The sequence below is a fragment of the Globicephala melas genome, chromosome 1 (assembly GCF_963455315.2).
Source record: "Globicephala melas chromosome 1, mGloMel1.2, whole genome shotgun sequence".
In the NCBI taxonomy this organism is placed as follows: Eukaryota; Metazoa; Chordata; class Mammalia; order Artiodactyla; family Delphinidae; genus Globicephala; species Globicephala melas.
In genome coordinates, this window is record NC_083314.1 from 32,095,689 (window position 1) to 32,239,176 (window position 143,488).

Consider the following 143,488-nt stretch of genomic DNA (forward strand, 5'->3'; position numbering starts at 1 on the left):
GGGCTGGAGCAGGGTGTGGCTGCAACTGAGGGTATATGCAGAAGAAGCCTGAGCCAGCCAGAGTGGCAAGGCACCATTGTTGGGGGGTGCTCAAGGAGAGGGGTGGGACCACATAGGAAATTCTTTCCCCATTCAGGTTGTCAGGTAACAGGACGGCCTATACAAGCTCTGGGGGTGGGCATGAGCCCCCTCTGCCATCATGGGCTTCGGAGGTGGGTGTGGGTCCCTGCCACTTCCGAGAGAATCGAGAGTGAGTGCCAATCACTGTCCCCACCCTGTCATGGGCCCAGGGAGTGTGCTCAGACTGCTGCCACTGCTGAGAGACCCATGAGCAAGAGTTGATTGCTGCCCCTGCTGTTGCAGCCCCTGGGAGTATGCATGAGCCACCACATCTGCACACCCCCTATCAAGGGGCTAACAGCCAGGACATGCTGAGGAAGGAGGTGGAAGGCATCCAAACTAAAAGCAGCTCTCATGCCAAAAATATTAAACCCACACAAGTTACACAGGGATGCTCCCACATATATCTAGCCTTCCAAGACTACAGTAGATAACTGTTTCTCCTAAACTCATGGAGTAAGGGAAACGGAAGTAAAATGAAGAAGCAGAGAAACCACTACCACTTAAAATACCAAGAGAATTTCCCTGAAGGAACAAACAATGAAACAGACCTCTTCAGTCTAATAGACCCAGAGTCAAAAAGGGGTAATGAAAACACTGACGGAATTAATAAAGGCTATCAACAGAAATGCAGAGTACTGTAAAAAAGAATGAGAAAATATAAGGAGGAGGCAAGAAAAATTAGAAAATTCATTTGCTGAGACAAAAGCTGAACTAAAGGCAATGAATAGCAGAATGAATAATGCAGAAGAATGAAGAAGTGATCTGGAAGATAGAATAATGGAAATCACCCAATCAAAACAGCAGACAGAAAGACAAATGAAAGCCATATATGAGACCTATGGGATAATATAACAAGCCAATCTACACATAATAGGGATTCCAGAAGGAGAAGAAAGAGAAAAGGGGATTGAAAATGTATTTGAAGAAATTATAGCTGAAAATTTCCCAAACCTAAAGAAGCAAACAGATGTCCAGATACAAGAAGCACAGAGAATCCCAAACAAGATGAACCCAAAGAGACCTACACCAAGACACATTATACTCAAAATGACAAAAGTTAACAATCTTTGAAAGGGAATAATCTGCAACCTAGTATACTCTACCCAGCAAGATTATCATTTAGAATAGAAGGAGAGATAAAGAATTTCTCAGACAAGCAAAAACTAAAAGAATACAGCAATACTAAACCTATCCTACAAGAAATAGTGAAAGGTCTTCTCTAAACAGAAAAGAAGGAAGAAGAAATAGGAAATCACAATTGGAAGTAAATCACTTAAATAAGCCAGTATACAGATCAAAAAGGAAAAAAGAAATCCATCTGTGAAAACAATGATAAACACAAGGAACAGCAAAAGGATAAACATGAAGATGTAAAAAAGGACATCAAAATCATAAAGTGTGGGGGAGGAGAGTAAAAAATGTAGATTCTTATTATCTTTTTTTAGAATTTGTTTGAGCCTACATAACTATCAGTCTAAAGGAAGCAGATATAGGAAGGGGTTAACATACTTGAAAAAAGGGGTAATCACAAACATAAAATAGATGCACAAAAAACAGAAAGAAGAGAACACAAACATAAAATAAAAGGAAATCATCAAACTACAAAAAGAAAAAGAAAGGAACAAAGGAGAAACAGAATCAACAGGAAAACAGGTTTAAAATGGCAATAAAGAGAGGGGGGAGGGCTTCCCTGGCGGCACAGTGGTTGAGAGTCTGCCTGCCAATGCAGGGGACACGGGTTCGTGCCCTGGTCCGGGAAGATCCCACATGCCACGGAGCGACTGGGCCCGTGAGCCATGGCCGCTGAGCCTGCGCGTCTGGAGCCTGTGCTCCGCAACGGGAGAGGCCACAACAGTGAGAGGCCCGCATACCGCAAAAAAAAAGAGAGAGTGGGAAGATGGCTGAAGAGTAAGACATGGAGATCACCTTCCTCCCCACAGACACATCAGAAATACATCTACATGTGGAACAACTCCTACAGAACACCCACTGAACGCTGGCAGAAGACCTCGGACCTCCCAAAAGGCAACAAACTCCCCACATACCTGGGTAGGGCAAAAGAAAAAATAATAAACAGAGACAAAAGAATAGGGATGGGACCTGCACCAGTGGGAGGGAGCTGTGAAGGAGGAAAGGTTTCCACACACTAGGAAGCCCCTTCGCGGGCGGAGACTGTGGGTGATGGAGGGGGGAAGCTTTGGAGCCGCAGAGGAGAGCACAGCAACAGGGGTGCAGAGGGCTAAGTAGAGAGATTCCCGCACAGAGGATCGGTGCCAACCAGCACTCACCAGCCTGAGAGGCTTGTCTGCTCACCAGCCGCGACAGGCGGGGCTGGGAGCTGAGGCTCGGACTTTGGTCGGATCGCAGGGAGAGGACTGGCGGCGTGAACACAGCCTGAAGGGGCTAGTGCACCACGGCTAGCCGGGATGGAGTCCAGGAAAAAGTCTGGACCTGCCAAAGAGGCAAGAGACTTTTTCTTCCCTCTTTGTTTCCTGGTGCGCGAGGAGAGGGGATTAAGAGTGCTGTTTAAAGAGCTCCAAAGACGGGCGTGAGCCGCGACTATCAGCGCAGACCCCAGAGACAGGCCTGAGATGCTAAGGCCACTGCTGCTGCCACCAAGAAGCCTCTGTGTGAGCACAGGTCACTATCCACACCTCCCCTCCCGGGAGCCTGTGCAGCCCGCCACTGCCAGGGTCCTGTGATCCAGGGACAACTTCCCTGGGAGAACACATGGTGCGCCTGAGGCTGGTGCAACATCACACTGGCCTCTGCCTCCGCAGGCTCGCCCCACATCTCTACCCTCCCTTCCCCCGGCCTGAGTGAGCCAGAGCCCCCGAATCAGCTGCTCCTTTAACCCCGTCCTGTCTGAGCGAAGAACAGACGCCCTCCATGACCTACATGCAGAGGCGAGGCCAAATCCAAAGCTGAACCCCGGGAGCTGTGTGAACAAAGAAGAGAAAGGGAAATTTCTCCCAGTAGCCTCAGAAGTAGCGGATTAAAGCTCCACAATCAACTTGATGTACCCTGCATCAGTGGAATACCTGAATAGGCAATGAATCATCCCAAATTGAGGAGGTGGACTTTGAGAGTAAGATATATTATTTTTCCCCCTTTCCTCTTTTTGTGAGCATGCATATGTATGCTTCTGTGTGAGATTTTGTCTGTATAGCTTTGCTTTCACCATTTGTCCTAGGGTTCTGTCCATCTGTTTTTTGTTTGTTTGTTTTACTTAAAAAATTTTTTTTTCTTAATAATTATTTTTTAATTATTTTATTTTATCTTACTTTATTTTATTTTATTTTATCCTTATTCTTTCTACTTTTTCTCCCTTTTATTCTGAGCCGTGTGGATGAAAGGCTCTTGGCGCTGCAGCCAGGAGTCAGTGCTGTGCCTCTGAGGTGGGAGAGCCAACTTCAGGACACTGGTCCACAAGAAACCTCCCAGCTCCACGTAATATCAAACAGCGAAAATCTCCCAGAGATCTCCATCTCAACACCAACACCCAGCTTCACTCAACAACCAGCAAGCTACAGTGCTGGACACCCTACACCAAACAACTAGCAAGACAGGAACACAATCTCATGCATTAGCAGAGAGGCTGCCTAAAATCATAATAAGGCCACAGACAACCCAAAACACCACCAGACGTGGACCTGCCCACCAGAAAGACAAGATCCAGCCTTATCCATCAGAACACAGGCACTACTTCCCCCCACCACGAAGCTTACACAACCCAATGAACCAACTTTAGCCACAGGGGACAGACACCAAAAACAATGGGAACTACGAACCTGCAGCCTGCAAAAAGGAGGCCCCAAACACAGTAAGATAAGCAAAATGAGAAAACAGAAAAACACACAGCAGATGAAGGAGCAAGATCAAAACCCATCAGACCTAACAAATGAAGAGGAATAGGCAGTCTACCTGAAAAAGATTTCAGAATAATGATAATAAAGATGATCCAAAAGCTTGGAAATAGAATAGAGAAAATGCAAGAAACATTTAACAAGGACCTAGAAGAACTAAAGAGGAAACAAACAATGATGAACAACACAATAAATGAAATTAAAATACTCTAGAAGGAATCAATAGCAGAATAACTGAGGCAGAAGAACAGATAAGTGACCTGGAAGATAAAATAGTGGAAATAACTACTGCAGAGCAGAATAAAGAAAAAAGAATGAAAAGAACTGAGGACAGCCTCAGAGACCTCTGGGACAACATTAAATGCACCAATATTCGAATTATAGGGGTCCCAGAAGAAGAAGAGAAAAAGAAAGGGAGTGAGAAAATATTTGAAGAGATTATAGTTGAAAACTTCCCTAATATGGGAAAGGAAATAGTTAATCAAGTCCAGGAAGCACAGAGAGTCCCATTCAGGATAAATCCAAGGAGAAACACACCAAGACACATATTAAACTGACAAAAATTAAATACAAAGAAAACGTATTAAAAGCAACAAGGGAAAAACAACAAATAACATACAAGGGAATCCCCATAAGGTTAACAGCTGATCTTTCAGCAGAAACTCTGCAAGCCAGAAGGGAGTGGCAGGACATATTTAAAGTGATGAAGGAGAAAAACCTACAACCAAGATTACTCTACCCAGCAAGGATCTCATTTAGATTTGATGGAGAAATTAAAACCTTTACAGACAAGCAAAAGCCGAGAGAGTTCAACACCACTAAACCAGCTTTAGAACAAATGCTAAAGGAAATTCTCTAGGCAAGAAACACAAGAGAAGGAAAAGACCTACAATAACAAACCCAAAACAATTAAGAAAATGGGAATAGGAACATACATATCAATAATTACCTTAAATGTAAATGGATTAAGTGTTCCTACCAAAAGACACAGACTGGCTGAATGGATCCAAAAACAAGACCCATATATATGCTGTCTACAAGAGATCCACTTCAGACGTAGGGACACATACAGACTGAAAGTGAGGGGAGGGAAAAAGATATTCCATGCAAATGGAAATCAAAAGAAAGCTGGAGTAGCAATTCTCATATCAGATAAAATAGACTTTAAAATAAAGACTATTAGAAGAGACAAAGAAGGACACTACATATGATCAAAGGATCGATCCAAGAAGAAGATGTAACAATTATAAATCTTTATGCACCCAACATAGGAGCACCTCAATACATAAGGCAAATACTAACAGCCATAAAAGGGGAAATCGACAGTAACACATTCATAGTAGGGGACTTTAACACCCCACTTTCACCCATGGACAGATCATCCAAAATGAAAATAAATAAGGAAACACAAGCTTTAAATGATACATTAAACAAGATGGACTTAATTGATATTTATAGGACATTCCATCCAGAAACAACAGAATACACATTTTTCTCGAGTGTTCATGGAACATTCTCCAGGATAGATCATATCTTGGGTCACAAATCAAGCCTTGGTAAATTTAAGAAAATTGAAATTTTATCAACTATCTTTTCCGACCACAACGCTATGAGACTAGGTATCAATTACAGGAAAAGATCTGCAAAAAATACAAACACATGGAGGCTAAACAATACACTACTTAATAATGAATTGATCACTGAATAAATCAAAGAGGAAATAAAAAAATGCCTAGAAACAAATGACAATGGAGACACGACGACCCAAAACCTATGGGATGCAGCAAAAGCTGTTATAAGAGGGAAGTTTATAGCTATACAAGCCTACCTTAAGAAACAGGAAACATCTCGAATAAACAACCTAACCTTGACCTAAAGCAATTAGAGAAAGAAGAACAAAATACCCCCAAAGTTAGCAGAAGGAAAGAAATCATAAAGATCAGATCAGAAATAAATGAAAAAGAAATGAAGGAAATGATAGCAAAGATCAATAAAACTAAAAGCTGGTTCTTTGAGAAGATAAACAAAATCAGTAAACCATTAGCCAGACTCATCAAGAAAAAAAGGGAGAAGACTCAAATCAATAGAATTAGAAATGAAAAAGGAGAGGTAACAATTGACACTGCAGAAATACAAAAGATCATGAGAGATTACTACAAGCAACTCTATGCCAATAAAATCGACAACCTGGATGAAACACACAAATTCTTAGAAATGCACAACCTGCCGAGACTGAACCAGGAAGAAATAGAAAATATGAACAGACCAATCACAAGCATTGAAATTGAGACTGTGATTAAAAATCTTCCAACAAACAAAAGCCCAGGACCAGATGGCTTCACAGGCGAGTTCTATCAAACATTCAGAGAAGAGCTAACACCTATCCTTCTCAAACTCTTCCAAAATATAGCAGAGGGAGGAACACTCCCATACTCATTCTAGGAGGCCACCATCACCCTGATAACAAAACCAGAAAAAGATGTCACAAAGAAAGAAAACTACAGGCCAATATCACTGATGAACATAGATGCAAAAATCCTCAACAAAATACTAGCAAACAGGATCCAACAGCACATTAAAAGGATCATACACCATGATCAAGTGGGGTTTATCCCAGGAATGCAAGGATTCTTCAATGTACACAAATCAATCAACGTGATACACCATATTAACAAACTGAAGGAGAAAAACCATATGATCATCTCAATAGATGCAGAGAAAGCTTTCAACAAAATTCAACACCCATTTATGATAAAAACCCTCCAGAAAGTAGGCATAGAGGGAACTTTCCTCAACATAATAAAGGCCATATATGACAAACCCACAGCCAACATCTTCCTCAATGGTGAAAAACTGAAACCATTTCCACTAAGATCAGGAACAAGACAAGGTTGCCCACTCTCACTACTCTTATTCAACATAGTTTTGGAAGTTTTAGCCACAGCAATCAGAGAAGAAAAAGAAATAAAAGGAATCCAAATCGGAAAAGAAGTAAAGCAGTCACTGTCTGCAGATGACATGATACTATACATAGAGAATCCCAAAGATGCTACCAGAAAACTATGAGAGCTAATCAATGAATTTGGTAAAGTAGCAGGATACAAAATTAATGCACAGAAATCTCTGGCCTTCCTATACACTAATGATGAAAAATCTGAAAGAGAAATCAAGAAAACACTCCCATTTACCATTGCAAAAAAAAGAATAAAATATCTAGGAATAAACCTACCTAAGGAGACAAAAGACCTGTATGCAGAAAATTATAAGACACTGATGAAAGAAATTAAAGATGATACAAATAGATGGAGAGATATACCATGTTCTTAGATTGGAAGAATCAACATTGTGAAAATACTCTACTACCCAAAGCAATCTACAGATGCAATGCAATCCTTATCAAACTACCACTGGCATTTTTCACAGAACTAGAGCAAAAAATTTCACAATTTGTATGGAAAGACAAAAGACCCCGAATAGCCCAAGCAATCTTGAGAACAAAAAATGGAGCTGGAGGAATCAGGCTCCCTGACTTCAGACTATACTACAAAGCTACAGTAATTTAGACAGTATGGTATTGGCACTAAAACAGAAATATAGATCAATGGAACAGGATAGAAAGTCCAGAGATAAGCCCACACACATATGGTCACCTTATCTTTGATAAAGGAGGCAAGAATATACAGTGGAGAAAAGAGAGTCTCTTCAATAAGTGGTGCTGGGAAAACTGGACAGGTACATGTAAAAGTATGAGATTAGAACACTCCCTAACTCTATACACAAAAATAAGCTCAAAATGGATTAAAGATCTAAATGTAAGGCCAGAAACTATTAAACTCTTAGAGGAAAACATAGGCAGAACACTCTATGACATAAATCACAGCAAGATCCTTTTTGGCCCACCTCCTAGATTAATGGAAATAAAAACAAAAATAAACAAATGGGACCTAATGAAACTTCAAAGCTTTTGTACAGCAAAGGAAACCATAAACAAGACCAAAAGAAACCCTCAGAATGGGAGAAAATATTTGCAAATGAAGCAACTGACAAAGGATTAATCTCTAAAATTTACAAGCAGCTCATGCAGCTCAATAACAAAAAAACAAGCAGCCCAATCCAAAAATGGGCAGAAGACCTAAATAGACATTTCTCCAAAGAACATATGCAGATTGCCAACAAACACATGAAAGAATGCTCAACATCATTAATCATTAGACAAATGCACGTAAAAACTACAATGAGATATCATCTCACACCAGTCAGAATGGCCATCGTCAAAAAATATAGAAACAATAAATGCTGGAGGTGTGGAGAAAAGGGAACACTCTTGCACTGCTGGTGGGAATGTAAATTGATACAGCCACTATGGAAAACAGTATGGAGGTTCCTTAAAAAACTACAAATAGAACTACCATACGACCCAGCAATCCCACTACTGGGCATATACCCTGAGAAAACCGTAATTCAAAAAGAGTCATGTACCAAAATATTCATTGCAGCTCTATTTACAATAGCAAGGAGATGGAAGCAACATAAGTGTCCATCATCGGATGAATGGATAAGGAAGATGTGGCACATACATACAATGGAATATTACTCAGACATAAAAAGAAACGAAATTGAGTTATTTGTAGTGACGTGGATGGACCTAGAGTCTGTCATACAGAGTGAAGTAAGTCAGAGAGAGAAAAACAAATATGCTAACACATATATATGGCGTCTAAGGAGAAAAAGAAAGGTCATGAAGAACCTAGGGGTAAGACGGGAATAAAGACACAGACCTACTAGAGAATGGACTTGAGGATATACACTGTGGTAGTGGTAGTGGTAGTATACACTACCAAACGTAAAATGGATAGCTAGTGAGAAGCAGCCGCATGGCAAAGGGAGATCAGCTCGGTGCTTTGTGACCACCTAGAGGGGTGGGATAGGGAGGGTGTGAGGGAGGGAGACACAAGAGGGAAGAGATATGGGAACATATGTATATGTATAACTGATTCACTTTGTTATAACACAGAAACTAACACACCATTGTAAAGCAATTATATTACAATAAAGATGCTAAAAAATAAATAAAATAAAATGGCAATAAATACATGTTTGTCAATAATTACCTTAAATGTCAACAGACTAAGTACTCTAATCAAAAGACGTGGACTGGCAGACTGGAAAGAAAAACAAGAGCCTACATTATGCTGCCTATAAGAGACCCACTTTAGGGCAAAGGAGACACATAGATTGAAAGTGAGGGGATAAAAAAAGATATTTCATGGAAATAGAAATGACAAGAAAGCAGGGTTCACAATACACATATTAGACAAAATAGACTTTAAAACAAAGGCCATAAAGAAAGATAAAGAAGGACACTATATATTGATAAAAGGATCAATACAAAAAGAGGATTTTACACTCATCAACATATATGCACCTAATATAGGAGTGCCCAAGTACATTTAAAAAAATGCTAACATACATAAAAGAAGAAAATGACAGGAATGCAATAATAGTAGGAGATTTAACACCGCACTCACATCAATGGACAGATCTTCGAGACAGAAAATCAGTAAGGCAACAGAGATCCAAAATGATACAATAGAACAGTTAGATTTAATTGATATTTTCAGGATATTACATCAAAAAAAAAAGCAGAATACACATTCTTTTCAAGTGCACATGGAACATTCTCTAGGATTGACCACATACTAGGGCACAAAACAAACCTCAACAAATTTAAGAGTATAGAAATTATTTCAAGCGTCTCTTCTGAGCACAATGGCATGAAACTAGAAATCAATCACAGAAAAAGAAATGAGAAAAAAAAAGATTACTTGGAGACTAAATAACATGCTACTAAAAAACCAATGGGTCAATGAGGAAAGCAAAAAGGAAATTTAAAAATACCTTGAGACAAATGACAATGAAAGCACAACCATAAAAAAATCTATGGGATGCAGCAAAAGCAGGTATTAGAGGGAAGTTCATAGAGATACAGGCTTTCCTCAAAAAACAAGAAAAATCTCAAACGACCTAACCTACCACCTAAAAGAATTAGAAAAAGAAAAATAAACAAAACTTAAAGTCAGCAGAATGAAAGAAATAATAAAGATAAGAGAGGAAATATATAAAATAGAGATTCAAGAAAAAATCGATAAAACGAAGAGCTGGTTCTTTGAAAGAGTAGAAAAAATTGACAAACCTCTAGCTAGGCTCACCAAGAAGAAAAGACAGAGAACACAAACAAAATGAGAAATGAAAATGGAGAAATATCAACTGATACTGCAGAAATACAAAACACCATAAGAGGATATTATGAATAATTATTTGCCAACAAATTCAACAGCCTAGAAGAAATGGACAACTTTCTAGAAACATACAGCCCACCAGACTGAATCAGGAAGAAATAGATAATTTGAACAGACCAACCACTAGAAATGAAATAGAATCTGTAATTTAAAAACTCCTTACAACAAAAGTCCAGGACCAGATGTCTTCACAGGGGAATTCTACCAAACACACAAAGAAGAACGTATACTAATCTTTCTCAATCTCTTCCAAACGCAAACTCAACCATCATGCTGACACCAAAACTAGACAAAGATACCACCAAAAAAGAAAATTACAGGCCAATATCTTTGATGAATATAGACGCAAAAATTCTCAATAAAATATTAGCAAGCTGAATCCAACAACACATAAAAACGATCATATACCATGACCAAATGGGATTCATCCCAAGTTCATGAGGATGGTTCAACATACACAAATCAATCAATGTGATATACCACTTAAACAAAAGAAAAGACAAAAACCACATGATCATCTCAATAGATGCAGAAAAAGGATTTGACAAAATTCAACATCCATTCATGATAAAAACTCTTACCAAAGAGGGTATAGAGGGAACATATCTCAACATAATAAAAGCTATTTATAACACAAACACATGGAGGGTAAACATGTTATTAAATAATCAATGGATCACTGAAGAAATCAAAGAGGAAATCAAAAAATACCTAGACACAAATGACAAATAACATGACAATCCAAAACCTAGGGGATGCAGCAAAAGCAGTTCTAAGAGGGAAGTTTATAGCAATACAATCCTACCTCAAGAAACAGGAAAACTCTCAAATAACAACCTATCCTTACACCTAAAGAAACTAGAGAAAGAAGAAGAAACAAAACCCAAAGTTAGCAGAAGAATAAAAATCATAAAGAAGAGCAGAAACAAATGAAATAGAGATGAAGAAAACAATAGCAAAGATCAATGAAATTAAAAGCTGGTTCTTTGAGAAGATAAACAAAATTGATAAAACTTTAGCCAGACTCATCAAGAAAAAAAGGGAGAGGATTCAAATCAATAAAAGGAGAAAGGAAAAAGGAGAAGTTACAATGGACACCACAGAAATACAAAGGGTCAGAAGAGATTACTACAAGCAACTATATGTCAACAAAATGAACAACCTAGAAGTGGAAAAATTCTTAGAAGGATATAACCTTCCAAGACTGAACAAGGAAATAACAGAAAGCATGAATAGACCAATCACAAGTAATGAAATTGAAACTGTGATTAAAAATCTTCCACCAAACAAAAGTCCAGGGCCAGATGGCTTCACAGGCAAATTCTATCAAACATTCAGAGAAGAGCTAACACCTATCCTTCTCAAACTCTTCCAAATAATTGCAGAGGGAGGAACACTCCCAAACTCATTCTAGAGGCCACCATCACCCTGATACCAAAACCAGACAAAGATATTACAAAAAAAGAAAATGACAGGCCAATATCATTGATGAACATAGACGGAAAAATCCTCAACAAAATACTAGCAAACCAAATCCAACAACACATTAAAAGGATCATACACCATGATCAAGTGGGATTTATCCCAGAGATGCAAGGATTCTTCAATATATGCAAATCAATCAATGTGATACACCATATTAACAAATTGAAGAATAAAATCCATATGATCATCTCAATAGATGCAGAAAAAGCATTCGACAAAATTCAACACCCATTTATGATGAAAACTCTCCAGAAAGTGGTCATAGAGGGAACCTACCTCAACATAATAAAGGCCATATATGACAAACCCACAGCCAACATCATTCTCAATGGTGAAAAGCTGAAAGCATTTCCTCTAAAATCAGGAACAAGACAAGGGTGCCCACTCTCACCATTATTATTCAACATAGTTTTGGAAGTCCTAACCATGGCAATCAGAGAAGAAAAGAAATAAAAGGAATCCAAATTGGCAGTGAAGAAGTAAAACTGTCACTGTTTGCAGATGACATGATACTATACATAGAAAATCCTAAAGATTCCACCAGACAACTACTAGAGCTAATCAACAAATTTAATAAAGTCACAGGATACGCTGTTAATACAGAGAAATCTCTTTCATTCCTATACATTAACAACAAAAGATCAGAAGGAGAAATTAAGGAAACAATCCCATTTACCATTGCAACAAAAAGGAATAAAATACCTAGGAACAAACCTACATAAGGAGGCAAAGGCCTGTATGAGAAAACTATAAGATACTGATGAAAGAAATCAAAGACTACACCAACAGGTGGAGAGCTATACCATGTTCCTGGATTGGAAGAATTAATACTGTGAAAATGACTACACTATCCAAAGCAATCTACCGATTCAATGCTATCACTATAAAATTACCAACGGCATTTTTCACAGAACTAGAACAAAAAATTTTACAATTTTTATGGAAACACAAAAGACCCTGAATAGCCAAAGCAATCTCGAGAAATAAAAACAGAGCCAGTGGAAGCAGGCTCCCTGACTTCAGACTCTACTACAAAGCTACAGTAATCAAGACAGTATGGTACTGGCACAAAAACAGAAATATAGATCAATGGAACAGGATAGAAAGTTCAGAGATAAACCCATGCACCTATGGCCACCTAATCTATGACAAAGGAAGCCTGAATATACAATTGAGCAAAGAGAGCCTCTTCAATAAGTGGTGCTGGGAAAACTGGACAGCTACATGTAAAAGAATGAAATTAGAACACTCCCTAACACCATGCACAAAAATAAACTCAAAATAGGTTAAAGACCTAAATGTAAGGCCAGACACTATAAAACTCTTAGAGGAAAACATAAGCAGAACACTCTTTGACATAAATCTGATGTTTTTTTAGCAAGATCTTTTTTGACCCCCCCCCCAGAGTAATGAGAATAAAAACAAAAATAAACAAATGCGACCTAATTAAACTAAAAGCTTTTGCACAGCAAAGGAAACCACAAACAAGACAAAAAGACAGCCCTCAGAATGGCAGAAAATATGAAGCAACTGACAAAGGATTAATCTCCAAAATATACAAGCAGCTCATGCAGCTCAATAGCAAAAAAACAAGCAAGCCAATCAAAAAAATGGGCAGAAGACCTAAATAGACACTTCTGCAAAGAAGACATACAGTTGGCAAAAAAACATATGTAATGATATTCAACATCGCTAATTATTAGAGAAATGCAAATCAAAACTACAATGAGGTATCACCTCACACTGGTCCGAATGGCCATCATCAAACCTTCTACAAACAATAAGTGCTGGAGAGGGTGTGGAGAAAAGGGAACCCTCTTGCACTGTTGGTGGGAATGTAAATTGATACAGCTATTATGGAGAACAGTATGCAGCCACTATGGAGAACAGTATGTAGCCACTATGGAGAATAGTATATAGGTTCCTTAAAAAACTAGAACTACCATGTGATCCAGCAATCCCACTACTGGAATTTCCCACCCAGGGAAAACCATAATTCAAAAAGACACATGCACCCCAATGTTCATTGCAGCACTCTTTACAATAGCCAAGACATGGAAACAATCTAAATGTCCATCAACAGACGAATGGATAAAGAAGATGTGGTACATATATACAATGGAATATTACTGAGTCATAAAAAGGAATGAAATTGGGTCATTTGTAGAGATGTGGATGGACCTAGAGACTGTCATACAGAGTGAAGTAAGTCAGAAAGAGAAAAAGAAGTATATTCGCACGTATATGTGGAATCTGAAAAAATTGGTATAGACAATCTTATTTACAAAGCAGAAATACAGACACAGATATAGAGAACAAACATATGGATGCCAAGGGGGGAAGGGGAGTGGGTGGGATGAACTGGGAGATTGAGATTGACATATATGCACTATTGATACTATGTATAAAATAGGTAACTAATGAGAACCTACTGTATAGCACAGGAAACTCTACTCAGTCGTCTGTGGTGACCTAAATGGGAAGGAAATCCAAAGAAGAGGGGATACATGTATACGTGTAGCTGATTCACTTTGCTGTACAGTAGAAATTAACACAATATTGTAAAGCAACTATACTACAATAAAAAAAATTTTTAAAAACAACGTATGATGCTATACCTCAGAACATGAAGTCCATAACTTAAAAATTAATAACAATAGTGAAGTAGGATGAACAAATTTATGGATTTTTAACAACACAAAAGCAGTATAAAAGCAGTTAGATTAACATAATTTATACAAAAGTGCACTCTTATAGGCCTATGCTAGATGTGGGTTGATTTGAGAGCATTGATGAAGTCCATGAGGACAGGAATTTAAACAAATGGAGTTGTGGAGGGTGCTGCATCAGGGCACCTCTCAACACAGTCTCCAGATTTACTTACTAGTGATGTTTCTCAGCACTGCCCTCAGTGGTTTCATGAGAAAAAGAAAATGGACCCAAGCGTTGCCCAGAGCTAGACCACAGAGTAGGATATTTTAGACTCTGGGATTTATCCAGTGCTTTCTAAAATTCTAGGAAAATTGAGTCTTCTTGGTGAGCATAATTCACTTTCACTATAATCAGTTCCTTGGAAATGAAGCCCCACTGATAGGACTGATGCTTGGTGATTAGACACATCTTCAAGTTTGCACAGAGTGGTTAAGAGCACAGAAGTCAGACTGCCAGGGTAGAGTCCAGGCTCCCCCACTTAAAAGTCTTTCTTCTTAACCTCACTGTTAATATCTGTGAAATGAGAATAATGCTAGAAACTACCTCTTAGGTTTGTTGTGAGGCTGGAATGAATGAGTACATGTAAAACACCTAGGCTAGTCCCTGGAGCATATAAGCACTCAATACATGTAAATTTCAAAAAGGTAAAAAAATATAAAACTTAAAGCAAGGTTCATACTTACCCAAATCTGAGAATTTCTCTTAAAAAGTGACTTTATGTCCATCAAACAGCACCGCATTTCTTCACTGTTGGTGATTTCATTGCACTTAATGTAGTGAAGCAATAAGAAATGAAAGCAGGTTCTAGTTGTCAGTCACTTAGTCCACATGTCCGGCTTAAGCTCAACGTGAGCACTTCCTCCATCCAATGCATCAGCAGTGTTTCACTTTCAAGATTAGAGTGTTTACAAGTCTTGTCACATCTGGAAGACATGAGCTGCCTGAGGTCTGATGAGTTGGGTCCCTCAAAGCCTTTTAATTCCCTGTGGTGGAGAAGCAGTTCAGTAAATCTTTCAACAAGTTTTCCATGACTTTACTACCCAACAGCATCGACATAAACAAGGTCTCCATACTCTGCTTCATCTTTTTCTAAAATTTCAGTAAAGCGACAATAGTAAAAGCACAAGAACAAAGAAAATTCACAACTTTGTTGACTTCCTCCAAGTCAACAAAGTCAACTTTGACTTTGACTTCACAGTACATATTCTTCAAACAAATGATACAATGCAGATGCCTTTTGATGGGAATAAACTGCTGAGATCCCTCTGCCGCAGCTATCCTTTTCTTTGTGGGAGCCCAATCCACCAACAGTGAGCTCAGTTTTTGCATATTTATATCCGTACTCTCTTTAACAACCTCTTCTTGGGAGGCTGAGGTTCTGTCAAAAGTCTCTGGTGGACTGCCTTTCAGGGCCAGTGGGCCACACATCCCTCAACGGTTTTATGGAGAGAGGCAGCATGGTAAGTATGAATCTTGCTTTAAGTTTCTGCACTTTTTACTAGTTTTCTTTACTTAACATTTATTGAGCACTTACTACGTGCCAGGAACTATACTAGGTGTTTTCCATGCAATTCTTCCAACTGGGAAGGCAACAACAGGTTCCCTAAACCACAATTGGCCTTTCTCAATGGGGTGGTGGCAAAGGAAGAGTTGAGAGAACCAAATCAAAATGACCATGTGCCTCCAGACACACACTTACCCTGTGCTCCTCACCTTAGCCAGTGGTTCAACTCTCCACTCAACATCTAAGGTGGAAACCTGGAAGTCATCCTAGACCCCGCCTCCCTCCCTTCCCATATCCCATTTATTCCTGATCTCTCAAGGCCTCTCCCTCACTGGCTTATCTCTATCATAGCACTTTTCACACTGATCTGTAAGCAGCTGTCTCTCTGTCTATCTTCCCCTCTTAAGACAGACACTGTCTTTGATCACTGACTACCCAATGCCATAGGAGGTGCTCAAAAGTTGTTCACTAAATGAGTTAATGAATAAAGTTCTATTATTTCTACATAAAGATTTCTTGAGTTAATCCCTCTACCTTATGCCATTAATTGCCCCAGTTTAGGGTCTTACTCCTTATCGAACTCTTACAATAACCTCCTAATTTATGTTCCTTCTCTCCACTTTGCCCTGCTACCACCCACTTTCCTCATTGCCTCAACAGTCATCTCTCTAAAGCACAAATTAGAGTGTGCTATTCCTCTGATTAAACGCTTTAATCCTTCTCATTGCCCTTAGGATAAATTCAAGGCCTCATCTCTTGCCTCTGTTCCTCCTGAATCCTATGTTTAGCCATACTAAATGGTAGTATATGTGGGTGTGTGTGTGTGTGTGTGTGTGTGTGTGTGTGTGTGTGTGTGTGTTTAGGCCCTGATGCCTTTGCACTTGTGCCTTCTCCCTAGGATGTTAGGATGCTACCCCCCCTTTCTCTGTCTGATAATCTCCTGCCCAGTTTTTGAAACGCAGCTCAAATGTCGCTTGCTCATGAAGCCTTCTGCGAGCCTACGGCCTCCACCTACAGAGTTTTAGACCTCTATTTGAGCTTTTGTTGATTGGCTGTAATTGTTTGCTCACACATCTATGCCCCTATCTCTCTCTAGCCACTAGAATCTGAGTTTCTTGAAATCCTGAGCTTGGTATCCCTAACTCCTTAATAGGCTTTAAAAAGTACTGAAGGGAAGAGGGTGGGAGGTGAACATCTTCTGTGTACAGTGAAAACTGTTTTCAGTCCAAAGAGCCTGGAAGAAGAGCCTGAGTCAATACTATGGCTGAGGTGGCTGCTAAAGATGGCCCAGCCCTCAAAACATGGGCTTTACTCCAATCCCTCTCTTTTCATCTCTCTTCTCCTCTCATTTCTTCTTCCATGCCCTTCTCCCCTCCCTCTCTTCTTCTCCTTTTTTTAAAATTCATTTTCCTTTCCTTCCTTCTTCCTGTTGCTATTTAACTTTAACGTTAATCATATATTGCAAAACAATATTATGACAATATTAATGTAAGTAAGCAATAATAATAGTATGCCCACAATTCTGCTACTACAACAAATCAAATTGTTTTATTTGCCTATATTCCCTTCCCATCATTTTTCATGGTTGCCATCATAATGCAGTTTTAATTTTGTACTCTACTCTTTAACTTAATATCAGAAGCATTTTTCATACTCCTACATAGTCTTCATAATTATCATTTTAATGGCTACATAATATTCTGCTGAATGGATAGGACAAATTTTACTTAACTGTTTCTTTTCCAGTAGACATTTCCAGTTTTATCCTGTTGCAGAGAGCACTGTCATATATGTGCCCTTTTACATCTTTCTCTTTCTTGCTCTTTTCTGTTCACTTTTCTTTCACTTTCTACTCTCTTCACTCTCTTTTGCCTCTCCTTCTACCTCACTGGGTGCACTCTCTTTCCTAGAGCAGTAATTTGTCCTCAGGTGGATGTAGAGATCATCTTAATAGGACCCAGGATTTTTTAAATTACTAAACATTTGTTATAAAATACTCCTAAGGACACTTTTGCCATTTCTGCACCCTTAAAACAGTATAAATGATAAATTTTCCTCTTCACAGGGGTAGGAACATAGGACCAGGCAGGACCAGGTTGGAGAAGCCTCAAGCATGTGACAGAACACAATGTTTATAATGGGAGAAAATGACAGAACCTGATGTCTATCAATAGGGAGATGGCTAAATAAACTGTGATGTGTCTATGCTAGGAATATCATGTAGCATTTAAAGAGATTGTTGTAAATCTATATGTACTGACTTAGATAAGACCTTTTTTTTTTCTTTTTTTTGCGGTACACGGGTCTCTCACTGTTGTGGTCTCTCCCGTTGTGGAGCACAGGCTCCGGACGCGCAGGCTCAGCGGCCGTGGCTCACGGGCCCAGCCGCTCCGCAGCATGTGGGATCTTCCCAGACCGGGGCACCAACCCATATCCCCTGCCTTGGCAGGCGGACTCTCAACCACTGCACCACCAGGGAAGCCCAGATAAGACCTTTTTTAGTGAATTTAGTTGCAAAATATTTGTAGTTTACAATTTATGTAAAAAATAACAGCAAAACCCAAACCCACACGATAGAATTATATATTTTCTATAGATATATTATGCAAATATATAGACAAGCTGGTAACAGTGGTCACCTCTGTGTTTAGGGGAAATGGTCTGGATTTAGAGGATTGATCAAAGGGAATGTGAGCCTGAACTGCAATGGTTTCATTCTCCCAATCAAGGAAAGTGTATTCACATATTGCTTGTATAATAAGAAATTAATTTTTAAAATGTTGCCACTGTGTCTCTTTCTGTTCACATTGTACACTGACCAGGCCCTGATTCAGGCCCTGGCCACGAATAAATGCAACATAATAAGAGAATGTTATGAAATATGCAAATGTCCTTTTGGGAAAAGTGGGCTTCTTGCTTTTTCTTCACACTGCACTGCAGGTTGTTTCAGACAGTGCTGGTGGGTCGGGGACAGGCAAGAACCAGGCCTGGTCTTCCAGGAGATGAGGGTGCCCCTACTCAGACTCTGCCTCTCAGCCAGTCCTCCCTACCCCAGTCCTGGCAGGTGGAAGTTGGGAATTTTTAAGTTTAGTCTCTTGCACTGGGTCCTGGATGGAGGACAACAGATGAGGCCACACTGTCCTGCTGTGCAAACCAAGGGGAACAGGTGGAAACCCTGGAGCCAGAGTGTGAATAGTGGCAATTCATGAGTGGTACAGGCAGGCAGAGTGCCCAGCTCAGGGCCAGTGACAGCTGGGCAGCACATGGGTGGGGGAGGGAGCAGGGGCATGGGGGTGGGGTGGGCGAGTTCAGCCATGCGGGAGGAGGCATGAGAGGGCAGAGGACAAGGGAGGGAAAGAGGGGGAGCACCTCCTGTCCAACCCCCAGGGTGGAGCAGGCATGAGGTCAGAGGTCCCAGGCTGACCTGAAAGGCTTAGGAAGCTGCAGGGTAAGTGGACATAATGAGAGAAAAGAGTGTTCCTTATCTGGCCCTTCACCCTCTTCCCCCATCCTCAGCTGTCCTCTACCTAGCCCTAAATCCAAGGCATTTGAGCCGTTCCAGCAGCTGTGCCAGTCCTTTGGCTGGGTCAGGGCCTGGGCAGGTGTGGGGAGAGCAGCTGTCACCCCTCCCTTTGCAGACAAGGGTAGGAGCAAAAGGAGGTGACCAGGTTGGGGACATTTCAAGCACATGACAGGATGCGCCACACTTTTCTGTCCAGAACTCCTACCTGACTACTGTACCCCTCATCCCACTCCTCTTTAGTTAAGTGATAGAGTAAGAAAGGTAAAAGAACTATGAAAATAATAATAATTTTTTTTTTTTTTTTTGCTGTACGCGGGCCTCTCACTGTTGTGGCCTCTCCCATTGTGGAGCACAGGCTCCGGACGCGCAGGCTCAGCGGCCATGGCTCACGGGCCCAGCCACTCCGCGGCATGTGGGATCCTCCCGGACCGGGGCACGAACCCGCATCCCCTGCATCGGCAGGCGGACGCTCAACCACTGCGCCACAAGGGAAGCCCAATAATAATTATTAATAACATTTACTGAACACGCTATATGCAGAGTGCTATTGATTTTATGATATATCACTGAATATTCCCAACAACCCATTATGAAAGTTAAGCCCATTTTATAAGTGAGAAAAATGAGGTTTCTTGGTTTTGTGCTCAAAGTCAGACACTAAGAAGGGACAGAAGTGAGATTTGATGCCAAATTTGTTTGACACTACAGACTAAACTCATAATCCTTGAGGAGGATTGAATTAACAAAAATCCAGTGGAAAGCCAGCAGACCCACCATCTCCAGAAGGAACAAGAGGTGGATGGGTCTAAGCTAGCCTTTCTCACTGTCAGAACTGAGAGCTGCTAGATGAGGTGTGGTGAAAAGTAAAGGAAGCTGGAAAATCCTCTTCTCTAGAGATTTCTCTGGATAGGAGCCATCCCATTGCTTTGGGCTGGTTTAGAAGGCTTTGCCTAGAAAAAGGGGAACAAAGTACTTTGGATTGGGCGTCAGGAGAGCTCAGTCTATGCATTCCCTCTTGGTGGGCTCTCCAGAGGAGATGGGCAAAGCCTAGAAAGGTTAGGGGGCATGAGTTCTGTCTGTCTCCCACAGGTCTTGTCCATTCTACCCGGGAGCATCCCACTTGAAGCCTTTCACAGTGCATCTGATGGTCCCCCTAGGCTTGAGCCTCCTCCCAGCCTCAGGAACCCAGCCCAGAGCCGGCCCAGGGAGGGAGCCTCTGCTGCTGGAGTGGAAGCCGGCCCTTCCAAGATCCTCACCACATACCCAGGCTTCCGGCAGCCAGCAGGGGGACCCTGAGCCCCAGTCAACAGTCCTGAGGTGGGTGGCTTCTTCTGGCTCTGGATCCCTTCTCAGAGCATATCCACACACCTCCCTGCACCACAGTTTCCTGCTCTGGAAAAGGGAAAATAATTATACTTACTTCACCAGCAATGCTGTGAGTTAAATGAGTTCTAAATAAACAAGAAAGCATTGCTAGACTTCTAGTTGTTGTAGTCTTGTACTATATGATTCTGAAAATTCAGCATTCAATAAATGCTTCTTGAGCTCTACTGTGTACCAGGAGTGATTTTAAGCCTTAGATGGAATCCCTCCAACCCTTGGGCCAGGGACAGTGGTTGAAATAGAAAAGTCCAGCACCTGGAGAGCTCTTCTGATCAGCTGGATGGAGTGGATGGCTCTTAGGTATAGATGGACACCTCTGGCAAGCTCCTGTTTGTTCTCATGGCCTGGAATTTGGCACTTTGGGGTGGGCTCACAGAGGGGCCAGGGAGCCCAGGGCACAGCCTACCTCTCCATCCATCCTGACTTCAGGAAAATATACTTAGCGCAGAGTCTTTTCACACTCCCAGTGCTCTTTGGTGAAAGGGTCTTAGGCTCAGGGCAGAGGGGCAAGGCAGATGTGAATGGAATATTAAGAGCTCTGCTTAAGATCAGGGAATTAGGGCCAGGACAAGACTGGAGCTGAGAGAATGAGCTGAAGCCAGAATAAAAGTCTCCTGTCCATTCTTTTCCCAGAGCTGTTTCCCAGGAATATTGTCTCCTCAGTGTGATGGGGTGAGTGCCTAGTGCTTTGACTCCTGGCTCCTGACTCCTGGCTCTAGCCTTGATTTTTCCTTCTGCCCACTGAGGGAAAGGGAAGCAGAGAATCCTTGCCTTGCACCCTTAGAGGTGATGTTTGAGGGGTCCAGGAAATTGGGCATGAATATTCTGGCCAGGATGGGGTGGGCTGTGCCGGGAGGTGTGAGCTCTCATGGTAGTCAACTCCAGGTCTTCCAGCCTGTGGTGGGGTGGCAGATGGATTGCCCAGAGGCGCCCTTTTGGCTGCCGTCAAGGGCCAGAGAAGCCAAGAAATTCATAGCAAGTACCCTGTGGGCTGGGGTCAGGAGTGGGGGCTGGGCCAGGGGCCCAGATGAAGAGGAACCGATGCCGAGAGAAGGCTGGTTCTTTAACTGATGTGCAACATGGCAGGGCAGACTGCTGGCTTCGGGTCGGGTGTGGGTGGGGGCAGGGGAGTGGAGGGGCTTTTCGGAGAGACTAGGCTGGGGCAGGAGACCTGGGAGCCTCCCCTCAAGATTCAGTGGGGGCAGGGGCTTGGAGCACTAGTACTTACAAGTTTCTGAGCATCCAAAACTCTGTGCCCAACAGCCGTCATTAAGCACTTAGGACCTTGACAAGCAGGGTCTCTTCTCAGTCTCTCTTCTCTCTGATTCATCTCTTCCTTGCCACTGCATCCCTCCCTCAGGCTGTGAGCATGCTCAGTTCTCCCCATCTAAAACCAACCTCTTTTTGACCCCACTCTCTTGCAGCTAACAGTCCATCTTTTATTCTCTTCCCTGCCAAACCCTTTCAAAGCCTCATCTACACCCACACCCCCACCTTTTCCTGCCTGCTCCAGTGTTAACCTGTGAGATGGTACTTCTATCCCACTCTTCCCCCGTCTTGTCACAAAATCTTACCACTTCCCCCTCGTATCATTCACAGCTGCTCTCCAGCCCTGAACCCCCCCAGGACCCTTCTTCCTGAAATACCTGCTAGCTTGCTCCCCACTTTGGCTGCTCTCCCTCCCTGGTGCTATGGGCACAGCCCTGCTTCTTTCCAACTTCTCTTCTACATCCTCTCCCTGAGTGATCTCATCTCTCCCAGAACACACTTGAGATGACCCAGACATCAAGGGGAGTTCCAGTTGTCCCCTTCGCCATTTCCACAAGCCTGCTGGACCCTGTGCCTGGATGTCGCCATAGGCACATCCCACCAACCTGTCCAGGAGTGGACTTCCCATCCTTCTCCAGGCCCCACAACCAGCTTCTGCTGCTCCCTATCTCCCTTACAGGCCTCAGCATTTGCCCAGGAGTTCAAGCTTGAAATCCAAGGGTGATCTTTGCCTGGTTGTTCTGCTCTACTGGCCAAGGAGCCCGGGAATCCTATGCGACATCTCTCTTGTTCATCTCCTCTGTTCCCACTGCTTCCTCTTATGTTTGGCTTTTAATCTTCTTTGACCAAGACTGCTGTTACCTCTGACAGGTCTCCCTGCTTTTACCCTTTCCCTCTTCCATCTCACTCTGCAGAGTCACAGAATGATCTTTCCAGAGCCTCTTTCAGATCCTTCAGTCTCCTGCTCAAAAATCTACAAAGTCTTTCCATCACCAATAGAATAGACCATGATATCTGCCTAGTGATTTACAACCTGAAAAACACTTTCAAATAAACAAAATAGGTAATGTGATTGTCCCTCCTTTATGCGTAAGAGAACTGAGGCTCAGAGAGATGTGGTGAATTGCGGGGGTTCCCTCAGGGCTGAAGTGTGGAGCGGGGACAGGCACCGAGGCCTTCCAGCTTTACTTGGGTGCACCGCCCACTGCAGTCTTCTCAGCCTCCCCTGGGAAGCTTTCAGAAACATAACCCCTCACTATCACCCATCAGCCCAGCTGGAGACCAGTGCTCTCGCCAAGCCCCTGGCCTTGCCCAAAACATACCTCTCTTGCTCAGGCTGTTTGCTCTTGCTGTCTGCCCAGATTACTCTCCTCCATGCCACCAGCCCCTCTGCATAAAAACAGAGCGTCTTCCCCATCTTCCAAGGTCGCTACTAGCCCTTGCTGGCCCCATGTGCTCTCTCTTTTGTCTATGGCACTCAGAACACACCCCGGAGCAGACTTGACACTCCAGTCCCCGAGCTTTGAACTCTTGGATGGCCCCCTAGAATAGTGTCATCTTCATAGGAGGTCCATAATAAAAACCAGCTGAGCAAGTAAATGAATGGATGGGGCTGCTGGAGTTTCTCCTCCTCCAGAAACCCCTCTCAGACCAATTGGTTCAGTGGTTCTAATCACCCCCTGACCCTCACACACACCTCCCTGAGTAAAGCACATCACAACTGGGTCAGTCTCATCTCTGCTGCAAGGCTCTCCTTTAACTACCCTCAGCCTTGGTTTCCTCATCTATGATTGGGGTCTAATAACATACCCTTTGCTATTTCCCAGGTGTGTGGTGAGCATTAAATGAGATGCTGTTATGTGAGGCATAATGTGTGTTTGTGTGAACACTAAGGTGCTGTGCAACTGTGAGGGGGATTAATTATTGTAGAAATGTGTGTCCACCTGTGTATGTTCACAGCCTGTCTCCCTCCCATGTGAGATGGGGAGGGTGTGAAAGCCAAAACCCTCACTCAACCATGTTCTGAGTTTGAAGCGCTGGTGCTTGAGGGATTCTCTGAGCATGGCTCACCTCCAGACATCTCCCCAGGCACCAGGCTCTGCCTCCCAACTCATGGATGGGTTGGGACAAGTTTGTTGTCTTTCTGGGTCTCAGTTCTCTTATCTATACAATGGACAGGTTGAGTTGAAGCTCAGATTTTCAAATTTTTTTAAAGTTACATGGCTAATAAAATCTTATACCAGCAACCCATATGTCATATAAGTCAAAACAGGAACAGCTCTATGAACCCCTAAAACCTGACCCTCCTTCCCAGCCTTTGGAGGCTCCTTTGCCAAGCCCTGAGTGGATTCTCTGTTTATCGTATCATAGAGATCCTTCTAGCACTGGCGTGAGCTCTTTTCCATGCCTGCTGAAATTCAACAGGAGGAAGTACTCATCAGTGGGGGTAGAAAGACTGAGGTTCGAAGTAGAAAACATCTTCCCCAATCCTGACAGGAGGGACTGTGTTTTGGGGTCGTTTATGCCTTCTGTTCTGCACCTGACTGGGAGGTTTTCTTATCTCTATATCCCCAGTGCTCATCTCACTGTCTGATACAAAAAAAGGCGTTCAATAAATGTCTGTTGAATAGAATAGGTGAATGGATTAATGAACGAATGAACAATGGGTTTAAGAAGAAATGAAGGTGACATCCTCAGGACTTAGGAACAGTTCCGTGCTGTCTGGAGGGACTTGGACTAAATGGCCCTGACTTATCCCATGCCCCCCTGACCTCACAAACACACCAATCCACAGGTAATATTCAGCCTGAGTCGACACTACTTCCTACGGACCCAGCATCTCCCCCCATAGGAGCCTCTGATCCTGGAAAAGGGAGAGAGGACGAGGGAGGGAGAAGGAGGCAGAGAGACTTAGATTCCAAATCTGAAGCGGGAAGGGTAGAGGAAAAAAGGAGAGGAAGGGAACTTCAGGGAAGCCGCTGCAGAGGCAGACTTGGCTTGGGGTGGGCCCCGCTGGGGAAAGGCCAGGGGCTTCCCTGCCATCCAGAAATCTTTTCCTTCCAAACTGCCTGTCGTTTCCCAGCCCTGCTCCTCTTCCTCCTTCTCCTCGTACACATGCTGCCCAGAACAATGCTGAAAAATAAGGCAAGGACCAAAATAACCTCCTGCTGTTGGGAAGGGGAGAATCCTAAAACCTCATTTACCCACCTGGAGCTGAGCCGAGCCTTGACACCCCCCTTCCCTGCTGGTGTCCTGAGGGGTGACTGGGAGAGCTTCAGCCTCCATGGGAAGGCCCCTTCCTGACTTGGGGTGTCTAGCCCAGTTTGGAGAACTCAAGGAAGGAAGACATGCAGGGCTGCCCCTCAGGAGTTGCTTCCACATCAGCCCTCCCTCTCCCCTATCCACCCTTTCCCCCAGTGCAGAGACTGTAGGTGTGAAGGGTCAGTGGAGAAACCCGGGACAGGGGCCTTGGGAGGACAGAAGCAGGACAAAGAGGTAAGGGGGTAGAGGGGGTGAGGGCCAGGCCCTGGGGGTCTTTAGACCCTCTGTGATGTTATCTTGCTCCCAGAACCACATGCCAAATAGGAGCTTTTCACTGGGTACCTTTAAGGACACCCAAACCTGGTACCTGTGGGACTTTAGCATGACTGGCTGCACAGAGCAGATTCCAGAATTTTTCACTCTTCTACTCTTTCCACCCCCAGGACTCCACCTGCTTGGTGCTGCCTACTTGCCTTATTGATAAAATATCTGTGCTAGACACACCATAAGTCAGCTCATTAAGCCCTCGTAACCATGCTATGGGTTGGTTTTCCTACGTCAATTTTATGGATGAGGAAAGCAAGCCTGTGCTGTTCAAGGCAGGTGAAAGCGTGGAGGTGACATGTCTCCAGAGCATAAGTGGACCCTGGCCATGGAGAGGGTCATCTAGTCAGGGTGTCCTGGACATACTGTGAAAGCCGGAGTTTTTGGCTCAGTGTAAATTCCAGACACCTTTGTTCCACCTGTTCTGCCTACACCTCTCCACATCATCCTCTTGCCCACTATAGACCTCTGACCCCCTTCTCTACTTCCCCCACCACAAACCGCCCCTCCTCTCAGCCCTGGAATCTGTCCTAGATGCGGTGGCCTGGACTTAGAAGTTTCTAGATGGAAAAGTCAAGTGCCCAAGGGCTCCATCTTGGCATTTTTTCCGCCTTGGAACAGACTTACCGGCTGTCAGAGCAGGACAGGATGATAGATGTCAATTGTCTGAGATGACTGATGGATAAACTGAAGCCAGGAGAGGAAAATGAACTTGTCTGGGGCCATGTAGCCAGTGAGTGGCAGAGTATGGTCCAGAAGCCAGCTTCTAGCTCTTCTGACTCTCAATCAAGTGGTCTTTTCACTGCACCAAAGGGACCTGATGCCCAAGAGCACTGTGTTTACCACTAACACCCCCACCCTCTCCCGCCCAGCAGACTCTGAGGAGATGGTGTGCTTTTCCCAGAGCAGCTCTCCAGGACAGACTCTGACTGAATCAGCTCTGTTCTCAAAGAGGCCAGTCCAATCCCCCAGAAGACCTGACCCTGGAAACAGACAGGGGGTGGAGGGAGGGAGGGAAGGAGGGAGGGAGGGAAGGAGGGAGGGAGGGAAGGAGGGAGGGAGGGAAGGAGAGAGGGAGGGAAGGAGGGAGGGAGGAGAGAAGGGAAAACTGTTTTGGTTTATTTTACCCAAAACTGAGGAACAAACACATTACCTACAGGTATTATGCAAATGTATCTACTACATGTCAACAATCCATGGTGAGGTGAGAAGAATTGTGTGTGTGTGTGTGTGTGTGTGTGTGTGTGTATCTCTGTTGTCTCCAGAGCTGAAGTTGCTGCTGAAGTTTAGATAGGGTGACCCAATCATACACCCCTTGCCCCAAGCCAGGCCTGCCTGGGTCTTTGCAGGTTTTTATGACAGCTAGATGAGTGAAAATTAGGAAGCTAAGTGAAAATTAAGAGAAAGCCTTGAACCAAAAAGAATTTGGGCCAAGTAAATGGCTGAGAGGCAGGGGCATGGGACAAAAGCCTTGTATGTTCACATGACATGGGGAATAAGCAGACCTTCAGGATGCCATCGGGAGTGTGGAGGAAATCTGTAGGGGAAGTAGAGGGGAAAGGCGGGAGGAGAGTTGACATGTCCCAGTTTCTCCAGGTAGGCTCTAGGGAAAGATTGCAATTTTGATATTTGAGGCATAGATTCTTTTCTCCCCGTGAAGGTAGAAATGGAAGTTAGCTTTCCCCATGCTGGGCTTCCTCCTCCCCCAGGAAGATTCAACCCACCCTTACCCTTTTCCTCCCAGCTACTCAGGTTCAAGCCCCACCCTAGGCCTCACTGTGACTCAGCACAGACTCCCAGCAGAAGTTGTGTGTTCACCCTTGTTGACTGAAAAAAATGCACAACATGAGAGTTGTGCATTAAGTTTTATTTGGGGCAAAAGGAGGACCATAGCCTGGAGACAGCTTCTCAAATAGCTCTGAGGAACTGCCCCAAAGAAGTGTGGGAGAGGTCAGTATATATGTGATTTGGGTAAAGGGGGATACGTGCAATCAAGCACACATCTTGGCAGAGGGCTGCTGCTGGTCACAAGGAGCAAATGTCTCCATAAATGATTTTAGTGCTTTTCTAGATATGAGAAAATATAAGAAATTGGGCTCATACAATCTTCTCCTGAAAATAACTATCTGAAGGCCTATTCTTCCAGTTTTTCCCAGAACACAGAGTTCCTCATTCCTGATCTCTGCCCTGAACTCCTGGGTGAAGGTCAGAGACTGCAGTGGCTAGTGACCTAATTTTTGTAGAGGCAGATGGCAAATGACAATTTTTAGCTAGCAGGAACCCCTCATGGTCCTAAATTCGACCATAGTTTGGGAGGCATTTTATGACCATTTTGTTCCATGGTGCTAGGAATGCTCATTCCTAGGTCAGGTGAGGATTTCGTTGATAGGCTACTCAATGTGCTATTTTTTTTTCTTTACATCTTTATTGGAGTATAATTGCTTTACAATGGTGTGTTAGTTTCTTCTTTATAACTAAGTGAATCAGCTATACATAAACATATATCCCCATATCTCTTCCCTCTTGAGTCTCCCTCCCTCCCACTTTCCCTATCCCACCCCTTTAGGTGGTCACAAAGCACCGAGCTGCTCTCCCTGTGCTATGCAGCTGCTTCCCACTAGCTATCGGTTTTACATTTGGGAGTGTATATATGTCCATGCCACTCTCTCACTTTGTCACAGCTTACCCTTCCCCCTCCCCATGTCCTCAAGTCCATTCTCTAGTAGGTCTGTGTCTTTATTCCCATCCTGCCCCTAGGTTCTTCATGACCATTATTTTTTTTTTTTTTTAGATTCCATACATATGTGTTAGCATACTGTATTTGTTTTTCTCTTTCTGACTGACTTCACTCTGTATGACAGACTCTAGGTCCATCCACCTCACTACAAATAACTCAATTTCGTTTCTTTTTATGGCCAATATTCCATTGTATATATGTGCCACAGCTTCTTTACCCATTCAACTGTCAATGGACACTTAGGTTGCTTCCATGTCCTGGCTATTGTAAATAGAGCTGCAATGAACATTGTGGTACATGACTCTTTTTGGATTATGGTTTTCTCAGGGTATATGCCCAGTAGTGGGATTGCTGGGTCCTATGGTAGTTCTATTTTTAGATTTTTAAGGAACCTTCATACTGTTCTGCATAGTAGCTGTATCAATTTACATTCCCACAAACAGTGCAAGAGGGTTCCCTTTTCTCCACACCTCTCCAGTGTTTATTGTTTGTGGATTTTTTGATGATGGCCATTCTGACTGGTGTGAGGTGATATCTCATTGTAGTTTTTTTTTTTTAATTTTATTTATTTATTTTGGCTGTGTCAGGTCTCCGTTTCTGTGCGAGGGCTTTCTCTAGTTGCGGCGAGCAGGGGCCACTCTTCATCGCGGTGCGCGGGCCTCTCACTGTCACGGCCTCTCTTGTTGCGGAGCACAAGCTCCAGACGTGCAGGCTCAGTAGTTGTGGCTCACAGGCCTAGTTGCTCCACGGCATGTGGGATCTTCCCAGACCAGGGCTCGAACCCATGTCCCCTGCACTGGCAGGCAGACTCTCAACCACTGCGCCACCAGGGAAGCCCTCATTGTAGTTTTGATTTGCATTTTTCTACTGATTAATGATGTTGAGCATTCTTTCATGTGTTTGTTGGCAATCTGTATGTCTTCTATGGAGTATTGTCTATTTAGGTCTTCTGCCCATTTTTGGATTGGGTTGTTTGTTTTTTTGATATTTAGCTGCATGAGCTGCTTGTAAATTTTGGAGGTTAATACTTTGTCATTTGCTTCATTTGCAAATATTTTCTCCCATTCTGAGGTTTGTCTTTTCATCTTGTTTATGGTTTCCTTTGCTGTGCAAAAGCTTTTAAGTTTCATTAGGTCCTATTTGTTTATTTTTGTTTTTATTTCCATTTCTCTAGGAGGTGGGTCAAAAAGGATCTTGCTGTGATTTATGTCATAGAGTGTTCTGCCTATGTTTTTCTCTAAGAGTTTGATAGTGTCTGATCTTACATTTAGGTCTTTAATCCATTTTGAGTTTATTTTTGTGTATGCTGCTAGGGAGTGTTCTAATTTCATTCTTTTACAAGTAGCTGTACAGTTTCCCAGTGCCACTTATTGAAGAGGCTGTCTTTTCTCTATTGTATATTCTTGCCTCCTTTATCAAAAGTAAGGTGACCATATGTGCTTGGGTTTATCTCTGAGCTCTCTATCCTGTTCCATTGATCTATATTTCTGTTTTTGGCCAGTACCATACTGTCTTGATTACTGTAGCTTTGTAGTATAGTCTGAAGTCTGTCAGGGAGCCTGATTCCTCCAGCTCCATTTTTCATTCTCAAGATTGCTTTGGCTGTTTGGGAGCTTTTGTGTTTCCATACAAATTGTGAAATTTTTTGTTCTAGTTCTGTGAGAAATGCCAGTGGTAGTTTGATAGGGATTGCATTGAATCTGTAGATTGCTTTGGATAGTAGAGTCATTTTCACAATGTTGATTCTTCCAATCCAAGAACATGGTATATGTCCTCATCTGTTTATATCATCTTTAATTTCTTTCATCAGTGTTTTATAGTTTTCTGCATACAGGTCTTTTGTCTCCTTAGGTAGGTTTATTCCTAGGTACTTTTTTCTTTTTGTTGTAATGGTAAATGGGAGTGTTTCCTTGATTTCTCTTTCAGATTTTTCATCATTAGTGTATAGGAATGCAAGAGATTTCTATGCATTAATTTTGTATCCTGCTGCTTTCAATGTGCTATTACTGGACTAGACCTTGTTAATGGTAGCCAAACGTCTCTGGACTGCCTGTCTTACTAGTCTGTTACAGTCCAGGAAATGATTCATTATTGTTGCTTTTTCCATATTTAGAGTTACACTATTACAATCGTTCATATAGAACTATGTGATTGGTCAACTGCTTCAAGTCGCCTAGTCATCATTTTATCAGAGGCTCAGTCATACATTTGATAATGCAAGAACAACAATTTTGTAAATCAGGCAAAATACAAATGCCAAGAACTTCCATTAGGTGCACCCCAGTATATCCCCAGTCATCTCAGTCAATTCTGTACCTATTCTTATCTTTAAGGGAAATTATATATTGGTTTTATTCATAAGGCACCCAACCCAGTTTCCTAGTGTTATTATGCTGGTTGTCCTTAATATGGTTCCCAACTTAAGGGGGACCTTAAACTTAAACGATTATAGCCTGGTGTTAGCCATATAAATCCATCCCACAACTGAGGGAGTTTATATTCCTTGGCTGAAATCTTAATTGTTGCTCTGACTGAGCTTGAGTAACTTTAGAAGAAAATTCATATTTATGGTCAGAGTCAGAGTAGGTATTATTAAGTGGCCAGGTAAGGGGATCCCACCTAGTAACACCAGATCAGTAATGAGCTGAACAGAGCTATAATTTCTTTCTTCTAGAATAATTCTCTAAGGGCCCTCCAATTAGAGCCTTGGAGTGGAGAAATCCACCAATGTAACCCAGAAATACTGGATATAGGTAATTGACCATAAACCTAACAATTGGATGAACTTTAACTCTGCATAAGATTGTGATATATAGTTGGTTCATAAGCAAAGGTGTGAGCAATTATCAAAGTAATTGGTATAGAGGCCTGGTCCAGCATCTTGGGTCAGCTCTCTACTTCAGATGTTGTCTTCCTCTTATCCTAGTCTGGTAGTTTCTTCTCTGCTTGAGCATTGTTTTAAGGTGATTTTAAGGTCTGAAGTCCTCTCTATAGGCTGGTTCAGTGCAGGAGCCCTTTCTAAGAGGACATACTAATCCAAGAGTCAATTCTCTTCAGTTTTGCTGTGCACAAGCTACTTAAGAGTACTTGATAAGGGTCCTTCCATCTAGGTTGGAGATAGTCTTTTAAATTATGTCTTTTCCAGTATGTATACTCCCCTGGTTTCAGGTCATGGGGCATCTGATCTTCATCCAAAGATAGATTACTGAGATAAGCTTCAGAAACAAACTTAGAGTGTTTTTTAATAATTCAATTAAACTTTACAATAATATAACATAACAGCAAAGAGCTATGTGTGAAGTCAGTCTTACAGTGAATACAGACCTCAATTAACAAATTTAGAATTTAAAATCCACTGAAACATAATCTTTTCTCTCTAAAATTACCTTCATTTCTACCAAATACAGCCAAGTTGACTAATTTGTTTGCAAAATAAGTCTGGTTTCAATAAACTTGGCCTAATGACTCATATAATTGGTCATACAGGCTTTTTTAACATTTGGCTTTGTTGTAACTTGTCAGAAAGTTCTTACTATGAGTCTTCTTGAAGAGGAAGCATTTTTGCAGGCATAAGTGTAAAACAATAACTGTCTATGAATGACAAAGACTTAAGAAGGCACAGTTAAACACCTGATACGATGTCATTGACAAAGAAACTTGGTTACTGCTGTGACATACAACATTTTAAGATAATAACTAGAATTATGACTGATAACATTTTACCAGGACATACCATAGTTTTAGAAATTCCATATAATTTCTAGAATATCTAGATTAAAAACATTTACCCATACAATATAACCTAAGAAGATTTATTACCCATTTGACAATGCTTCCCATGTAATTAACATACCAAACGAACCTAATTAGTTTAATATCTTTCTTTGGGATGTTTTAGGGCCCCTTAAAGCATCCCAAAGTTAGCTAGAGGTCAAAGAAACTTCATTAGAATTTGATTTGGGAAGTTTGTCAAAAAATAACAAAAAGGTTTTAAAACACTTGGTCAAATAGGATCATAGGTCATTGTGAAATAATACTTATTCACTTAACCAAAGTGACAATAAAAGATTTCAAAGACAAATACAGAACAAATCACTGAAAAGGTAAAGAAGCTTAAAATCTATTATCAAATGTAGATCGACATTTTAAGAAAACTTTGTACTCTTTACAGAGAGAAAAACCAAATTCACGTTTTGTACCAACTTACTTTTAAAATTTATTTACTCGATTAAAGTTATTCTAAATTTAGCCAATTCTGACCATGCACGAAACTCTTCTCAAGGTTCCTTTCCCACAAACCTTCCATCACTTTCTGTACCCATATTAGTTTTTCCCTTATTTTCCCCATCCAGAAACAACCAGCTCTAGGACAGAATTACTTTTCCCTTAGTGAAATGCAGTTCCATTCCTCATACCTTCCTTTAATGAAAATACACACCCTACTTTCTTGCTACATACTGAAATGTTTCCTTTATTATTTCAAGTAGCTTTAATGACATATTTAAATTAGAATCCTCAACTCTTAAACACCTTAATTTCTAGTGAGAATGCAAAAGTAAGCAATTGGGAACTGTCTTCTACATTAGCATTCTGTAGATTGAAAAACATAAATACCAATAATAACTTCTAAAAGCAAATGTGCTTTTTAATAGAAAATGTCTCAGTGTGGCACCAAATACATTTATTAATAATCCTCAATACCTTTAGTTTCTCTGTAAAAGGAAGCCAATGTTCAGTAATTAATGTTTCAGTATCCTATTTTATTTGGGAATGACTTAGCTATTCAATAAACTTCTATCATTTAACTTAACTAAGCACAACTCTAAACTTTTAAGTTACCAAATATCTGGAGAGGTTTTTTTTTTTTTGGCGGTACATGGGCATCTCACTGCTGTGGCCTCTCCCGTTGCGGAGCACAGGCTCTGGACGCGCAGGCTCAGCGGCCATGGCTCACGGGCCCAGCCGCTCCGCAGCATGTGGGATCTTCCTGGACCAGGGCACGAACCCGCATCCCCTGCATCGGCAGGCGGACTCTCAACCACTGCACCACCAGGGAAGCCCTGGAGAGATTATTTTTAAGTAGACATTCTTAAAATATAATTATTCCTAAAGAGTTCACCCAAAAGCTCTTATCTCACTTACGCTTAATTTACTTATAAAAGTACTGATAAAAATTTCATCATACCAAGTTATTTTTCTTGCTGACAAGTTTGCAACGGATGTAATAAGATCTTATTTGACTTCTATGAAATCTAGGTATTGATACAATAAAAATATTACACTTAATGTTGATGACTCTAAAGACATATCTATATTAATTAAATCTACAAACTTTAACTTTAATACCAGGTATTATTTTAATGCTGAATATTTCCCAGTTCACATGAACACAAAATTCATTCTGGCAAGTTTCCTTTCTGAGAAATTTATATAAGCACTTAATTTACTCTAAGCCAATTAAGTAGAGCTAATACCATCAAAGGTAAAGACATATATGCCAACACATACAACCAGAGATCTCATTTTAACACTTAGTCATGATTCAAGTATTACAATCTAAAACTCATTAGAGTGCCTCGTTCCTGATCTCTGCCCTGAGCTCCTGTGCTGAAGATCAGTGACTGCAGTGGCTAGTGACCTAACCCTTGTACAGGCAGATGACAAGTGACAGTTTTAGTTGGCACCCTCCTCTCAGCAGAACTCCTCTCTTGACATCCTGAAACCCAACAAGAATGCAGTGACCTCAGTGACTGGGGTGTGGCCAGGTGGCATTGGGGTCTCCCAGCCTGACTCTCTTCGCCCTCATAGAGCTCTTTCCCAATATCCATGAACAAGGATTTCTCAAGTCGGGATCTTTGTAAGGCACCGGTCTGAGTGAGCATCTGCCGTGGGGTGGTCCTTAGGCAATACCAGTAGCCCACCTAAACTGAAACTGTGGCAGGAGACAGCCAAGAGTGGGATCAGGATGGAGCACAGTGGTGGAGAGCCCTGTGCTGGGAGTCAGGAGCATGGTTTCTTACTCTAGTTCTGTTAGGATTTGCTGTGGGAACTTATGAAATTCCCTTCCATCCCTGGGTCTGCTTTTTCATCAATAACATGTGGATATTGGACTGGATACCTATGGCTTAGGTACTGTGCTATGAAGAGGGAGAAGGAGGAAAGAAAAGGGGCACACGAGGAGGTGACACTGATGTAGATGACCTTGTGAAGCTAGGTAACTTCTCTGAGCCTCAGTGCCCTCTTCTGTAAAAAGGAAATTACTAGATAGAGGAGAAAGGAACATAATTACTCAGGATAGAGCCTGCAAAGCAATGCGTGCTGGACTATGCAGGGGCTGATTTCATGGGAAAGCAGGGTTTCAGGACTGAGGGGTCCGGGAGTGTGCCAGGACTTCCAACTGACTGTTGGGGGAAATGGAGAAGGGGGGCATCCTGGAGTCTTGCAGGTGAGATGCCTTGCTGTGACCGGTGGAGGGATCGCTGACACCCCACATGTGAGAAGAGAGGGAGAGTGAACACAGGGAGGCTGCTCCGCTGTCCACTCTTGAGACAGGATTCACACATCAAACCCTACGACAAGCTCACATTTCCCAGCTTTTCTCGCCCAGAATCACTGCCTTTGTTTAGAGGAGGGGATGGGGGAGGAGACAGAGGGCCAGGAGGGAGGGGCCCCGCGGTGCCGCCGCCGCCCCCACCCCCTCCGGTTGTGCGGAGCCCGACTGCCACTCAGCTCTGGCGCCGTGGGCGACGGAGGCGCCGGGTGCCCGAGTGGAGTCCCAGATAGCTGCCATCCCTCTGGACCTGACAGGCTGGCCCTGGATTCTTCAGGCATCCCTGGAGCAAGAGGCTGCCCAAGGCGTGGAGCTGGGAGGGCGCTTGGACGGAACCGTTCAGGTGGCTAGGAGCTCTGCCAGCTTTGGTCACCTTGGGTAAGTCTGTACCTCAGTTCGCCTCTGGGTCATCCCCAGTGGGGATGCAGGAAAGGGTTGAAAGAGGCGACTAGAATGCCCCCTTGGGGCAGGGTGTGTGCGAGGGTCCCTGGCAGAGCCAGACCGGGACCGGGGACTGCTAGGAAGCAGGAGCCAGCAGTGCCTCTGGTGGGTGGGCGCAGGGCATGTGTGCACTGCAAGCTGGGGAGAGGGGACCGCGCACCCTGGCTTGTTGCTGGGCTCAGTCCTCCAGACCCACGTCTGCCAGACCAGTCCCAGGTGCGAAATAGGGGCGCTACCTCTTTAAAAGCGTCCGGGCTGAGCCTTTGCCGCACCATGTGATTGCCTGAAAGGCCCGGCTAGGAGCTCTGCGGCGGGAGCCTGGAGGACCGTGAACTGCTACGCGCGGTGCTGAGAGCCCAGCCCTGCCTGGCGCGGCCTCAAGCCCTGAGTGGCACCAGGTGTCCGGAACTTTGGGCACAGCCTCTGGGACTCCCTGGCCACCAGCAGACAGGATGGTGAGCTCCCTGCATCCTGTTCTGTGGGCACGGGTAGGCAGAGCCAGGCACTGGGGACCCCTGTGGGGTGAGTGTGTGCTGGGAACTGCCTCACACCTGATAAAATAGCCGGTGGAGGAGTGAGTGCTGCTCTTTTATGTTGTCGAATGGATCCGCTGGGACTGATAAGGGGAGGGGACAAAGATCCGGCAGAGAAAGGGTTAGGGTACCCCACCAGCTTGGGCAGGCACTAGATGTGCCAAGTGGGGCACACCTCCAAAGGGCAGCTGGACTTCCAGAGCTGCCTGGGTTCCCCTCCCCTTCCCAGGCAGGCCTTCCCACCCCAGGCTTCCGTGACCACAGGTGCTTGCCTCCTGCCCCTTGGTGCCTGTCTGCTGATGTGCCCAGCCTGTGCCCACCATGCCGCCCTCCATCTCGGCCTTCCAGGCCGCATATATTGGCATCGAGGTGCTCATCGCCCTGGTCTCCGTGCCTGGGAACGTGCTGGTGATCTGGGCAGTGAAGGTGAACCAGGCACTGCGGGATGCCACCTTCTGCTTCATCGTGTCACTGGCAGTGGCTGATGTGGCAGTGGGCGCTCTGGTCATCCCACTTGCCATCCTCATCAACATTGGGCCACAGACCTACTTCCACACCTGCCTCATGGTCGCCTGCCCTGTCCTCATCCTCACTCAGAGCTCCATCTTGGCCCTGCTGGCAATCGCTGTCGACCGCTACCTCCGTGTCAAGATCCCGCTCAGGTGAGTCCAGAGCAGCTGAGGGTACCTGCTGTGCCCCATGCTGGGTGGCTTGAGGGCCATCTAGAGAGGATAAAAGGTAGAGCATAAGACCCCAAGTAAGCTGGATATTCTCTGGGCCGTTGTGCCCCAGCCCTCACTCTGCCCTCCTCTCCTCTGCCCTGCAGTATCAGGCTGAACTCAAGTTGAAGCAGGAGGGGGCTGGCTGGCTGGAGGAATGTGAACCTGGCAGTGCTCAGGACCCCAGAGCTGAAGCTCTGCTGTTCTCCTGACCCGGCCAGGGAACCTGAGGCTGCCTGTTCAGCCTGGCCTGGGGTGGGGCGGGGCCGGGGGGTGCGGGGTAGACAGTGAGCCCTGGTTGGGAATGAGCTGATCTCCACCAGTTCGAGGGAAGTGGAAGGGGCAGAGCAGATTGCTAGGGTGGGCTTAGGGTGGCACACCACGGACAGGAGTGCTGCTTCTCTAACCAGAACTGGGAAAGCTTCCTGAGGATACTCTTTCTTGTTCTGCAGATACGCTTGTGCTAGCCAGCTCCCTGCCCCAGGGCTATCCTGTTGAACCCAGACAGTCTGACTACCTCTGCCCAACTCCCACTTATGGGATCTCTGTTGCAGGCAGGAGGAGGCAGGCTCTTAATGTTCCTGTTGTGTTGCAAAACCATGTTGTCTTTCCGGTCACAGCAGAGGTGCTTATGCTATGTCCAGGCAGCACCAGGGTGGGTGACCTAATAGTGGCAGTCCTGTCATGCAAGTGTCCAGTCCACATTGGGGCTCTTTCCCTGGGCCTGCCAGGCCATAATCTTGTCACCAGGCAGTGCCTGGGCCACCAAGTGCCAGCAAATGCCTGGGCACACTGCCAGTGCTGGCCTCACTGGGACATTCTTGTGAGGCGTGCTTGCCCCCTCGTTAAATCCTCTCACCAGCAGATTCCCTTTCTACTACGGAGTTCTAGACGTCTTCAGCACCTGCTGTCCCTGCAGTAGCTTCCATACCTGGGACATGGAGCCTCTGGCCTCACCTGACAACTTGCCCAGGCAGGCCTAGGCACCCGTGTTTCTCCTGTTTGCATTACATTTGTACACATTTAAGTTTTCAAAGATTTTATAATGCACCATGGTTTTCCTCTTTTCATCGTGATCCTATAAGGGAGGTGAAGTAGGAGCTGGTAAAGGGGAAACAGATCCAGAGAACCTCCTGAAGCTGATTGGGAGCAGAGGCTTGATTCCACTACTCCCCTTCCTTCCTGATTCCCCCAGTGTCCCAGCCCCCTGATGGCAGTGTTCCTGCCCTGTTTACCTCCTTCCCAAGTTTCCCAGGGAAGGTGAGGTGAAGACTGATGCTCAGGAGAGAAGGGAAGACAGGGAAGGCAGCCCAGAAACCCTGTAAGCTCAGCCGCTGAGGGGCCTTCATGCTGCCATTAGCCCCAGGTTGTGGCTGAGCTATATACCAATGAACCTGATTTCAACCCATTAGCGTGGGCTGGGCCTCTGAGCCTGGTGATTATAACAAAGTGTTGCCACATTAGGAAAGTCATGCAGATACGTGAATATAGGAAGGCTGCTTAAGAAATCTGGTCTACTGAGTGGGTGCCAAGGCAAACCAAAGGCCTGGTCGTGATGTAACAGAGGTCACGGGCCCACAGAATGTGCCCTCCTTGTCCTGTGGGGATGGGGATGGCTGTGCTGGCAGAATTGCAGGCTCATTCTTCCAGAAGACAGCTTCTGTTGCTCCTTGCCCCAGCCTTGAAGAACTGGGGGTCTTTAGGAGCTATCGTTGGAGGGCCAAGGCAGAGGTATGCATAGAGGCTAAGAATGCAGGCCTGGGTTCAAATCCTTGCTGTGAATTCCTAGCTGTATGACCTTGAGAAAGTCACTTATTAACCTCGTTCAATTTTAACTTCCACGTCAATAAAAGGAGACATTAATGATAGTACCTTCTTCCTAGGGTGATTGGAAGAATATAATAAACTCCTACATATAAAGCACGTGGTACTGTATAATGCACCTGGCGGTATATGCAAGCCATAAGTGGTACGTTTATTTTGTAGTTTTATTATCATTGTTAACATATGGTTCAAAGTGGGTCTGAATAGGCAAGCCCTGCGCCCTCACCCCCCCACACTGATGCTTTTACATAACAGCACATATGCCCTTATACACATGCACGCACACATGGGCACACAAGACATACCACATTTTCAGGGAGGTGTCAAAGTACTGTTAAGTTATATTTATACATGTTTTTCTCCCTTGCTAGACTGTCATGCCTCAAGTGCAGCGACCTGGACAGTGGCCACATTTTGTTCGTTTGTACAAATTCTCCAGAATGCCTAGCATAGTGTCTGGCGCATAGCAGACACTCAGTAAATGTTGATTGAATTGGATGAGTTTTCAGAGCTCACATGGTTGTGCCTCAGGCAGGCCTTCCAGGGGCCTAACCTCTAACCATCGTGCTGTGGCCTGTATCTTCCCAGCATTCTACCTCAGGGCCCTGACCACAGCTGCCCTTATCAGCTCAGGTGGCTCCTTCAGAGCCACACTCCAGTAGTGCCTGAGAGAGGAGTCTTTCTCCTGAGTTAGAGAAAGGCTGCTGGGCCTAGCTTCCAAAGCTGGGATCCTGGAGGCTGGGCTGAGGTGACGGGTCACTCCAGGTGCCCCCGCAGGAGGAACAGCATGCGCTGCTGCCCTCTGGGCAGCTGGAGTCAGCAGGCTGCTGGGTCTGGGAGAACACCTTTCTGCTGGAGGTCCCCAGGTGCCTGGCTCCCTGCCCTGACAAGCCAGTCAGAGGTAGATGTGGCCTGGGAACCAGGGAGCAATACTGCTCAAGCATTGGTGAGGCGTATATGGGGCATTCAGTGACAGGAGTCAGCTGGGCCCCTCACCAAGCAAGGCATGATTTGGTCAGTCAACCACAAATTTTATTTCCTTCCACTTGGCAGAAAGCCAAGAAGAAAAAAGGTTCACTTGGTATAGTGTGATCCAGTTACAAAAAAAAATAGCTTAAATTGTTGACGCATCAATAGCCTGTGGTTATTTACATGTATTTTACAGATTATTTGCCTGCCACCTCCACATGCTTGGTAATGGATACCCCATTCCCCTCAGCTCCTACTTCTAGGGAATCCCTGGGTTTTCTTGGGGGCACTCTGTGCCAACTTGATACCTACTCCAGGGGGCTTGTTATGGGGAGGAGTGCCACTCCCTGACCACCACAGCCCTCTGTGCGGGAAGGAGACCTGAGCAAGGTCTGTCTGTGACCAGATGGGTTGGTGTGGGGTGAAGGGGTGATGGGTATTTGGGAGTCAGAAATACCTGAGTTTGAACCTTGCTGTTACAAACTAGCTGTGCAACCTTCTTGGTTAGGTTATTCAATCCCTGAGCCTCCTCTTTGCCACCACACCCCCTGCCACCGTCTGTTAAATGAAGGGAATGGATTCTGGATTCGAGGTCTCTGAGGTTCCTTTCAGTTCTAACTTTCTATAGTTCTTCCTGACCATGACTCCTGCCAATACTGTGTTGAAATCCTAGGAAGATTGTGTTGTGTTTTTTAGCTCCTAGTGCTTATGAGCTAGGGACAGTGCTATATATATATTTTTTTTTTTTTTTTTCTTGCGGTACACGGGCCTCTCACTGCTGTGGCCTCTCCCGTTGCGGAGCACAGGCTCCGGACGCGCAGGCTCAGCGGCCATGGCTCACGGGCCCAGCCGCTCAGCGGCATGTGGGATCCTCCCGGATCGGGGCACGAATCCGTGTCCCCTGCATTGGCAGGTGGACTCTCAACCACTGCACCACCAGGGAAGCCCACAGTGCTATATTTTTATAGTTTTATCTCATTTAATGCTCATAGTTTCTTGCTGATAAAGGTTATTGTTATCCCCATTCTAGACACGTCTATAGATACACTGAGGTCTAAAGCTCAGGAAGGTTCAGTAATTTTCCCAAACATCTTATCAGGAGCCAAGACAGGATTTGAATCCAGGTCTGTCTACCAGAGATGCCTTTAACCGGTGAGCCCATATGTGTTTTGAATCAGCCTCGAGAAGCTATAAGATTTATGGAGCAGTTTCCTCACGGCTGTCAGCGGGGGTGATTTTTCCCCTCTGATTTTTGCCATGGCCTCTGCACTCTGTTCCAGCCCATGCTTGGTGCCTCTCCCTCCCTCCTCACCTTCACTCCAGTGGGCAGTTGAGCCCCTGGCAGCCCTGCCTCTGTCCACAGCTGGAGGCCTTCCCAACTGGGCTGCTGAAGTACAGCAGAGTGTGGGGGAGGCCAGACTGCTGGACCAGAGCTCTGGGAAAGAGATCTGGTAGATTAACATATGTTTGCTTTTAGGCATCAGTTTAGCCCTCTCCCCCGACCCCCCAGCTAGCCTGGGCTTTTCTGGACAACTAAAGTGCCTCCTGTGCTTGCACCGCAGCAGGTCTCAGGGTCCCAGAACAGTTGCTCTCTGGTGGTACCACCTGCTTTCAGCAGAGGTAGGCCATCTCTAGCTCCTGTACGGATGGATTAGTCATTGGCCTAGAGTGGCTGAGATAGAAGAGGAGTGATAGCAAGCCCTGATGCCCAACTCCCTCACATTTGGACAAGAGGAAACAGAGGCCTAGAGTTCCAGCATGTTCAAGGTCACTCAGCCACAGGCTCTTTTCTCCTCCTAATTCTGACTCTGGCTCCCCAGCCTTTGATGTAAAGGCTTACCTGCAAGGAACAGAACAGAGAAATTTCAGCCTCCACAGGTTAAGTCAGCAAATTAGTGGTGGGCTTAGTGGGGGAAAGTGATGGAAGGATGTCAACTTTGTGATTAAAAAGGTAATTTCTTTGTTTGAACTAGGGATAGCCTTCAGGTGGATTATGCTAAAGAGTGCTCTGGGCAATGCAGATTAGTATCAGTGGTGAAAGCTTCTCCCAGCTGACATTGGAATGAGTCCTTTAGGAGTGCTGCTTGGAAGCAAGGGAATGGCCAGGATACTTTCTGAAGAACCCCTCTACCCAGAGGTCATGGGGCAGAGCCTTGGAGGCTGTGTTGTGTTTGATATTTATTTCCAAGCATAAAATCAATCCATGTTTATTGTTAAAAATTTGAGAAATATAGAAAAGAATAAAGATGACAAAATAACCAGTAATTCTGCCACCTGCAGATCACTACTGTTAAATTTCTGGTGTTCCAGAAAATTTTCCAACATATATAGATGATAGATGATAGATAGATAGATAGATAGACAGATAGATAGATGTTAGATAATTATTTTTGCATAGTTGGGTGCATCTATGGTTTTTATATCCTATTTTATACACTTAATGTTACATTATAAGCATTTCCCCCATGTCAATAAAGAATATTTTCTAAGGATTTTTATAATGGTATAATATTGGATTATCTTTTTATTCATCTTTTAGGTCTTAGCTAAAACAGCCCCTTCTTAGGGAGGCCTCTCTGACCTCCTCCCCCGCTAGACCAGTTTCATTTCCTCTGTTAGTTACTCCAGGTGGATCTATTTTTCCTTCCCCATCTCTCCTGGCCCAGGTAGTTTTTCTGGGCTTGGTAAGCACCAAAAGGGCCAGGACCACATCTGCTCACATACCTGTGTAACCCCCATGCCTGGCACAGAGTAGGCATGCTATATACGTTTTTTTGAATAAATGATTATCATATTTTATATGACTTTTATATTTTGTATGACTCATTTTTATAATTTTGACTAGATTGTTACTGATTTTTAATTTTTACAAATAACACTACAGTGATACCCACAATTCACATTGTTTGTAGGATCAGAGCCAAGCCTAGAACTTTGTGTTTTGCCTCCTAGTAGATAGCACAGCTTCTGTCTGTAAGGATTTTCTTATAAGGTTAAATATTTCCCAACTCCCTTTCCTCCAACTCTCCCTGCTCCTCCTGCCCAGTTTCACCAAAATTGCAAAACCCCAGAGGTGCACCTGGCATTTCTCTGCCCATTTGCCCTTCTGGGCTAGGTAGGGCAGGACTGTCTGGGCCCCAAGTCTAGTCCATATTACCTAGTCTCTATTCCTCTTAGGCCTGGGCATCCTGTTTCTTTGTGTCTTAGTGAGGAGAGCAGTCCCTAGAGTAGAGGGCTTGGAGTATGGTACTTCCTGGTTGGCCTCATTTGGCAGGATGGTCACAGAACAGAGAGGAAGGAGGATACCTGGCTCTTTGAGCTGCATGAATCACCCCTTCAGCCTCAACCTCCTTCTTAACTCAAGCCCCAAGGAGGCTACCAGCTGCCCAGGCTACCTATAGATTGATTTTGCCTGTTCTTGAACTTTTATAAAGGTAATTGAGTAGTATATACTCTTTTCTGTCTGGCTTCTGAAACTTAAAATTATGTCTGAGATTCATCCATACTATTGAGCAAAATAGTAGGTTTTGCTTGTGTTTTTTTTGGTTTGTTTTGTTTTTTCTCATTGCTGTTAGAATTCCATTGAATGAATGTGGCACGATTTTTAAATTCTGGATGTATTTGGAAGAAAAAAAATTTTTCTTATGGATTGGATATGGGATGTGAGAGAAAGAAGAGTCAAGTATGACCAAACTTTTAGTTCTAAGCAACTGGAAATATAGAGTGTGGGAAAGGCTGCAGGTGATACAAGTTTTGGGAGCAATAAAAGGAGTTCAGATTTAGACACGTTGAGTTTGGTGTATCTATTAAATGCCTCGGTGGAATGTTGAGCAGGCAGTTGGATGGATATACGATGGAGTTCAGGAGGAAGGTCTGGGCTGGGGATGTAAATGTGACAGCCATTGGCATGTAGATGGTGTTTAAATACGTGAGGCTGGATGAGATCCCCAGGAGAGAAAGTAGAAATAAAGAAGAGGATGAAGATGATATGATACTATACATAGAAAATCCTGAAGACACCACCAGAAAACTACTAGAGCTCATCAATGAATCTGGTAAAGTTACAAGATATAAAAGTAATATACAGAAATCTGTTGCATTTCTATACACTAACAGTGAAGTATCAGAAAGAGAAATTAAGGAAACAATCCCATTTACCATCGCATCCAAAAGAATACAATACCTGGGGATAAACCTACCTAAAAGGCAAAAGATCTGTACTCTGAAAACTGTAAGACACTGATGAAAGAAATTGAAGATGTCACACGCAGATGGAAGGATATACCATGTTCTTGGATTGGAAGAATCAATATTGTTTAAATGACCATACTACCCAAGGCAATCTGCAGATTCAGTGCAATCCCTGTCAAAATAATGATGGCACTTTTCACAGAACTAGGTCAAATAATTTTTTTTTTTTTTTTTTTTTTTTTGCGGTACGCGGGCCTCTCACTGTTGTGGCCTCTCCCATTGCGGAGCCAGGCTCCGGACACGCAGACTTAGCGGCCATGGCTCATGGGCCCAGCCGCTCCATGGCATGTGGGATCTTCCCGGACCGGGGCACGAACCCGTGTTCCCTGCATCAGCAGGCGGACTCTCAACCACTGTGCCACCAGGGAAGCCCCCAAATAATTTTAAAATTTGTATGGAAACACAAAAGACCCAGAATAGCCAAAACAATCTTGAGAAAGAAGAACAGAGCTGGAGGAATCACACTCCTTGACTTCAGTCTGTACTACAAAGCTACAGTAATCAAAAGAGTATGGTACTGGCACAAAAACAGTCACATAGATCAATGGAACAGGATAGAGAGCCCAGAAATAAACCCATGCACTTATGGTCAATTAATCTATGACAAAGTAGGCAAGAATATACAATGGAGAAAAGACAGTCTCTTCAATAAGTGGTGCTGGGAAAACTGGACAGCTACACGTAAAAGAATGAAATTACAACATTCTCTAACACCATATACAAAAATAAAGTCAAAATGGATTAAAAATGTAAATGTAAGACCGGATATTATAAAACTCCTAGAAGAAAAACATAGGCAGAACACTCTTTGACATAAATTGCAGCAATACTTTTTTGGATCCATCTCCTAGAGTAATGGAAATGAAAACAAAAATAAACCAGTGGGACCTAATTAAACTTAAAATCTTTTGCATAGCAAAGGAAACCATCAACAAAACAAAAAGACAACCTACTGAATGGAAGAAAATATTTGCAAATGATATGACCAATAAGAGATTAAGAGCCAACGTATGTAAACAGCTCACACAAGTCAACATAAAAAAAAAAACCCTGATTAGAAAGTGGGCAGAATAACTGAATAGACATTTTTCCAAAGAGGAAATGCAGATGGCCAAAAGACACATAAAAAGATAATCATCAGGGAAATACAAATCAAAACCACAATGAGATATCAATTCACCCTGTCAGAATGGCTGTCAACAGAAAGAACACACATAACAAATGTTAGAAAGGATGTGAAGAAAAGGGAACCCTCCTACACTGTTGGTGGGAAGGTAAATTGATGTAGCCACCATGGAAAACAGTGTGGAGGTTTCTCAAAAAACTAAAAATAGAACTACCATATGATCCTGCAATTCCACTGTTGAGTATATATCTGAAGAAAATGAACACACTAATTCGAAAAGATACATGCGCCCCAATGTTCATAGCAGCGTTATTTACAATTGCCAAGATATGGAAACAACCTAAGTGTCCATCAACAGATGAATGAATAAAGAAGATGTGGTATATATATACAATGGAATACTCCTCAGCCATAAAAAAAACAAAATTCTGCCATTTGCAGCAACATAGATGGATTTGGAGGGCGTTATGCTGAGTGAAATAAGTCAGAGAAATACAAATACTGTATGATATCACTTATATGTAGAATCTAAAAAACACAACAAACTAGTGAATGTAACAAAAAAGAAGCAGACTCACAGATATAGAGAACAAACCAGTGGTTACCAGTGCGGGGGGTGGGAGGGGTGGGGGCAATATAGGAGTGGGGGAGTGGGTGTAACATAGGCTTAAAGGTGTATTGTACAACATGGGGAATATAGCCAATATTTTGTAAGAACTGTAAATGGAAAGTAACCTTTCAAAATTTTATAAATTTTTTTTTAAAAGTTTAAGAAAGCAGAGGAGAGGACCAAGGACTGAGCATTGAGAGTTTGGGGAGATGATGAAGCACCAGCAAAAGGGACTTAAGGAGAGCTACAGATATAGGAAGAAACCCAGAGCCCCAGGTATGGTGTCCTAGAAGCCAAGTAGAGAGTATATGAAGGAGGAGCAAGAGATTGGCTGTCAAGGGCTGCCAATGGGTCAAGTGAGATGAGGACTGAGAATTACCATTGGATTTAGCAAGAGCAATGTTAACAGTGGTAGGAGCAGAAAGTCTAGTTGGAGAGGGCTCAGGAGAGAAGAGGAATGGAATTGAAAACAGCTGGTGTAGATTACTTTTTTGAGGTATTTTGTTGCAGAGCGTAAAGGCATGGGGCAAGAGCTGTCAGGAGAAGTGGAAACAAGGCATTTTGCTTTGTTGTTTGCGAAGAAGGGACATTAGTATGTCTGTGTACTGACTAAGACCATCTATAGAGAGTGCAAAACTAATGATAGGGCAAAGGATAGAATTTCTGGATTGATGTCCTTGTTTAGGCAAGCAGGGCTGGGACTTAGGGCAAACACAGAGGGATTGGCTTTAGAGGAGCCTGGAGATCATCCAAGAGGCAGAAAGGCAGGGTATGTGGGTGCTGGTAGGTGACGTTCCTTTCGGAGTGTTTCAGTTTTCTTAGTGAAGTGGGAAGCAAGGTCATCAGCTGAGAGGGAGGAGGTGATGGAGAGAGTAGCAAGTGTGAAATAATTCTTTAGGAAGTAGGAGAAAGGCTAGACTCAGAAAGTCTAGTATAGCTGGAGGCAGCGTTAAGGGCCCACCTGAAGTTCGTGGTGATAAATTTGAGTGTTCAGATGCACAGGCCCAGGCATGGAGGAGGCAGCAAATTCACTCCTTCACTAATTCAGAAGCACCAGACTCCATGCCAGACATTAGGTATCTTATCATGGCCAAGAAGTCGGTCCTGGTCCCTGCCCTCATGAAATTTAGAGACTAGCTGGGAGAGAGCCAAGACACCGATCAACAAGGAGGTAGCTACAATTACAACTTGAGAAGTATTTGAGGAAGGAAGCCATCCTGGAATTGACTGTGCCTGGCCCTTGTTGGCTTCTCTAAACCCTGTGTCAATCCAGCCCTCACAGGGCTCAAGGACTAAGGTAGGGCCTTATAGGCCATGTGGTTCATGGTCAAGAGTTTGGATAGGATTCTAGGTACACATTGAAGCCTTTGAGTGCTTTAAGCAGGGAATGACATTATCCAGATTACATTTTTAAAATGTCAAGTCCTTAACCAAATATTAGCAAATCAAATCCAGTGACACATAAAAAGGATAATATATCACAACCAAATAGGTTTTATTCCATGTTAGAGTTAGAACCAACTGGTGATGGACTGGATGTACAGAGTGGGAGAAGGATCAAGTATGACTCCCCAGGATTAAGGCTGACGCCACAGGGTGGATGGGGTGCCAATTCTGGAGATAGGGAAGGGTGGGGAAGGGAGGGATGGGGAGAAGATTCAGATCCTAGTAGGTACTCAAGTGGTAGTGATATAATGGCGGGTCCACTAGTGGTCTCTCTCTTGCTCGTTCCCCAGCTTCTGTCCCTTCATGTGGTCCAACAGATGGGCCCCCTTTTGCCTCATGCAGCACCAAAGAAGGAGTCCTTCAAATATCCAGCAAGTTTCCTGGGTGCCTCCAGCTGCCCCAATCTACTGTTCCCACCTCACTTCTCAGCAGACTTTTGGCTTTCTTAGGCTGAAACCACAGCAATAAGGACATGTGGCTTTGGGCTCCCTAAAGCTTCCAGAAGGAGACAGCAGAGTTGGGGGTTCATCCTTCTTGCCAGGCTTTATTCAGAATGAGACACAGTAGCTTCTGTGATAGCTAAGGCCCCCCAATTCTCTACCCATCCTCAGTCAAGTGGTCACTCTCCCTGGATGCTCTGTGCCTCCACAGACTCATTTCCCACCCTCATCGCTGGAACCCACTAGTGGCCTGGCACTGGGGATTGTGTTAATCCCCTGCACAGTGGTCGTTCCTCCCCAGTTCCTCAGCAGGGTCCTCTCACAGCTGCTATATTGGGCACTGGGTGGCCCAGTTTCAGCTAATGCAGCAGAGAAGATGGTCAGTCAATAAGCAGGCAGTTATCAAGTATCGGCTCCAGCCTAGCCCTGATGGGCAAAGCAGGAGGGCTGGGGGAGCCCCAAGGCTAGCATAGGGCACACGGGGACAGGGTCTCTGTCGCTCTGGACTGCTTGGTGGAGCACTGTCAGCTCTTCTGTGCAGAAACTATCTTTTGCCTTGTGTAGCAGAGAAAGCTTTGCAGTGCAGTTGGTGAGGTTGGTGCAGAACCTGAGGGTCAGACCTTGCAGCTCTCACCATGCAGCCTGCTCTCAGAGTCCACAGGCTTCCAATTCTCTGCTTCCCACCCCTGGGAGAGCAGGGGCTGAGACTACAGCAGAGCAAGAGCTACTTCTTAGCCCTTTTTTTCTAGCCCGGAACCAAGAGCTCTGATGCACACCCACGCAGCTAGAATGCAGTGTCCCAGGCAGTGATTCTCTTGGGGGCACCAGAGGGAAAGGTCTGTTGAAAAAAAGCCCCTCTACCCCAGATTTTTTGTTTCATTTTTTTATTGAAGTATAATTGACTTACAATATTAGTTTCAGTTGTACAACATAGTGATTTCATATTTTTATACATTACAAAATAATCACCAGGATAAGTCTAGTTATTGTCCGTCACCATACAAAGTTATTACACTATTATTGACTATATTCCCTATGCTGTATATTACATTCCCATGACTTATTTTACCCCAGATATTTTTAACGATCACCTTTTCAGAGACACATCTCTCTCCCCCTGCTTTATGGAGGTACGTGAGTCGAATGAAGGGTAAGAGTGGTCTCCCCAGACAGAAAGTTCAGGTACTTGGAACTGTGTCATCTTGGAGTAGTTACCTAACCTTTCTGAGCAAAACTCTTCTGCAAAACAGGCTTCTTAATACTTCCTCTAAAGGTTGTAATGAGGCTTAGGGATGAGATACATTAAGAGCCTGGCACATAGTAGGCACTCAGTAAATGGGGACTATTACTATCGTCAAATAATCCAAACTTGGTTCTCACATACCACTTGCTGTGTGGCCACTGTAGTTCCACTGGGACAAGTCCTCATCGAGATGAGTTGCGTACTCTGTGAGAGCAGGGTGTGGTTCTCTCCATCTGCCTCGCTCATTGTATTTCAATACCTAACAACACATGCCTGGCTGGCACTCAGTAGGTGGCTGAATCAGTGTCTGTGGGGGGAAGGAAGCCTTAGTGGGGCAGACTGAGTAGCCAGGTAGAGAAGAAGTTAGTTGGTTATTTTACATTCACCCACAGAGGGCAAACACAGGTACTGGAGAGTGAAGGGTTATTTCATTAAAACGTCCCCAGGAGATGAGAGGAGTAAAGGGTCTCGCTCAAGCTTACCTGGCAAGTTAGGGGGGAGTATTCTGGCCTCCTGACCCCCAGCTCAGCTCCTGTTGGTCCCCGTGCTCCTGTTTCTATGAGGAAAGGGTGTGAATAGTCCCTCCTGAGCTCTGCTTGTCTTCCCAAGGCCTTGTCCAGCCCTTCCTGGACGGTTGGCCTCTGAGGGAGCCGAAGCAAGGGCTCCGCTGGGGGCTGGCAGCTCCGTAAATCCTCTCTGGGGAGGAAGACATTCAGTGTGTTTGGGGACTTGCTGTGCTCAGCAGACACACCTGCCATGGTGGCCGATCCTCTGCAGAGTAAATACAACACCCCTTACCCCACATTATGGGCTCCTGGGGCTGCCATTCTCAGATGGCCCAGCAAGGGCTGGGGAGACACGCAGAAACCACTCAGCGGCTCTGTCAGGCTCAGGGGCTGACAGTCTGGGAGCAGCCAGCAAGCCAGAGAGGGGTGTGAAGGCATGACACCTTCCCTCTGCCGTCATCACCTGTAATCATGACAGGAGGCCACGGTGGCTTCAGGCTCTTAGTGTGTGTGTGTGTGTGTGTGTGTGTGTGTGTGTGTGTGTGTGTGTGTGTGTGTGTGTGTGTGTGTGTGTGTGTGTGTGTGTGTGTGTGTGTGTGTGTGTAGGGAGCTATAGCTTTTTTTAAAGGTCAAAAAATTATATCCTGGGTTTTCAGACCTTTCATTCAATTCTGCTTGCTCACCCCTGCCCCCGCCCATCCCAGTCCCTCATTCAAGGCCTTGTTGGGAAGAGTCCCAACAAGGCTAATCTCTTTCCTGTTTGTGCCCCACCCAATCCTCATGCCCTACCCCCACCATTAATCTTCCTTGACGTAGGAACACAGTTTATATGTTCAAGTTAAGAAATGTTTTCTGACAACACAAGTCCTGCCCTCAATGGCACAGACTCACAGTCTCTTGGGCAAGACTGACAATTTACCAGCTGCCACGCAGCAGGAGGCCTGAGCAAGCCTGGCGCACACACAAGCACACAGGGCCAAGGTTACTCCCCCAGCCTAGGATGCTCAACCCCACCCCACCTTTTACCTGTGCTCAAAAGTCACCTTCCCTGCCTCCTAGCCAGTTATATCTTAACCTGTCCAGGCCTTGGAGTTGAGGAGAAAGATGAAAGAAGGATGTTTAATATCTAAGACCATGTCTAAAACACACACACACACACACACACACACACACACACACCCCTCAGAAATCTGTTCCCTTTTCTTTCCTAATTCCTACTCATTCGTTAATAGTCAACTCAGATGACACTTCCTCCCAGAAACCTTCCTTGTTTTGGTGTGTTTACAGCTCCCCATGCTCCCCTGTAACACAGCCCTTGTCAGATTGCACCAAGGTAACCTCCTTCACTGGCCTGTGAGCAACTTGAGGGTGGGGTCCAAGCCTATTCAACTCTCCTTCACAGTGTCCAGCATGGTTTCTGCCCATTTTTGGTATCTAATGCCTGACCAGTAAGTGAATGGTAATAGTAGCAAGTGACTCTCGAACACCTAACGTTTGCTAGGCCTTTGCGAAATACTTTATGTGGATTCTCTTATTTAAATCCTTGCACAATTTTATGAAGAGGCACTAATAGTGTTTTCTAATAGTAATAATATATTCCTATTTTCCACATTTTCTGAGGAAGCTGAGGCTCAGAGAGGTTAAACAACTTATTATTAGTCACACAACATCTAAGTGTAACTGGAATTGTTGAATGAACAATTGAATGGATGAATGAAAAGACCTGCATTTGAGCCTTGACTCCAACCTTACTGCTGGGTGATTTTGGGTAAATCACTTACTTCTTTGGGTCTCAGTTTCCACACCTATAGAATGGGCATAATTCGTTATGCCTACTGCAGAGAGTTGTCTATAAAGGAGTGCTCTCAGAAAAGAAAAATGGCTGCATTGTTCAGGGATGAGTTGGTTCTGGGTGTGTGTGTGGAGGCTCCCAAACCCCCACCCCAAGCTGTCCCCTGGCCTGCAGAGTACCGCCCAAGAGCTGGCCTGACTGCCTGGCACTGAGGTGGCAGAAGGAGCTAATGTTGGCTGCCGGGCTATGGGTACATGAGTGGAGCAGAGACCCGAGAGACAGACACAACTGTCACCGGGAAGTAAGAAGGATCAGGAAGTGGGTGCTGCCGCACGCCTGGCAGAGGGGCTGAGTTTGTCTTTGGAGCTGACGTTTAAAGAGAAAACCTCTTCTCTCTTCCCCCTCGGGTGTCGTGCCACACTGTCTACCACCTGCTGGAGCTGTAGACAGCTCTCCTGGCTGCTGGGAGACGGTGCTGCATCTCCAGCACTCAGTGGAGTGGAGGCCCCACACCAACAGGTCCCTGACCACACGAGGTGGGCGGGCGCCTTGGGCCTGGTGGGGAGGGAACTCACAGTGACTGGATGTGCGGGCTACTGCTGGGCTTTAACTCCTCCATGATGGGCAGCTCCAGGGCCTCAAGGGGTCTGCACAGGAGCGGTTGTCACCTCCCACCGCTGAAGTCCACGCAGGCAAGGAGGGGCCATTCTCTAGGCCGCAGTCTTCCTGTCAGAACATGGCCTGAGTCTGAGCTCGGTCTACTGTCAAGGTTTAAAGAAAAAAAACTTGGGAGGAGAATCAAGAAAAGGGGAACCCCCTCCCAAACCAGGGAGACCTGATCCCCCAATTCACTCAGTACAGAGAGAGACCCGGAGCCGGAACTCAGAGGCTGGAGCTCAGTCTGCCGCTGTACCCATCTGGACAAGCCACCTCACTTCCCCGGCGCTGCAGCTTCCTCAGCAAAGGGGACTCACAGTCCCTGCCTGACTTCTCAGGGTTGCTGCAAAGATCCAGCATGCAGTGTGTGTGCTGAGTCTGAGGAAAGAAGGGATGCTGAGAGGCACAGAGCTCTGAGTGCCTTAGGCGTCAGGCTGGCAATGTTGGTCTCTCAGTCCTGACTCTGCTACTTACTTGTTCTATGATCTTGCCCAAACTCTCTGAGCCTCAGTTTTACACGTGTAAAATGGAAATAATGACATCTTCCTCATTGGATTGTTGAGGGGATTACACGTGAAAATAATGTAAACCCACCATCTCTCTCCAGTATCACAGGGGCTTGTTCTTCCCCTTTCCTGCCGTTTCATGGGAGGGAAGACGATGGATGGGTAGCGCATGCACACGTGTGTCTCTCTGTCTCTGTCGCGGTTGGGGCAGACAGTTAATACAGCCACCCTCAACTGTGGCTTGAGAGGTTCCTTTACATGCATGCCATGGCCTAACGTTGGTGAGCTCCACCTGGGGAAGTGGCCGTGGCACGGCTCGGAGGTGCATAGTGCCGTATACACAGGTGAGGTGTGCTCTGTCACTGTTCTGGGTACAGTCCCCCTCTGCTTCAAGCTCCTCCATGAGCCCAGGGGCTGCCTGACAGGAGAGGATCCTGAGGAAGGAGACATGTGGTCTTGGGGTAGAGGGAGTACCTGCATGCTGAGTGTCCCCTCCATGTCAGGAACAGTGATGAGCGCCTTCTTTGGTAGCATATTTAATTTTATTTAGCCTTGCAAGGCTGGCATCAACACCATTTTTACAAATAAAGAAATAAGAGAACCAGGGAGGTAAAGGAACTGGAAAATAGTTATCCAGCTAGTAATTAGCAAAACTGGGATTTGTACCAGCTTACCAGATACCAAAGTGAATGCTGCTTGTGATATACCCACTAACCCAGCCACTCTCCTCAGGGATTTCCAGACTGTGGGGAACCACAGCCCCTGTCCTCAGAGAGCTTCTAGGCTAAGATGGAGGCAGAACACAAGATTTTGCAGTTAAGAGAAATTGGCACAGGCCGAGCTAAGAGGGCTGAGATTTCTGGGACAGAGGCTGCTAGTGGGCATAGGCCTGGCCTGACCTGCCATCTGGTTTCCTTTAGGCCCTGCCTGCTTTCTCTCAGGTTCTAGGGCCTGCATGTGCTCATTTGCACAGCTACCTCGATCACAAGTGCAGGGAAGCTAAATCAGGAGGTGTTGCTAACATCATGGCAGCAGAAATAATCCCATGAGGTCCGTGGAAGTGAGAATGGAGGAGGTGGGCTAGAGAGGCAGCCCAGCCGACCCTGGGCTGGGTCCTAGGGCTGAGTGTTGTGAGGGATTCCAGGAGACCTTCTCTGCCACCCACAGGTAGCATGCATGCCACAAAGAGCACTGGGCCAGGTTCAGAGGAACCTGGGTTCAGTCTCAGCTCAAACACTAATCAGCCAAGCTATAGCCTTGGGCACTCACTGAACCTTCTTGGGCCTCTGTAAAATGGCAACAACAGGGACTTCCCTGGTGGCGCAGTGGTTGAGAGTCCGCCTGCCGATGCAGGGGACACGGGTTCGTGCCCCAGTCCGGGAGGATCCCACATGCCGCGGAGTGGCTGGGCCCGTGAGCCATGGCCGCTGAACCTGCGCGTCCGGAGCCTGTGCTCCGCAACGGGAGAGGCCACAGCAGTGAGAGGCGGGCGTACCGCAAAAAAAAAAAAAAAAAAAAAAAAATGGCAACAACAAAATCTGCCCTGTCTATCAGGCAAGCTGAAATGCTTTGTGAGGAGAGCTGTGCGCCCCACTATCATTTCGCTGAGGTGGGGAGCCTCTTGCCTTCCCTTCTCCCACCCTGGCTCCCTGCCTTTCCTCTCTCCATATGGTGGAGGTGGCTGTCCATTAACAGAAACAAGTCACACAGGTGGTTTGCAAGGGACCTGGCAGGGATTTGAGTTCCTATTTCCTGCAGGGTCCAAGACAATGCCTTTCCTTTTTCTGGGCTCCTCAGACAGGCTTCTCCCCAAACAAGGGTGGGGAGGGTTACTTCTGGGCCAGCGTTAGGCTGAATGCCATTGGGCCTTGCTTCTCACACACATTGCAGTCTGAGAAGCTTGGACAATAAGGGGTACTGGGGAACATAAGACTATAATCCCTATTCTCAAAGTCCTCACAGCCTCATGGGGATATTATTGTGTGAAACACAAAACCCTGGTTTGGGACGCCGCTGACCTGAGTTGCAGTTCCAATTCTGACCACCAGCTCTGTGACCTTGAGGGAGTTACCCAGTCTTCTCATCTGTGGAGATGCTGCCTCCCTCCTAAGATGATTGTGGGAAGAGGAAAGGAGAGACTGTATGTAAAGCTCAATGCCAAGTGGTTACTATAGGAACACTGGGAGGTGGGCTAGGCAGATATCAGCTCCATTTTGGATAAGGAAGCTAAGATTCTGAAAGGTGATGTAATCTGCTAACACAGCAAGTTTGAGTCTGATTAGAGCCCAGGCCCTCTAATGCCTGTCACACGCCTGCCAGTGTTGTGTTATCTGGAGCCTTTTGCTTCCTTGGCCAACTGGTGTAACTCTGTTGGAGATAGTGGATACCAGCTATGGAGGTCAGAGAGGGAGAGTTTTGGGTGGTCAGGCCTTTGTGGGATTTGAAAGTTGGGGACCCTAGAGTTGGACCTTCCAAATGGCCCATATTGTTGGTATTAATATCAGCTGGGTGAGGGAGGCCACTCTGGTGTCCCCACCTTGTGCCTGCAGTGCCTGTCCTACCTGATTCTTGCCTGGTTGAATCCCCAAGACCCATTGTTGTCAGCAATCTGCATTTTCTTTTTTGTGGCTCTGAGCACAGCACTTTGAAGTTTTTGTGAATGGTGGATGGGAAAAAAAGGCTTCGATATAATAAGCTTCCTCCTCTCCCACGTACATCATAATGTGAGATTCCCGCATCGAGGGTCGTGGCAGATGTGAGTGATTTATTGGGCTTTGCAGAGTGGCAGAAGTGACTGAAAATATGGTCATTGATCAATGCTCAGAGAAGCTGCCTCTCCAGACCCCTGCTCTGGGATGCTGCCAGCGGCTCCATGCTGCTCCGTTATCCTGGCACAAATCACAGGGGTGTAGGGCAGCTCCTTGAGAACAGACTGTTCCCTACTTCCACCCAGGGACAGCTGTGAGGGGAAGGGCTGGTCTTGTAGTTAGAACCACCTAATTAAGTGGCTTAATGTATTAAGCTGGATGACTTATAATGGAAAGTGACTGGGTGACTGGGACAGAAACTGGGAATGGAAATCTCAAGGATTCTATGGAAGGTCCCTCATCTGGGTGGGCTGGGTGCAGGGTCTTCTACCTGCCAGGAGGGATGTTGTGGAGAGAAGCAAAAAGCTTCAAAGTGGCTTCCTCTTACCCTCCTTCCTACTTTACTCACATTTAAAGTGGTTATTGATATCATTGGATTAATGTTTACCGTGTTGGTACCTTTTCTATTCATTGGGTTTGTTGTTTGTTTCTCCCCTACCTTCTCTTTTCCGCCTTCTCTGGTTTTAACTGAGCATTTTATATGAATCTATTTTCCTTTCTAAAAATATTATTGTGTGCCTTACTGTGTACCAGATACCACAGTGGGTGCTAGGAATACAACATTGAACCAGACCTGACTCCTGCTCTTGGGGTTTGGCAGTTATATGCTCAGGGAGGAAACAAATAATTTTACTGATTGCCCCACATGGGGAAGAGGAGGGCATCAGCTCCCACCTTGATGCAGGGGATCCTGCTGCATGCTGTCCTGGGCAGGGGACTCTATGCCCAGCCTGTATCTACCTGGGCAAGACTGGGTGCTTCCCCACCTTCCACTGCATCAGGATCCCCCTATCCCCAGCTCATCTCTGGGGCTGGGGCAGAAAAGAGGAGGAAAACCTGCAGCAAATGCAGGGCGTTGGAGGGGCAGGGTGGGGCAGGGCTCAGGGCTGATAGCTGTTGCTAAACTCTTCTGCGTGATGCTACCTGAGTGGCTGCACTGGTTCCTGGATTGCGCCTGGCCTGCAGCTTCATGTAAATGGTCCCGCACACTGTGGGGCTCAGTGAATAGGCACGTGTTGGGACGTAAGACACAGAAAGCAACAAGAGGCACCAAGGAGGGATGATGGGAAACTGCTGGGTGCTGGGGTTCTTACCACTGTTATCTGGGCTCCAAACTCCACCAACCTGGATGTGAAGTGGGGAGAAAGTCCAGAACCTGGGAGAATATGACTGCAACTTCTTCCAGGTCCCAAGAGCAGGACTGCCTTGGGTTGTGGTGCAGCAAGAGGGACTGAAGTTAGATCCTGGGTAGGACTTTCTTTTTTTTTTTTTTTTTCCGGTACGCAGGCCTCTCACTGTTGTGGCCTCTCCCGTTGTGGAGCACAGGCTCCGGATGCGCAGGCTCAGCGGCCATGGCTCACGGGCCCAGCCGCTCCGCGGCATGTGGGATCTTCCCGGACCAGGGCACGAACCCGTGTCCCCTGCATTGGCAGGCGGACTCCTAACCACTGCGCCACCAGGGAAGCCCCTGGGTAGGACTTTCTGATGTAAAAGTACAAGCAATGGAATGGAGGGAGGCCTGAGGGTGAAGGTGGGACCTTTCTTTAGAAAGAGGACAAAAGTCTCCCTGTCTTCTCTGTCCTCCTCCCACATCCTGCCATCTGTTGCATCTTTTCTAGAATAGAGGGCTAGATGCTATGAACTTTAGGGAGCCCTGAAGGCCCAGGCAGCTAAAGCAGAGAAAGACCCCAAGCCCTATGAGAGCAGTTGCCTCCTCAGGGCGAGCATCCCTGTCCCCCAAGCTAGCCCCTGTGACTCCAGGCTCTGGGCACTAGGGCACTGGGTCTGCTGTCCGGCTCTCAGTGGACCACTGCCTTTGGGCTGCTCTGGAATCTATATAGTCTCTCTGGCCAGAGTTGGATCATGGTCCCTAGAGGGAAACAGGCCTTCAGGCAGATGTTGAGTACTCTGTGGTTCCAGACAGGCCAGGAGATATGCAGAAGGGAGGTGGGAGAAGGGGCATCGTGAGCTCCCCCTGAGTCTGCCTCGCCTGTCTCCAGTCTCTACACTGGCCACTTGCTCAAGAGAGCTTTACTGCGCTTAACCAGGAAGTGTGGCTTCTCCAGGGCCCTGTGTGGGGTTTGTGCTGGGCTCAGCAAGCTCCCACATCCCTATCTGCTCCCCACCCAAGACTCAGATGCTAGGCAGACAGATCAGGGAACACAGACTAATTCTGTACCAGTCTTGAGTTAGGTAGGAGAGCTGAGTGCAAAATGGATACTAAAGCCATGTGACCAGTCTTTCCAAAGTGAAACAAATAACTTGTTGTTTGTCTGTGTCACTGCAACCTGTTCTGTATCTCTTCAGGAGCTGACTGTATTTTCTGGGGGAGTCGGGGACATCCTTGGGAGAGGGGTGGTGATAACACTAGGCACCAGTTGCCACTATTCACAGAGGGGCCTCATGGTCCCAGTGAGCCTGCCAAGCAAGTCTTCTTGTGCCATTATGCTGAGGACAAAAGCAAGGCTCAAGGAATTTTTACTTGGTCAAGGCCACAAGCTGTTAACTGGTAGAGCCACAGCTTGAACTCAGATCTGGCTCAGCAGCACTCTTCATTCCTTCACTCACAACAAATATTTATTTCTCTTTCCATTCCATGTTGCTCCCCATCTTCCTCTCCATGGGGCACATAGCTGGAGCATGAAATCCTTAGGGGGGGACTCCCTTCTGGGGAGTTGTATGTGCCTCTCAACTACTGCCCCTGGGATCCCCATCCCCAAACTGGTTTTTGGTGTTCCCTCCCTCCACTAGTGCCAAGCTCACCTCTTCGTATAAGATGATCTGACACATTTCAGAAGAGGGGAACTTGACCTGCCAGAGCTTGGGAAACATCTCATTCAGTCCTACATTATCCAGATGAGGATAGAGATGCCCCCAAAGGAGAGGAGTTTCACCCAAGGCCAACTCATTCCCTCCCAACAAAGCCTGGACCAGAACCGAGGTCTGCTGGTTCCCACCACAGTGAGGTGCTCCAAGGGAGGACTGCCCTGCTCTGGGGGTCCTCATGTCATTGCTGTCCTTGCAGGCACCTTGATGGGCAGTGTGGGCCCCCTGCTCTCTCAAGCCTGGTGAGCTCTGCCCATTTCCAGCTCCCTCCTGCCCTCACCCTCTTGATGTGCCAGCCAGGCTGCGGGATTCCCTGCCACCTCTTAAAAGTGACCACTGTCTGCAAAGACCAGAGAGGCTGCTGGGGAATGATTCAATCAGCTCCCTTTTCCTATAATGTCAGGTCTTTCCACTTGGTTGGAAAAGAAATTTGGCCCCCTTTACTACAGTGGTCATCCCAGTAAGGCCTCACTGCGCCAGCCACTCGTAGGTCATTAAATACATATGCAGACAGGAAAATTTTTTTCCATACTGCCGAATGAGTCAGAAAGTCTCCCACAGCAGGTGGGGTAATTTGCCCTTGGTATTTTCACCATCCTGGCCTTACCCCAAGGCTGGAGAGAATCAAATCTCAGAGCAGGAAATGGCCAGGAATGCTGAGGTCTGGGTCCAGTTGTCCTGAGTTTACAGTTCAGGTCAGACACCCTCCTCCCTGAAGACCACCCTGTCACTGGGATGTGGGGCTGCACTGGTCTCAGGAGTTAGAGGACTGGGGCTGGGGAGGAGGTGGCTGCATCTCAAAATTACCTGGGGGATTGTGTCAAAGTGCAGTCCCTGGGCCTCCCATCGCCTGTGTGGGGACATTCTGATACGCCCCGGACTGCGGGAAAGGGTTGGGGATTGTAGGCAAGTATACTTTGAAAATATGCCTTCCCCAAACCTGAGAACCTCCCTCCCTACACTACCCCCTGCAGCCTCCTTTAGATCAGGTGCACTGGACAAATCCCAACGCCTCTTTGTAAGGATGAGAGGATGCAACCAGAGAGGAGAGGGGCTTTGTCAGAGGCACACAGGCCTGAGGTAGAACTTGCAATGTCAGTTACCTGTGCCACCTTTCAGTCTGGGGTTGACGCCAGGAACTTTGGCCTCGTATGTTTTATTTAGCCTGGGCTGCTCTCCCATCAGACTGGGCATTCCCTCTGTTCAGGGGCTATACCTTCCCCATCAGATGGAGAACTCCTTTAGGTCAGGGGCTATGTTTTTTCTGCTCACTCCCAGATTCAAGGAAGGGGCTCTGAATCTGAAGCAGGGAGAATAGAGGACGTTCAGAATAGAGGACGCTACTGGGTCACATACATAGACATAATTGTTTTTCCCACCAGGCTGTTGAGTTGTTTGTCCTCAGAACGTGACCAGGAGTTATTTCCAAGGCCCATTACGCTACTAGCCTAACTAATTTATCCAGCTCTCTTCTTTCAAGGAGTTCAGTGTCTGGGCCCGCTCTCTATAGTTCTGCAAACTAGCCTTGAGGGTGTCCAATGGATCCCCCTTTTGGGGATTGGTGACACTGATATTTAGAGTTGGTGGGTGATGCCACAGGTCCCGAAGCAAGCAAGATTCAAGGCAGGATTATTAGGACCCAGACATCCAAGTCCCTCCCCAGGGTCCCTGATCCAGACTCCCCCGGGGAATGTTACCGTTAAATATTTGGTCCCTGGAGTGTGCCCAGTGCCTTTGATTGTATCCGGTTTCCTGTTTCCTTTGAGAGGGAGAATTTCTCTGAAGGAAGTGGTTTATAGTCCTAAAGCCTTACTTCCCTGGTCTTGAGATCCAAGTTTCCAGTTACAACTAGCTGAGATCAATGATAAGGAGGGAGGCAAGGAAGGAGGTCACCAGAGCTGTGGAATATCGCTCCTTCTTACAAGGCAAGAAAGTGGGAAGGGAAGATGGAGGGTTCAGTCCCAGACTATCCAAACTGCCCATTGCAGAAAGATGCAGACATGATCCGGTCCCCTACCCAGCCGCATGCCCAGTGCCTTGGTGACAATAAACAGGGACAGCCAGGCCTGAGGACCCTGCCCTGGTCTCAGCAGTTCACAGGACACTTCAAACAGAGCCTTCAAACAGAGCCATGTTTAGCCTTTTCCAAACCCACCCTGTGGATTCTCTCTCTCTTCTTTTGAGTCAACACATATTTATTAAGCGTCCGGTCAGTTCTCTCATCCCTCGAGGAGGGAGTTCTTTGTGATAACTACATTCAATTTTTCCTGCTCCAGCTTCACTCCTGAACCATTGGGATCTAACCAGGAACATGGAAGTCGCTTAGGCGTTTACAGCTGAGGGCTTTTAATGCCAGGAATTGGTCACACAGGTGATGAAGCATCTAAGAAGTCAAATAGGGGACAGTGAGGTAACTCAGACATTAGCAACAACAGGAAGCTACCCCTAGGCTGAAGGGCAAAGGAAGGAGGTGGTCCTGGAGCCCAGGGGCTACAGGGGGCTAGTGGAAGCTGAAACCATAGGGGGCCTGGCTGGTGGGAGGTAGAGCCAAGGAAGAGATATAACCGCTGCCTGAGACCCATCTGTGACAGAGAGAGGGCGGTGGAAATATCCTTCCACCTCCTTCCTCCAGCACTCCAATGCCTTCCATGAACCCAGCGACCCAGGAGCTTGGGAAATGCAGCCTGCAGGGGTCAGCCGCCCTCCGCCGTGACTCAGAGCAGGGCAGGAAAAGGAGGGGAAGCTGAGGACATACAGCTTCAGGACCAGCCACTCCAGTCTTGTTTGTACAGTGACGGAGCAGCTTCTCTGAGCACCTTCCCCCGTTGGTCAGTTCTTGGTCCACCAAGGAGAGTTTTTGCAGATCTCTGTGCCGCCTGCCCCCCTTCTCTTTTCTCTGTCAAATGCATCTTTCCTGCCTAGGTCCCCTGGTGTGTTCACCACCTGATGGCATTCTGAGCTTTTCCTGTTCTGAGGAGGCTTATTGTTCACGTTCTCAGAGTCAGCTTAAAAGTCAGTCCCCAGTGGTGTCCAGGAAGAGCCCTCCTGTGAGGCTGTAGGCAGACAGAGGACACCCCTCTGTGCAGTCAGGCCTCCGACTGGATTTGATCCCACCTATGAAAGGGGCCTCTTCATGAAGCAAAGGACCAATGGGGAGCTCAGGCAGGCTCATGGCTCCTGCTGGGGCTTAGCTTGAGTTGGAAATGCTGCTCCTCTGGAAGACTCTGGGGAGGCTAGTTCTGGCCCGGGGTAGCCTCTGCTGGTCTCACCGTATGCAGGTACAGAGCTGGGGCTCAGGGCTGCCATAGATGTGCTGGAGGCTGGCTGGTGGCCTGGTGGCACTCACTCATACCTCTCATAAGGGGCCCTCATCAGAGCAACCTTATGTCACAGGACTTAAGCAGGGGACCAGTAGTTATCTGACTTAGCAGCAGATCCCCACAGCTTCTAGCCCAGTGGGTAATGAACAGGGGAAAGATTTTTTTCATCCAGGGCACTGTAATTGCTTCTGAGACTTCAGCTATGCCTTTCTAATCTGACTGTCTCTAATTGAGCACCTACCATTTAATCCTTATCTGTGGTTCCCTGACGTACTCACATGGTAGGTCCTCAATTAATCATGAATGATCGAATAATTTTCTTTATCATTTTTATTTATCATTTATTTATTTATCATTGAATAAAATGTATGTGTCATTGAATAAATCATAAATGATTGAATAAATGGATATATGGACTCATGTATCCATTTTTACGTCTATTTACTCATTCATTCAACAAATAATTATCGAGTACTTTTCTAGGTACTGGGAACACAGTTGGTGAACTTGCAAAATGAATCTCTGTCCTAATGGGGTTACATTCCACTGGAGAGAAACAGATAATAAATTCCTAAACACCTATATATTTATATCTATATCTAAACGAGAGAGGAAGCAGTTGTGGGGGGGGGTAGATGAATGGATTCAGAGAGTCAAGAAGTGATAAGCTCTATCAAGAGAATTAAAAACAGCAGAAGGCTATGGAGTGAAGGGCTCCTTTTGCAGGGTGGCCAGGGAATCTCCTCTGAGGAGGTGACATCTAAGCTGAGATCTGGATGTGGGGGAAGGAGCCTCCCCAGCCCTCTCAGGGAGGTGAGCAGGAAGTGCAAAGGCCCCAGGTGGGAGGTGCACACAAAGAAGTGTCCGGCAGTGTGGTCTGGACTTCCTGAGTGAGTGCAACAGGACTGGGAGTAGGGGAAGGGCCCCTGGCCAGGGAGGGGTCAGGGTCAGGGAATGGCCCCACTCTCCCTTCAGTGGTCGGGATCAAAACATGAGAGTCATCCTGATGGTGCATTCTCTCACCTGGACATCCAAACTCAGCAACAGGTCCTGTTGGCTCTGTTCCCAAACACATCTGACAGCCAGGCACTCCTCCCCACTCCCCACTGCCACCCACGAGAGCTCACCACCTCGCCTCTTACCTGGATGGCTGAAATACGCTCTCCCCACGGTGTTCTTGCTTCCCCTGCTGCACACAACACACTCTCCACACGGCAGCCCGAAGTATCTTTTAAAAACAGAAATTGGAGATTACTCCTTTGCTTACAATGGCTTTCCCTGCACAAGAATAAAACCTTGGAACCTTTCGTGTGACCTGCCCAGCCCAGGTGGCCCCGCCCTGGCCCTTGCCTTCACTCTCCGGAAGCCCCGACTAGCTGCTCTGCTCCCTGAGCCACTCGGGCCTCAGGACTTCGCCTGCTGGTACCTCATGCCTGGCTGTCCTAGGTGATCATGTCCCTCTCTGCTCAGTGTCTCCTCCCCAGAGAGGCTGTCCTGAGCACGTACACAACCTAAGCCAGCGGCACTCCATGCCCAGCCACTCGCTCTCAGGGTGTCCTATTTATTTCACTTGGTAGGTCTCAAACAATCTGTTTATTGGTTTATCCCCTGCCTCTAGAATGTTACTTTCCTGAAAGCCTGTTCTCTTCGATATTCCTGAACCTGGCACTTGTAACCGGGCACCTAAGAGCCCTCCGTGAATATCTGTTTAATGAATGAAAAGGGAGGGTGCCTCAGCTGCCTACTTGCCCCAGCACTGACAACTAAACAGCTGAGCAGATCATGAACAGACCAGTCTGAGGGCTACAAAGAGGTTGGACTTGGAGGGAGGAGGGAGGCTCCCAGGCAGGCCTGCTGCCCTCTTCAGAGCTGCCCAGTCCAGGGGGTTGCCTGAAGCAGGGGAGGTCCACCATGACTCCCTTCTTCTGTACTGGACCTCCACCCTCTGAGCCCCCTTGTCCTCCATCTTCCCAAAGTGGCAGAGCTGGCGTCCTTCATGGGCTTTGGACTAGGACAAATCTCAGTCTTAGAAATTCCATCTCTACCTCTTACTCACTGAGTGACCTTGGACATGTTTCATAATCTGAATCTCAGTTACTGCGATTAGAAAATGAGAATAATAATCATAATAATGCCTAAGTCACAGGGCTGTCTATAAAGTTGGTGCCAGCACATGAAAAGCGTCAATAAATGTTAGCTTCTATCAGCATTGTTATTATTGCTGTCAATCAGTTAACTATTATTTTTGAGCATCCCCCCTCCCTTAGCCTCCAGGACCTCCTCCCCTCCTTTGGCAGCCCTGCCAAGGTGTCCAGGGAAGTAGCAAAGGCTTCCTCTGCCTTGCCCTATTTGGGTACAGGATTTGTAGCCCTCCTTCCCTAACTTTGACCTCTAAACCACACTTACTTATTCTTGCAGCAGCTATATTATGAAAAACTTGTCTGTTCAGCTAGGCCAGCTCTTGGCAACAGGAGACTCGTCGACCTCTTTCCTTAAGCTCTCCCTTTTCCTCTTGGAGTCTCTGCCACCCCAACTACTCTAGGTACCCAGTTTTTTCATTTTTCTCATCATCAATAAGAAGATACTGACAAATAAAGTAATTCATACTACGGAGTCAGCGTTATCTTGGCTTTAAAAATAACACACAGAGAGGGCGATTCTTAACCCAAAGGAACATCTCACCAATGGGGGAATTTTAGGCACTGTGTGGGAGCTACAGGAGCGGGCAGGGCTCTCCCTGGTTTCTTCAACAACGTCTTTAAGGAGCTGCCTGCCCTGCTTGCCTGTGGACAGGGCTCCACTTGGTGTTCCAGTGCCTCCATTCTGTTGCTTCCCCTTTGTCTGTCTGAGACTGCACACTCCTGAGGACAGCCATCTCTCTGGCTAGCTCTCACAGGGCTGTCTATAAAGTTGGGGGTTATGAGGCCTTGGACCATGACTTGGTGGGACAAGTGTTTGTGGCACATTCAGCACGCCCCACCCCATGTGCACTCTAGGACTTGCAGCCTCTGCTTCTCTTTCCCACGTGTAGGGGGAGGTAAGTTTTTCTCCCAGCTCTGAGAGGCAGCCCTTCCTGTGAGAGCCAGCCCTACCTCAGCCAAGGTCCTGGGTCCAGCCCTTTCCCACCATGGAGAAAATAGCAAGAAAAACAGATGAGAACTGATACCCTAAGCTGCAGGGTCTGCTGGGACCTGGCCCGGAGGAGCCCTAGGAAAGCTTTAACCCCCGGGGCTCCAGGCAGTTGGGAAGGGTGAGGGGAAGAGAAAAGGCGGTACCTCTCTAGCTAGAAGTTACCTCCTCCTCTGTCACCTGGGACACTGTCAGAATTCACCTCCTCTCTTGGTGGGTCATCACTGCCCAAATGTGGGTCCTGGGCGAGATACCCCCTCCCCTAGTCCTCAGGCTGGACGGCAATACCAGAGGTCACTTTGTCTACCCCCCTTTCTCTGGGTGGTACCACCTTTGAATAGGGTCTAGACATTCCCATTTTAAAGCTTGTAGGAAAGGGATGTTCCCAATCTGCCAGTCATCCACATCTAAACAACCCACAGTCAGCCTGGTGCCCTGAGGAGAGCTGGTCTTGGAGTCAGGAGATGTGGGCAAGTCGTTGCCCATTTCTGGACCTCGAGTTCCTAATCTGTAAAATGGGGATTCCATTTTGCGCTGTACTCACCTCACAGGGTGGTTACGGGGATTACCTGGGACATGAACGTAAAAGGACTTTGTAAATGATCAATATGACGTAAATCATAGCTGTGATGGGCTGTGATAGGGGGTACTTGGCCTACATCCTTCCTTCCGCAGCTGCCGCTCCATTGGGCTCTGCGGCGGCTCACCACAGGGACCTGCACCCTGCCTGTGACAGCTGTGGCAGAGTACCTTAGCCTTTTTTTTAAAAATTTTTATTTATTTATTTTTATTTTTATTTTTTTTACATCTTTATTGGACTATAATTGCTTTACAATGGTGTGTTAGTTTCTGCTTTATAACAAAGTGAATCAATTATACATATACATATGTTCCCATATCTCTTCCCTCTTGCGTCTCCCTCCCTCCCACCCTCCCTATCCCACCCCTCTAGGTGGTCACAAACCACTGAGCTGATCTCCCTGTGCTATGCGGCTGCTTCCCACTAGCCATCTACCTTACGTTTGGTAGTGTCTTTATGTCCATGCCACTCTCTCGCTTTGTCACAGCTTACCCTTCCCCCTCCCCATATCTTTTGATAGAATGACCTGCGATCCTTTCGTCTCACCCCATGGACTTGCCCGGAGCTTCTTTCACTATAGGACATGTGGGAAGCACTTTAAGCTCATCAGAAACAAACCTTGAGCCAGATGTTTACAGAGCCATTATGCTGTGTTTGCTGAGCATCTAGAGATAGCAGGGTTTCTCCGGGTGCGTGTGTTTTCAGGGGCTTGGAGGGTTAGGAGCTCAGGCACAGGAATGTTGGTGGCGTGCTTACAGGGCATTTCCCATATGTTAGCTCATCTGAAGTGGGTCCCACAGTCTCACTTTACAGGGGAAGAACTGACCTAGTAAGTTGCAGACCTGGGGCCCAGATATGGATCTCTCTGACTCCAAAGTATGCACCAGGCTGGCTTTCCTGCTGGGGATTCAAGAGGTGGAAATAGGCTTTAGTTACAGCAAGAGAGCAAGGATTAGACCTAAGAAAACTTCAGGAAGGCAGAAGCAAACTGGCCAGATTTCAAGGCCCCTTGGAGCTTTGGGGACACAAGGACCCTATGATTACAGAGTAGGGGATGGGGCACCACACTGAAGGTGTTGGAGTCATCTAGGGGCCTCAGTCTCCCCACTGGAATGATGAGATTAGAAATGAGGTTGCTTATCTAGTGCTTGCTTTCTACATGGAGTGGGGGTGGGGTCCAATTTCTCCCATCCCTCACATCGTTCCCCTTCCCACTCCTGTAAAGCCTTCAAGGAGCAGTGGGCTTTGGTCCAGGGTGAGAGGGACCTGAAGAATCATTGCTGTGAAGGAGAATGCCGCAGATTCCACAGGCACGGGACAGAAGAAAACGGAGTCAGAGGGAGGCCTCCGCCTCCACACCTGTGGGTCTCAGTAGCTGTTCACATGCTCAGGAGGGGACTCCCTCCATCCCAGAAGCTACATTGGAAAATAACAACTGGGCAAGCTGCCGGCTGAGCCAGCTCCTCAGCACAGAGCTGGGCGGGGCCCAGCCCTTGGCGCTAGCTCCAAGGCCAGTGCATGGGCAGAGGACATGCTGGCTGCTGGCTGGATTGGTTTAAAGGGAAGTGGGGAGCCCCCCTCGGAGGGGCATCCCCTCAGCCCTGGGGGCAGGGGTGGGGGAAGAGTCATGGCCCATGGGCAGCCTCATCCATTTTCTGTGTCATCCAAATGTTTTCATCATCTGTGTATGTCATGGCATGAAAAAGCTTGGTAGCTCTGCCCCTTGACATCGTCCTGCTTATTTCCTTCAAAGGACATATCACAACCTCTAGCTGTCTTGTTTATTTATTTCCTTACTTTTGTGTTATCTATTTCTTCACCCAAAATGTGAGCTGCATAGAGGTAGGGATTCTTTATCTTACTCCTAGCACAGAGACCAATGGCACAGAAAGCACGCAAAAATGAATGAAGACACCCATGCATGCATGCATAAGTGGGAGTCCCTTGCGTGCAGTCCTCAGTGAACATCAGTTTTCTTTCCTGAGAATAATTCCCAATTAGCTTGGGGGTGGAGAGCTGGTTCTTGAGATCAGCCCTTCAGGAGATAAGTACTGTACATGACTGAAAGGGGAGGCGAGGTAAGGATGGAGGTGGGAGATGGGGGCACTGGCAGAGATGGGACGCAGCCGAAAGGAGGGGGTGTGGGAAGGCTTTTTATGATAGTGTGTCAGCTGGCCCAAGGGGAGGGGTGGTTTGTCAATCACCTTGTCGTTGTGGTCAGTTAGGAAGCACAGGACAGCGCTGCCACCCTCCATGTGGTCTCGGGCAGAACACGTGGCTACTCTGAACCTCAGTTTTCTCAGCTGTCAAATGGGCATTCATTCTGCTGGTGCTTTTCTACCCCATGGGAACTGTCATGAAGCAATGATAAGGTCACCAGTGGGGGTGTGCCAAGCACATGTGAGCAATTTTTACTTTGGTAATTTTAGTGAAACTCCTAAAGGAATTCATTTGTTATTTTCTTCTCTGTTTTTTCCCACCCTCAGCAGTAGACATGAACCAGTGCATCGCAAGTTCTGGCCTAAATTTTAGATCCCAAAGACTTGACCCTCTAGCCAAAGACATGCACCTCCCCACTCACTGGGCCCTGGCTGGGCCCTGAATCAGTTATAGAGACCCCCGGGGCCGGGTGAACTGAGGAGGGGGCCTCACACTCTGCCCTCCTCTCCCCCAGGTACAAGACAGTGGTGACTCCCCGAAGGGCTGTGGTGGCCATCGTTGGCTGCTGGATTCTCTCCTTTGTGGTGGGCTTGACACCTATGTTCGGCTGGAACAACCTGAGTGCGGTGGAGCGGGCCTGGGTGGCCAATGGCAGTGTAGGTGAGCCCGTGATCAAGTGTCAGTTTGAGAAGGTGATCAGCATGGAGTACATGGTCTACTTCAACTTCTTTGTCTGGGTGCTGCCCCCACTGCTGCTCATGGTCTTCATCTACCTGGAGGTCTTCTACCTGATCCGCAAGCAGCTCAACAGGAAGGTGTCGGCATCCTCTGGCGACCCGCAGAAGTACTATGGGAAGGAGCTGAAGATCGCCAAGTCGCTGGCCCTCATCCTCTTCCTCTTTGCTCTCAGCTGGCTGCCCCTACACATCCTTAACTGCATCACCCTCTTCTGCCCTTCCTGCCATAAGCCGAGGCTCCTCATGTACATCGCCATCTTCCTCACACATGGTAACTCGGCCATGAATCCCATCGTCTATGCCTTCCGCATCCAGAAGTTTCGGGTTACCTTCCTTAAGATTTGGAACGACCACTTCCGCTGCCAACCTGCACCCCCCATCGATGAGGATCCTCCAGAAGAGAGGCCCGATGACTAGACTCCACCTCCTGCCCCCAGCTGCGCACATCTGGGGCATCTCAGCCCAGTACTCACCTCCCTGCTGTCCTGCTCGTCTCCCTTGTCTCCCTGACTCTTCCCTACTGGCCTTTGGGCTGTGAGTGCCCTGCACCTCGAGGTCCTGGAGGAGTTTTGGGAGGGCAGTCCATGGGGAAGGAACGAGGTAACCTGAGGGGACGAGGAAAGTGGGGGCAGCACCCTAACCCTAACCCTAACCCTCCCCACCTGCCTGACCAACCCACAGGCAGCCCAGCACATCAGGCTGAGTGGGGCTTGGGGACACTGAGACTGCCATGGGGCCATGTGGGCCAGGAGGGCAAGCTCAGCTCCCGTGGCGGGAAGGGAGGGGAGTCTGCTTGTCTTAGGTGGTAGTGGTGCAGCCCTGGGACCAAGTGTAAGGAGAGGAGAATATCCCCGCCAAGATGGAGGGAAGGGGAGAAACTAGATGTCCTGGCCTTGTTTTCTCTCCTGTTCTGTAGCAGAAGGTGGCTAGAGCCACTGACAGGCAGGAAGCAAGGAGCCTCAGTCCCCACCTCCCAGAACCCTGTGTTCCTGGCCATGCTGCATGCCAGGGTGCCTTTTCTCTTTGCCCTGGGGATCCCAGGGTTATACTTGGGAGAGGCTGAAAGAACGAGTCCAGAAATAATTTCCAGTATTTGCTTTATTCTCCACTAGCCCTTGGACCTGAGTGGGGGCTCCGAGCTCTCTGGAGCTAATGTGGAATGGTAGGTGTGGGCCTCAAACAGCCACTGGGAGACAGTGTTGAGCCCTCATTCTTGCCTTGAGCCTCCCAAGTAGGAGACTTGGAGTGTAACTGCCTGTCCTCTGGGCCACCAGCTCTCGGTGATGGGCATGTGCCCTCCTAGGTGACACCCATCTCTGTTGCTTCTGAGCCAGATGGAGAGGAGAGCCCCAGACATGCCAGCTCTTGGGAGCATTCTGCCTGCCTGGGGAGCAGATGAAGAAGGGAAAGTGGGCTGCTGTGGTCATGCTGGGATGAAGTGTGACAGGGTGGTCAGGCCAGAGGAGACTACCCTCCTGGGTGTATGGGCAGGAAGGTCTTACCAGAATTTAGATACCCTCAGTACCCCTGACACTTAGCACAGTGTTCATGGGCTTTGAGGCTCTGTTGCAGAGTCTAGGCCTTTAGCCTAAACCCTTGGGGAAGGGTCTACTCCTGGCCAAGCCCAAAGCTCCTTATACAGAAGAATGAGGGGCCAGGTTCTAAGTGTGAATAGCAACTCCAGACATGATTCCAGGCCCTCCCCTCTCTCAGAGGTGGGATATCCCCTGGCTCCCAGGGCGGGCCACTTGACTAATAAAAGACTGTGAACCCTCATGGAGAACGTACCCCACCACCGTCTGAGGGCAACAAACAACCTCAACAGAGAAAAAGCAATGGTGGGGGATAGGGAGAGGTGAAGAGAGGGGGCACTGGGAGGCATTTGGAGCAAGGAGGGTTCCAAAGAAGGGTGTGTCTGTTCCTATAGTTATCCTCTTAGGGTAGCAAACGCTGCATGTGAAATGAGATCCTAAAAAATCTCATATCTGGAAAAGCCCCATGACACCGCGAGCCCCCTCCCACGGGCACCTTCCTCATGGTGTCAGAGGTGGAGACCCCCTCATGGTGACACATTCAACAGCCCCCTCGTGGTGACGCAGTGCCGCCCCCATCATGATGATGCTCATTGTCACAGAGGCCCCTGCACTGTATCACCACACACCTTTATTCAAGTGCTTCTCGCCCAGTGTACAGCTCCCTGCAGGAGCGCTCCAGTCTCTGCACTTTCCAGGGCCCCTTGTATCCAGGAAGCCTGGCCTGGGGCCTGCTAGGCAGGTACCAAGGAGCAAAGCCATCAGTCATCACTATGGAGATGGGGACCTCTGGCCTCCGTGGAGCTTGATTCTGGGTCTGGCTGCCCTGAACCCTCAGGCCTGCAGCACCTAGCAGAGAACATGTTTTATGAGCCCCTGCTGTTAGGCAGAGCTGGGCTATACGTGCCCTGCTGAAGAGGTGATATGGGGAGGGCGAAGCAGTACCCCTCTTCCTTTCCCAGGCCTCCTTCCCCTTAGGCCCTTGGGCCCAAAGCCCAGGTCTCAGCTCTGCCCACTGCAGCTCCAGGATACATCCTCACTAGTCCAGGGCCTCAGAACCACCTGGGGAGGGCAGTCAGGGCAAGGATGTTGCCCCTACTTCTCTGACTGAGGAAACAGGTCCAAGGGAAGGCCCTGGCCTAAGGTCTTTCAGAGCCAGGACTAGATCCTGTCCTCTGACCATCCACTGAATCCCTTCCACTGAATGCCCATCCCTTCCAGGCCTCGCCAGCAGCACCCTGCCCTGCAGCGTCTGTGGAGCACCCCCAGGACTGTGCGTGTTCGTTGCCTGTGACTGCAGATTTGCACTCAGAGCTGGCTGCCCCCTTCCCTTCTCACTCCCACCCCTGCTCCTGGCCTCCACCCCCAGAGGCAGCGGAGGGAGTGCATGCAGCCACTTACCTTCCTGCTCATCACAGCCTCCACCAGTGGCTCTTCAGTGTGTGGCTGAGGCTGGGAGAGATCTGAAGGTTAGAGCTCAGGGAGGGGGGGGGTGTCTGCTGGGGACCCGAGTGGGGGGTGAGGGGGGGTGAGTCAGTCTCATGCCCTCACCCCAGTGATCCATCTGTCTACGAGGCAGACTCTACCACCTCCTTTACCCACATTAAGCCATCCTCCCTCTTAGAAAGTCCTTCTGACAGCCTGACCTCGATTTTCACTACCCCTGTCTTGCCTTGATTTTCAGCACTCAGCCTCGTCTAGTCCAGCAGGAGAAGAGGTGGCTTCTCCTGGTCTCCCATCCATTGGAGGGTTCCTAAGGAGTGACCCCTCTCAAGTCCTCACCTTTGACCTCCAGCCGGCAGTCCACAGATGCCTCCCCCAGCACATTGATGGCCTTGCAGGTGTAGACCCCGGAATCGAAGGGGCTGGGTTTCCGGATCTCCAGGGTGCAGACACCTTGCTCAGAGAGGGCGCGGTATTTGGGATCACCCTGGATGTCCATCTTGTTTTTCATCCAGATGATCCTGGGCTGGGGAAGCAAGGTCAGAGGAGAGCTGGGAAGTTTGTGGGCCAGGACGAGGCTCTTGAAGGCCATCCTCCACTTAGGGAAAGATGCCTGGGAAGATTCTTCAACCCCGGTGCCCCTGCCCAAGGCACAGCAGGGCCCTGCCCCTCACCTTGGGTGATGCTCGGACACTGCAGAAGAGCTGCGTGCTGTAGCCAGGGGTGGAGGTGTGGTCAGCCAGGGGCTGGGTGAACGAGGGGGCTTCTGAGAAGTCTCGCTCAACAAAACTTTTAGGTTTGGCAACAATATCTGGTTTGGAGGGAGAAAGTAGGGTGAATTTGAGGTTACAGGAGGAGACCTCTTAAGACTGACTTCATCCATTTTCTTAAAATCACTACAGCTTACACTTCAGTATGCCATTTAATCTACACAGCATTCCTTTGCAAGGATAAATTTGTCATCCCCAGTTGACAGATGGAAAACTAAGACCCTCCATAGATGAGGGACTTGCCCAATATCACGTAGTGAGTTTGCGGCTTACGGGATGGAAGGTCACATGATGACTATGGCTCTCTGAGCAGAGAGCTGGTAGTCTGGAGGAAAATTAAGGGCGGGAGACAATCCATTTCACCCCTGCCTCCTCATCTGGAGCCCCATGGCAGGACCCTAGGCTCCTGGGGTCTTTGGGAAGCCAGGCACAGCCAACATGCCAGAGCTTAGAGGCAGAACGTCTCAAAGAGGCAGAGGAAAGCCGGAACGACAGCTGGGTGAGTCACAGAGGGGAGGAGAGAGGGGAGTGGGCAGCAAAACCAAACAGATGAGATGATCCTGGCTGAGGGTGGAGACTAAAAACCCAGGGATTCTACATTTCATTTCTGTTTGTCTTTGGAGACTTGACTGGCTTTCTTCTTTTAAATGAAAATTTCTTCCTAATTCTGTGCAGTCCAGGCTAATGTGTGCTTTCTGCAGCCCGCACAGACTGTACGGGGGAGGGCCTTGGAGCACACAGCGGGACAGGGAGAAAGGGCTTGGAATTTCACATTTGACGCAAGAGGGCCATGTGCCTGTATAGAGACAGTAAATACCCATATCTCTCTTGTCCATCTATGTGGTGTTATATTAGGGTCGGGAGTTTGCTTTTAGCAAACTCACCAGTCTACCTATCCACACACATTGCCCTTCACAGTAGCTCCCTTGGGACACTGCACAGGCGACCCAATGACTGCTATGATGTTGGCAGCCATACAGCATCTTTAGAATAAGTGCACAGCCTCCCAAGGGGTGCTCCTCATTTGCATGGGTTTGCTCTGATGTGTTTGTTACAATCAATCAACCATGTCCATTTCTTTACAGTCACACGGTGTGAATGTGTGTGTGGGGGTAGCTGTGGAGTGGGTGTGGAGAGGGCAGCAAAAGCTCTGGCAAGTGGGCACCCATGAGAAGCACACAGGGAGGGGTGCTGACACACCAAGGAAACGTCAGAGACAGGGAGAAGGGTCAGCATGGCAAGGCCTAGCTTGGTTTCCGGGCTTGGACCCAGACCCACCTGTCTTCTGGATGTGGGCGAGCTCCTTGGTGACGGCCGCCGAGGCACTGAGTCCACACCGGTTTTCCGAGAAGACTCGGAAGGAGTAAGAGTTACCCACGATGAGGTCTGAGATAGTGCAGGTGGTCGGGTGGTAGCGCTCCAGCACTGTGAACCATTGCTGCAAGGACCCTGGGCCTGTCATCCTCACCTCCCCCCTGCCCTACCCCTCCCTGCTCCCCCTGTGGCCTCTGCCTCAGAGGGGCTTGTTCCACGCCCCAGCCCTGGGAGGCTGAAACATCCAGCTTTGGGTCTGAGGGACTTTAAATTGGGAGAAGGAACCCCTGGGAGAATGTGACCTTTCTGGGGTCTTCAGAGAATTCTAGAACTTTACTGGTCAAAGTGTGGCCCGAGGTCCTGCAAAGTAAGAATCACCTGAGAACTTCATAGAAGTTCAGGATCTCAGTCCCCACCCCAGACCCACTGACTTAAGATCTGCGTTTTAGCAAGATTCCCAGGTGATTCATATGCACATTACATTTCCTGAAGCACTGCTCTAGAGCTTGAAGGGCCTCCGAGAGCCACCCTTGCAGTCTTCAGAAGGAAACTGAAACCCAGAGATGAAAGAGATTTGCCAAGAGCCACACAGGGAGTCAGGTTAGTGGTAGGCAGACCAGAGCTCTTCAGTCCGTGGACTCTTAGTGGACAGGCCTTCCCAGACACCTAGGCCACTTCTTCCCCCACAAACCCAGCCCCAGTCAGACCTTCCTCCTCCCCTTACTCTGCTCCAGCGGGCCTCACCCCTGTCTTTTTGTCTGCCTTCTGCACTGTGTAGCCCAGGATCTCTGTGTTGCCTGTGTCCTGGGGTGGTGTCCACTCGAGGGCAGCGTTGCAGCCCCAGACATCCAGTAGCCTGATGCTGCTGGGGGATCCAGGTTTATCTGTAGGACCAGAGTGTGAGAGAGAGTGACGGGGAGGGCTGGGTTTGCTGCAAAATCCCCCCACCCAAGATCTGGCTCTTATCACTCTCTCTTGGCCTGACCCCATTGGCCATCAGTTCTGGGGCAGGAGGTGAGGTCTCTGGGTCCCCAGCAAGTCAGCCCTGCCTCCCCTGGCCCCATACCGATCACCAGGATGTCGATGGCTGCCTTGGCCTCCAGGCCTTCCAGCTGTACCGTGAGCTCATAGCAGCCTGAGTCGGAGCGCTGGGCTGAGCGGATGAAGAGGATGGAGTCCTGGTCCCCGGTGCGCACATTCACCCGCTGGCTGTCCAGGGCGTGACCGTTGTGGGTCCACGAGGCCTGAGGCTTGGGATTCCCCTGGGAGGGAGGAGCCCTCAAGGTGAGCGCACAAGGCGCCAGCACCCCACACCCACTCAGCTCCAGGGCTCCCTGTGCCAGGGGAGCTGGCCCCATTGGCCCTTCTGAGCAGGGGCAGCAGAGGCTAGAGCCACAGGTGCTGCCTAGAGCCTCATTCTCTGGATGTCCCGCCAGCCCCGGTGCCACCTGTCCTGTTCACCGGCTGGAGAATCACAACTGAGTCACGTATACAACAGAGGGAGGATGAGGCCATCTTGGTGGGTGGGTCTCAGGCAGACCTCCACGGGGATCCTGACATTTCCTGGGCTCCTCTAATACACCTCACGCGGGGGCCCTTATTTCACCCAAGCTCTTATCCTGGGCAGGAGGCATACTCACCTGGAAGGGGATTTGCAGGTTAATCATCTCTCCCACCTGACGGACATAGGTCTGACGAAGGTGGCGGGGAACGCGGATCTTGGGGGCCTCTGCATTAAAGCGAGAGGCGAGGCTTAGCACAGCACGGGGCTGCTGATCGGAGGCTTCTGTGGCAGGGGCAGGGGACAACTGGAGAAGGCTGCTGGCTGGGCAGGAGGTCTGAGTGTGCTCTGAGGCTGCCTCCCTGTGGACAGGGCAAAGCTCACTCCCCAGATCCAGGGACCCAAATCCTCTGAGGCCCTTGGGGACTTGCGAGCCAGGAGGTTCCAGGAGGGCAGGGCCTCCACGGTGTGAACTGGTAGGCATCCGGGGCACTCCCTAGGTGCCCTGACCCTGCCAGGCTGGGATTTGCCCTGCAGCTCTGGTATTCCTGGGCTCCAGATGGGCCCCAGCTGGCTCCCTGGCTCCCCCTGGTGGGCAGCGTGTGCTGCGCCTGTGGGCCTGCATTCCCTGGAAGGGTGGCGACACTGTCTTCCCAGTCCCTCTGCCCTTCTGCTGTGAACAGCTCAGGCCTTCAGAGAAGCCCCTGTGAGACCCATTTGCCCACTGCTCTGCCTCCAAGCCATATGGGAGGACTGGGATCTTTCCCTTTTTAAATGAAGCCAGAGCAGACCTACCCCCTTCCTTCTCTCTTACTCCTGCCACTACCTTTCAGTCTGCGGTGGGGGAGTCCTTCCAGACACTTTACTTCAGCCCCATGCTACGGTAGAGAACCACCTTCCTATCACCTAATCAGGTGCAACTGCTGAAACTGTCGGGCATTCCAAGGGAAGCTGCAACAGCCCCTGCCACTCTCCCCCTGGGCGGGAGCAGGGGTGGTGGTAGCTGAGGCTCCTCAGTGGCAAACAGGTGGCAGCAGTTGGTCAGTGGCATGCAGGGCAGAGAGGGAGGAGACAGAAGGAACACGGTGTCTCTGAGGATTAGCTGTGCAGGCACTTGGCCCTGGGAGCATCAGGCGTGGAATGTTCCAGGGGCAGCTGCAGGGGGCCAGGAATGCTTGGCAGCTCCAGGTGGCTGAGGAGGGACAGCTGAGCAGCTGAGGACTCTGGACAGGGTCCCCACCCTGCCCTGCCCATGAGGGGGGCCTGGCTGGCTGCTCCCTGTTTATTCACAGCCTTCTCCCCTCTTCTCTCCAGGAAATCCCCTTCTCTCCTGCCAAAGGAATTTTAATGGAGTAGAGGGCGCTGAGTCAGGCGGACTCCTCCAGTGTTCGGCCTTGAAGTAGAGGACCCTGGCCCCTGCAGGCTCTCAGAGTCTGAGATCCCTGGGCCCTCAGAAAAGGTCCAGGATGCCCACCAACCCCACTCCCCAAAAAGGAGGGCTTCCTGGCACTCCCAGGTTAGAATCGGTGAGTCCATATTAAGCTGCCAGGTGGCACCATGTCTCACCAAGACTCAAAGGAGGGGAAAGGCCTCTGGTTTTGAAAACCACCAGAAAAAGAGTCCCTGCTGCCTGGTAAGACATGAACTGGCCTGTGTGGGAGTCAGGTTCTGGGACTGCCACTAATAGGCTAGGTGACCTCAAGGGAGTCCTGGGTGCCTTTGGACCTGCTTGGCTTGGATGGACAAGCCGTGCCAGTCTACAGTTCTACACTCCCAACCCCCTGGTGCCCACATCTCTCAGGCCTTAGAGTTGAAAAGTATTTCCTTGAATCCAAACTTGACCTCCTTCTGTGGCCATGAAACCCCCTCTGTCTGGAGGCCTTGCCCAGAATTATGGGGTCAAGATGAGGAGGGGGGAACAAGGAGAAAGGTGGAAAAGGCCTCAGGCCACCTGCTGGCTTATGTCTCTTGTCACCCTGGGGCTCTGGGCTGTCCCCAGAAACCTTGGATCAGACCAAGTGACTCACTGCCATTAACAGACTGAAACCTGATCGGTCCTGGGAGGGCTTGAGGCTAATGCACCCTACAAATAGAAATCTTAGCAAGGGGACAGCAGCTGGCCTCCCAGGTTCCCAGGGCAGCACTGGCCTCTGGGGATGGAGAAACCTTCACCGGCCTATTGTAGGGCGTTAATCTTCTTCCCACTAGGGACGTGGTGCAGCAAGAGGCAAGCAAAGACTCCTATCTGGAACCCAGGCCATATGAAATGAGCAGAAAATGAGCTTCCATGGCCGCTGAAGGAATTAAGATTAGGTAGGAAGAATGAAATGACTCTAAGCATTGGGACTCTGAGGCAGGTGACCTGGGGAGCTTGAGCTCTCACTTCTGGAGGTCAGGAAGCTTGGGGGCTGGGCCATTCAGGGAAATGGCCTCTTTGACCTCTAGAGGCCCCTTGCTGCTGAGGAACCTGGGACTTTCTTAAGGCAGAATGGCGATAGCAGGTGGCTTGTGCACGTGAGTGTGGGATGGGGGGAAATGACTGCCCTGTTCGCTCTATCCATTGGCCTCAGTTTCTCCATCCATTAGATAAGGTGCCTGGGAAGGGCTGGGGAGCAGGATTTACCAATGATCTCTTGGATGTGGACAGGCTGGTCCAGCACAGCTGGTGGGCCAGCCCCTGCAGAGCTCACTGCAGCCACACGTATGAAGAACTTGTCACCTAGAGCCAGGTTCCGCACGGTCTGCTGGGTCACCATCATGGGCCGGGAATTCACAGGCACCCACTCCAAGGCTGAGAGAAATGAAGAGAGTGCAAGGCCCTGGCTCCATGGCTGTGGGTACCCTTCTCAGTGGGGCTTCCCTTCTCGCTGATGATCTGAGGAAGCTGACCTCCCTTTCTGGGACTTATTTTCCCTTTGCTTCCTTGACTTCTTGTTGTCAAATGGCATCAAAGACACCTGACGTTAGAACCCTTAAGTGGTGGCCAGAGATGGGTTTGCCCGGAGCCCAGAGAGGGTTGGGCACATTTGCCAAATCACACAGCAAGGTAGGGGCAAAGGCAGCCACACGTATGAAGAACTTGACTGCCATGGAGGTGGATAACAGGATGCTGGCATGAGGAATTTGGCCAGAGCCGCCCGTCCCCTATTTCTCCTCACTCTCTCTTACAACTTACCCTCCCCCTCAGCTTCTTTTGCTCTCCACCTCCTGCTTGCCCTCCCCAAGCAGGGTCCTCTGAGACTTAGCACCTCCTTCATTCTCACAGAGGAGTGCCCCACTGTCACCTACCCTTTTATCTCTGTTACTCAGAGGCTTCCTGGAGCTGGAGGACAGGGGGCCTCCTAAGGCCGTTTGGACATCCTCCTGCTTTCAGAGGTGCGTTGGTGGAGCAAGAAGCTGTGTGTGAGTGGCCTGAGCGGACTGCTTCCTCTCCCTCTTTCTGTATCTCCCCTTGGACTGACCCAACTGCAGAGTCTGGGGGCTTGTCCCTGCTGCCCTCTAAGCCCACCTCCCCTGGGTGTATGCAGGGCTTAGCCCATAGCTCACCTCCCTCTCGGCGGAGTTCCAGAACATAGCCCTGGAGCCCCAGCTTCCCTAGCCTCTCCGGGGGTTCCCAGCTCACAGTCACCGAGCTGTCACTCACGTCCTCCACAGCCAGCAGCAGCGGGGCACTGGGGACATCTGAGGGAGAAGCAGGGGGAGATAAAGAGGTTCGTAGCCAAAAGCTCTCCCCGCACCACTCTCTGCCAAGGCTGCCTCCCTCCTCCACCTGCCCCGCCTCTTGTCACCTTCACTTGGAGGTGCGGGTTTAGAGGCTGCGGGGGCAGGTGCCTGAGGGGCAGGCTCCTGTGGTTTGGGAGCCTGCTCTTCCCCGGTAGACTTCGGTGCCGCCATTTCTCCAGAGGGCTCTGTGGTGGGCACATTTGCAGACTCAGAGGCAGTCTCCTCCGGACCACAGGCAAGGGCTTCCCGGGTGGCTTTTCCTCTCATTGCAAGGATTGCTGGAGGGTCGGGCTGGAGGGCGCAGGTAGTAGCACTGGAGGGTCTGTGCTTCCAGGGTGCCTGGGACACCCAGGTCCAGGCTTATATAGTCAGGGGGCTGCCCCACCCCCAGGCAAATGATTCCCAGCTGTGGGGTCAGGTCAGGCAGGGGGACTGGGGGGGTGCGTGGGGAGGCGCTGAAGCCAGGAATAGCTCTGGCGGAGGACTGCAAGGGTCCCTTGAGGAGTGCACGACCTCGTCCATCACCCCGACTGGATCTCAGCAGGCAGGGTTCTGGTGCCCAGATGGGAGGAGGGTACAGATCGGTGAGATGGGACATTGCCAGGAGCCTGCGCCAGGGGTCAGGGCAATGGGAACGAGAGCTTCCATCTGGAGAACGAACCCAGATCAGGCTCTGTGTGTTTGGCCTCTGGGAGACCACTTGTGCCCAGGGCTTCTCAGCTTGGGTGCTGGGGTTCCAGACAGCCTGGAAACAGCCTTCTCTTGGGAGCACTCCCAGCTTTGTCCCTAGGGTCCCACACTCCCCTGGTCCTCACATTCCCTGAGGTTGAGGGCCTAGAGAGGGAGGGAATTGGGATGCCCAAGGTGGGCCTGATTGGAGGAAGGTCTTCTAGCAATGGGACCCCAGGAAGGGAGTCTAAGGCCCCTGGTTACCTAGCCTCTCCAATCCCTGCTCTGGACCTCAGTTTCCCCATCTGTTACAGAGAACACTATGACAGTCCCCTAGCCCTTGGGGGTAAAATCAATTCATAAGACAGGTCTGGAAGAGACCTTGGAGGAGGACAGCACTCTGAGACTTGTATTCTTCGAAGCAGGACATCTGCATGCCACGGGGAAATGAGGCAGGTACACCCAAATTCCTAGTCATTGAGTCATTCATCCAATAAAACAGTAAGATTGGGAATGATTTAATAAGCCTGAAAATAACATGTGTCAGGGAGGAGGGGAAGTAACAAGAACTCTCATTGCTGGTGGGAGTGTAGATGGGAGCAATCTCTTTGGAAAAAGTGAGACAGTATCTAGTCAGATTGAAAATGTGCAAATTCTATGACCCAGCAGTTACACCCCCAGAAAGTCTCACACCTGTGCCCCAGGAGACATGCATGCAAACATTCACAGCAGCATTGTTTGTAACACCAAATCTGGAGAACACAGCTCTCCCTCAGCAGGGGATGCCTAACTAACTGTGACGTGTGTGTGCTCCTCTAAACCAAAACTGGAATATAAAATGAGCAAACTTCAGCTACATGGTTGATCTAACAGACGTAACGGGGAGCAAAGGAGCCAGGCACAGAGAGCGATGAGACACCTTTCATGTTCAATTCAGGCACGGGGAGCACCAGCTCTCTTCTTCAAGGGGTGTCTCTAGCGGGCGAGACCACAAAAGAAGGCAGGGAAGGTCAGGACAGTGCCTGCCTCTGGGCAGAGGGACAGGGAGGTATGTGACTGTGGAGTTTCAGGGGCACTAATGAGGTCTCATTTCCTGTCCTGGGTGGTGGTTACACAGGCTTTCACTGTATAGTAATTCTTTAAATTAAACAAATACATTTTACTCACTCTTTAGCTTGTATGATACATCCCATAATTTAAAAATCAATACACATGTAATTTATTTAGGTCCCTCAGTGGTATGCATGCTCTCCCCCTGCCCCGGGGCTTGGGGGCACAGGAGTGTGGCCACCTCTCACCAGTGGCTGTCCTTGTTGGGGAGAGGCAGTGGAGGGCCTGGGGAGCCTCCAGATCCTGCCCTGCTTGGGTGCCCGTGCCCTCTGCCGGGTGACTCAGTGTCCTGCTGGGCAGTCCTCCAGGACTGGAGACCCGATCTCTATCCCTGGCCTCTGACTCTGCAGCTATAAGTGAATGTGACTAACTCTGCAGGACCCTGAGTCAGCCCTCCAGAGACTGTCTCAGGATGGGGGAAGGGTGGCCAGGGGAGGTAGGGTGGGGGTTGACTTCCCTGGAGGACTCACAGCCCCTGGCTTTTCAAAGACCCCTGTGTGGTAGAGTAGGCAGTGGGCAGGGATGAGGGAATGCTTGGCCCATTGGCCAGCAGTGAAATGCCAGGTACCCCTGAAGCTCTGGCCAAGTTCTCACTCTCTTTTCCTTTAGCTTGGCAGTGACCTTGGGATCAGTTGCATCTGCCCTGCTCCAGCTGGTTCAGATTTCAGGGAGGCCGATAGGTATTTTCTTCCCCACACCTCAAACCAGTGTCACAAATCACTAGGCCAAGTCACAGATAATCCAAACACTAGGGAATCCACAGATAAATTCTCTTTGGTTTTGGAGCATGCAGCTGAACTCTCTTGGGATACAAGGCATGTTTGGGGCTCTGGGAGTTCACAGAAACTGCTGAGAACATCTCTACTTCATAAAGCCTGGAAGGCTGGCTGGTCTGCGCTCATCCCGTTTGACTCATCCCGTCCCATCTGGCCCTCACCTCATGTCCCAGGCTCAGCTGAGGAGTCTTGGTCTCTGCATGGGCTGAGGGCTATGTCCCAAGAGGGGAGAGACAGAGGGCTGGGTTACAGCCCTAGGACATCTGACTGATTTCAGTCCAGCAATGGAAAGGGTTCCTCTAAGGTAATGAGCAACTGGTCACTGAGAGTGTGGGGGGAGGTTGGAAGGCTAGCTCTCAAGCCCTGTAGAGACTCTAGGCCTGGGACGGAGGGAGAGTATGTGAGATAACATAGGTGTCTCCTTCTAGCCCTGAGAGTCCAGGGTCAGGGCTCTCTCTAACCTGACCCTGTGTTGGCTCCTACATCTCCCCGAGGTGAGAGGAGATGAAGGGCTGGTGTTAAAGGGTTTCCTTCCTAGTGCTTGCTAGCCCCTGGAAACAGAAAAGGCTTCTTTCAACAAGGAACTGTATCGAGAAGTCTGGACGACAATGACTTTAAGATCCGGAAGCCCATCAGCCCTCTTGGGTTAAGTCCATGACTGATGGGTCTGGCGATGCTTGCCTCTTTGGGGGACTTCTTGGGGCCCGGCAGAGGACAGGGTGGTCTCATTTTCCGCAGCTCAGGACTACCCAGCCTGAGAGAGAGGAATCCAGAAGAGATGGGGGAGGTGAGCCCCGTGGGTCCAGTGGGACCACAAAGATAGACTGAAGCAAGCGCTAGTAACTGGCGAGCCCCAGTGCTTTATTGAGCAGCTGCAGAATCAGGAAAGGGAAGTGGAGTGGGGACCTGATTATGGCCCTGAGTAAAGGTTTCAAGCTGGGCTTTGCAGAGGATATAATCAGCGTGGTCGCTGCTTCTTGTAAGATATTTCACTCTGCAGTGGTACAGCTTGCCAAAAGGGTGTCCTTAGGCATAGAGGCCTGGGGGTAAGGGAGTGGAAGAAATCTCCTTGTGTGGGGCCTGGAGGAGTTGAGCATGCTCCTTAATCAGCAGCTATGTGCTGACCCCGTGTCTTACACTGTGCTGGTCCCACAGCCCCACTCCTACCTGCCTGTCCACCAGAGCTGAGCTCAGATGGCAGAGCTGTGGCCCTCCGCATGGGCCCAAGGAAGGGAGACTGAAGCTCAACAGGGGACCCAGCAGGGCAGGTGATCAGGCTCCTAGCCAGTCAGGGCCAAGTGATCTCTGCCCCACTGTGTGCCCAAGAACCGAAGGCTACACCTCAGCAGCGCATCCTCGATAGCACTGGTGAGAGGGAAGTGCAGATTCTGTCCGCAGAAGGTGCCCTGAAAGTCATCCAAGTCCAGGGCCCACACCATGGCGCCAGCCAGCTCCCTGTTCCTCAGGTACCGCACCTGCTCTGGAGACCCAGAGCAGGCAGGGCTGGGTTCCCTGGGCCAGGGTGCTTATGGAGGGCATGCTATCTGGACACCTCCCCATGGGAGAGAAAAGCAGACACCTGAGACCCCAAACACCTCTGTAGCCAAGCCCCACCCTCGGTGCAGGGGACTTCCCTCCCCCTCTTCAACTTGGGGTGTGGCCTTAGGTACATACCTTGTTTTTGATGCTCTCCTGGTCGTCATACCCCACCCACTGGTTGCCCTTAGTGGCATAGGGGACCTGCTGACCAAGGAGTCTATGGACCGTGGCTCCGCGGAGAAAGTCACAGATCTGAACAGAGAACAGGGCAGGCGTGGTGTGGGGAGCTGTGCTGAGACTTTGCGGGTCACCAGGGGGACACCACAGCCCAAATCTCTCAGCCCCTTGCTTCTTCCTGCAGGCTACATCTTCCCCTAGAGACTGCAGGCTTCGCACAACTTTACTTAAAACAGATGCAAAGATCCCAGGATTCTGTAGCTGCTGTAACCTGAGGGCATTATGGGGGCTCTGATTAGCTTCCTGCATCTTAAACAGGGATGTGGGAAATAGTGCTTTGACACTGAGGACCGGCCCAAGGCAGCACAGAGCAGCAGAGGATGGGCCGAAACAAAAGAACCTACCTCTTGGCCATTGCTTTTTCCTGGGCTAGAAGGAAGGCCCCAACTTAGTGGCCAGAGGGGCTGCAGACAGGATGTGCCTGGCCTCCTCCTCCCTCTTCTCCAGAGTGCTAGGTCTGCTGGAACATTTTTTTTTAATTTCCAAAGGAGTACAGTGTGGGTGGGGTGGGAGGCTCAGCTTCCCCAGGGCTGCGGGTGCCCCGGGAAATCTTACCTTCTCCCCAGCTCATACCTCATAGTAGGTGAGGGTCCCTTTCTCCTTGGTGAACCGACCTGGTATTCCTGGCCCAGAGGTCGGGGCTCCCACATCTGTCTTGGAAGAGGCCAGGGTGAAGCTCCTCCCAAAAGTGGAGATACCCATCACCAGCTTATTGGCCTGGACCCCCAGCCTCAACACACAGCTCACAGCGTAGTCCTGTGGGTGGGTAGGGCAGGACAGTTTGAGCAGTTAGATGCTGGTGGTCTAGGAGGGGAAAGGTTGTGCAGTTCCCACTGCTGCCTTGAAAGGTGGAGTTCCAGGTCTAGATGCGTCTGGAATTCCCTTCCTTCTGGGAACCTATTATGTCAGTCTAAAAAGCATTGTGTAATTTCAGTCTTGAAAAAAATCCTCTTAGGTATAGGAAGGGATTATTACTGTTCGATAGTTGCAGAACTCTGGCGATTGGCCCAGGTTACACAGCAAACAATGGCAGGTCTAGACTAGACTCTTGCCCTCTCAGCCCCCAGCCTTCTCTGTGCTCTCTTCAGTCTGCCCTCTGCCTTCACTAGGTGCACCCTACAGGCCCGTCAGGAGATGTCCTGACTCTTTATGGAAGAATCACCTCCCCAGTTCCCAGAGCTGTGGAGAATGCATAAACTTTGGGCCTCAGTTTCCTCATCTGTGAGGTGGGCCCTATAACCCCTCCCTTGCAGGATTACTGAGGAGTGGAGAGGTTGGTGTCTGAGCTCTGGCAAGTGGCATGTCTGTGGTCCCCTCTCAGCCCTCCCTCCTTTGGGACATTCACAGCATTGCTGAATCTGTCAGAACTTGTATCTTCCTGGCCCCGGAATAGGGGGCTGTGATGTGCTATGGTCTGGCGCCACGCTCCATGAAAGTCGTAGGTCAGAAGGCTGATGAAGTGCAGGTGTCTGTGGAAGGGTGGATGCAGGGCAAGGCGAAAAATTGAAAAAGCGCGCCACCCTAGCAGGATGTGAGCTGGAGAAACAGGCAGCCAAGAGAAAAGCCATTAACCCCAAACCCAGCAGAACCCAGTGATTCGCTGTCTAGGCTGCTGGACCACCTCCCTTGTACCACACTGGGACGTGGGCTCAGGGTCCCACAGGAGCATTCAAGGCAAGAATGGGGTCCTTCCAATCCACCCCCAGCACACAGTTGAGAGCTGGCCTCCAACACACGTCACCCCCTCCACTCCAGCCACATTCATCTTTGAGAAAGCAGATTACAAGTGGCATCAACAGCTAGCCTTGTCGGGAGAGAGCAGGATCAAAGGATGGCCTGAACCTATGATTCCTCCTGGTGGGAAGTAAGGTTTCCACACACAAAGGTGGAGGGTCTGCAGGTGGATTGCATGAACATGAGCTTCAGGTGTTTGGGGCAAATGGTTGAGAGCCACCTCATTCCCACCCTCTAAGTGATCAATTAAAGCACCAAGTCTACACTCCCTAAGACCCTAAAGAAGATTCTAAAGTCAGAGCGAAGAGCCTTTGTCTCTCACTCTTGGGTTTCCTAAGACCCATGCTGTTGTTCCACCGAGAGGTCAGCCTGCTTGGCTGGGGACTGCTCATTCTCACGCATGAGGAGGCAGGGCGAGAGGAGGGACGGGGTGAACAGGAAAGGGAGGGGGCCACCTGCATGTGACAGCACTGTGTGGACTCCCCAGCAGCCTAGAAATGAAAGGTATCATTACTGCTGCCTTGCCCCTCCAGAGACTAGTGATTGGCTGGTTTGTATAACTTTCCCTGCTTCCTTTTCCACAAATACATACATTCATAACGACTTTCTCATCTGAGCAGCGCAATACCCCAAATGAAAAGGAAAGATAGGGATCGTTTTGCCCCGTTTGACAGATGGGGAGGCTGAGGCACACAGAGGGGAAGTGACTTGCTCAAGGTCACACATCTTTGGAGAAACTGGGACTAGAAGCCCAGTCTTCTGATTGTACATGGAGTGGTAGGGCAGAGTGCATCAGGAAGGAGATTCACCGGGATATCTGGGCGATGTCATAGCCTCTGTCAATGGCAATCTTCCCAGCAGACACTGCCGCGCTGAGCAGGAGTTGCTCTGCTCCTGCCTGGGCTTCCCTTGCAAACTCAGCCTCCATTTCCTGTTGGGAGAGAGGCAGGTGAGTGACAGCAAGCCTTGAGGCGAAAGATCTCTGAGCATGTCATTGGCCTTCGCTGTCTGCTGTAATCTCCAACCTGACTGGAGCTCAGTGGGAACGATAAAGTGGTCTCATCCTCAGACTCACCCATCTTTTTCCTAAAAAACTGTTGGGACCAATCTCGTCCCTACACCCCGTGCATACTCATCAACACTCAATTATTCTCTGTCCTGGAGGGACCATGAGGATAGAGAGTGATCCCACTTGGTCCTCAGATGATGCTGTAAGATATTTACCTGTTGGTCTGTGCTTTGTTCAAGCTTATAAAGGAGAACACAAAATTAAAGTGATTTATATTGTACCATGAACAGTTTGTTTAAATGATCACTCTGTCCCTGGGGTAACTGAGTACCTCTGATGCAGTGCATGCTGGGGAGTGGGCAGTGTTGGTTTGGGAATGAATACAGGCAGTGAGGAATGGGTTCTCCGCTTAGTGACCTCTGCCTCTTAGAACCCCACCCTACCTCCCACTGTTGTCAAAAGATGTCTTCCTTGCTGTGTGAGATCTCAGGACACAGGCTTGTTTGTCTTATCCCTGGTCCAGATCTCAGGACCCTGCAGCAAAGAGGCCTCAGTCCCCCTTTGCCTGCCTCAGGAGAGTATCTCTGAAGACAGCTTCTGCCCTCCCCACTCCCTGATGCTCCCTACCTCCCTGCCCTTTTCCCTGACCCAACCAGCACCTTGACCAGAGAGGTGAGATGCTGCTCGTCCCTCCGCCCGGGGTAGAGCCAGGCTCGGTCCAGTCCATCAAAGCCATGGGTCCGCAGAATTGGTGGCACCAGCTTGATGAAAGTTCTGCAACTCCAGGTGTTGGAGGCTATTTTGGAAAATCTAGAACTGAAATCAGCCCAGTAGAGGGCTCAGTACCAATACGCTGGGTGTCTTAGCCCTCTGGAAGGGTCTCTGGGCATGTGGAGCTGGGAGTCTGAACCCACACAGCTCTAGGAGGGCATGGTTGGGACAGGACCCACCTCCAATTATCTTAGAAAGACCATGTGCTTTGGAGCCAGATATCCCTGGCTCTATCACCTACTAGCCAAGCCACTTTGAGCAGGTTATAACCTGAGCCTCAGTTTTCTCATCTGTAAAATGGGCATAAATGTAACATCTCACAGTGCTATTATGAGGATTACATGTGATAATGGTTGGATAGGATGCCTGACACATAGTAACAGCTCAGTAAATGAGAGCTGCTATGGCCATCTTTGCCCCCTTTTTAAAGCCTGCTCCAATTCTACCCACTCCAGGATGTCCTCACAGGGTCTCCACTCCCAAATTTCCCATTCATTCCATCTCTCTCCTTCTCCTTAGGACAGTATCCCTCGCCGCCCCAAATTTCTTTGTTTTCATGTCTGAGAAGTAGTAAAAAGGGCATTGGCTGCCACCTTGCTGTGTGACTCTTGACAAGTTCCTTTCCCTCTCTGCGCTCTGATTTCGTGGTTGTACATGAGGCAGGCTCCTGACAACCATTCAGACCCCTGTGCCTGACCAGTCTGGGGTCCCTGTGACCCCCATCCAGTGGATGAGGAGAAAGCTATGCCTCCTCCTATTCCATCAACCTCTGGGGGATGAGTCATCCTACCTTTGAGAACCAAAGTTCCATCCTCCAACAGATAGAAGGGTCTTCAGGTTGGGATTCCTGTGGGGCACAGGGAGGCAGGAGGGCAGGGGTTGAGTGAAGTTGCTGTGACATGGGGTGGCCCCACATTTAGGAGGCTGTATCAGGCTTCTAGCTTTGGGTGGGAGGCTGAATCAGGCCTCTGAAGTCCTTCCAACCCTGAGATTCAGTATTCTAAGACTTTCTAAGCATTTGTGGCAGTTACTCTGAGATATGTTGCCCATATTTGTTCCCTCCAGCGGGGAAGCCAGGATATAGCAAAATAGAGTCATGAGGACTTTCTCCGTGGAGAGGCACCCTCAGAGGACGGAGAGGGGTCCTTTTCCCAGGGGAGCTCAGCTGTACCTTCTTCTACGGTCTTCTTCTACACCCTGACACCTGCTCCCATCACTTCTTCCCACTTAAGCCAAGGCCCTCCAGTTCTCCACCCAGAGGTGAGTACTGGGGACCTCGCCCACCCTCTTGAGCAGGAGTACGCTGCCCTGAGACCAGCCCTGCTAACCCTCCATCTTCCTCCTTCCCTGGCCAGCCAGTGGCCCAACCTGTTCTTGAGTGTGTTCAGTGTGTCATAGAGCGTCACATCATTCCACTCCCAGGTGTCAATCGCATTGTTGCTTATGTTGGCAAAGCTGTAGATGATGTGGGTACAGAGGAAGGGGTCGATGGCGTCTGGGAAGCAGCTCCCATCAGCCCCGCCCCCCACCCCCGGTACTGGGACCAGCTGGTGTAGTAGCAGATCAGCTTGTATGCAGCACCTGAGGAGAAGGCCAAGATTGAGCCAGGGACCCTCTGGCTGAGCCCTGAGCTGAGCACTAATGGGGTTTTGGGGGGCGGGGTTGATGGGCAGAATTGTGAGCAAAGTTAGAATTCTAAATGCAAAGGGCTGGCTCAGGGGAGTCCTCTGTCTGATGAAAATAAGGTCTATTTTGAAAATGTTTAGAAAAGATCAAATATAGTAGATAAACATACTGCAGACTAAGAACAGAACACTGTATGGGGTGAGGGGGTGCCAATGAATAAAGATGAAATGGGACTTGGTACAAGTAAAGAAGGCTTCCTGGAGGCAGTGACTTTGAAGGAGAAGAGGGACCCGACAGCCATATCAGAAGACCCTGGCCTTCAGGCGAGAATCTTGCAGGACCTTCAGTGGAGTCCTTGATCTGAGAGGCTCTGGCCCATCTCTTCTCTGCCTTCCTGTGGGAGTGCCCCTAAACTTGTAACCCACCCAGAATGGCAGCCCCCAGGCCCCTTCAGTCCATCCCCCGAGCTGGGGCACAATATCCCAATGGACCCGGAAGTTCCTCCTCCCCGCTCATTCTAATTTTTCCTGCTGCAAAGTAGGCCTTTTCTGCCCTCTTGACTGTGGAGGAATAACTGGGCATCACTCATCCATGCTGCTACTGGTCTCCTGTTAGTGGTTCCCAGTAAGCGATTAGTTGAAGCCTTCATTGAACCTGAGCCTTTGAAAGTTTTTAATTTTCAAAAATTTTAAATATACAGAAAAGTAGAGAATAGTATAATCAACACCTATATACTCATCACCTTGGTTTAACAAATGCTAATATTTCTGAACCATTTGAATCACAGAAGAAACTGGAAAAGCACTACCTCAGTGGCAAGGTCCCTTCCACACAGCCCTCACCACACCCCCACTTCCCGTGACTTAAAAGGGGTTACTTACAGCTCTGGGGCAGCACCAGGACCACAAAACCTGAAGGGAGACCCCCTGCAAGTACCTCCTGCCCTTCCCCCTGCTCCCTGCACCCCCCACCATAAAGGAATCAAGGGCCTCCTCACACCTGCCTCCTCATCTCTCCCCCCAACAACTCTGCTACCCCTCCCACAGCAGGTAGGAGGCCAGCCCCTCTGCAGAGCGGCTCTGTGGCCAACCCAGAGACCTGTCTGAGCCACCCTCAGACCCATCCTGGCTGCAGCAGAGGGGGGCACGGCATGGCCTCTTCCTTTGCCCTCAGGCTCCTGGTGCCCAGCTGCCTAGACAGGACGCTTCCCTGGGTGTCCAACTTCCTCTTACACCTGTCCCACTCCACTCCCCCGCACCCCAAACCATGCCATGTACAGAACTGAGCTGTGTGTCAGTGAAGGAACTAGCAGGCTGGAAAGTGGCGGGGCCGAGCACTGCGGGCCGCCTGAGGTGGATTGAGAAACCCTGGGGAGTTCTGAAAACGTGGGCCAGGTCTTCCTGAGGCACCTGCTGGCAGAAAAGCCATCAGGGGGATGATCTGGGGGCTCCTGTGGCCAGTAACTCAGCCTCCTACTCATCTTCCTCCAAAAGCCAGCAGTTTCCGGGCTTTTCTGGCAGCCTCTACTTTTGCCTCTCCAGCCCTCTGTCCGGGCCCTTGGCCAGGTTGAAACTGGGCACAATTGAGTTCTGTAACCAGCAGTAACCCCCCCAAAAGGCTGTTATTTATTCTCTCCCTGAGCCCAGCAGCACCCTGCCTGACCCACTCCCCCTCGCCAAGCTGTTTCCCACAGCTGGCCTGCGCTGATTATTTTAAAGAAAGGCTGGAGAGGAGTGGGAAATTGCTGAGAATGCTCTGAGACCTGGTGCCGCTTTGCTTCCTTTTTGAAAGGCCCGTTAAAATGAGTATGAATCTGGCAAGCCTGGGGCTGCAGTGAAGTACCAAGGAGTAAAAATTCAGGGAATTCTTGATTTCCCCCAGGAGCAGACAATCTCAGGAGATGCATAATCTCCACACTCTCAGCTCCTCTCTGTTGACACCTGAGTGTAATGATGCCACCCCTTTCTAGATCCCTCAGTGGTTTCTTATCACGCTTCAGATAAGAACAAAACTTCTTAACAAGGTTCTGCATGATTTGTTCCCTGTTTGTGGGTACTTTTTTTGGGCCAAAGATCCTGGACAACTCCATTCTTTGCAGGCTATAAATTAATTAATAGGCCGGGAGTGAAAAGTTCAGAACTCCAATTGCCAGAATGGGACAGAGGGCTTCTGAAAAGATACCTTTATTTTTACAATCATATTAGGTAATAATCCAATGTTAGCCACACTGATTTCACAGTCCTCTCTTGGTGAGGTCTCTCCCTCTGTCCCCCTTCTCTTCCTTCCTCTCCCTAGAAACTGAAACATCTCTTTATTAAGAGAAATGGTCAGAAAGCAGTTTGTCCAGAGTCATACTCACGAACACTAAAGGGTCATGGCTTCACCCTCTTAAGGCAACTAGCCTTCTTTTGTACCCTAGATGATTGACAGCAATGATAGTCCATGACGACTTTCCCTTGTTTGTTTAGGGCACTGGGAAGTGGACTTCCTTTAATCTCTAATAGAAAGTATTACAAAGTAGTAGGCACGTAAAAATGTTCATAACAGGGTGCAGGATGTTAAGAAAACACCCAAGTTCACTCTCTTCCTTTGTTAAAAATTACTTCATAGGCACAGATTAGCCCAAGCCTTGTCCTGTGCTCCCCCAAAGCCAGTTTATTAGTTCCACATGTCCTGCATGAAGGTGGCATTGTCATAACAGCCAAGACATCCCCTGGGCCTGCCCCAGCAGGATTGGCCAAGGGTCCCATGGCACACCACCTCTCAGCTTCATCTCACGCCATGCCCCCTTCACTCCCTATAACTCATCCATTCATGCCTTCTTTCTTATATTTGCTCTACTCCTCCCACCATAGTGCCCTTGTATATGTCATCTACTAGCCTGTCAATAACTATGAAGGGCCTGAGATTTTATACTACTTGCAAGCTAATGAGACAGACAGAATCTCATGGATTCTGGCAGAAGACACAAGAACCCGAGGTCAGAGACAAAGGACTTATTCATGGCACGTCAAGCAGCATGAACTTCATGTTTGCATCACTTCCTGTGAAGAGGCAGCTATTTTGAGTTGCTGCCTAGGCATTTTACAGTATAACTCCGCTCACACCCAGAGTCTGGACATTTAGATAAGGACCTGAGTTTAGGATTCCAGCCACAAGGTCCTGCTTTGCATTTCCCAGGACACCTTTTAAAATAAGCACTTAAAGTTGAGCCCTGGAAAAGTTAGTGGTGCTCCCCAACCACCTTATAAGTAAAAGGCGCTTACTCTCTGTCTCCTGCTAGCTTGTGACCCAGGACAGAGGACTGCCCCCGCCCCCAGCTCAATGCACACCTCCCTCCTCTGTTTCTGGAATCTGTAAGTAATAAATCTTGTCACTTTACTTTCTTTGTGTGAGTGTATTGAAACTGTGCCTTCAATCAAAACTGCCCTGGGGTTTTCATTTCCCCAAAGCGGAAGCTCAGACAGTGAGGGAGTTACCTGCCCACTCTGTGTGTACGGTTTGTGCATCCTTATTCAGCAGGTCATACTCTGCATATGCTTAATTAAACACTCCTACTCATCCTTCAGATTGCAGCTCAGCAGGCACCTGTGGAAAAGGCAGACTCCCTAGTGAGGGATAACCCCTATTGGGTCTGTCAGTGTACTTTGTACCTCTCCTCCTAGCACGTGACTCGGTTATAATTTTACATCTCGTGTGTCAGTGTGGATGTCATTCATGTCTGCCTCCCTCACTAGACTGTAAACTCAGTAAAGGCAAGGACTGTGTCTGTTTTATTCACCTTTGTGTCCGTCCCTAGTACTTGACACATAGTAGATGCTTAGTAAAGTATTGAACGACCGAAAACATGAATGATCTCAAGATGGTACATAACTCCAAACTCTTCTATTTTGTTTGGAACCTGAAATTCTAGAAATTTCATCTCTTTCAATAGTTCTTGTCACCTTGTGAATAACCAACACAGGAGGTACGATGAAATCGCAAAACAAACATCCTGACAATTTTTCCCTGGTCCAATTGTTCTAAGCCCCCACGCTGCTCTTATCATTCATTTACTCATTCAACCAATGCTTACTGAGCACGCACAGTTGCCTTGCACCGTGGGAGGTGGTGAGGGCAGAAAGGTGAGCGAAAACAGAGAATCAGTGCCTGTCCTCATGAAGTACATGGTCTGGCAAAGAATATGGACATTAAACAAAGGATCACATAAATTATTACAACTGTGAAAAGTTCAACAAGGCAATTCTGAGGGTTAGGAGAGTTTATAAAAGGCTACAGGTGGTCAGGGAACTCTTCCTTGGGAAATGATGTTTCAGCTGAATTGTGAAGGAACAGGTACTAGCTTGGCAAAAACATGTGAGGCAGGAGAAACAGAAGAAGCCTGGGGTGGGAAGAGGCTGCCATGTTCCAAGACCTGGGAGGATTCAAGAGTGGTTGAAGCATGAGGTAGGGCAAGAGAGGCACAGACGAGAGGGGTGGCCTCTTGGGCGTAACTGTTTTGAGGATCCGTTCCTTTTGCATGGAGTGTCAGAGCAAATGAAGGTGGTGTTAACATCCCGCCAAATATCTGAGGGGAAGTTCTTTATTTACAGGCAGGTGTCTTCCTCCAAGTTCATTTCCAAGTCCTCAGCTCCAGCATATGGTGTTAGTGTCAGCACATAGTAAATGCCATCAAAGACTCAGAGACAGAAACATTTGGACAAATAAACAATTTACTGCAAAAGCAAAAAGGGAGTCCAAGTTCAGAAAGAAAGATTGGTTTGTCAAATACAAATCACAACAAGTATTTAAAGGGAAAAGAAGATGACCAAGGCTACAATATTCATGGTAGAAATTAGCAGCTTTCTCACATGTCCATCATATTCACAGTTTATCTTCACTTGTTAGCATAGTAAAAATCAAGGAGAAAAAAATTGTTTTTGCCAGAGTCCATCTTTATGAGAAATAATCAGAGTTTATTATTTTGGAGTCCTGAGCCAGTCACGATAGCCTGTTGTTTTTGGATTATCTCCAGATGTAGAATGTCCCCACCCCCACCCCGCAGTGGTACTCAGTCATGAATGAAGCAGAGCAAAGTGTCAGGTTTTGCTTCTGCAGTTCTTCTTTTCCTGTGGGCAAGTTCTTGCCTTTGAGAAAACCTAAGCCGATTAACAGTTTTCTGACTCAGTGTTATTAAATTGATATTTTGTTTTATTTGACTAAAATTTATTTCCACAGGCATAACAAGAGGAGTTGATGTAACATATAAACACTTCCTTTTTGAGTGGCTAACAGAATTAGAGCCACATGACATTGAGGCTTGACAGTGAACTTCTGTCTAGAGGCTTGTAAAACTCCTAGGGCTGGGAATAACTTTTGTGTCAGAAGAAATTTTACCATCCTTATTAGCACTATTTTCTCTAAGATTCCCATATTTGTTAATATGCCTGCCAGGAAATGAAATTTTTACTACCAGTGAGGCTGGAATTTCATAAGTCATAAAGCCATCCCAGAGAAGTTTTCCTGGGAGGACTTCATAGATGTCATTCTCACATGTAAAATGTAGTCTTTGTTCCTTAATAAAGGGCTTATCACACCTAATTAAGTGGAATTTTTGGCATAGTGAATATTTAATTATATTCTGGTAAGAAAAAGGACAGATTCTTATTGAACCTATATAAATAATCTACATGACCATAAGTACCGAAATCACTCTAGAGGTAAATAAGGTACATCAATTTGGTTCCATTGCCTCAAACTTATAAAATAGGGAATTAGGCCATAAAAAGTATAGGAACTGGGGGGGACCTTCAAGATGGTGGAGGAGGAAGATGTGGAAATCACCTTCCTCCCCACAAATACATCAAAAATACATCTACAAGTGGAACAACTCCTACAGAACACCTACTGAATGCTGGCAGAAGACCTCAGACTTCCCAAAAGGCAAGAAAATCCCCATGTACCTGGGTAAGGGCAAAAGAACAAAGAAAAAGCAGAGGCAAAAGAATAGGGATGGGACTTGCACCTTTGGAGGGAGCTGTGAAGGAGGAAAGTTGCCACACACTAGGAAGCCCCTTCGCTGGTGGGGACGGGAGGTGGGCGGGGGAGAAGCTTCGGAGCCACGGAGGAGAGCACAGCAACAGGGGTGCAGAGGGCAAAGCGGAGAGATTCCTGCACAGAGGATCTGTGCCGACCAGCACTCACCAGCCCAAGAGGCTTGTCTGCTCACCCGCCGGGGCGGGTGGGGGCTGGGAGCTAAGGCTCAGGCTTTGGAGTTCATATCCCAAGGGGAGGACTGGGGTTGGCTGCATGAACACAGCCTAAAAGGGGCTAGTGCACCACAGCTAGCCGGGATGGAGTCTGGGAAAAAGTCTGGAACTGCCGAAGAGGCAAGAGACAATTGTTTTGGGGTGCGCGAGGAGAGGGGATTCCTTCCCCGTCTGCCCACAGAAGGCAGAGCACCACCTAAATGACCTCCAGAGACAGGCACCAGCCACGGCTGTCAACTCAGACCCCAGAGATGGGCATGAAATGCTAAGGCTGCTACCGTTGCCACCAAGAATCTTGTGTGCAAGCACAGGTCACTATCCACACCACCCCAGGAGCCTGTGCAGCACACCACTGCCAGGGTCCTGTGATCCAGGGACAATTTTCCTGGGAGATCACACGCCATGCCTCAGGCTGGTGCAATGTCACACCGGCCTATGCCACCACAGGCTCGCCCCACATTCCAATTATGACTACTGTACCCCTCCCTCCCCCTGGCCTGAGTGAGCAAGAGCCCCCTAATCAGCTGCTGCTTTAACCCCCTCCTGTCTGGGTGGGGAACAGATGCCCTCAGGAGACCTACACCATAGGCGGGGCCAAAACCAAAGCTGAACCCCAGGAGCTGAGCGGACAAAGAAAAGAAAGGGAAATTTCTCCCAGCAACCTCAGGAGCAGCGGATTAAATCCCCACAATCAACTTGATGTACCCTGCATCTGTGGAATACCTGAATAGACAACAAATGTTCCCAAAATTGAGGCAGTGGACTTTGGGAGCGACTGTAGACTTGAAGTTTGCTGTCTGCAACTGATTTGTTTCTGATTTTTATGTTTATCTTAGTTTAGTTTTTAGCGCTTTTTATCACTTGTGGATTTGTTTATTGGTTCGGTTGCTCTCTCTTTTTTAAAAAATTATTATTTTTTATGTTAATAATTTATTAAATTTTAGTTTTTTAAATTTTTAAAAAATTTTCTTTTCTCTTTTCTCCCTTTTCTTCTGAGCCATGTGGCTGTCAGGGTCTTGGTGCTCTGGCCTGGTGTCAGCCCTGGGCCTCTGAGGTGGGAGAGCTGAGTTCAGGACATTGGACCACCAGCGACCTCCCAACCCCATGTACTATCAATCAGTGAGAGATCTCCCAGAGATCCCCATCTCAATGCTAAGACCCAGGTCCACCCAACGGCCAGCAAGCTCCACTGCTGGACACCCCATGCCAAAAAACTAGTAAGACAGGAACACAACCTCACCTGTTACTAGAGAGGCTGCCTAAAATCATACTAAGTTCACAAACACCCCAAAACACAGCACCGGACATGGCCCTGCCCACCAGAAACACAAGATCCAGCCCCACCCAACAGAACACAGGCACCAGTCCCTCCCACCAGGAAGCTTGCACAAGCCACTAGTTCAACCTCACCCACTGGGGCAAGACATCAAAAACAGCAGGAACTACGAACCTGCAGCCTGTGAAAAGGAGACCCCAAACACAGTAAGTTAAACAAAATGAGAAGACAGAGAAATATGAAGTAGATGAAGGAGCAAGGTAAAAACCCACCAGACCAAATAAATGAAGAGGAAACAGGCAGTCTACCTGAAAAAGAATACAGAGTAATGATAGTAAAGATGATCCAAAATCTTGGAAATAGAATGGAGAAAATATAAGAAACGTTTAACAAGGACCTACAAGAACTAAAGAGCAAACAAACAATAATGAACAACACAATAAATGAAATTAAAAATTCTCTAGAAGGAATCAATAGCAGAGTAACTGAGGCAGAAGAACGGGTAAGTGACCTGGAAGATAAAATAGTGGAAATAACTACTGCAGAGCAGAATAAAGAAAAAAGAATGAAAAGAATTGAGGACAGTCTCAGAGACCTCTGGGACAACATTAAATGCACCAACATTCGAATTATAGGGGTCCCAGAAGAAGAAGAGAAAAAGAAAGGGACAGAGAAAATATTTGAAGAGATTAGAGTTGAAAACTTCCCTAACATGGGAAAAAAAATAGTCAGTCAAGCCCAGGAAGTGCAGAGAATCCCATACAGGATAAATCCAAGGAGAAACATGCCAAGACACATATTAATCAAAATATCAAAAACTGAATGCAAAGAAAAAAATTAAAAGCAGCAAGGGAAAAGCAACAGATAACATACAAGGGAATCCCCCTAGGTTAACAGCTGACCTTTCAGCAGAAACTCTGCAAGGCAGAAGGCAGTTGCAGGACATATTTAAAGTGATGAAAGGGAAAAACCTACAACCAAGATTACTCTACCCAGCAAGGATCTCATTCAGATTCGATGCAGAAATTAAAACCTTTACAGACAAGCAAAAGCTAAGAGAATTCAGCACCACCAAACCAGCTTTACAACAAATGCTAAAGGAACTTCTCTAGGCATGAAACACAAGAGAAGGAAAAGACCTATAAAAACAAACCCCAAACAATTAAGAAAATGGTAATAGGAACATACATATCAATAAATACCTTAAATGTAAATGGATTAAATGCTCCAACCAAAAGACACAGACTGGTTGAATGAATACAAAAACAAGACCCATATATATGCTGTCTACAAGACATCCACTTCAGACCTAGGGACACATTAAGACTGAAAGAGAGGGGATGGAAAAAGATATTCCATGCAAATTGAAATCAAAAGAAAGCTGGAGTAGCAATTCTCATATCAGACAAAATAGACTTTAAAATAAAGACTATTACAAGAGGCAAGGAAGGACACTACATAATGATCAAGGAATCAATCCAAGAAGAAGATATAACAATTGTAAATATTTATGCACCCAACATAGGAGCACCTCAATACATAAAGCAAATGTTAACAGCCATGAAAGGGGAAATTGACAGTAACACAATCATAGTAGGGGAATTTAACACCCCACTTTCACCAATGGACAGATCATCCAAAATGAAAATAAATGAGGAAACACAAGCTTTAAATGATACATTAAACAAGATGGACTTAATTGATATTTATAGGACATTTCATCCAAAAACAACAGAATACACTTTCTTCTCAAGTGCTCATGGAACATTCTCCAGGATAGATCATATCTTGGGTTGCAAATCAAACCTTGGTAAAGTTAAGAAATTTGAAATCATATCAAGTATATTTCCTGACCACAATGCTATGAGACTAGATATCAATTACAGGGGAAAAAAATCTGTAAAAAATACAAACACATGGTGGCTAAACAATACGTTACTAAATAACCAAGAGATCACTGAGGAAATCAAAGAGGAAATCAAAAAATACCTAGAAACAAATGACAATGAAAACACAATGATCCAAAACCTATGGGATGCAGCAAAAGCAGTTCTAAGAGGGAAGTTTATAGCAATACAATCCTACCTCAAGAAACAAAAAAAAAATCTCAAAAAAAACCCTAACCTTACACCTAAAGCAATTAGAGAAAGAAGAACAAAAAAACCCCAAAAAACCAAAGTTAGCAGAAAGAAAGAAATCATAAAGATCAGATCAGAAATAAATGAAAAAGAAATGAAGGAAATAGCAAAGATCAATAAAACTAATAGCTGGTTCTTTAAGAAGATAAACAAAATGGATAAACCACTAGCCAGACTCATCAAGAAAAAAAGGGAGAAGACTCAGATTAACAGAATTAGAAATGAAAAGGAAGTAACAACTGACACTGCAGAAATACAAAGGATCATGAGAGATTACTACAAGCAAGTATATGCCAATGAAATAGACACGCTAGAAGAAATTGACAAATTCTTAGAAAAGCACAATCTTCTGAGACTGAAACAGGAAGAAATAGAAAATATAAGCAGACAAATCACAAGCACTGAAATTGAAACTGTGATTAAAAATCTTCCAACAAACAAAAGTCCAGGGCCAGATGGCTTCACAGGCGAATTCTATCAAACATTTAGAGAAGAGCTAACACCTATCATTCTCAAAGTCTTTCAGAATATGGCAGAGGGAGGAATATTCCCAAACCCATTCTACAAAGCCACCATAACCCTGATACAAACACTAGACAAAGATGTCACCAAAAAGAAAACTACAGGCCAATATCACTGATGAACATAGATGCAAAAATCCTCAACAAAATACTAGCAAACAGAATACCAACAGCATATTAAAAGGATCACACACCATGATCAAGTGGGGTTTATACCAGGAATGCAAGAATTCTTCAATATATGCAAATCAATCGATGTGGTACACCATATTAACAAATTGAAGGAGAAAAACCATATGATCATCTCAATAGATGCAGAAAAACCTTTCAACAAAATTCAACACCCATTTATGATAAAAACTCACCAGAAAGTAGGCATAGAGGGAACCTACCTCAACATAATAAAGGCCATATATGACAAACCCACAGCCAACATCATTCTCAATGGTGATAAACTGAAATCATTTCCTCTAAGATCAAGACAAGGTTGCCAACTCTCACTACTATTATTCAACATAGTTTTGGAAGTTTTAGCCACAGCAATCAAAGAAGAAAAAGAAATAAAAGGAATGCAAATTGGAAAAGAGGCAGTAAAACTGTCACTGTTTGCAGATGACATGATACTCTACCTAGAGAAACCTAAAGATGCTACCAGAAAACTACTAGAGTTAATCAATCAATTTGGTAAAGTAGTAGGATACAAAATTAATGCTCAGAAATCTCTTGCATTCCTATACACTAATGATAAAAAAATCTGAAAGAGAAATTAAGGAAACATTCCCACTTACCATTGCACAAAAAGAATAAAATACCTTGGAATAAACCTACCTAAAGGGACAAAAGACCTGTATGCAGAAAACTATAAGACACTGATGAAAGAAATTAAAGATGATACAAACAGATGGAGAGATATACCAGGTTCTTGGGTTGGAAGAATCAACATTATGAAAATGGCTATACTACCCAAAGCAATCTACAGACTCAATGCAATCCCTATCAAACTACCAATGGCATTTTTCACAGAACTAGAACAAAAAATTTCACAATTTGTATGGAAACACAAAAGACCCCAAATAGCAAAAGCAGTCTTGAGAAAGAAAAACAGAGCTGGAGGAATGAGGCTCCTTGACTTCAGCCTATACTACAAAGTTGCAGTAATCAAGACAGCATGGCACTGGCACAAAAACAGAAGTATAGATCAATGGAACAGGATAGAAAGCCCAGAGGTAAACCCATGCACATATGGTCACCTTATCTTTGATAAAGGAGGCAAGAATATACAATGGAGAAAAGACAGCCTCTTCAATAAGTAGCGCTGGGAAACTGGACAGCTACATGTAAAAGAATGAAATTAGAACACTTCCTAACACCATACACAAAAATAAACTCAAAATGGATTAAAAATCTAAATGTAAGGCCAGACGCTATAAAACCCTTAGAGGAAAACATGGGAAGAACACTCTTTGACATAAATCACAGCAAGATCCTTTCTGATCCACCTCCTAGAGAAATGGAAATTAAAACAAAAATAAACAAATGGGACCTAATGAAACTTAAAAGCTTTTGCACAGCAAAGGTTACCATAAACAACACAAAAAGATAACCCTCAGAATGGGAGAAAATATTTGCAAATGCAGCAACAGACAAAGAATTAATCCTCAAAATATACAAGCAGCTCATGCAGCTCAATATCAAAAAAGCAAACCACCCAATCCAAAAATGGCATAAGGTTTAAATAGACATTTCTCCAAAGAAGATATACAGATTGCCAACAAACACATGAATGGATGCTTAATGTCACTAATCATTAGAGAAACGCAAATCAAAACTACAATGAGTTATCACCTCACACGAGTCAGAATGGCCATCATCAAAAAAATCTAGAAACAATAAATGCTGGAGAGGTTGTGGAGAAAAGGGACCTCTCTTGCACTCTTAGTGGAAATGTAAATTGATACAGCCACTATGGAGAACAGTATGGAGGTTCCTTAAAAAACTGAAAATAGAACTACCATATGACCCAGCAATCCCACTACTGGGCATATACCCAGAGAAAACCATAATTCAAAAAGAGTCATGTACCACAATGTTCAATGCAGCACTATTTACAATAGCCAGGACATGGAAGCAACCTAAGTGTCTATTGACAGATGAATGGATAAAGAAGCTGTGGCACATATATACAATGGAATATTACTCAGCCATAAAAAGAAATGAAATTGAGTTATCTGTAGTGAGGTGGATGTACCTAGATCTGTCATACAGTCTGAAGTAAGTCAGAAAGAGAAAAACAAATATCGTATGCTAGCACATATATATGGAGTCTAAAAAAAGAAAAAAATGGTTCTGATGAACCTAGAGGCAGGACAAGAATAAAGATGCAGACGTAGAGAATGGATTGAGGACACAGGCAGGGGGAAGGGTAAGCTGGGACGAAGTGAAAGAATAGAATTGACATATATACACTACCAAATGTAAAATAGATAGGTAGTTCGAAAGAGCTGCATAGCACAGGGAGATCACCTTGGTTCTTTGTGACCACCTAGAGGGGTGGGATAGGGAGGGTGGGAGGGAGAAGCAAGGGGGAGGGAATATGGGGATATATGTATACATATAGCTGATTCACTTTGTTATACAGCAGAAACTAACACAACATTGTAAAGGAATTATACTCCAATAAAGATGTTAAAAAAAAAAAAGACATCACAAGTAAAGGGGAAAAAAAAGTATAGGAACTTAGTAAAGGCACTTTCCATATTATTTAACCTGTGTTATTATTGTTCTGTAGACAAGTCCAATCAATACATGTCATTACAATTTACAAAATTGTTCTTTTAAAATTGTCCTAATGAGGGGGCTTCCCTGGTGGCGCAGTGGTTGAGAGTCCGCCTGCCGATGCAGGGGACCTGGGTTCGTGCCCCGGTCCAGGAAGATCCCACATGCTGCAGAGCGGCTGGGCCCGTGAGCCATGGACGCTGAGCCTGTGCGTCCGGAGCCTGTGCTCCGCAACGGGAGAGGCCACAACAGTGAGAGGCCCGCATACCACAAAAAAAAAAAAAAAAAAAAAATTGTCCTAATGATACATTAGCTTATAATCTATATTAGGATCACTCATGGAATATTTTTTTTCCTTTTGAAATTTAAAAGTTCAATTGGGACAAAATGACATTCAAAATGTGATTCAGGGCTTCCCTGGTGGCACAGTGGCTGAGAATCCGCCTGCCAATGCAGGACACACGGGTTCGAGTCCTGGTCTAGGAAGATCCCACATGCCGTGGAGCAACTAAGCCTGTGCACCCAGGTACTGAGCCTGCGCTCTAGAGCCCGCAAGCCATAACTACTGAGCCTATGTGCCACAACTACTGAAGCCCGTGCTCCTAGAGCCCATGCTCCGCAACAAGAGAAGCCACTGCAATGAGAATCCCGCACACCTCAACAAAGAGTAGCCCCTACTCTCCACAACTAGAGAAAAGCCCGCGCGCAGCAATGAAGACCCAACGCAGCCAAAAATAAATAAATTAATTTTTTTAAATGTTAAAAAAAAGGGATTCAATGGGCTGTAAGTATAAAAATAAACACTGCATTTAAAATAAAATTGAAGATAGAGAATTTAAAATGTAAAATATCTCTAATATTTTTTACATTGATTACATGTTGAAATGTTGATATTATGGATATATTGGGTAAAATAAAATATATTATTTTAAAATTTTTAGGTATATTCTAAGTAGAGGATAAGAAATATATTAAAAGAGAAAGGGTTTTTTTTTCTTATGTCAATTAATATAAATGTTAATCATATGAAATCGGTTCATTTAGTCCACTTAGTTGTAGGTAATTCATTTTTATTTTATTGATCTGGGGTTAGGTAATCTACTTCTACAAAGTTGTATGCTTTTCGATCAGTTGCATACTCTGTTTGCAACCACTCAATCCTGCTGTCGTAGTAGGAAAGCAGCCATAGATAATAGTGACTCAATGAGCATGGCTGTGTTCCAATAAAACGTTATTTACAAAATCAGACAGCTAGTTGGATTTGTCCCAAGGGCCATAGTTTGCTGACCCCTGTTCAAATCTAGACCAAAACCACTCTAGGAATTCTGACTCAGTCACTTGGTTCAGTCTAACAGATCCATGGTAATGATGTCCACTTATTTAGGGAGGTCTGTACCCATGAGTGTATCCTATCATATCCAAGTCAAGAGTACCGGGTTCAGGGACTTCCCTGGTGGTCCAGTGGTAAAGAAACCGCCTTACAATGCAGGGGACGCAGGTTTGATCCCTGGTCAGGGAACTAAGTTTCCACAGGCTGCGCAGCAGCTAAGCCCGTGCGCCAAAACTGCTGAGCTCAGAACCTCAACTAGAGAGCCCACGGGCCCTGGAACCCACGCGCCACAACTACAGAGCCCACTTGCCCTGGGGCCTGTATGCCACAGCTAGAGAGAAGACCACGCACCGCAATGAAGAGCCTGCGTGCCGCAAGGTCTCGCATGCCTCAATGAAGATCCTGCATGGCGCAATTAAGACCCGACGCAGCCAAAAATAAATAAAATAAATAATTAATTTTTTTAAAAAAAGAGTACCAGGTTCAGTTTTTTTTAATTGATGTTCCTTTGTTATTTCTTTCAGAAGACTGAATTCCTGATCTTTAGCTTGTAGCAGGGGCCTTTAGTAGATGCAAGGAAAAGTAATCTGTAATTATGATTAATTAACTATCATCTGTAATAAGAAGATTAAATGGTTCTGGTTAATCAACAGATTGTAGGAATGTAGAGCCTTTTTAATTCAAGTATAATATGCAATCAATTTGTGTGAGAGAGTGAGGATACTAGCAAATCTCCAGGGCCTTTATTTTATGCCATAAAGTAAGAATGTCACCAGTTGACAAGGATATTTAAACCTAGGGACAAAACCTAAAATAAATAGATGTGTTGGCAATTATTGTGTCAGTTTTTGTACATGAACATCAGAATGTTTCTTTTCAAAGTGAAATGTGAGTATGATTGTTTTCAATGGAATCACTGAAATGGTTAAATGAATACATTTTACTTATAAATACTTAACTCTAAAAAGCTGTATGTTTCTTTTTGATAAGCAGGAATGAAAAGGATGGCTCTAACAACTGTGTTGAGCTAATCAATCATCTGGAGAATGTCAAATATAACTAATTATTTTTCATATCTCACCTTTTATAAGGTAAAAAATAAATTCACGTGCTACCCATGGCCATCTAAAAAAACCCATAAATAGTCTGGTAAAAAAAGACATCCTAACAGTTTTACGATTCTGAATAAGGGGCCTGAATTTGGGCAAGATAAAATTCAAAAGAGTTGTCAGAGGATACAAGATATGAACTTACATCAAAGTATCTAAAGGCAAGAAATAAACAATGTTTTTTTAAAACACTCAGATATAGGTAGTAATAATTATTAGAAATATTAACTTTTTCAAAAAGAAGTATCTTTGTTAAAATGTAAAAACATGCCAAAAGAACAGAGAATTAATATTAACAGAATATATTAATGATAAAAAGAGATTTCTGTTGTTTTGGAATAGGTTAAATTGATTATATAAATGGACAGAAAAATCTCAGTAAGGGAACACAATACTAATGAGTAAATTAATTAACATTGGTCTAACTGCATTTAAAAATTTAACATATATAATTATGCTTTTCAAACTCATTATTTGTAGCTATTTTAAACACAAGAAAATAAAGTTTACTTCCCCTCAGACCATCTAAGCTTATGACACAACCTCAGATTTGTCTCTTTTATGTTTTGACACAGCAAGAACATTTTCAGTTTAAGATAAAGTTATTCCTTTTTTTCCCCTTGATAAGCAAAAACACATCCATTATCTTGCATACACATTTCCCTACTGGCCCAGACATTTTGTACTTTTCTTAAAAACTCAATGTGTACATTAACATAACCCAAAGGCATTTACATAAGCTTCCAACCTGTTACTGTTGGCTATGTTAGGATGCATTAAATAACAGTGGGAGAATTTTAAATTTGTTGTTTGAGTATCCAGAGATTATTACTAATTCAAATTAATACAGTATTAGTTTAAGGTCATAAAGTTAGCCAAGGGTCTGGAAATTACAATTTAAGTTGGCACATCAAGTCTATGTGATCTTTTAGCATTACATAAAATAATCTCCTTTTACAAAGATATTACTTATTATCATCTATTTAGCTGAACTCTTTAATTTGCAATTTTATAATCTTAAATAAATTGATGTTAGTTTATATGACCAGAAAATACAGTAGGGGAAATTTAGGCAATCCAAAATAACTGGATTTTTCAAGAGAAAATAATCCTAAGAGTTACAAACTAGAATACTGTGCCTGCATTGTTTTTAAATGGTGGTAAAATCAGGGAGAAGGCATAGAGGTGTTTTAAGCCAAAATTGTTAAACCAGTTTAATTTTTCCAAAGAATCATCTTGACGAGAATACTATACAGATTTTTCTTCTTATACAATTATATATTAGATGTTAAAACGTCCACCTTATTTAACAGTAATACTTTTGCTTCTTATTTTGTAACCTAGAAACAAAGGTCATTAATTAAACCCAGAGTCAAAACTCTTTTTTTTTCTTTTTCCCCTGAATTACAGTTTTAGGGGGGAAAAAAATCTGAAACAGTCAACAGATTTAAAGCATGTAAGTAGAAAATATTTTAGAAATCTTTGGATTCTTTACATTTGCGTGTTTGATATGATAGTATTGTTTTTAGAAAAAAGACGTTTGGAACATGAGTTTGCTCCACTAGATTTTAAAACCTTGTAAATGGGACTTCCCTTGTGGCGCAGTAGTTAGGAATCCGCCTGCCAATGCAGGGGACATGGATTGTATCCCTGGTCCGGGAAGATCCCACATGCTGTGGAGCATCTAAGCCCATGCGCCACAATTACTGAGCCCGTGTGCCGCAACTACTGAGGCTGCGTGCTGCAGCTACTGAAGCCTGTACCCCTAGAGCCAGTGCTCCACAGTAAGAGAAGCCACCGCAATGAGAAATCTGCACATCACAAGGAAGAGTAGCTCCCACTCGCCACACTAGAGAAAGCCTGCGTGCAGCAATGAAGACACAACACAGCCAATAAATAAATAAATAACTTAAAAATAAATAAAACCTTATAATCTGATTTATTAACTCCCTCCAGAAGTTTAACTATATCAATTTGTTTGCTCAAAATTTTTTCATATTTATAAAGTAGATAATTTTATCAACTCTTATACAAGTTGGAAGAACTAAAAGGATCACCTAAGAAAAAACTAAAAGGTGATCCATTAAAACATATAATTAAGCACCATTAGTTCTTTTATGGGGGGAAGTATCACTGTTGAAAACCTGAGTAATTGGGGGATTTCCTTCTGAATTCAGCAGGCTAAGCTCTCTCTCTTCTAATGTCCACATCCCTTTTTTAACCTTGTTATTTTTGAATCATTTGAATCTAATTTTTGAATCATTTAATTTTTTAGAGAAATTAAAGAAAGCTGATTTGTTTCCTTTCAACTTAGGTATAGGAATTTCACCTTTGTAGCTATAGTAGCTATTGGGACCATAATGAGTTATACACTTTAAAAGCCAGAACTTTGGGATGAGAAAGGAGGCTCTGAGTTAACAGAATCCCCATTGGCACCAACATGAAACACAGACAATTCTATCAATAGTCATAGAACCACCAAAACCAAAAAAAATCCTTTTTTCAATTCTGTATTCTCAAATGCCAGGAAATATTAGAATCCTCAGAAAAACATATTTTCCCCCAAAAGACTACCAGGGAATCAGATTCCAGAAACACCATCTATTGCTCCCTGACAGAAATCACTTAATGGCCAGATCATGTACCATTCCTGCTGCCACTAGTGTGGGCACAACTTGCTGTGCTCCATCAGAGCCAGAAGCAAAACTGGCTAAGAATCAGCTTTAGCTCCATCACCTCAAATGAGAGTCCCCAGAGGTGTCAGGGGAGGGTGACTACAGAGTCCCCTCAGAGGGACTCTGTAGGTTCCATGTGTCTGTTGGCATCATTGGTGGAACCTCTAGGAATAAGTTGTCAAAGGAGGACCAGAGACCAAAGCATTTAGAAAATGGAAGAAAACACTCACTTGTGAAGTCTGTGAATGAATTCGCCTTCAGACAACTGGCTGGCCAAATACAAAGCACAAGTGTTTAAAGGAAAACATTTTTAATGGCCAGGATGACCATGTTTATATTAGTCTATTCATGGTGGAAAACAGCAACTTTCTTACATAATCATCATATTCACATCATATCCTCACATTTCAGCATAGCAAAACTCAGGGATCAAATTGTTTTTGTTAGGGAGTCCAAGTTTCTGAGGAATATTCAATATTTGGGGGACCTGAACCTGTTAGGCCAACGCTGTTGGTTTGTTTTTCCCCTTTTCCTGGCATGTGAGTGTTTAGTCATTTTGGAAACAGGGAAGTGTCAACTTTTGTTTCTTCAGTGCTCAACACATTTGTTTGCTGTTGATGGTCCCTCATAGGATCAGGAAAACCATGGTCTCTCTGGAGAAGCCACGTGAAGATAATGGACAGGTGGTTGTACTAGGTCTCCTTGGCTGACCTTAAATCAGTTTCCGGGTAAGTAGACTGGATGGGAAGTGACCCAGGCACCATTTCTCCCTGGAGAGATGGGATGGCCATGCCGGGGGTGTGAGGGGGTCCTCTGTAAGGAAGCAGTGGCTCCCTGTGGGTCTGTGTTCTCTGAGAAGTGGCCTGGGAAGAGATCCAGTTGATCCAGGCGATTCCCCATCCAAGGCCTCAGCTGGCTAGCTCTCACCTCTCTTGCCTTTACAGGCCTCTCAGATGGTAAGCTTCTCTCCCAACTTCAGCACTCTGGTGCCAACCCCCTACTTCAGTTTTCCTCTCCCTGATTCCAGACTCATGTCCTCCTAGAACCTTCCCTTTTTAACCAAGCTCACATTGAATGGCTCTTTCCTCTGTCTCTGGCTTTACAACCATTGAACCATGTGGGTTTGGGAACATTTGCCCCTGTAGTGGTGTGTTTAGTGCCTATGGGTTATAGCATTCCTCTCAGACTGGGAACTCTCTGAGGGAAGAGGCTGTCTCTTTCCCAAATGCCACACATGGCTCTCCCTGAAGGTAGGGCTCTCTCCTCCTTTCCATCTCATATCTGAGGGCAGCGATTACATCAATATCTGCCGGACTTCACCGCCGTATCTAGGCAGGGTTATGACTCTCAACAGACCTCTTTAGCTCGAGGACCAAAGTCTCTGACAAAAGTCTTTGGATAATAATGGTGGTGATTTCAAGCCACTGCTTTGAGGGATATTTTGCACTCATCAACAAAGTGAATACAGAGGTGGTTTTAGTGATTCTTTGCTGGGCCTCCCTTCCTGTCCAGGTGACAATCTTAATCTCCCATCCAGTAGGGCATTCTCCCCCATTTCCTCTCCATTTGAATATCCAGAGGTAAGTAGGAATTAATTTTCCTCTCTCTCCTCTGTAAGCTCTAATTCTCATTTACATATGTGTAGCTCTAACCTGTCTAAATATAGGCATTTTCACCATAACCAATGGTCCCCTCATTGGGATTGCTTATAATGCCAAGAGAAAAGAAATGCTGGTAAAATATAAAACCAGGGCTCTAGTGACCCCCCCAACCCCACGGTGTGCTGAGGAAGACTCAGAAAGAACCCTTTCACTCTCATTCAGCTCTGCCACCTCCTTACATTTGAGGCTCAATTTCTCCCCAGGATTAAATGAGAGGTTTGTATGTAAGGGCTGGGTGCATAGCAGATGCTCAGCAGCTGCTAGTTACCTTCCTTCTCCACTCCCCACCTTAATTTCTGGCTCTTCCATAGAATTTCCATCTTCAGTTGAAATGTTTCTGTGGCTCTGCCACTAAGTACTGAATTTGTGGAGCACTTGGTCAGAGCTACATGGATCTCTTATACCATAGCCAGAGATGATTCCTTTAAGGGCTTTCAACACTAAAACAGGCAACTAGAAGAATCTACAGATCCTCCATTCTTAGGGAATCTTAAGTCAGGCCTTTTGAACTGAGATGAGATAAGAAGATTCTGGAGCCTGGGAAATGGATGAGGTTTGAAAAAAACAGCTTATATAGTAAGAAGATTACAGTAGACAGAATACTGGTTTCCCAAAGTTAACCACATCCTGATTCTTAAACCTGAGGATACAGTACCTTACATGAAAAAAATGGCTTTGAAGATGTGTCTAAGTCAAGAATCTTGAGATGGGGAGATTTCTCTGGATTATCTGGGTGGGTCTGATATAATCACAAGAGTTCTTCAGACACAGAAAAGGGGATGTGATGATGGAAGCAGAGGTTGGAGTGATCAGCTTTGAAGATGGAGGAAGGGGCCACAGGCCAAGGAATGCAGGTGGCTTCTTGAGGGTGTAAAAGGCAAGAAAATGGATTCCACCCTGGAGTCTCTAGAAGAAATGCAACCCTGCTGACACCTTGATTTTAGCCCCATAAAACTTATTTTGGATTTCTTACCTCCAGAACTGTAAGACAATAAATATGTGTTGTCTTAAACCACTAAAGTTCATGGTAATTTGTTACAGAAGCAGTAGGAGACTAACACAGAGGTTGTTTTCTCCATCTGGCAATAAGGAAGCTGAGAGTACATGACCTTTCCAGCTCATTCAGCTGCTGTGGCAGAGCCTGCCCTAGAGCCCAGACTTCAGTTTTGTTTCACCAGGCATAGCTTACAGCAGACCTGAGCTCAGGGACTGTGAGGCCATTCCTGAAAGTGAAAGTTCTCCTGCAAAGTGGTGGCCTTGGGGAGGTGAAACCTCCACGGTGTGAAATGAATACCTCCGGAATGTTGAAAGGGACATTTCGGCTCCCTTAATTAAAAAAAAAACTTCAGGCAGGACTGCCCGAGTTGGCACTGGAAGAAGAATTCCTACATGGGAGGGGCAATTGGACCACGTGATCCCGACTCCGTCCCCAGGATTCACCAAGATGCACTTCCCCTTGAGAGGCTATCACCAATGTGGCTTTGGGGACACTGGTTGTCCCTTAATAAATACTCTAGCCCAGGAGGTGACACACCTTTCCTCTGCAGAGCTGACTCTGAGCCACGGCATTCAAATAAGACTTTAGGGAAGGTTCCAGGGTATCAAAGGGAAGTGCACACTGAGAGATGGATACCAGAGGAGCAGACCTCCCAGCTATGCTTTCGCCCTGATCCCACAGGAAGGGGGCCATCTCACAACCCATTTTCAGGGATGCACCCCTGCTCCCAAGCTGGGACCAAGAGAACCAGGCCCAAGAGATGGGTGACCCTCTCCTGTCTGCCTAAGATCAGTCTTATGAGCTCTGATTTCCAATAAAGATTTGCCCTTTCCCCACTTAAGTGCAGCCCTTAGTCCCAAGCCAACTCCTCTTCCCTTCCCTCCTCACAGAGACCAAGCTCCTGCCCTACAGACATGACCTGGCTCACCATTCAGGCCACAAGAATGTACCAGTCAACCAATGTACCATCCAATGTACCAGTCATCCAATACCATATCAGTTTCATGTGTACACTATTTGGTTAAAACACTAAATTGTTCACTAGAGCCTAAGAATCTGTTACACCATTTATCCACCTGAGGGGGAAGAGGGCACTTTTTATGGGTTCCAAATGCTTGACGTGTATTATGCCAGTCACCTCTTTGGCAGTTCCTGGAATGGAGGTATTGTTCTTATCCTATTTTACAGATGAGCAAACTGAGGCTTGAAGAGGATAAGTAATTTGCCCAAAGTCACACAGATTTTATGTGGCAGAGCTCAAGGGCTTGAACTAGACCATGACCTTTGAACTACTGAGTGTGGGGGTAATTTAAGAAAGGTTGTTGTCATGGGAGAAGGGCAGGAAGAGAAGGGTAGAGCAACCATATGGTAAGAAAACTCATGGTATGTAGTCAGACACTAGAACAGAATGGTGGGAATCGGGACTGTCCTAGAAACTGGAAAGATCTTGCCAAGAAGGGCAGTCAGGAGCTAATTATATAGCACCACCATGTCCACAGGAGCTGCGTCAGGCCCTGGACTCTGCCACTTCTCCCTGTTGGTGATCTTCCATTCTCTCCACTCTTCCCCTGCAGTGACTAGCTTTTAAACCTGAAACTGAAGGTGACAGCAAGGAAGCAGGTAGCAAAGGAATCTTTGTCCAATTGTGCAGCTAAATTTGGAGAAGAAAGAAACCCCACAGTATGGTGCTTGTGTGGGCAGTTTTGAGAAAGTGTAAAAATGAGGGGAGGGTGCTGAGTCCCCGGTGGTGTGGAAGGAGGAAGAAAAGAACTCACAGGAGCTGGGACCCAGGGCTGCAGCTATCCGTCCTTTCAGGAAGTATCTGCTGAGTCCCTGCTAGGGACCAAATCCTGGGCTAAGCTGGGGGTGGGGGCAGTGATGAGTGGGTGGAGGGACTTACTTTAGTTTGGATGGCCAGGGAAGCCTCTCTGGGGAGGTGAGCTTAAGCTGAAATCTGAAATGCCAAGAGGTGGGAAAGTGATCTAGGCAGAGAACACCATATGCAAAGTCCCAGAGGTGAGAAACAGCTTTGGGCATTAAAAAAAAAAAAAAAAAAAAAAAAGTAAGAGAAGGCCAGTGTGGCTAGAGTATACTGAACCTAGGGGGAGAGAGGCAGCGGGCCCAGTGCAGAGAGAAGAAGGTCTGGGTCAGGGGGCCCTTGTAAACCATGGAGGGGTTTTGCTCTGTGTGCAATCAGATGCCACTGAATGTTTAGGCAAGGAGGTACATGATAGGATTTTTGTTTTAGAAAGTCACTCTTGCTGCTCTGTAGAGAATAGATATGGAGGTGGGAAGAGGTGAGAACATAAATAGCTATTAAAGAGGTCCAGGCAAGAGATACAGTGGCCTGGACCAGGCTGGTGAGGATGGAGTTGGAGATAAGTGGGCAAATTCTAGACATTTATTGGAGGAAAAGTAACAAACTTACTGCTGTAAAGGGATGAGGGAAAAGGAAGAATCAGGAACCACACTGGGCTTCTACTTTTGGCAACTTAGAGAGGATTGCGGTAATTTTTTAAAGAGAGGAACACTTGGGGTAAGGATAGGCTTTAGAGTAAGGGGTTCTATTTCAGGCATAGTAAAGATGAGCTGTTTACACTTCATCTGAGTGGAGATAGCAAGAAGGCTTGTGGATATATGTGTCTGGAGCTCAGAGGGGACCCTGGGACTGGAGCTCCCCAGTATAAGTATGGGAGTCATTAGCATAAAGACGTTATTTAAAGCCATGGGAATGGATGAGATCATCTAGGGATAGAAGGGCAGAAGGCCCCTGTTCAAACCCTGAGGGATACTGACATTTAGAGATCAGGTGGAGGTGGAGGAAACCAAGAAGGTGCAGCTGTAACTATTTCATTCAACCAAACATTTATCAAGCCTACAGTCTTGGCTGCATATGCCACAGTTGCTGGGGACACCAGGGCAGTAGGACAAGGCCCTTGTCCTCAAGGAGCTCGCAGTGTGTAAGAGCAAGTGTATGAGCTGGTAGCTCCAGTACAACATGGTAAAGTAGTTTAGAGATGAACCCAGGAGAAGGGGCTGTTGGTCTCAGGTCTCTGAACCTGGGGGTATGGCCGAATCTATGGGAGGGGCCATGGGCCCCCAGAAGATGAAGACAAAGGGTGCAGAGGCTTGGAATTATTCCAGATCTGGTAGATCTCCCTTGAGACTCCTTGAGTCTCCTTGAACCCAGCTTCACCTCTCTTCCACCCTCCACGCCCTGGTTTTCCTCTACCAGAATGCCCACTGTCCATGCCAACACCACAGAGCCCTGCTCGTTCTTTGTTTCCATCCCCGTCTCCAGTCCCCCAGGTCTCCACCCCTTCCCAGACAGGCTAGCACCCTTAGGAGGAGAACTGTTTTCAAAAACAGGATTAACTTCAGAGCAAAATGACCACAGCCTGGAACCTTGCCCTCTAACAAGGCAGGATGTTGTCTCAAAAACTGTTGCTTAATTTCCTGCTGTTGAGAAAGCATGTGTGTTGACCAGCTTGTTTTTCGTACTGTTTGAAGAAACGAGAGGAATCTGTCTCACTGAGCTTCTCAGAGAGAAGCCAGGTCAGCCCCTTCATGACTGCAGGTGAGGACCCTCCACTGACCACCCTCCCTCCTCCCATCTGCTGCTGAGTGCAGCGGGCTGGGCTGCACTCGTTCACTTTGCTGCCTGGGTCAAGGTGCCCCCATGGCTAATTCTCCCATGGCTATGGTTCAGTCCATGAACCTGCACAATCTGGCCCCAACCTCTCCTTCCGTCCTTGTCTCATGCTGCCTCCTTCCTGTGTGCCTTGATCAGTCAGTCTGGACGTGCCCTGGGGATCCTGGCACTCAGTCCTTGCCTGGGTAATGCTCTGCCTCTGAGACTGAGGAAGGCCTGAACCCACATTCAAGGCTCAGTCTCAGTGCTGGCACCTCTATCTGTTAAAGCCCTCACCAAAATCACCCAACCAAAGAGTTCTTCTTCCTTTGAACATGCTTAGTTTGTTCCTTTCTCACTACTTATGGCTCATTTAATCTTGAACTATAATGCTTCATGGGCATGCTTATTGCCCCTTCTAGACTCTGTAAACTCCAGGAGATCAAGCTTTGAGTCTGGGGTCCAAATCTCATTTATCTCCATCCACAGTCTCAGCAAAGAGCTTGGACAGGCTTGTGGAATGGATGAGTTTTGATTAAAGTTGTAGGGGGGAACCTAAACTGATGTGGAAAATGCAACCTAGGACTTGATTTTATTGGTTCTCTGGGAAAAATGCACCTCTATGCTAAAAACAGAGTCCATAAAGGGATAGAGAGCAGTTTGTTCATCCATCCATCCATTAATTCAACCATACATTCATTCAGCAAACAGTTATTAAGCATCTACTATGTGCCAGAAATAGTGTTAGATGCTGGAGATATAGTAAGAAAACTGCTAAGTTCTTGCTCATGTGGAGATTCTGTTCTAGCCCAGAAAGACAGATGATAAGCAAGGAAAACATCAAGTAGTGGTAAGTGCCATGATAAAAGAAAAATAAGTCAGAGTGACGTGATAGTGTGACTGGGGAGTGAGTGAAAGGGCTCTCAGAAGAGGTGACACTTAAGGAAAGACCTGAAGGGTGAGCACAGGTGGCCATGGAAAGGTCTGGGTATGAGGAGTCTGTGAAGGGGGAAACACAAAGCTTTGAGGTTGGGGAGAGAGATGGAATGAGTTTAATGGGCGCAAGGAATGGAAGGAAGGAAAGAGTGACTGGGTCATGGGGAACAAGTGTTCAGTAGGGGGGCAATGGTGAGATAGCCAATAAGAGATGGCATGGCATGTAGAGGTTTGGAACAAGGTACGAATTTGAGCTCTGATTCTAATTATTAGTGGTGTGTGAACTTGGGCATCTTTTCTGGGTCTTAGTTTCTTCATTTGTAAAATATCTCATTTTTAGAGCTCTTGCGAGGATTAAATGATATAATAGAAATAAGCACCTATCATGTTGACTCTGTGTAAGTGGTAACCTATAATCCACATAATAACTTAAAAACAAGCATTACAAGGTTAGGGATGACCAGGAGCATGAAGCCCAGAGAGTGACAAGTTAGCAGTTGTCCTAATGAGCCTTCCTCACTCTCTCCTAATTTCATCTCTTTCTTTCTCCCTGACTTTTCTCTCTCCTTCACCTTTTTTCTTATCTTTTTGTCTTTCTTTCTTTTCTCCCATCACAAATTTCTTACTTTTGCTCTCCTTCACATTATTTCAACTCATATCGCAACTGCCCAAAATTTGGATTAAAGACATATTTTCAAATATTGCTTATTCTGTATAGTTTTGTCTTCCTTTTACAATCAGGTGTGTTTAATGCTCATGCACCTCCTCTAAGTTAAAACGCAGCAGCAGCATCCACACCTCAATTAAGTAAGTTTATATGATTATATGACCCTTGGTTGTTGTTTTTTTCCACTGAGGTCACTGTCTCTTATTAGAAAATGGCTCCAACCTACTGGATTAAAGGATTGGAAAGAGATTGTTTCAAGGCATTTGAGGACTGGTGTGCTAAGAGATCTCTCCACCCCTGGGGAGTGGAGGTCTGGATGCCCTCCAAAGGCCAGTGACCTCTGAATCACCCCAAGGATGCTCTGGAACACAGCCAGCACATCACGCTCAGCTGCCGGCTGGCTTTCGCTCTGTGGCTGCTCCTGCAGATGTGGGCAGATGAGAGGGCAAGGGAGGCCTGGCTGAGGTCGCTAGTGGAGATGGAGGCCCCGAGAAATGTGTAAAGACACACTCTGGCATGAAGGGTAATGTAAGAGTCTCCATCCCAGTGTTGCAAGTCCCTTTGCTTAGCTAAGAAAGCACAAGTTCCCTGTGCGTGTGCGTGTGCGGGGTGTGTGTGTGTGTGTGGAGGAGAGAGCCGCAGAGCGAGCCCCCAACATTCAGCTCAAGACTTATATTAAAAGGGGCCTTTCACTTGGGAGAGCAGGGTAAAGGGGTAATACTTAGGCCAAAGGGAGGCTCTGGCCCCCCCTTGCTTTCCTATTTCTTGGGAAGAGGTGTTCAGTGGTTGGTTGTGGCTGGCTGTGGCCAGTAAATCCAACCCACCCACCGTATGGCAGGAAGCTGAGGACTCAGAATAAGAAGCAACTTGCCCAAGTCCACACAGGGAGGCAGAGGTAAAAGCCTAGTATACTTTCTTCCTTATCAAGTCACTTTTGAGTCTGGGTAATGGTGGTAGGAATAGGATAGGGTGACAACCTCTCTGTACTTTGACTTTATGGGTCCCAGATGTCTAACTTCAAGTCCTGCCCTGGCTCGTGTTACAGGGTCTGAGCCCCTCATATTCGAAGTCTGCCTTTCTGTGGGGCAGGGCTGAGTGAAGGAGCATTGGGTTGTACACTGGAAGGCAGCCCAAGACTTAACCATGGACACAGAAAAGCCATATCTGGCAAATTGAGAGCTAACTTTAAAAATGAATAGGGTGGAGGTTTCCATCCTTACAGGGGTCCAAATAAGGTCATGTGATCTATTGCTACAGCACAACACTCTCAAATTTAATGCTAGGAAGGAGCTTAGGAAAAACAAGACCAAGGGCCTATGCTCTGGGCTGGTTTAGACTGGTCTGGCTCCTCAGTACCCCAGCTGTTCTGCTTCAGAGGAAGGCCAAGGGCAAGGTGTAGTGATGATGGAAGTTATGGGCACTGAGTCCTTCTGCCCTTTTCCTCCTGATGCCTCCCCTTCTCAGGTTGCCCTTTCAGTGTCCTTTCTTGGAGTGTGGTCGCCAAGAAATGAAGGGGCTGAGTGGGTGGGAGAGGTTATCCTCAGCTAAGCCTGGGATCCTGGCTGCCTGGCATTGTCAGTTTCCTATTGGCGTGGGCGACAGCTGGGAATAGCAAGGACACTCTGAAGGAGGGAACGTGTGATGCTGGGGCCATCCTAAACTCCCAAGATCTCACATGCCATATGGTGGAGGCCAACGAGGAGAGGGGGAATGCCAGGAATGTCTGCGTGTTCTCTTGTCCCCACTCCCATGCTGAACAAAATGAGGTAAGACCCAAGAGAAATTGGACAGTGAGCTTTCGGAAGCTATGCTTTTCTACTTGAGATGTATTTAAAAAACATAGTTTGCTGAATGACAGAATTAATTATTGGATTAATTAATTAATATATGACTGGCTATTTCCTCTTGGCACCAAGCTCTGAGCACGAAGAAATGGGTTTTACTTACAGCAGAGGACGGTGGAATGAGCTCCAAGAGTACTTGTTAGCAGTGATTCCACACTGAACTGGGTGGTGGCATCTGGAGAAGTTGCTTAGAAAAAGTAGCTGCCCGGACAGCATGACACGGCAGGTGGTGCCCAGGGATCCTTTAGCAGCTCCCCACTCCCGATATACCCTCCACCACCCTCTCAGAGGCAGCTCCATCTAAAATGCTTTGCCATCCTTCTCCATTTTGGCACTGGCCCCTCAGCCATGATCCTCTCCAGTTTCCCCCAAACTCAGGGATAGCAGGACCTAGAGTCAAGGGAAATGCATGTGTCTCCCAGGTGAGAGTCTTACAATGCAGGGAGAGTGGCATTCTGAGGCTTTTGCCTTGTGGGATGGGGGTGGGGATCAGGGCAGAGGAAGGAGGCAGAGAGGCATGGAGGAGGCTGGTTCATTGAGCCTGAACTCCCTGGACATCCCTGGGGGTGACTGAGAACTCCCTTAGTGGGAGGATATAAGGATGGCGCCTCTAGATGAACAACATTTTCAGGAGGTTCATAACTGTCCATGAGACCTTCAAAAATCTGAGTCCACTCCAGTGACCTCTGAGAAAATTGTGGGTTTACAGCCTGACCCAACCCTCTCCAGGCCACTTGGGAGGGACAGATGGGAAGAAGGGAGAACCAGCAACTTCCCTGACTTTATCTCAAATAAGGGCTCTACCCAGGAGCACAAGGATACTAAGTTCTGAGTAAAACAAAAGCAAGCTCTAGTGCCACCAGCTATAACCCTTATACCCATTGGGGAGGAAGGGGAGAATCTTTGGCCCAGGGAGGAATAAAAAGCTTTAGCCCTCAATCTACTCAAGGAAAATTAGAAAATGCAATGGTCCTGTAACCACAAAGAGACATTGAATCAGCAGTTACAAATCGTCCTCAACAAAAGCATGGGGCCAAGGCAGCATTCGTAGGAACTGCTCCCAAACATTCAAGAAACAGATAAGGGACTTCCCTGGTGATGCAGTAGTTAAGAATCCGCCTGCCAATGCAGGGGACACGGGTTCGAGCCCTGGTCTGGGAAGATCCCACATGCCGTGGAGCAGCTAAGCCCCTGGACCACAACTACGGAGCCTCCGCTCTAGAGCCCGTGAGCCACAACTACTGAAGCCCATGTGCCTAGAGCCCATGCTTCGCAAAGAGAAGTCACCGCAATGAGAAACTTGTGCACTGCAGTGAAGAGTAGCCCCCACTCGCCGCAACTAGAGAAAAGCCTGTGTGCAGCAATGAAGACCCAACACAGCCAAAAATAAATTAATTAATTGAAAAAAAAAAAAGACAAACAGATAAGTCCTTCCATACAACTCTTTCAGAGAGTAGAAAGAGGGAACCTCCCCAACTCATTTTATGAGGTTAGCAAAACCTCAGTACCTCAAATCAGTTTATTATAAGCCTGGAAGGCAGCAAGGGATGGCAAGGACATCCTAGAATGTAAGAAAGAAAACATGCAGGCCCATCTTACTCATTAATATATAAGTACAAAAACATGAGACACAATATTAACCAGATCCAGCAATGTACAAAAGCAGTAATCTATCATGATTCAGTTGGATTTACCCTAGGAATGCAAGATGAATTTCACAGGGGGAAATTGATGACTGTAATTTACTTTGTTAACAGAATAAAAACAAAAAGTTACTATAAATAGAAACCATTTGACAAAATTCACAGCCCTTCTTTTATTTTCTAGAGCTTTACAATGTTTCAGCTTTATTCCTTAGCTTTTTTTCTTCCAGTTTTACGAGATATAATTGATATACAGCACCGTATAAGTTTAAGGTGTACAGCATAATGATTTGACTTACATCATGAAATGATTATCATAGTAAGTTTAGTGAATATCCATCATCTCATATAGATATAAAATTAAAGAAATAGAAAAAAATATTTTCCTTGTGATAAGAAATCAGAATTTAGTCTCTTAACTTTCATATATAACATTCAGCAGTGTTAATTATATGTATTATGTTGTTCATTACATCCCCAGTACTTATTTATCTTATAAGTGGAAGATTATACCTTTTGACTGTCTTCATCCAATTCCCTCTTCTCCCATCCCTGCCTCTGATAACTACAAATCGGATCCCTTTTTCTATGAGTTTGTTTGTGTGTTTTTGAAGATAATTGACTTACAACACTAAGTTAGTTCCTGTTATATGACATAGTGATTTGATATTTCCATACATTTCAAAATGATCACCATGGTAAGTCTAGTTATGATATTTCACCATACAAAGATATACATAGTTATTGATGCTGTACATTTCATGCTGGTGACTCATTTATTTTGCATCACAGACCTTCTCTTGAAAACTCTCAGCAAACTAGGAATAGAAGGAAACTCGCTTTGTCTTATAAAAGGCATCTATGAGAACCCTACAATAAATAGCATACTTAAGGGTGAATGTTGCAAACATCTCCTTTCTGGCCAGAAACAAGATAAAGATGCCCACTGCCACTGTTTTTATTCACCACTGTACTGGACAGTCGACAAGAAAAAAAAGTCATAAGGTTTGGAATGTAAGAAACAAAACATTAATGGAGATGATATGATTGTCTACATAGAACTTTCTGCAGAATAATCACTGAAACTAATAAAAGGGTTGGGAAAGTTTCTGGGTACAACACTGACATCCAAACATCAATGACATTATTATACACTAGCAATAATTAGTGAAAAAAATTTAATTTTTAAAAAGCATAAAATTTATCAAAAATTTAAAATCTAGGAATAAGTATCATAAGAGATGTATGACATCTTTAAGAAGAAAATTACAAAATTTTATTAAGATATGTTTTAGAAGAAATAACTACATAAAAAGATATACCATGTTTTTAGAATGGGAGACTCAATATCATAAAAATGTCAGTTTTCCCCAAATTGACCTATATATTCAATGCAGTTCTTGTCAAAACCTAAACAGAATTTTTAATGGAACTTGGCGAAAGGATTCTAACATGTACATGGAAAAGTAAGAGCTAAGAATAGCCAAGACATTCCTGAAACAGAAAGCATAATAGGATTTACCCTCCCATATAGCAAGACGTATTGTAAAGCTTTAGTAATTAAGTCTGTGAGTTACTGTGGCAGGGGTAAAAAAATAGATCAAGGCAAAGAAAGATACCCACGCATAGATAGAAACCTGATTTTTTAGTATCAAAATGAAAATGATGGATTATGCAATAAATGGTTCTGGGACAACTGGTTATCCAAATGGAAACAAAATTATTTTGGGTCCTACCTCACAGCATACTCAAATGTCAGTTTCAGAAGGATTAAAGACGTAAAGAAAAAAACTATAAAAATTTTAAATGACAATCTAGGAAAATATCTTTCTGACCTCAGACTAAAGAAAGATTTCTTAAACAAGACACAGGAAGCACAAACAATAAAGGGTATAAGATTACATTAAACAACACCTAAAAAGAATGAAAAGCCAAACCTCAAACTAGGAGAAAATATAGCCAAACTTGTAACTATCAAAGGATTTGTGTTCAGAATATGTAAAGAACTCCTACATTTCAATAAGAAAGAGACAAACAAACCAACAGAAAAATGGGCAAGGTACACTCATTCTATTCACAAAAGAACACAAATAGCTTATGACACAGGAAAAGATGCTAAAATAATGAGTAATTACGGAAATGCAAGTTTAAACCATAATGAGATACCATTTTGCACCTCTTGGATTGGTATAAAGTATAGTGTAGTAAAGGTGGGGATGGAATGCAGTGTGAACTTTGCAATGGGAGGGAAAACCTGTACGACCACTTTGGAAAAATATTTGCCTGCACCTAGTAAAACTGAATTTGCATATGCCCCACATCCTATCAAGTCCACTCTTGGACAAATTCTACACATACTTACCAACAGTCATGCTCAAGAGTGTAGCAATATTGTCCGCATTAGCCAAAAGCTGGAAGCAACCCAAATGCCTATTAATAGCAGAATATATAAATTGTGGTATAGTCATGTGATAGAATACTGCACAGCAGTGAAGGTGAGTGGGTTACAGCTCTGTGGAGCATAAGAAGTGGGCCACAGAAGGTACCACACAGTATGTTTCTATTTATTTAAGTTTCAAAACAGACTGGACTAAATAATATCTTGTTTAGGAACATACACACGGTTGGTGTGTATAAGAAAAAAGAGGAAATGACTAACCAAAGTCTAGCTAGAAGGGTGTGGACTAGGGAGAGGCACATGAGTAACTTCAAAGTTGTTGGTAGTGTTGTTTCCTTACTCCCGTGATGGATTCCTGGGAGATACTGAACATACGTATTTTTTTAAACATTCTTTTGCCCATGTGGTAGATTTCATAATTGAAACAAAATAAAGACAATAGCGCTTCAGTTCCCATGGCTCCAGGTAAGGTGTGGTACATCAAGAAGTGGATGATGTCAGCGCAGGGGACTGTGGGCCCACCAGGAGAGCTGGGTCCTGGGGTGTGGTGGGGGTTGAGGATTTGCCTGGTGTTCCAGCAGGTATATTTGACATTGTGGTGAATGCTCTGAGTCTGCTCAGAGAGAAGACCAGAGGAACTTCTCCTCTGTGGGGCTGAAAGTGGTCATTGCTGTTAGAGAGAGTGGCCAGACATTCATGGACTAAGCCACTAAAGCATAAGTGACCCAAAATTCCTTTACAAACTATATTGCTCAACGCGAAGCAAACCTAACAATCCAGGCAATATTTGCACTTGACTTCGAAGGCCTACTCCATACAACGGTACGTCACCTAGGTTATAAAGTTGGGGGTGGGTGGGTAGGGCAGACAGGTGGGTAAAGGGAGACAGTCTTGTTTAAAGTACACAATAGGGGGCTTCCCTGGTGGCGCAGTGGTTGAGAGTCTGCCTGCCGATGCAGGGGACACGGGTTCGTGTCCCGGCCCGGGAAGATCCCACATGCCGTGGAGCGGCTGGGCCCGTGAGCCATGGCTGCTGAGCCTGCACGTCCGGAGCCTGTGCTCCGCAACGGGAGAGGCCACAACAGTGAGAGGCCCGCATACAGCAAAAAAATAAAAAAAATAAAGTACACAATAGTATTTGCTTTGGGACAGGGGCTCAAAACTCATAAGAGTGACGGTGGACATCTGGGGGTCCCACATGAGAAGCTGGCGTGGCTGAGTTTAGTAACAACAGCTGGGGTACCTGGCAACTGAACTGGGGTTGGACGATAGGAATGAGAGCAGAAGAGACTGGGCCTTGATAAAGTGTCTTGACACTGTGCTGATGACAGAGACTTTAGTCTTTAGGCGGGAGGAAGCTGTTGGTAGTTCTTAGGCATGGGAAATGACAGGGTTAGATTCCTCATTTAGAGAGATCAAGCTGGTCACAGTGTGGAGGTTGCACTGGATGAGAGAGGTACAGGAAGCAGAGAGCCCAGTGAGAAGGCTAGTGAGAGGTGGTGCTGATCACGTTGGACCCAGCTAACACGCACTTACTTCCCCTAATCCTCACCCACCCTGTGGAGCCGGAAGTCGGTTCTGCAACTGTCTGGTGCTAAGCCTCCCGCAGCCCCCGCCATAAGGAGACTTCCATCCTAGACTCCATTCTGAGCAGAGACAGGTCTCAGCTGAGACCTCAGAGGAAGGAACATGGGCAAAAGCAGACCTGTGCTCTGGACTGAAGAAGAGCAGATTTCAAAAGGCTTGAGGACAGGCAGGGTGTAGAGGGGAAGTCACCGCTAGAGGGATCTGGTGCTGCCTGTACTCATGTGAAGGGCCAGCTCATCTCTCTCCCCACTTGTCCCCATACCCAGCTGCCCGAGTCCCACCCAAAACACCAGCTTTGGGTGAGTGCATGGCAAGCTGGACCATTAGATTATGTGCAGATTTTCTTCAAATTGACCAAGAATCAACTCAAAGCTTCAAGGACTATTTGGATTACTCTATTTGTCCAGGGTACTGTATGTGCATGCCCTTCTGGCCCATATTGGCCCATTTAGGCCTTGGTTTTGGTCTCAGAACTGGGTTAGAATAGGTCTTCAGTTTAAATACCTGTTAAAGGAGGGTAATGAGTATCCCTGCCTCATCTGTCAAATGAGCGCTTAGTAGCAGGGGGTCTGGATTCTCGTTTTAATGCAGAGTGGCGGTGTGCTGAGCCCTTAAGGCAGGGAACAAGTCTTCTCTGCTGCCATCTAGTGAGCATCTTGGGAATAACACCTGAATGGAGGTCACCAGGAATTGTTCTCTCTCCAAGGGGTTCTGAGCCAATGAAGAATGTGTCAGATCCAGGGCCATGCCCCAGATGTGATCATCTGTGTCCTGGAAGCTGCCCACTAGAAAGTGGAGTCTTCAAGGTGAGACCTGGTGCAGAGCATGACACCCTGAATGGATCGCCTTCTCACCTGGCTCTGACCTAGTCATGCCTTATGTCACCCTCCCCTCTTGTCTCCCTACCTTCCTCAGGGTAGAGTTTGAACTAACAGAGTGCTTAGAGAGCCTCTGTAAGTCACCACATCTGGGGGCAGTGGGGTGCAAACCAAAGATTTATTTTTCAAGTAAAATAGGCAGCCCAGGAAGAGCAGAACAAGAGGAAACCAAGGCTGAGAACAGAAAGCTTGGATATGGAAAGACACAAGAAGCTAGATTGCAACTGCCAGGGAAAGCTGGGGAGGTGGGCTATGGAGTGGTCCTGGGTCCTCCCCCAGGTGCTGGGGCCGAAGGGGCCTTGGAGACTCAACTCCAGGTGCAGCATTTGCAAGAGGAGCTGAACACCAGGCTCCTCGGGCAGCTTTTCTGGAACAACCGCCCCCCTGTACAACTTGTAGTAGCTGGACCAGTCCAGAGGGTTGGGGTAGAGCCCGTCAGCTTTGCCCTGGCAGAAGGTGTCTTGTCCGAGGCTGGAGCCATACTCAGGTTCAGAGAGCTGGCCTGGTGCAGGAGCTTCAGGTTCTGGGGGGCCTGAAGACATATATGGACGACCTGGGAAAACAGTGATGATTCAACCAAGGCTCCTCCAAAAGATCCCAAACCCATAGGCCAAGCACACAGGCAGCAACATAGGCAGCAGCAGCTCAACACCCCGTACCTTACAGGCAGGGCATAGTCAGACACCCAAGGCAGAGGACAGCCAGACAGCAAGCACACCTACAGCTGGAGCACAGCTCAAGAGAAAACACCGGAGCTACAAGTGTCATAGGCAGTCAATGGCTATCTACCATCTGCAAAGCCCAACCAAGTAATGGTGAGGGCCAGCGGGCTCTCACAATGAAGGCTGAGTGCAGGCCTTGAGAAGAGAGGCTGAGGGCCCTCTGGAGGGAAGCCCTGGTTACCGACACCCTGGGCAGGCATTGGTACAATCAGAAAGAGGAAGAAGAGTGTGAAAAGAGAATCATTTCTACAGCTTCCTCAGCTCCTGGGGGTGAAATTTGGGAAATCACGGTACTGGGGCAAAGTCATTTCCTCAGAAGAAGCCAGTTCCTGAGGTGCCCTGACCCCATACTCACTCAGCTCCAGCAGCAGCATCTTGATGAGGGGGTAACGGCCCTGGTTGCAGAAGAAACCAGCAAAGTTGTCCATGTTCAGTGTCCAAACCATGACCCCACCCAGTCCCGTCTGCTTCAGATAGCTGACCTGTGTGAGGAGCGAGATGGGGGTGGAGGAGAGCAGGGAAGCCCGGCCAGCAGCCCCAGAGCCGGTTTCCTCATCCAGGCAGGGACCTCCTTTCTCCAGCACCCCCAGGTCCATTAGTCCTTATCCTTGCTGGGCATGATTCATTCTGGAATCTCCCTGCCCTGACATAAACATGGCCAGGGGTGGACATGAGGGTGGAGGTGTGAGGAGTACATAGATGTGTGACTTTCCTTAGGTTGGCAGCCTTAACTTCCCAGCATTTTCTGGGCTGAGCTGTTGTGTTTGGGGTACTGTCTGCTGATTGTGATGAGTTCAGTTACCATAGGGAACGACTAAACTTCCCCAAAGATCTGAATCCATTCCCTGTCTTCATGTCTTTTTGTCCACGCTGAGGGCCTTCTCACCTCCACCAGTTCCCTGAGGCTTCTTTAGGGTATGGCTGTGTGTCCCCTCCAAGTGGGCTTCCCTGGCCCTAGCCCTGCCAGGGGGCCATGGCTCACCTCTGGCGTGAGGCTGGGGTTACAGGATAGGGGTGGTTGGAACCCTTGATGGCCCCAATGTCCCTCCCAGCTACCTCCCTTTCTACACCAGTCCCCACTCAGGGTTCCAGCTATGGTACAACTTGCTCTCAGAGGCCAGCTTCCCCTTTCCTCTCCATCAAGTCTTTCTCCTGCGCTTTCCTCCCCAGAAGGCCCACCTTCTCTGCTTTAAGACTTTCTCAAAATCCCTTCCACCATGATGCCTTCTCTCATCTCCCCCAGCTGCCTCCTCAATTCTCCAGAGCACTTTGTCTACACCACCAGAAGAACCTGCCACTGCATAACTGACAAAAGATAAGCAGATGAGCAAATGCAGGTCCCTCTGCAGGTGCCAATGACCTCACTGGAGAGAGAGACATGGAAACAGGTAAACGCACTCAAGTTTTGAGGCAGGAGTGGAGGGGGTTTCATATAAGTAAATCAAAGGATCTATAATTTGAACATGCACCAAATATTGTCAATGGACTGAATAAAATGATATGCCTTACTGTGTGTATTTCTCCTCTTATATATCTGTAGAATTTGTGTTTAATAAAATGCAAATACTTTCAAGAGAGATTCCAATGTAGAGCAATTTTTTTGCCATTGTGTCTTTTCTTAATCAATAGGTGATAATGGTACCAAATGCTATCACATGGAGATCTGTGAAATGCTGGGATATTTCTCCTTGAAGAAGTTCTGAATGCTGTCATTGAATGTTATTGACAGGCCTTGGGCCCACACAGGACCACACCTTCCCAGCAGGGCCAAGCCTCACCTTGATTTTGAAGCTCTCCACATCGTCAAAACCGACCCACTGGTTGCTCTGAAAGGCATAGGGCACCTTCTGGTCCTTGATTCTGTGCTCATCAGCCCCCTTCCAAGAGCAGACCTGTAGGAGCAGAGGGCAGAGCTGGGAAGGAGGTGGGAGGCACTGCAAGCATCTTCTCCCTGTCATGAGGAGACTAGAGACTGAAATATTCACGTCTGAGAAGCTTGGAGAATCTAGGAAGCTCTAGACTGAGTGACCTAGAACTGTCGATTCAATGAGGCACCTGGGGTTAGGGATAAATCCAAGATGACAGGCATGGGATGGAATTTACCCAACCAGAATTCACTGTGCCTAGCATCGTCATTCAGAAATTATGGGAGAAGAAGCCCCTACTCTGCACAATACTCGGGGTGGCTGTGGGTTTTCCTACTTCACAGTAAGCCAGGAGTCCTCCGTCTTTGGTGAAGGGGCCAGGAGTTCCAGGCCCCGTGGCTTGGGCCCCCACTCCGGTGTCCAACAAAGAGGCCAGGGTAAAGGATCACCCATAGGTGGGCATGCCAAGGATCAGTTTGCTGGCAGGGGTCCCTTTCTGCAGCCACCATTGCATGGCAGAGTCCTGGTGGTGAAGGAGGAATGTCAGGGCTAATTTTCTTTGCCTTTAGACTGGTTCAGATCATCCAAGCCTGGGGGCTCCAGAGGAGTTTCATGAGCATTTACTAGTGTTCCAACCCTTCCCCATCTTCTTTAGATCCCGTCTTAGACCCTGAACCACAGTGATTGAAGCTGCATGGCCCTATAGTCAAGAGCATGGGCTCTGGATTCAAACAGTCATTGACTCAGTAAATATTTACTGAAGCCCAGCTGTGTGCCAGGCGCTGTCCTAGATGCTTGGGATACCTCAGTAAACAACGATCTCTGCCTTACCCAGCAGCTTATTTGATCTTGCCGAGCCTCGAGCTTCCTGTCTATAAAATGGAAATGATAAAAATATTTGTCACTAAGGGCATTGTGAGAATTAAAAGATATAATGCATGTATAAGTCTAACATAGTGCAATAAAGGGGAGCTATGATTGTGATCATTACCATCACTGTTGTTTCACCCTCAGTACAAGAGCAGGGAATTTTATTTATCTCTGTATCCCCAGTGCCTAGAACAATGCTTGGCACTAAGATGCGCAAATAGAAAGAACAAATGAGCACAGGGCTTCTTCACCGCCTCTGCACAAGACCTTCCCCCATCATGTATTACTTGACATGACACCCCCAGGCCTGTGACATGAGGAGGTACCCAACATAACTCTGTGGATTAAACAAATAATGAAGACTCTTCCCTCAAACCAGGACGGTAGGCTCACTTTCCCCAAGAAGCCACCCTGTTTGAGTCCAGGTTTTCTAGTTACCCTGCAACCTCTTAGCACTTAGGTATTTTCACTGTATTGATTTACGTGTATTTGGTTTTGCTGGTCCATATGATTTATCTTTGGTCAGACTGGAGCTTTCTGAGGGCAGAGGGCAGAGCACCCTGCTAAGTTCTGTGGTATTTTTGTGCAAATTTGGAAAAGTCACCCCTCTGGCCAGAAGCAACATGCAGGGCACATAGTATGGAGAGTAGAAGGCCTCTTTGTAGGAGGATAAAGGCCTCCCTTCCCCCACATGGATCCAGGGCACACAGCTTGGAGAGCACCGTGCCAGCGGGAGTTCAACCCCCTCACCTCTCAGCTGAATGTCTTTGCATGTCTCCCCACTTGACTGGGCTGGCTTCTCCTGGGACCCACACAGTTTCCCAGATGAAGGTGGAGGAGCCAGGTGCAATGTGAGGTCTAGATGCTCAGCTCAAGTGCCTGAAGAAGTGCACTTTATTTGTGAAAAGAGCCATGGAAGTCCTAGATGTTCCACCCAGCTGACACACAAAGATGTGGGCTCCCAAAATTAACAAACATTTTAATTTAGGGCTTTTTGTTATTGTTGTTTGTTAAGAAGGAGAAATGATACGGTCAATCTTGACTTTTAAAATTAGAATGGGCTTGTAAAACAATGTCTAGCCTACTGAATGAGGAAGAGCTGGGCAGGAAACCTCCACCCACTCCAGTCTACAACCAAGCCTTCCCTTTCCCGGGACTGGGGTGGCGTAGGGGTGGTTCTGCCCTGAGATGTTATCAACTTGGGAAAGCTCTCACCTCTTTCCAGAAAACACCTTCCAGAAGGACATTCAGTGCCAAGGAGCAAAAGCTACCCATTATCTTGAAGGAAATGGGGCTGAGGGTGTATGAAGGGAGCGGAAGCCATTTTGGCTGGAAACTTGAGCTCAAAGACAGCCTCCCAGTTAGTCACTGGTTTGTTTGATGTGTCCCCAAACTAGATTTGTGTCTAATATCAGTCGACATGCTATACAGAAGTGAGGTTTCTCCTCAGCAGCGGCATGGAACAGGAAAATAAAACAAACAAACAAACACACACAAAAGAAACAAAAATATCCTGGCTTCTCCATGCCCTGCTTGGTATCCTGCTTTTCCCTTCCATTTGGTTCTTCGACGCTCAAAAGGGGCCACCGGCAAGGGCCTGTGCCAGAGGCGTCCTCCCACTTACCACATTGAATTCGGCCACGGCCCCGCTTTCTCCCTGTCTCTCGTCGGGGGAGCGGTTATGCCCTGTGTTCTTCTCCCAAGAGCCACGGAAGTCATAGGCCACGAAGCTGAGGAACTCCAGGTTCCTGCATGAGGCGTGGGAAGAAAGAGTGAGGGGCTAGTGCGCAGGGTGGAGCCCTCCCCCTTCCTTGCTCCTCCCTCCCCTCTCACGCAGTGTGTGGCCTGGGGAGAGACCTGCATGGTGGGGGCGGGCTCCCTTCTGGCTCTGGGAGACGCAGCAGCATAGGCCGCCCCGGTCGCCCCCCCCCGCACACCGTCATCCAGGCCATTCTCATTCTTGGCGGCTCACGTCTTCAGCATCCTCCTCCCAGCTATCCCCTCAGCACCCTCAGGACACAGTCCACTCAAGGACACCTCTTGCTATTTTGCTATTTTGAAGGGAAATCTAGCTTAGCATTTCTCAAACTTTAGTTGTGCACATAAATCACCTGGGAATCTCATTCAGGTGCAGGCTCTTATTCAGTAGGCCTGGCGTGGGAACTCATCCTCTTGGAGATGCTAAGTGCTTCCCTCTTTCCTCCCCCAGGGATATTTCACTTTAAGACTGAGGGCCAGGCTCCAAAGAGAGGGACTCCGGAGTGATGGAGCAGCAGATGTGGTAAGGAAACCCTCCCTGGGTCTGCTGGTGGTGCAGGCGAGCCCCTGCTCCATTCTGGGGGAAGCTCAGACTACCCTTGGTCTCTTTCCCCCGCAGAGAACACAGGGTCCATGCCATCTGCCTGAGACTCACAGAGCAATGTTGTCCCCCTCGTATCCAGCTTTTGTGCAGTGTGGTCCTGCTGGGACAGCTGTGCTCGGCAGGAGGTGTGCCTTCCCTGAGGCCTGGGCTTCCTGCTGAAAGGCATTGACCAGGGCCTGCAGGGGCAGCTCAGAGTGAACACACAGGCAGGGAACAGGTAGCCCTGTGAGCCCCAAGCAGATGTTCCCGCACAGGAGCCTGAAAACTGACCACAGGGCTGGTCTGTGCTATGCAGACACATGAAGCAGCTGAGCCTGGGGGCAGAGCAGCACCTATGTGGCCCCCTGGCCAACTAGGTCTTCTCTATCTCACCCAGCTGTACCTGCACCAGAGCTTTGAAGCACTGCTTATCTGATGGAGGGCTCCCCCGGCTTCCTGTGTACCCCCAGTCAAGGTCGAGACCATCAACGCCATATTAGCACAGAAACCTGATGGCTGAGTTGACAAAGGTCTGTCGGTTATTGGCTATAGCCACCATATCCACGAACCTGTGGGTTGATAAAGGGAAGTGTGGGCCTGTCTTACACAGGACAGTGGGTCATGCTCCCTCAGAGGCAAGTGAGAAACTACTCAAGATATTGGTGCTCAGCTGTCTAGGCCAGAAGGGCACCGGAAGGGCTGCTTCAGAGGCTGCCGGGATATTTGCAGGTGGGTTATGGGCCTGGCTAAGGGAAAGGGACAATGTAGAAGTGCCCCAAAACATTGACATCACCAGGGGCACACTGACTCACTAGGAGCTCTGCTTCCCAAAATTCCCTCCAGAAGCTTACTGCCACATCCCTGCCCAGGGATTTGCTCTAACCTGAATCAGAGCTGGCTGTCAACCCAGCATGGAGATTGAAAAAAGAAGAGGAATCAGTTTCTAAGATGAGGAGGAAGAGAAGCCCAGCAGACCAGTGAGGATCTGGGTAACCCTGGGGGGCTGCTCTTCTACTTCCCTGGCAGGTTAACATGGTTACTATTCTTCTAACTCACGTTTGTAGAGTGCTTCGTGCTCTTGCTATTACCATTACTAGTCCAGAGTTCTTTACAATTCCTGAGGTGCCCCAAGAACAACCTCCCCACATCTTACTTTCTCAACAAGTCCCTGGACTTCTTGGGGGTCTTGAGTTTTATAGACCGTTTCTATTTTAATTTATTTTTTTAAATTAGCTAATAACATCAGTTCTTAAGTGAGGTTTGTGTGCCTGGGAACCCCAGGCTGAGAATCCTGAATTTCAGTGAAAAATCTGTGTATAAGCAGTGTTTGGGGAAGGGGAGTCATAAATTTCATCAGGTTCTCAAAAGGACTCATGATCCAAAAAAGTATTAGAAAGACTGGTTTAGAATTTTGGGGACCTTACAGTTAGCACTTTCTAGGAAAAGTATGGTTCCAAATATACCATTCCATTATCTCCATAAATCATCAAAAATGTCCTGGAAATGTCAATATTCTGGCATCCAAGCTCAATCTCACAGACTGCTTTTGACACCCAGAAAGGGAACAAAAATTCTCAGACATACTGTTCCAGAGCTCAGAAAATATAGACATTATATGTTGTCTGGGATTAGTTGAGACCCTCCCTTTACACATTTCATGGAGGAAGAGACTGAGGCCTGGAAAGAGGTCAGACTCTGTGCTTCATGTAAAGCAAGACTGGATGGGCTTCCCTGGTGGTGCAGTGGTTGGGAGTCCGCCTGCCGATGCAGGGGACACGGGTTCGTGCCCCGGTCCGGGAGGATCCCACATGCCGTGGAGCGGCTAGGCCCGTGGGCCATGGCCGCTGAGCCTGCGCGTCCGGAGCCTGTGCTCCACAACGGGAGAGGCCACAACAGTGAGAGGCCCGCGTACCGCAAAAAAAAAAAAAAAAAAAAAAAAGACTGGATGTATAACGGCCTGGAGCTAAGCCCACTCCACTGCCTCCTGAGGAGGTACCAAGAAGTCAGAAGGAAGGTCAGCCCCCAGAGTCCACTCTTCTCTCCCACTCTCCCTCACCCTGGCTACACCTCTACCTGGCTGATTCCCCGACTGGGGATCTCTCTGGCCAGTGAGCCAGTTCCACACTAGGGGCCCTGCCACATTGGTGCCCACAGACAACTCACTTCTGAGTGCCGAAGTTCCAGCCCCCAGTGGCCAGCAGCGTCTTCAGCTTGGGATTCCTGGAAAAGACAAGAGAAGCACCAGAATTTATCCAGCCAGGTCCTGGGGCTCACCTCACTAACAAGGAAGCAAGGAGCCTGGCAGGGCTGGTGGGATGAGGTAGGGGATATATAAATCCCTATGGTCATATTCTGTACCAGGGAAGCTCTAGATTGGGAAAGAAAAGACACATTCCTGCCTTTGAGGACCTCTTATCTGGCTGGGGAGCCGTACACTCAAGGAATTTAGAAAGCAAGAGATCAGGACAGATCTTCAGAGAGGCTGTATTAAGGTAGTGATAACACTTGAGCTGAAGGATAGATAGATTTTAGGAGATAGAAGGGCACTCATTCCCAGTGGAGGGAAACAGTTTCACAGTCCAGATTCCACTTAGACCTAAACTGGAAGGGCACTTAAGGAGTCACTATCTACCCCCACCTCTTCCACATAAGCACGGGAAAGCCCAGAGAAGTGATGAGACTTGCCCAAAGCCACACAGCGGGTCTGCAGCCAGACTGAAGTAATGGAGAAGGTTTCTGGCTTTGAGAGGAGGCGCCTGTCTTCTCCACCTCCCATCCCCACCTCCTCCACTGCAGCTCACATCTTCCTCAAGCTGTTGAATTCCTTGCAGAGTGTCTCAGCATTCCACGCTATGGGGCTAAGCTGGTGACTGTTCATGCCAGCAAAGGCATATATGAGGTGGGTGCACAGCTTGGGGTCCACATCCTTGGGCAAGAAGCGAGCAGCCCCCTGTCTGTACTGGGCCCAGTTAGTGAAGTCGCAGACCAGTTTTGCCGCAGAGCCTGGCCAGTTGGGGCAAAGCAAAGAAATGGCAATCAGAAGGGCCTGCTATGGACTGGCACCCTCTGCCCAGAGGCAGAACTTATGTCATGCCAGAAGACGTTAAACATGGCCCTTCATCTGCTGGAGGCAGGGAGGCAGAACTTTCAAATCACGGCTTGGAATACTTCAGAATGTTAATTAAAATACAAACATATAAAGTGGCAGAGAGGAGGCCCCAGTTACAGGCCTGGGTTTATGTTTCTTTAGTCTTGCTTTAAAGAGGTTTGCATTTACATACTATTATCCCTTGTAGAGAATTGGTTTAATATCACTGACAAGGTTCTAACAAAGAGAATATTTTCTCTAGGAAAAGGCAGCTTGTTTCTGTCATCCCCATACCCTGTAGAATGGCTTTGTGTATAGGGCCTCTCCTCCCAGATGGGGGCTTGTCTAGCAGTGATGGCTCCCACCAAGGGCAGCACTGTGCAAAGTTGACCAGAACACCGGAACGCAAAGATGCTCGTCTTCATCCCTGCAGCTGCCAGAAGTGTACTTTGGGCCGATCTCTTTAGCCTTGGCTTAGGGGTCCCCATCTGAAAATGACAGTGTGGTCTCTGAGGGCTCTTCCAGCCTTGCAGACTATGATCGTGTGGTTTGTACACGCCAGCATTTTATGCCAGGGACTTGGCAGAATGATGAGTTTGGACTGGAGTATGTCTGTGGTCACGGTCTAGACCCTAGGATTTCCTTTTGCACAGACAGGGTCTCTCTGCACCCTCCTGCAGCCCCCATGTGGCCAGTGAGAGGACGAGGAGGGAGAGCAGTGCAAAGTGGCTATAGGAGGGTGTGTAGGAACCCAGAGCATGAAGGGCTGGCTGAGACACCCCTGCGCCCATGGATGGCTCTCAGAAGGAGAAGGGTCAAAGCTCCTGGGTAGTCACTGGCCCTAACTAGAGGTCACCCGGGAGTGAAGTTTGCCGATGGGACTGGGGCGTTGCCTGAGTGACATAGAAGGAGGATTGGTGAACTCCCCAAAGCAAAAGAAGGAAGCAGGGGATTAACCCAGCGAACACATCCCTGGGACCATCTAGCAAGGACCCAGGAGGCTCTTTTTGTTTTGTATCATATCCTGCCATAGCATATTGAATATTGTGCATGAATATTTGTACTATAGAGGCAACAAAGTCTGGTGGTTAACAGCAGGGACTTTGGAATTTCATGCCTGGGTTGAAATCCCCACTCTGCAACTTTTTAGCCAGATAATTCAGCTTTCTCCTTCATAAAATGGGAATGATGATTGCTCCTATCTTAAGGACTACTGTGTGAATGAAGAGTTAATGTATGTGAAACACTCAGAACAGTGCTGGCAGAAAGTAAGCTCTGTTCTAAGTGCTTTGCATACATTAACCCTTAGCCCACACAAAACTCTATTATTAGAAATATATACCATCCCATACCATAGCACACCATATGCCCAGAAGTAGCTTGGATTAAAGCTTTTGAGGAAATCTTCAACTTTTCTCTCTTCCCGATGTTTGCTATTTCTCTGGACCTGGCTGTCCCCTCCTGTGAGATGAAGAGGGGAAATGTGTGTCCTGTGCCACAGCCCAGGCTCAGGATGAGGGTCTGAGTACAGGGAGTGGTGTGGGATAGGAAGGGAACCCAGGAGTCCAAGTGGCTAAACATCACCCAGAGAGTTCCCCCCTGCACAAGAGGGAGCCCTCCTGGCTCTCCCAAGCTCCACATGCAATCAGTTCAACAGACACGGAAAGAGTGTGCTGTCCTTGCCTGAGCCAAGGGGCTAGGACGTGGAGCTGGGGAAGACTTAGGTTTCTTACTTCCAGTAGCTCAGAGCTCCCCTACTGGTGGTAGGGGAGACGCCTAAGCCAGTAATTAGAAACACTGTGATATATACTGTAAAATGGGTTCCAGTACGATGAGAGCACAGAGGTTGGAGCAAGTGACCTCAGGAAACACCAGAAAGAGGCTGACATTTAAGCTGTCCCTACGGACACACAGGAGTTCGGCTAGTGGGTTAGGAGGCTAGAACCTTCCCAGAAGAAGGAATGGCAAGGCCATTATGGGGACAAGGACACTTGCAGGGGCTGGAGCTTTGGAGACGAGAACCCACTGAAATCTGGCAAGAGCTCTTGGGGTGGACATAAGTGTTGGGGGAGTGAATGGGAGAGGGTAGCAGGGCCCAGGGAATGGGGCTGAGGGAACCCAGGGCTAGCTTCAAGAAAGGTGCCACTTACCCCACTGGATCGCCAGCAGAACCATCAAACCTGAACAGCACAAAAGAGAAGGCAGAGATTAAGATGTCATTCTTACTTTCCCAGGCCCTCTATGGCTATTGAAGCGCAGGAGCGAGAAGTGGTCCGGGATGGGGGTGGGCTCAGGACAGTTTCCTACAAATCCAGCTTCCTCTGCCCACAAGGGACCCAGGAGGGCACTGTGTCCATCCCTTCACCCAGGCCAGACAGCAGGGGGCCCTACCTGGCCTGGGCTAGTCCCAGAGCTGATGGAAGTCTCCATGAGCTGAGACTGCCCCCTCTCTAGAACATTAGTAGAGGGCAGTGTGGATTTAGGAAGATTCTAGGAAAACCACTGACTTTCAAGCTTTTTTTTTTTTTTTGCGGTACACGGGCCTGTCACTGTTGTGGCCTCTCCGATTGCAGAGCACATGGCTCACGGGTGCAGCCGCTCCATGTCATGTGGGATCTTCCCAGACCGGGGCACGAACCCGTGTCCCCTGCATCGGCAGGTGGACTCTCAACCACTGAGCCACCAGGGAAGCCTGACTTTTAAGCTTTTTAGAGAGAAGGTTTCTCTTTTGAAATAAGTAGAAAACCTGTCCTCAGGATGAAAAGAGCCAATTTGGAAGGGCTAGGCCAGAGAGCTCATCTCTAGGTGAGGTCTCTGTACCTCTGCTCACAGCCACAATTGACTACTTTTTGCTGCTTTCCTGCCACACTGCATAAGAGGTTGGCTGAGTTACCAATATCCTTGGAGACGTAGGGCTCAGTGGGACTCCTTTAAAAGTATTTATTTCACCTCTCTGGAGACCTTGGATCTTCCCATTAACCTAATAAAACCTGCATGAAAATTTGTAAGGGCACCCAGGGTCATGGCTCCCAGGCTGCCTTTTGCAGGGCAACCAGCATCAGGGTGGGGAAGAATTCCTTGGCAGTGAATTCCAGGGCACCCCTGGAGAGTAGGGGGCCTCAGAACACAGGAAAGACAAAACCACCCAGTGCCGAGGGGTTCACTGACTCTAGGCTTCCAAAACAGGAGGAAAAGTCATTTTCAGCCTGTTGAGAAAAGCTTTTCCTTGCAACACAAAGCCTCTTGGGCTGAAAGACCTCAGGGGGGAGCCCACAGGGACTGCAAGCCTGGCAGCAGGGGGAGAAATGGAATGATCCTCCAAAGTTCTCCTGGAAGCTTCTGCTTCCTTACACACAGCACCAAGGAGCCATTTCACATACACATCCCCACTTCCCCACAGCTCCCAAGGCGCAGCCCATGCTCCCCGACAGCACCCACTCACCTGCCCAGGCTACAGACCACACCATGGTGCTGGCTCAGTGACAGACTCCAGCCCACACAACCAGCTATCCAGGTCCTGCCCTCCTTTTATCAGGCCTCCCTGTCCCACCACAGCCAGGGGTGTTGAAGTCAGACAGGGGCAGGGGATGTGGTATGGAGGTCTAGGGTGCGAAGTAGCACGGACTGGGGACACCTGACATAATGCCCTTTAGCAATGCTTGGTTTTCTGGAACAATCACAGGGTGTAACCTGGGCTCTCATCATTGCCAAGCCAGGAGGCAAAGGAAGGGAAGAGGGAAGTGTTTCTAAACGTTCTGCTGGGCAAGCTTGATTCTGATTTTCTCTGTGTGGGCTGGTGAGGATCACCAGTAGCCCCAGGCTTTGGAGGAAGAGAAACACCTCATGAATGAGGGGAGCAGGCTTCCAGACCAGCCTGCCTGCTTGCTTTACCAGGGCCCTCTCTGGAATTTAGGTAATCTCTCTGTAAGATGATAGTGTTGCACGTATAATCTATATTTTACAATAGTAATATTTTTATTACTATCCACGTGATAGTAATATTTTATATCCATTGAGAAAAATACATAATGATAAGTAGCAACTATGAGCTTAGTAATATTTTTAAATGCCTGTGTTTCTTATGAAGAATCAGAGGGACATCTATCAGTGCCCTGTGGCTGCTGTAACAAATAACCTCAAACTAGGTGGCTTAAAGCAGCAGGATTTATTACCTCCCAGTTCAGGAGGCCGGAAGTCTGAAATCGAGGTATTGGCAGGGCCATGCTTCCTCCAGAATCTCTAGGGAAGAATGTCTCCTTGCCTCGTCCATCTTCTGATGGCTTCTGGTGTTCCTTGGTTTGTGGCAGCATCACTTCGATGTCTGTCTCCATTCTCACAAGGCTTTTTCCTCTGTGTCTTTGCACGTCTTCTTTTCTGCCTCATATAAAGACCCTTGTCATTGGATTTAGGGACCACCCAGGGTGATCTCATCTTGAGATTCCCACCTTAGTTACATCTGCATAGACCCTTATTCAAGTAAGGTCACATTCTGAGGTGCTGGGTGGAGATATTGGGGGAGGGGGCAGCATTCAGCCACTGCAGGACCTACTGGGACATGTTACTTATTCTGTCTGCAGACGATGGCCAGTGCGTACATGAACTCCAAGGTCCTGGCAAAACTCTGAGCTTCTAGGGGACCTGCTCTTTGGTCCTAGGCCTTAATGTGAGTGGCCTGAATGGCTGAGTGGGAACGTCCAGTGGCAGCAGACTCTGGAGTCAAGTTGCCTGGGTTTGAATCCCAGCTCTGTCATTTACTGTGTAACCTAGAGCACATTCCTTGATTTCTTTGAACTCCAGTTTCTTCATCTGTAAGGAGAAGTCCTCAGAGGATGGTTATTAATGCCCTGCCTGCTCTTATTCCTGGGGCTGCCCGGCCCTGACACTTCTGCCCAGTCTCTGTTGGTGTCAGAGATCAGGGCTCTGGTAACCTCTGTGAGGTCTCTGAGGCGGTCAGAGCTCTGTGCCCAGATGGACGGTCCCTGTGTCCTTGCCTTCTCTTTCACTTAGGGATCCTGCCAAGGAGCCTGTTCAGAATCACCTGAGGTCTATAGAGCTGCCTCAGGTCTTGGAATGTGGGCAGAAGGGGAAGGGAGAAGGTGGAAAGTGAAAGCCAGGAGACTTTGAGAGGCTTCTCCAGAGAGACAGGTGGCCTCCTTATCTTGCCCCATTCTCCCGTACATATAGCTGACCTGTCAGCTTTGAGCTTTCCTGACTCAGCTTCGTGTCACCAAAAGGACCCTGCATTGTGGTGCCCAGGATTCTGAGTCACTCTAAGTGCTGACCTGCCCCCAATCATCTGGGGTCTCCACTGTGCCCAGTAGCTCCGCCATTAGTGTCTCTACCTTGGTTTATGTAGCTGTTTCTTTTCTTTCCCCCTGACTACCTCATTCCTGCTACTCTCTCCTGAAGCAGAATGCTCTTTTCCTTCCTAGCCCTTATCCTAATTTGAAATTATATACTTATTTTGTGAGTTTATGAATTGAATGTGTGTCTTTCTCACTAGACTGGAAGCCCCAAGAGTGGGAACCATGTCTGTTTGTCCACTACTGTGCACTGACAACCCCAGTGGCCAGCACAAAGAATAGTCCTCAACAAAGACCTGAAAATATTGAGTTTATTATTGAATGCTGTTTCCTCAGTCCTCTCACCATTCAATGTCAAGTGCTCAGAAAGTATCTGGTTGATGTGAGAAGTGCCAACCTCCCCATAAAACCTCTTAACTATTAGCAGAAGCTATTCTCCCATATTGCAGTTGAAGAACCAGAAGCCAAAGCTTCTGTTTCTTGCAAACTTGCCCAAAGCTGGATAAAAGAGGAACCAGAGCTGGAGTGAAGGTTCCCAGGCTCTTCCCTGTTCTATCTGGGCATCTTCTTCTTCTTTTTTTTTTTTTTTTGCGTTACGCGGGCCTCTCACTGCTGTGGCCTCTCCCGTTGCGGGGCACAGGCTCCGGACGCGCAGGCCCAGCAGCCATGGCCCACGGGCCCAGCCGCTCCGCGGCACTTGGGATCCTCCCAGACCAGGGCACGAACCCGCATCCCCTGCATCGGCAGGCGGACTCTCAACCACCGCGCCACCAGGGAAGCCCTGGGCATCTTCTGATGGGCCTGAGCCCCAGGCAGGGGTGGACCTCGTGGATGCTGGCCACTGTGGCCTTCAGTCATGCTGAAACGCACATCTGGGAGCCCTCCCCCCACCCTCTGGCAAGAAAGGGCACACTGAGCCCTCTCTGGCCATGCAGGTTGTGGCCTTGCCTGTCCAAACGTCAGCTTGTTTCCTGATCCTGGTAGACCACATCCCAGTGGAAGCTGCTTTTCTCACAAATAACAACACGTTTGAGTATGAGGCAGTTGGCATTCAGTGGGTACCAGAAATGAGAGGCGAGGATTGGATCTAGGTAGCATATGGGCCAAGGCTAGAACTACAGCCCATTCATTTCCCTGAGCTTCTCCCCCACTCCCTCCTTCAGAGCCTGACATTCCATGTAGACCCCTTTCCTCTTCCTCCTTCCTTCTCTCTTTCTCACTCTCTTTCTCTCTCTCCTTCTATTCTTCTCTCCTTTATTTCTACACATAATTATTAGTGTAAAATAATGTTCATTGTATACTTCGCAGCATTAAGCAACATAAACTTAAAATAGATTTATGTGTTGCCTATTGGAGCCTGGAATTCTATACCCAATTACAAAGAAATAAACACTTTCTCAATATATTGTTAAAAGGAAAAAGCACAGTGTACCCATTGCACATGGCAGATTGAACACAGGTGTTTATCTCCACTCTCTTCTGAAACCCCCTCAAAATAGCAGTTAAAGGATTAAAATGGTATAAATCAACTAGGATGAAGTAAATGGAAGAGGGGACCAAAATAGATGAGAGATATCAACAGCTGTTTGGAAGATGAAACAGAATGAACAAGTGGAACTCACTCAGCAGACCTGAAAAAGCTGAAACCTCAGCCACCAGGTGGGGAATGCACAGGAAGCAGGGGATTCATGCCAAGGTACCCTGGAAAGGCACAGGAGTTAGCAGAATATTGTGAAGTGGAGTGAAGCTGACAACAGTAGGTATGAGTGAACTGTTTAGACCCTCAGATCTTCTTCTCCATCCCCATAAAATACAAGATGAACCAGAGTGACTGTACATTTGGGAACACGTTGCCCAGCAGAGAGTGGAGGGGAATGGGGTAAGGGGGATACCAGACTGAAGACTGAGACTGATGACAGGGGAATTAAATGAAGGTCTCTGAAAGTCTCTGGATTGCTCAGACCAACCAGCCCTTCCCTCCACTAGAGCCCCAAGCAGAGCATTAACTCCTCTCAGGAAAGCAAACCAGCCTAAGAGAAAAGTTACCAAAACTCAGACTACCAAAACTCAAATGACATCTTGAATGGAATAGCCATGCCCCTATCCCATCACCCCAAAGTGGGAGCCCTTAGATAAAAAGCCACCAAGCCCCTGGAGCTTCCAGTAGTGATGACTCACTATTGCATATGGAAGAAATGAAGGATCACCAGACATTTGAGGAAAGAGTCCCTACATGAAAGATAGATCAAACAAACAGAAAAAAAAAGGAACTTGGAGAAATCAGAGTGAGTGGCAGTGAGGGCTTCTGATTTTCTAACCTCAAACAATTATGTTCTGACTCTTAATGATGAGCACACGTTACTTTTACTGTTTTACTTTTATTATTTTAAAAAATTTAGTCTACCTGTTTGCTGTACACCTTTTAGATAACAAGCACTGTGCCAGGCACTGGGGACCCTGAGATGAATTCACAGCCCCTGTGCCTGTGGAGCTTGCAGCCTACAAGGTTAAGTACTGCTTCTCACTGGGGTCATTTCTCAAAATGCAAATCCCCTTGAGAATCACTCACACTTCAGCCTTTTCTCACTGGTAGGGAGAATTTTCTTTTTTTTTTTTACATCTTTTTTTTCTTTTACATCTTTATTGGAGTATAATTGCTTTACAATGGTGTGTTAGTTTCTGCTTTATAACAAAGTGAATCAATAACACATATACATATGTTCCCATATCTCTTCCCTCTTGCGTTTCCCTCCCTCCCACCCTCCCTATCCCACCCCTCTAGGTGGTCACAAAGCACCCGAGCTGATCTCCCTGTGCTATGTGGCTGCTTCCCACTAGCTATCTATTTTGCGTTTGGTAGTGTATATATGTCCATGTCACTCTCTCACTTTGTCACAGCTTATCCTTCCCCCTCCCCATATCCTCAAGTCCATTCTCTAGTAGGTCTGTGTCTTTATTCCTGTCTTACGCCTAGATTCTTCATGACATTTTTTCCCTTAAATTCCATATATACGTGTTAGCATACGGTATTTGTCTTTCTCTTTCTGACTTACTTCACTCTGTATGACAGACTCTAGGTCCATCCACCTCCTTACAAATAGATCAATTTCATTTCTTTTTATGGCTGAGTAATATTCCATTGTATATATGTGTCACATCTTCTTTATCCATTCATCCGATGATGGACACTTAGGTTGTTTCCATCTCCGGGCTATTGTAAATAGAGCTGCAATGAACATTTTGGTACATGACTCTTTTTGAATTACGGTTTTCTCAGGGTATATGCCCAGTAGTGGGATTGCTGAGTCATATGGTAGTTCTATTTGTAGTTTTTTAAGGAACCTCCATAATCTGGAAATAATAAATGCTGGAGAGGGTGGGGAGAATTTTCCATCCCCACAATGGGCCCTGAGCCTTTTCTATCTTCCACCAAACTTGTTGAAGCTGAGATTCCTCATTAGTCAAGGCTTTAAATATGCAAGGGCAGTGGTTTAGCATGGGGCCTTGGGCCAAGGTCTGCTGGTCCCCCTGTGATGGGTTCCCTCTGGCAAGGAAGGCTGGTCCAAAAAGGCTCCGTGTGGGAGCATCATGGTTCTGGCCCATTGCCCCATTAATATGAAATCTCATCTCTCAATCAGGGTGGTGCACAGCCTTCTGTTTCAGGTGCTTCCACCCACTCACTGCCTGCTGACTGGGGAACTCTATAAGTATCAGCTTCCTCTCCCATGAGCTCCCCATATCATCATGGGATGCACTATCACAGGCTCCGAACTGAGCTGGGCTTGGCCTGGCAGGACTCATTGTACATTGTACCCATGTATACCTGTCTATAATTCTCCCTCCCATTTCTAGGCATTTGAGTTTTCCTTTTTTTTTAATTAGCATTGCCAAAGCTTTGTGTATATAGCTCATTTTTTTGAATTTTTGAATTTTATTTTATTTATTTTTTTATACAGCAGGTTCTTATTAGTCATCAATTTTATACACATCAGTGTATACATGTCAATCCCAAACACCCAATTCATCACACCACCACCCACCCCACCCCGCCGCTGGCCCCTCTTGGTGTCCATACGTTTGTTCTCTACATCTGTGTCTCAATTTCTGACCTGCAAACCGGTTCATCTGTACCATTTTCCCAGGTTCCACATATATGCGTTAATATATAATATTTGTTTTTCTCTTTCTGACTTACTTCACTCTGTATGACAGTCTCTAGATCCATCCACGTCTCAACAAATGACCCAATTTCATTCCTTTTTATGGCTGAGTAATATTCCATTGTATATATGTACCACATTTTCTTTATCCCTTCGTCTGTCGATGGGCATTTAGGTTGCTTCCATGACCTGGCTATTGCAAATAGTGCTGCAATGAACATTCAGGTGTGTGTGTGTCTTTTTGAATTATGGTTTTCTCTGGGTATATGCCCAGTAGTGCGATTGTTGGATCATATGGTAATTCTATTTTTAGTTTTTTAAGGAACCTCCATACTGTTCTCCATAGTGACGGTATCAATTTACATTCCCACCAACAGTGCAAGAGGGTTCCCTTTATTCCACATGCTCTCCAGCATTTGTCGTTTGTAGATTTTCTGATGCTGCCAATTCTAACTGGTGTGAGGTGATACCTCATTGTAGTTTTGATTTGCATTTCTCTAATAAGTAGTGATGTTGAGCAGCTATTCATGTGCTTCTTGGCCATCTGTATGTCTTCTTTGGAGAAATGTCCGTTAGGTCTTCCGACCATTTTTGGATTGGGTTGTTTGTTTTTTTGATATTGAGCTGCATGAGCTGTTTATATATTTTGGAGATTAATCCTTTGTCCGTTGATTCATTTGCAAATATTTTCTCCCATTCAGAGGGTTGTCTTTTCGTCTTGTTTATGGTTTCCTTTGCTGTGCAAAGGAAGTTTTTGTTTCATTAGGTCCCATTTGTTTATTTTTGTCTTTATTTCCTTTACTCTAGGAGGTGGATCAAAAAAGATCTTGCTGGGCTTCCCTGGTGGCGCAGTGGTTGAGAGTCCATCTGCCAATGCAGGGGACACGGGTTCATGCCCCAGTCAGGGAAGATCCCACATGCTACGGAGCTGCTGGGCCTGTGAGCCATGGCTGCTGAGCCTGCGTGTCCGGAGCGTGTGCTCCACAACGGGAGAGGCCACAACAGGGAGAGGCCCGTGTACCGCAAAAAAAAAAAAAAAAAATCTTGCTGTGATTGATGTCAAAGAGTGTCCTTCCTATGTTTTCCTCTAAGAGTTTTATAGTGTCTGGTCTTACATTTAGGTCTCGAATCCATTTTGAGTTTATTATTGTGTATGGTGTTAGGAAGTGTTCTAATTTCCTTCTTTCACATGTAGCTGTCGAGTTTTCCTAGCACCACTTATTGAAGAGACTGTCTTTTCTCCATTGTATATCCTTGCCTTCTTTGTCATAGATTAGTTGACCATAGGTACGTGGGTTTATCTCTGGGCCTTCTATCTTGTTCCATTGATCTATGTTTCTGTTTTGTGCCAGTACAATATTGTCTTGATTACTGTAGCTTTGTAGTATAGTCTGAAGTCAGGGAGTCTGATTCCTCCAGCTCCGATTTTTTCCCTCAAGACTGCTTTGGCTATTCGGGGTCTTTTGTGTCGCCATACAAATTTTAAGATTTTTTGTTCTAGTTCCATAGAAAATGCCATTGGGAATTTGATAGGGATTGCATTGGATCTGTAGATTGCTTTGGGTAGTATAGTCATTTTCACAATATTGATTCTTCCAATCCAAGAACATGGTATATCTCTCCATCTGTTGGTATCATCTTTAATATCTTTCATCAGTGTCTTATAGTTTTCTGCATACAGGTCTTTTGTCTCCCTAGGTAGGTTTCTTCCTAGGTATTTTATTCTTTTTGTTGCAATGGTAAATGGGAGTGTTTCCTTAATTTCTCTTAAAGATTTTTAATCATTAGTGTATAGGAATGCAAGAGATTTCTGTGCATTAAATATGTATCCTGAAACTTTACCAAATTCATTGATTAGCTCTAGGAGTTTTCTGGTGGCATCTTTAGGATTCTCTATGTATAGTATCATGTCATCTGCAAACAGTGACAGTTTTACTTCTTCACTGCCAATTTGTATTCCTTTTACTCACTGATTGCCATGGCTAGGGATTCCAAAACTGTGTTGAATAACAGTGGTGAGATTATAATATTATCTCGTTCCTGATCTTAGAGGAAATGCTTTCAGTTTTTCACCATTGAGAATGATGTCATATATGGCCTTTATTATGTTATGGTAGGTTCCCTCTATGCCCACTTTCTGGAGAGTTTTTATCATAAATGGGTGTTGAATTTTGTCAAAACTTTTTCTGCATCCATTGAGATGATCATATGGTTTTTATTCTTCAGATTGTTAGTATGATGTATCACATTGACTGATTTCTGTATATTGAAGAATCCTTGCATCTCTGGGATAAATTCTGCTTGATCATGGTGTATGATCCTTTTAATGTGTTGTTGGATTCTGTTGGCTAGCATTTTGTTGAGGATTTTTGCATCTATATTCCTCAGTGAAGGTCTGTAATTTTGCATCTATATTCATCAGTGAAGGTCTGTAATTTTCTTTTTTTGTAGTATCTTTGTCTGGTTTTGGTATCAGGGTGATTGTGGCCTCATAGAATGAGTTTGGGAGTCTTCCTCCCTCTGCAATTTTTTGGAAGAGTTTTAGAAGGATGGGTGTTAGCTCTTCTCTAAATGTTTGCTAGAATTCACCTGTGAAGCCACCTGGTCCTGGATTTTTGTTTGTTGGAGGATTTTTAATCACAGTTTCAATTTCATTACGTGTGATTGGTCTGTTCATATTTGCTATTTCTTCCTGGTTTAGTCTGGGGAGGTTATACCTTTCTAAGCATTTGTCCATTTCTTCCAGGTTGTCCATTTTATTGGCATAGAGTTGATTGTAGTAGTCTCTTAGGATGCTTTGTATTTCTCTGGTGTGTGTTGTAACTTCTCCTTTTACATTTCTAATTTTATTGATTTGAGTCCTCTCCCTCTTTTTTGTGATGAGCCTGGCTAATGGTTTATCAATTTTTTGTTTATCTTCTCAAAGAACCAGCTTTTTTTTTTTTTTTTTTTGTGGTACGCGGGCCTCTCACTGTTGTGGCCTCTCCCGTTGCGCAGCACAGGCTCCCGATGCGCAGGCTCAGCGGCCATGGCTCACGGGCCCAGCCACTCTGCGGCATGTGGAACCTTCCCGGACCGGGGCATGCACCCGTGTCCCCTGCATCGGCAGGCGGACTCTCAACCACTGCACCACCAGGGAAGCCCAAAGAACCAGCTTTTAGTTTTATCGATCTTTGCTACTGTTTTCTTTGTTTCTATTTCATTTATTTCTGCTCTGGTCTTTATGGTTTCTTTCCTTCTGCTAACTTTGGGTTTTGTTTGTTCTTCTTTCTCTATTTCCTTTAGGTGTAAGGTTAGATTGTTTATTTGAGATTTGTCTTGTTTCTTGAGGTAGGCTTGTATAGCTATAAACT

General features: G+C 46.8%; 4 protein-coding genes across 10 annotated transcripts; 1 reads left to right on the plus strand and 3 right to left on the minus strand.

The window, feature by feature from the left end:
* Positions 1-35,276: 35,276 nt before the first annotated feature.
* On the plus strand, positions 35,277-92,523 carry ADORA1 (adenosine A1 receptor). Of its 7 annotated transcripts, none has more exons than XM_060287851.1 (5): positions 35,278-35,414; positions 35,768-36,672; positions 67,496-68,318; positions 70,472-70,719; positions 70,935-92,523. In XM_060287851.1, the coding sequence occupies exons 2-3, from the start codon at positions 36,332-36,334 to the stop codon at positions 68,133-68,135; spliced, it is 981 nt and encodes a 326-aa protein (XP_060143834.1). In that variant the 5' UTR covers positions 35,278-35,414; positions 35,768-36,331; the 3' UTR covers positions 68,136-68,318; positions 70,472-70,719; positions 70,935-92,523. The 7 variants fall into 7 exon arrangements, with proteins under 7 accessions (XP_030728554.1, XP_060143834.1, XP_060143810.1 ...); XM_060287827.1 differs by having other exon boundaries at positions 35,768-35,932; positions 36,240-36,672; positions 67,496-70,719; XM_060287750.1 differs by having other exon boundaries at positions 35,768-35,932; positions 36,275-36,672; positions 67,496-70,719.
* MYBPH (myosin binding protein H) lies at positions 70,085-78,268 on the minus strand. The gene is made up of 11 exons (XM_060310558.1): positions 78,067-78,268; positions 77,825-77,959; positions 76,902-77,069; positions 74,418-74,506; positions 73,844-74,039; positions 73,522-73,661; positions 72,742-72,901; positions 71,368-71,504; positions 71,033-71,219; positions 70,652-70,713; positions 70,085-70,099 (listed from the first exon to the last, which is right to left on the minus strand). The coding sequence occupies exons 1-11, from the start codon at positions 78,266-78,268 to the stop codon at positions 70,085-70,087; spliced, it is 1,491 nt and encodes a 496-aa protein (XP_060166541.1).
* Positions 81,644-87,524, minus strand: CHI3L1 (chitinase 3 like 1; the record flags this gene model as incomplete). Its single annotated transcript, XM_060310620.1, is given in 9 exon segments — positions 81,644-82,031; positions 82,231-82,347; positions 82,906-83,088; positions 83,678-83,801; positions 84,876-84,997; positions 85,735-85,885; positions 86,637-86,693; positions 87,215-87,366; positions 87,369-87,524. Coding segments are annotated over 9 exon segments (1,257 nt in total), but the record flags the coding sequence as incomplete, so codon positions are not given.
* A 29,570-nt stretch (positions 92,524-122,093) lies between the features above and the next one.
* On the minus strand, positions 122,094-134,139 carry CHIT1 (chitinase 1). Its single transcript, XM_030873075.1, is given in 12 exon segments — positions 122,094-122,180; positions 122,182-122,339; positions 122,864-122,990; positions 124,287-124,400; positions 124,711-124,896; positions 126,868-126,991; positions 127,657-127,781; positions 127,988-128,153; positions 129,748-129,804; positions 130,386-130,587; positions 132,823-132,852; positions 134,115-134,139. Coding segments are annotated over 12 exon segments (1,401 nt in total).
* Positions 134,140-143,488: the final 9,349 nt, after the last annotated feature.

What these genes read in the sequence shown, in the direction of transcription:
- ADORA1 (XM_030872694.2), top strand. Translation starts at nt 36,332, where the DNA reads ATGCCGCCCTCCATCTCGGCCTTCCAGGCCGCATATATTGGCATCGAG. An exon ending in CGTGTCAAGATCCCGCTCAG is followed by an intron (nt 36,673 to 67,495) that starts GTGAGTCCAGAG and finishes CCTCTCCCCCAG; the next exon opens with GTACAAGACAGTGGTGACTC.
- MYBPH (XM_060310558.1), bottom strand. Translation starts at nt 78,268, where the DNA reads ATGAGAGGAAAAGCCACCCGGGAAGCCCTTGCCTGTGGTCCGGAGGAG. An exon ending in GGAACTCCGCCGAGAGGGAG is followed by an intron (nt 77,070 to 77,824) that starts GTGAGCTATGGG and finishes CATTTCTCTCAG; the next exon opens with CCTTGGAGTGGGTGCCTGTG. An exon ending in CGCCCACATCCAGAAGACAG is followed by an intron (nt 71,505 to 72,741) that starts GTGGGTCTGGGT and finishes CCTCCAAACCAG; the next exon opens with ATATTGTTGCCAAACCTAAA.